The 114,661-nt window shown below is 41.3% G+C and overlaps 6 protein-coding genes across 6 annotated transcripts; 3 read left to right on the top strand and 3 right to left on the bottom strand.

The window, feature by feature from the left end:
- Positions 1–12,099: 12,099 nt before the first annotated feature.
- Positions 12,100–13,364, top strand: pdf (peptide deformylase, mitochondrial; the record flags this gene model as incomplete). Its single annotated transcript, XM_080736867.1, has 2 exons — positions 12,100–12,700; positions 13,207–13,364. The coding sequence occupies 2 exons, from the start codon at positions 12,100–12,102 to the stop codon at positions 13,362–13,364; spliced, it is 759 nt and encodes a 252-aa protein (XP_080592993.1).
- Positions 13,365–15,538: 2,174 nt separating this feature from the next.
- spata2l (spermatogenesis associated 2-like) lies at positions 15,539–19,280 on the bottom strand. The gene is made up of 4 exons (XM_080736686.1): positions 19,175–19,280; positions 17,930–18,288; positions 17,503–17,790; positions 15,539–16,939 (listed from the first exon to the last, which is right to left on the bottom strand). Exons 2-4 carry the CDS (start codon positions 18,281–18,283, stop codon positions 15,932–15,934), a joined length of 1,650 nt encoding a protein of 549 aa, XP_080592812.1. The 5' UTR covers positions 18,284–18,288; positions 19,175–19,280; the 3' UTR covers positions 15,539–15,931.
- Positions 19,281–20,340: 1,060 nt separating this feature from the next.
- On the top strand, positions 20,341–26,082 carry LOC308294142 (peroxisomal trans-2-enoyl-CoA reductase; the record flags this gene model as incomplete). Its single annotated transcript, XM_080736866.1, has 6 exons — positions 20,341–20,485; positions 21,633–21,740; positions 22,931–23,070; positions 24,004–24,100; positions 25,159–25,283; positions 25,906–26,082. The coding sequence occupies exons 1-6, from the start codon at positions 20,401–20,403 to the stop codon at positions 26,080–26,082; spliced, it is 732 nt and encodes a 243-aa protein (XP_080592992.1). The 5' UTR covers positions 20,341–20,400.
- A 7,057-nt stretch (positions 26,083–33,139) lies between these two features.
- vps9d1 (VPS9 domain containing 1) lies at positions 33,140–62,047 on the bottom strand. Its single transcript, XM_080736500.1, has 17 exons — positions 61,821–62,047; positions 61,193–61,265; positions 60,318–60,521; positions 59,405–59,576; positions 58,546–58,657; positions 54,088–54,150; positions 53,854–53,906; positions 52,949–53,036; positions 52,745–52,830; positions 51,687–51,835; positions 49,749–50,003; positions 48,654–48,783; positions 47,571–47,776; positions 45,637–45,721; positions 40,422–40,526; positions 37,820–37,937; positions 33,140–33,587 (listed from the first exon to the last, which is right to left on the bottom strand). Exons 1-16 carry the CDS (start codon positions 61,917–61,919, stop codon positions 37,826–37,828), a joined length of 1,992 nt encoding a protein of 663 aa, XP_080592626.1. The 5' UTR covers positions 61,920–62,047; the 3' UTR covers positions 33,140–33,587; positions 37,820–37,825.
- Positions 62,048–64,811: 2,764 nt separating this feature from the next.
- On the top strand, positions 64,812–71,739 carry znf276 (zinc finger protein 276; the record flags this gene model as incomplete). The annotated part of the gene is made up of 11 exons (XM_080736864.1): positions 64,812–65,043; positions 65,924–66,242; positions 66,972–67,018; positions 67,682–68,125; positions 68,652–68,733; positions 69,155–69,238; positions 69,338–69,457; positions 69,808–69,883; positions 70,499–70,616; positions 71,150–71,249; positions 71,348–71,739. 11 exons carry the CDS (start codon positions 64,812–64,814, stop codon positions 71,610–71,612), a joined length of 1,887 nt encoding a protein of 628 aa, XP_080592990.1. The 3' UTR covers positions 71,613–71,739.
- Positions 71,740–73,798: 2,059 nt separating this feature from the next.
- Positions 73,799–111,496, bottom strand: fanca (FA complementation group A). Its single transcript, XM_080736863.1, has 42 exons — positions 111,367–111,496; positions 108,937–109,049; positions 107,412–107,508; positions 105,259–105,410; positions 104,589–104,684; positions 104,358–104,431; positions 104,115–104,227; positions 102,959–103,042; positions 102,765–102,828; positions 101,920–102,032; positions 101,700–101,776; positions 101,215–101,356; positions 100,930–101,063; positions 93,945–94,055; positions 93,043–93,138; positions 92,620–92,682; positions 92,393–92,481; positions 92,208–92,268; positions 91,869–91,918; positions 91,199–91,269; positions 90,666–90,764; positions 89,960–90,093; positions 89,788–89,858; positions 89,379–89,478; positions 88,561–88,754; positions 87,460–87,550; positions 86,188–86,409; positions 85,069–85,142; positions 84,344–84,472; positions 83,896–83,974; positions 83,056–83,231; positions 82,339–82,444; positions 82,058–82,117; positions 81,446–81,550; positions 80,198–80,313; positions 79,163–79,328; positions 77,662–77,724; positions 76,449–76,551; positions 75,989–76,064; positions 75,669–75,819; positions 75,473–75,571; positions 73,799–73,933 (listed from the first exon to the last, which is right to left on the bottom strand). The coding sequence occupies exons 1-42, from the start codon at positions 111,428–111,430 to the stop codon at positions 73,835–73,837; spliced, it is 4,377 nt and encodes a 1,458-aa protein (XP_080592989.1). The 5' UTR covers positions 111,431–111,496; the 3' UTR covers positions 73,799–73,834.
- Between the last annotated feature and the right edge of the window lie 3,165 nt (positions 111,497–114,661).

Below are 114,661 nucleotides of genomic sequence, written 5' to 3'. Positions count from 1 at the left end.
TATCAGCGGCCAAAATAATATTAATAAATAATACTATGTTTGAATAATACCCAACTTTATTTATCCAACAACTATCCTACGATTCCTACCTAGCCTACTCTGCAATATTGCTAACCCACCGAGTGCTTTATCTACCTATCTGCCTCTTTCAGACTCTGTCTTGTTTGCCTGATAAAGGGTTACACTTACTTTCTCGTAACCCTATTGGTTAAACCCAAAGACTATGCATGGGAACAGTCCAACTGGCCCCTTGCTTACATTCATGATCACTGCTTCTGGCCAGCAGGCCAGGCTAAGCTACCAAACAAAGGACATTGCATCACAAGTTGCTGAGTAACACAGAGACTAGTGTTTGGGTCACAATTAACGTATGCCACTCCAACACATTCATACATGTAGCCCAGGCAGGGGTCTGAAACCTTTTTGAAATGAAGTGCCATGTTTTTATTTTCTAGATCAGTGGTTCTCAACCTTTTCAGGGCACGACCCCCAAAATAATCATATTTTAACTGGGGACCCCCCACCCCTGAGCACTATAGAGTTGAGGCATTACATTTTGTGTAACACGGTTCTATTTTCACAATTTCTACCTTTAATATTTGACCAATGTTTAATGTGTCATTTTAGAGGTGTTAAAAACACACATTAAATTCTAACTTTAGAAATATACAGATACCCTCTATACACTTAAACTTTAAGTTGGTTTGTTTACTGTTGAGAGAGAAAACAATATTGCACATTAAGCTAATCATCTGGGGACCCCCCAAAATAATTTGGAGACCCTCCTGGGGGTCCCGACCCACAGGTTGAGAACCACTGTTCTAGATAGACAGTGTGCCATGTCAACATACATTTAATGACATCCCAACATTCTGACATATTTTGAATGGCAGGACATTGTTATAACGACTCCCTCCCCTGTCAAAGTTCAGAATTTTAATGAATGTAGAATTATGTGCAGGGTGTAATTTGCTGTATAATTAGGTGACTTCATTTAAGTGAAAAAAAGATTTTAAAATAAAAATCCTCTCTCACACTTCTGCCAGTGATCACCCTTCCCTGTGCCAATGTTGGCACCCATGCCTGTTGCCTACCCCTAATGTAGCCTAACACTTAATTAATGATGATGATTAATGATTAACTGATGATTAATGATTAACGACATTAATTCATCATTAATTTACAATGAATTCCAGTCAATTAATGAAGTAAACTATGATTTAACCAAAGTTAATATATCATTACATGTGGGTTTGTAGATCTGCTTTTTTTGGTGGCTTTGGAACTATATGCACTTATTTCCAGTAGTTCAAAAGCAGGGTCAGGCCACTGATTCAATATGATAGGTATAGATTTGTGTGTAGAATCAGATAATGCAGACAGTAGTCTATCTGTTCTACCCCACAAAGGATGCTAAAAATGGCAACGACCAATCTTTTTCTACCCATCAAGTTTTAATGGTCATCTGTATCGCTGCCTTTTAATTAGATGGACACAGTGACCATGGTAACTACAGCAAATGAGCTGATTCCATTCAGTTACTGTGGCCCCCTGTCCACTTACTGAGACCTGATGAAAAATGTATTAACCAATATCCCAAACTGTAAGTCTAGTCCCTATGTTCTACGATACCCGACACGGAAACAACAAGAGGCCAGTGGTGAAAACAGTACAGATTTTGCATTATTAATTCAGAAGGAACATGCCAACAATCTGTAGCTTCTGTAGTATATGTATTGTCTATACGTTCATAGATACGTAGATAATCTATTTGAGATATTTTGCAGCATTTCTTTTTAATTCAAATGTAATCATTGGCACCTCACAATGTAAACATGTCCTAAACCCTCGCAAATATGAAATGCATCTCTCTTTTGCAACAAATAAACAAGTAGAAACATAATTTTAAAGTCAAAAGTTTCCAATAAAGGTGTACAAAACATTTTTACAAGGATATTGCACATTTTTTAATTGCAGAAGAGTTAGTTCCAGCTAATTTACCTCTGTCTCTGGGCAGGGGGAATACACAATGCAAAATTCAACACAATTTGCACAATTATGAATGTCACAGTGTGAAAAAAACAACAACAACTGTAGGTTGTGTGTGCACAAGAAATGTGGAGCTGATCTGTCCTGCTGTTTTTGTGATTGCCTCAAGACAGACAAACAGCTAAACTCAGAGCCACATTGTAAACATTATACACAGTATGTGGGGCATGAACATACTTTAAGCTCCCCCTTACCTTTGGCTTGCTGGAGATAATAAATAATGAAAACAAAATGTAAATAAGAACAATGAAGAAAGACTTTGCTTTAATTGTCACAAGAAATTGTATTGTATTTTGTATTGTATTATTCTTCTGTGTCTCTGCTGCACCCCACCCACCCACACACACCCACACACACGCACACGCACACGCACACGCACACACACACACACACACACACACACACACACACACAATATAAGACTGATATAAAAATACTGTATAAAATACTGTTATTTTCAAGTATATGCGTTTTTGACAATAAAAACATCAATCAATCAATGTATTCTTGTTCTTTCTTTTTGATTCAAGAATAACTATTCAGTATAAGTAACTCTCATAGTCCTGCACTCTTTGTTTCTTTTCTTTAGGTGGCATGTAGTCTGGGTCTGAATCAGGTGAGTCCTCATTGTCACTGTCAAAAGATTCATCACTGGAGTACAGAGAATTTAGATTAAAAGAAGCGTCGGTCAGATCCTGTATTCCATCTCCCACCTCTGATTCCTCATCCTCATTGTTGCCGTCCTCTTCCAGGGTCAGGGATCTCCCTTCTGTCACTCCTCTGCATTCCTGCTGGCTCAGTCTAGTGAGTCTCACAAGTGGCTGAAGCAGCTTCGACTGCAGAAACACAGACTGGCACTGCGGTGACATGCGCACCTGGGTTCTGTCAACATGGATAGCAATTTGGGAGATGCTATGTGAGATGGTAGAAGGGCAGGGTAGAGTCTGTGCTTGATGAGTGTTAAGCCTGGTATTGAGGTCCCACGGCACACAGGGCGAGGAGAGGGCAGAATTACAAGTTTGAGGAACAGCAACTGGTTGCGAATGGATAGCTTGCTCAGATGAGGGCGTGGATGATGAAGGCACCTCATCTGAGAGAGTCCTCAAATGAAGGTTGGGAGCAGAAGCCAGTGTGGAATGCACAGGGATATTTGACTCTGTGAGAAATAGAGAAGTGATCTGTCTGTGGGTTCCAGACTGCTCAGGGATGTGGTTCAATGGGGTTGAAGACTGTGAGCGACAGACAACTCTGCCATTACGTTGGAAACTTCTTGAGAGCCTGGAGAGAGGTCGTCGTGGTGGTGACAAACAGAAAGTTGAGGTAGAAGCATTCTGAGACATTGTTGCATGCTGATGTCTGGATGTAGTGACATGATTTCGTTGGAACCTTCTTGAAAGCCTTGAGAGAGGTCGTCGTGTTGGTGCCGGCCAGCCGGTAGAGGTAGAAGAAACATTCTGAAACGTTAATGCATCCTTGTTGCTTAAGGTGTAGATATTCAGAGATGCTACTGGCTCAGGGAGACATGAGAGTACATGCTGTTGCCTGGACGTGGTGACATGAGGTGGGGATAGTTGAAGGTTGATTTGAGGTTGGAAGGCAGGATTGTCTATATTGCTGGCAGTGGAGTATTTCAGTGGATGCACTGGTGATAACAGAGTGACCATCCCGCTGTCTTTTGTCTGTAGGACTGTTGGTGGTAGTCCAACTAACCCAGAGACGGATTTGTCAGTGGGGGGCATTTCATTGGAATCCTGAGCCTGAACCGTCTCGTTAGGGGTGGAAGTCAGTGAAGCTGGATGACTCTGGGCAAGAGGGCAGGAGAAGGGGAGAGAGGGTGTGAGATCATGTGACGAGGAGGTAGAAGAATCTGGATGACTCTGGACAACAGGGCAGGAGGAGGGATGAGACGGTGTGAGGTCCTGTGATGAGGAGGTGGAAGAGGACAACTTGAAGAGTGTAGTAGGAGATGTAGAGAAATCATGCTGAACCTGTAGCTGTTCCGGCTGTTCATCAGAGCACTCATGTAGAATGCTTTTCACCCATCGATGGCGTTTACACCAGAAGCGAGGGGAGGGGACATTCTCCCGGGCAGAATCATCACTTCTCTCACTATTCTCATTTTCTTTATCGTCATCCCCCTCCACGAGCATCTCCCTCTCTCCGTCCTCCTCTTGAGCCCCAGCTGAACTTCTTTCTTTCCCATCACTAGCTCTCTCATCCATGTCCGAAGCAGCAGAAAAAGATTCACTCGTGGCCTTCTCCATTGCCTGTTCTTCAACCACATTCTCCCCGTCCTTGTCTGTTGTCCTTTGTTGACTCCTACCCTCAACAGAATCTTCATCTTCCTCATCCTCCAACAGAAGTGGGCTGTCTTCTGACAAATGCGGAGCAACATCCGCCATTGTCTTCATCTCCTGTGGCTTAACCTCTACGAGAGCTCTCCTTTCGACGGGCACCAATATCACCTCAGAGGGCCCGGCATGCTGAGCATCTTTTGAAGAGGAAACACACTTATCTGCTACCTGATCTGCTTTCTGAGACACCCTTCCTGGAGAGCTGGATGTAAGAACTAAAAGAATAGAGAGGCAGAGTAGAATATAAAGTCATCAGACTAAAAAAACACATCATTCATTGAATACAATAAACAGATACTGTATGTGCTTGACATCACAATAGCCTAAACCAGAATCAAAACATCTCAGAGTAATTTTTAAACAGCACATTACTAGTTTAGTCCCGTCTTATGTTTCTGAACTCAGGGCCCAACCTGCATAATTACTGAGCCTGAGTCATACTTTTCTGGGTAATTGCAAAGCCCTTTGTTAAACGGTAGGTTCTCAGTAGCCAAGCTTTTAACCAGAACAGAGACAGGATCATCACATAAAGATATCTTTTAAAGCACTTCATGGCCAAGCTCCTAGCTACATTATAGAGCGTATAAACCCTTAACCCACATGGCTTCAAGTAGCCTGAAATCCTCAGGCAGGGTCATCTTGGCTGTCCCGGAATACAGGCAAAAGCCAGGGATGACAACGCCTTTGCTGTCAGTGCCTAGAGGCTCTGGACTGACCAGCCTAGTTAAGTCAGTGTGTCATCTTTTAAATCCCTTCTTAAAACATGTTTTTATTGTAAAGCTTACTCTTGTCAACTTATTTTGTTGTATTGTTTAGCTTCTTTCTTTTATCTCCTTGTCATGTATTTTCCCTTGTTCCTTACCCTTTCATTGTTTTATGTTTGTTGTAGCTTTTAAACAGTACATTTTAATCTATGAAGTACTTTGCTTAACAAGTATGTAAATAAATAAAAAATAAATCAATATTGACTCTTACCACAGTGCAACAGCCTCTTTAATGATGTCGATACGGGGGTGATCATCAAGGTGATCATTCCCAACAACAGACGCTCCTCTTCTGTCCTGGGACGCTCTTCTTTCAACAGCTGGAAGACATTATGTACTTTACTACATGTTGTTTTTACACATACTCTTTCCCAGTTAATGCTTCTATTCATCTTGCCAAAATAAAGTTTGGCAAGGTCACAAATGAACAATGTCATTGCCCTGCTGAAGTTCTTTATAGCACTTGTTGCACGATTCAAGATTAAGAACGTGGTAAAAATGTCAAGGTGCTTGTGATTTATTTTGCTTTACTTCTGCTATCTGCCAGCAATGTACCATGGACTATTTTAAGAAAGGTTGACTGAGCAAAATCATTCAATTGAAGTGGATGGCAGCGTCCACACCATAACGATAAAGCTGTCATAATTGAAGTGAACGTCGACATATCGTTATCTTTATCGCGTCCGGTGGGAATTAGCCATTAGTCAGTTTGGGTTAGTCAGGTCTCGCTGACGAGGTGCTCGCAACAAAAAATAAATAAAATAGTTCCAAGTACAGAGCCAATTCATGATCAGTGTATGATGAAGGACAATTTCACAACAAATTAAAATCTCTGATATTTGATCATTGTGAGCACGCACACACACACACACACACACACACACACACACACACACACACACACACACACACACACACACACACACACACACACACACACACACACACACACACACACACACACACACACACACACACACACACACACACACACACACACACACACACACACACACACACACACACACACACACACACCTCATCGATGTAGGTCTGCCTTGGTAGTACAGTTTCCAGTTCCTGAAGATAGTGTAGCAGCCGATCCTCCAGTTTGTGTGCATAGCTTTCACCATACTGCTCCTCCATCTGCTCCTGAAAACAGTGGGCATTTATCATGTTATTTTCTTGTGTGTTCTTTAATCATTAAATCAACCGAGACAATGTGGTTATTGGCGTTACAGTACTATGCTCTCACACAGTAATGAATAGCAAGATTTTGTGGAAAATGAAATGAATTCATGGTGCATTTTACATTCAAATGCATTTTCTTCCATTGCAGTATTTCAAGAGCATAGTAAAACATCAGTACATCCATATCAAGCATCTATACTGGAGCAATTGGTGGCAAACCTAAACCAGAATGTTTAGCTACATATTCTCACAAACACCTCTCACAAACATAGCCACCACGTCGAACAAACGTGAAAATTTACAACTGTCCACATTTTAAACATGCCACTCTTTGAACCGCATTTATTTCAATTTAACAACATCTCGCCTCACGCAGAGCAGCCAGTCCTGTCATAGTATTCTGAACATTCTGGCCAGTGCTGAAACGTCAAAATGATCATCAGGGTATCAAGTTACAGAGGGAGGGAGGGGGAGGGAGGGGGGAGAGGAGCTGAGCAGAGTAGAGTATCGAATTACAACAGAGGGGGGTGTGTGTGTGTGTGTGTGTGTGTGTGTGTGTGTGCGTGCGTGCGTGCGTGCGTGCGTGTGTGCGCAAGCGTTTTTTTTTCCCCAAAACTTTTTTTTTTCATTTTTTTTTTCAAAAAACTTTAACTTTTTTTTTTTCAAAAAACTTATTTTTTTCAAAAAACTTTTTTTTTTCAAAAAACTTTTTTTTTTCTCAAAAAACTTTTTTTTCTCAAAAAAACTTTTTTTTTTCAAAAAACTTTTTTTTCTCAAAAAACTTTTTTTTCTCAAAAAATTACACACACCACACTGCCGCAACATGGCGGTGAAGGCCGCGCAGCGGCCTGAACTCTAGACTTTTAGTTTATATATAATCATCCAGAGTGCTGTAAAAGAGTCCACAGTATTGCTCTGTCTTTCAGTATCACTGGTTCACAGTTGAACCATCATCAAATAGTTTACTACAAATGTAACCACAGCTGTGACACCACAATGCCAGGGCTATTTACTTACTTACTGGGAAATATCATTTGCCATGAGTTGATTATGGTGTAATTTCCGTTTAATAAAAGCTATATGATATCCTTCTAACAGTACATTTTATTATAAAATAAACTGTTGCTAATATCAACAATTTGGCTGGTTGAATCTGCCCCCTCGCTAAGAGCCCAATTCTACTAGTGGACTAGAGTTCAATAAACACTTGTAAATTGCCTAAATTGTGAATTGTGATTGCTCAAGGAAGAGACCTTCCATCAAATCACAGCTCAGTGCTCGATTAAATGTCTACAGCAGATGCCCAGTGAGGTTTATTAAAGGTTTTATAACAATACATAGCACTTATTACTCTTACACCTCTTTGGAGGCAACAACTGTTTTCATCAACAGACCTTTAGTTACTGTGGAATACAATGAGGGTGGGGTTAATGTCTGGGTCTACAGTGCACTCTGCTGGTCAGAGAAGCAGCTGCTGCCTAACCTCTTTGGCACTCACTAGAACAGGGGTTTTCAAAGTGGGTGACGGGGCAGTCTAGGGGTGCCGCGAAATCATTTGATAATATTTTGTATTTATTTGGACACTTGAAGAAATATTTAGTCTCATTTTAAACTTGAAGTACAAAGTTATTTTCAGTCAGTTCTAACCAAAATGGCTATTATCTCAATGTTTTCCTCGCAACATAATCACTAAAATATCGCCACTGTCGGGCAGAAACCTCTGTCGCAAAAAACTAGTGAAAACAGACGATCTACAAGCACACAACACCTCGCGATGCGTCGCGAGGCGTTGTGTGCTTGTAGATCTGCTGTTTTCACTAGTTTAGTACATTTTATAGATGATAAATACAAAAAGAAAGGTTTTGGACATACAAGGTTTCCACCTGACAACGATGATATTCTATAAATTTAAGGTGCTGGGAGTGAAAATTATAATGTACGGGTGCCTCGGATTAAAAAAATATTTATGGGGTGCCCTGAGACAAAAAAGTTTGGGAACCCCTGCACTAGAAAAACCTTTATTTTGTTAAAAGTCAAAGCTCTATTGTACAGAATATTCTGATAGTAATAATGATTGCTATAGCGTGTTTGTTCAGTAAAAGCGATCTCCCCAACTGGCCAGATCTTTAGTAAACAGAAAATACATGCTCAGATACCAGTTTTAGTCACTCAGGAAAGAGAACCCCATAAAGATGTTTATCAGCTTTAATGTCATAATGTTCCGGTTATCCTATATGAGCTCTCTCTCCTCATTGAATAAAATTGGTATCCCTAATTGAAAATGTATTTTCTGTTTACTAAAGAGCTGGAGAGATGGGTGGAGGGAACCCCCTGTTACGGAACAAACACTCTGTCTATCCAGCAATGATTGCTATTGGAATATGGAGCTATTTAACACTGATTTTAACAAAAATATGTCTCTTACACCTTTAAATACCAGAGCTCCAGGCTCTTGTAATAGAGGCCAACAAAATAAATGTATTTTAGTATCTCCATTATCTAGAGATTTTCAACTGAATAAGTGAGTACAAAGGACAAACTAACCGTGACATAATTTTGTAGCTTGTTCTTGTCCATTGCAAGGGTTTGGGCCAAAGTCTTGAAGTCCTGATGGTTCTTTCTCATCAAGTACATGTCATGGCAGCTCTGAAAAAGAAATACAAGGGTTTATAAATAATAATAATCATATAACAATAATACTACATATTGTAATGAAGCCATTTCAGAACATTAATGTGCATAATAAATAGATTAAGATCGCTGAGAATACTCACACACTGATCGTGGTATTGAGGCAGTTTACTGGGAAAGTACTGGAGGATTTTAACCACGGTATCAACAATGCCTTTATCGTTCTTGAGCATCCACATAACTATCTGTAGTGAGAGAGAGAGATGTAAAAATTCTAAATTTAGTATAAGTATAGAGGGTCAAGGAGTCGCACATTTCAGCTCCATATCGTCACTGTCCGTCAGAAACCTAAAATCTCCAAGTTTTAAATTTGTATGTTTTTTTTTCTCCGTAAATTAAAGCCCCGCTCCATCATACAACACTGTGACTGTCGCACAAAACTAGTGAAAATAACAGATATACAAGCACACAACGCCTTGCGGTGCAAGGTGTTGTGTGCTTGTAGATCATCTATTTTCACTCTTTTAAATCATTTTTAAAATGATAAAAACAACGACGATATACAGTCAGGGTTCCCACACATTTTTACCAATGAATTTCCAAAACTTTTCCAAAACTTTTCGAGAATATTTAACCCAATTTCCAGGACTATATAACAATAATTCAGCACAATAACAAGTCGCTTACTCCTATGCGCAATGCCCAAAGATAGGTAGTGTATGCCAGGCAGTGGTTCTCAACCTTTTCAGGCTGTGACCCCCGAAATAATCATATTTTAACTGGGGACCCGGCACCCTGACGAGCACTAAGAGTTGAGGAATTTTGTAAAACACGTTTCTATTGTGAAAATAGCAGATCTACATGCTCACAAGTCACAACGCCTCGCGTTGCGAGGCGTTGTGAGCATGTAGATCGGCTATTTTCACAATTTCTGCCTCTAATATTTGACAATTTGGCCAATGTTTAATTTGTCATTTCAGAGGTATTAACAAAATCAATAACCAAAGACAATGCATAGCTATTTTTTCCAGGACCTTCCAGGACCCTTGATCAATTCCAAAACTTTTCCAGTACTGGAAAAATATTTTTCTAATTTCAAAATATTTCCAGGGATTTCATGACCGTGGGAACCCTGTACAGTATTTTTCGTAATTCAATAACATGCCAGCCTTCCAGCCTTCTTCATGGTCAGAACACTGTCCTTACCATGGTCTTAAGGCCAAACATGATCTTCATGTGTTTGATGGGGGACACCAGCCCGGGTACAAGTCTGTGTGTGGCCTCCAGAAGTGCCACCACCTTCTCAAATTGGCCAATGTCCCTTCTCCTCACGATGGAATAGGCCTGAGCAGATGCGACACGCAGTCTCCATGACTCTTCAAGTGTCAGGCACTCTAGGTCCACCTCTGGCCAAAGGGAAAGCTCCTCATCTGAAGAGATAGGTGAAATGACAAAACATCATTCACTCACATATACAATATTCGAAACGTGTGATCTATTTTAGCCATTTTAGTCAATAGCTTAGGCTTCTGAGCTTGCTCAGAGCTTGTTTTCATTGAGGAAGATCCTACAGTCCAGACCATTGCTCCTGAGTATTCAATTCATCAAGATTTAAAAACAAACAATATTATACAATAATATGCAAAACATCATAATCTGTATTCTGTATGAGTATAAATAAATAAAAAGCCTCCATATATGTAGGTCTATATTAGACCCTTCTTTGAGTTTGCTTTTAAGAAACTGTATTCAATCTTTCATTAATTACTATATATATATATATATATATATATTTTTTTTTAAAGATTTGTTTTTTGGGCTTTTTGCCTTTATTGGATAGGACAGTAGACTGACAGGAAATGGGGGAGACAGGGAGTGACATGCGGCAAAGGTCGCTCGGATCGGGAATCGAACCGGCGACGCCGACAGGCATTGATGCCGAAATGGCAATGCCTATATGGTATGCGCCTGGTCCACTAAGCCACCCCCTACTTTCTATAGTTTAATGACCTGTGTCTTGGTCTCAGAAATATGCAAACTGTTTGTCAGTCAAGTAAGTTAGTTGACAACTGGATTTCTACCATTCGACAAATTTTATTTTGACATGAATATGGTGAATAAATGCCTCAAGTATGCAAGTTAAAGAAAGCATGCACTTCTGATGTATTTGTTGAAATAAATGCATACATACATTTTAATCAATAATTAATAACTATTATTTCCCAATCTCCACAAATGTTTTGTTAAACTCACCAGCTGCCACTGCTTCCAGTACATCTATCATCTTGTGAGCCCATGCATATTCTATAATCCATAACGGTAGCTTCTGGATGCGGTGCAACAGCTTGAAGTGTTCAAGGTTACAGTCCATCTGTACGATGCAGCCAGCTCTGGGTCCAGCACTGTTGCTATGGTGCCCAGAGCGTCTCGTTTGGGAAGTACTTTAAGCGCCAGATCGGTGGCATGTCCAGACAAGTTCTGTAACTTCTCTGTTTGTTGTGATATTGAACATGTTCATTGTTCACAAACAAAGCGTTGCAAATTACTTTCGGGTCAGAGTCACTGGTGTTTGTCAAAATAAAGGTTCTCGTGGAATACTCGAATAGCAAATAATGCGAATATACTTTTATTGTGAAGTCTACTCGGTTCCACCCGGAACCTATTATACAATTTGAGTTGACAGGAGGATCATATCTTCATGCCATGGACAGATTTGTAACACTGGATTTTCACCTCTATTTCAGCATATTGTCTTAACTAACTCTATGGGCATCACGTTTATTCTGTTTTAAGGTAACGGAGATATGTACTTAAAGACTTCAGTCATTTGTTACCCTTAACGACAGCTTAGTCAACACACATTTTATGTCTAGCCATAGAATGGCTGTGACATTACACACATTACAATACATGAAATGTATACATGTGATATCACAGCCATTCTAGGGCTTATAGTTTTGCTGTTGGCCTTAATCAACCCATTAAGAATATAATGCTGTTCTAAAATTATGCACTCTTTTTTTTTTATTGTACCCCTACAGCTCATTGAGTCACCTTGGCTAGAGATACTCCCCTGCTCAACCATGAATAGGACATTAAGTGCCTCTGTAATGTTGCTGTCCAGAGGGGCCCTCAGACTGTGCAAACCAAAAGCCCCTCTCTGCAACGCCTCCACTCCAATGGGTTTAGCAGCAGTGACCACTAAACCTTTTCCTCATTTATCTTCAGACACCATCACCTTTAAATGCCATTACTCCTCCAATATCAAGGTGCGCTCATATTATGAATACTTGAAACGCAAGATCAAACCCCCTCCTAGTCCACCCTACTGTCATGTTTGCCAGGTAGGAGACCCTGTGCTGCGTTCCAAAGCAGAGGCCGTTGACCCCGCAGCAATAACAGGTCCTGAGGTGCAGCTGGTCATAAAGAACATGGTGCAAGTGATGCGGAAACTAGAGTGTGTGGGACTGAGTGCACCTCAGGTTGGGGTCCCACTTCGCATCTTGACACTGGAGTATCCCAAGAAGATGTTGGAAGAGAGTTCGGCGGCATCAAGGGAGGCCCTTGGTCTCTCCGCCCAACCCCTGCGAATCTTTGTCAACCCGCAGCTGAGAGTGCTAGATGGACGGAAAGTGAGCTTCCAGGAGGCTTGCGAGAGCATCTCGGGGTTCTCTGCTGCAGTTCCACGCTACCTATCTGTGGAAGTCTCAGGTACTTTAGAATCCAATCAATCCATCTATTTAACTATATAAGAAAAAGAAGGTGCGCATCAGCAATAGTTTTCTCAGTGGAGTGCTAGACCTAAAGTCAAATTTACATAAAAAGTAGGAATTGAATTCCAAAAAGGTAGCACATCCCCAATTTTTAAATCAGGAGGACAAAGTACTCACATTTCCACTTATTTATTGGCACACACCAAAAAGGGACGCTTTTTGGTGTGTGCCAATAAATAAGTGGAAATGTACTTTGCCATCTATATAACTGTTATATAGATTGGTAGTGTTGGCAAGGAACACCATCAGTTCATAGCCAACACAAATTAACCCATTAATCTTGTCACAATTACGGTAGTATACATTATATGATATCAATTCCTGGTTAGCTGACTTTGACATAAGGTCGTCGACAAATCAGTACTGGGGACCAAACAACCGGAAAGTAACCAGGGTTTAAGTGATGTACATTACTACATGATTTTCCAAATATTGTCATTGCAGGTTTGAATGAGAAAGGTGAAGCTGTCAAATGGCAGGTGAGCGGCTGGCCTGCTCGTATTCTCCAGCATGAGATGGACCACCTGGATGGGGTCCTCTATATTGACCACATGGACAGCAAAACCTTCATCAACGTCAACTGGGAGTTACACAATCAGTAGCTGAGGGGAGGGTGATCACTGGTACACTGGCAGACGTTTTTTATATGTGGTCAATTAAATGAAGTCATCTTATATACCAGTGGTTCTCAACCTCAATTTTTGGGGGGGGTCCCCAGATGTTAAGCTAAATGTGAACATTGTTTTCTCACTCAACAGTAGACAAACCAACATACAGTTGAAGTGTATAGAGGGTATCTGCACATATTTAAAGTGACAATTTAAAGACTTTAAAGACCTTTTTAGTACCTCTGGTCAAACACTGGTCAAATTGTCAAATATTAGAGGCTGAAATTGTGAAAATAGCCGATCTACATGCTCACAACGCCTCGCGTTGTGAGCATGTAGATCTGCTATTTTCACAATGGAATAGATCGAGTCAAAACCAAATGTAATGCCAACTTCTACAATTCCAAGTGCTTGTGCAAGGTGGGGGGTCCCCAGTTAAAATATGATTATTTTTGGGGTCACGGCCTGAAAAGGTTGAGGACCACTGTTATATACAGCAAATTACATCCTGCACACAATTCTGCTTTCATTAAAACTCTGAACTCTGACTGGGGAGGGCGTCTGGGAGATCGGTGGATTGTTGCTCCGAGTCTAATGATAGTTATAACAATGTCCTGCCAATCAAAATATGTCCGAATGTTTGATGGCGTGTCATTAAAATGTATGTTGACATGGCACACTATGTAGAAAATAAAAACATGGCACTTCATTTCAAAAAGGTTGCCGACCCCTGAGCTAAATGGATCACTGGTCTATGTAGTAATATAAAGAGTGTTTTTTATGGAGTAATGTTCTATTCAAGTCACTAGTCGGTAGGTATAATCATGAATGGTAATACATGTAATGAATGTTGTCCGGGATAAAACAATATTTGCTCCCTGTTCACTACTTTGAAGTGATATCCATTATATAATTAGAGAGAGAGGTCAGTCAGTCAGTCAGTAAGTAGGTCAGTCACAATGCATTTCCACCTTTATCTCTTCAGCAACTGATCCCAATTTTCACATGGCATTGGCCATTAGCATTATACAGACGCTGACGGAGCCCGATTTTCATTTTTCCCAAATTCAAGCTATTTATTAGCGTTTCTTCACCACTTCTGTACAGCACAGCCTGTTCAGCTCAGCCTGTTGTCAGGGTTACGGTCTGTTCCTCCAGGCCATGGGATCCCATAGCCCCACACACACCTCTCTCACAGTTAGGAATGTTGCAGTGAAGAGACACACATTCTCTCTCTCTCTCTCTCTCTCTCTCTCGCATGGGTCATGCATGCACCGGGTCATCTTCCAACGGGTATGGAAATCATAAATACACTCCTCCATGGGCTGCTCCTTACATTATGATGCTCCCACATATTCTCACGCACGCACCAGTTACAGTAACTTTCCCCACAACCCACACATATTTTGGAGCACATATCTTTGTACGGGTAAGGTCTAGTTCAATGAATTGAACAATGTTCTCATAAAAACACATTAGGCTTTTGTTCATAAAAACACAATAGGCTTTTGTTTTTCCTACAAGGACAAGAGCATTTGTAAAACTGTGTGTATAAAACTGGTGTAACACTTTTCAAAAGAAGACATCGTTGGTACAAGACCAGGAAGGATTCAGCAGACCTCAGTGGTAGATGGGGCTATTTTACATGTCAACAGAATACAGATACTGATTGATTTAATTGTCTAGGCATGTGAAGGACATGCCTTGGACATGCTTTGCTTGGACAATAGACATGAAACAACATGATGGGATTGATGAGAAATATCCATATATGGGCATAAAAGGGATTTTGTTTCTGGGAATGCGCATATTTTATTTGATCCATTATTAATATATGTATCCATATACATACAATATATTTTATGCCCATACATGGATATCCCTATCTGAACCAGCCACACAGATATGGGCCATGTCTTGGCCATCTGGCCAGTGATGACATCAGGGATCTTCGTATATGGGCATAAAAGGGATATGGACTTTTACATGTCACCTTAGATATCACCTGTGATGTCACAGTGACAAGGGAACCAACCCATAGACTGTAAAAATGTGTACTGACTGACTGACTGACACAGACAGACGGAGACAAGCTGCGACATTTCTCATGGTAAAAATAAAAGTAACTTTGAACCTATTAAACCTAAGAAATGACAAGTGGAAAACTGTCCCCTTACACCAGTTTATTACAGCCTATTTCCAGGTGACAAACATTTAAAAACAGGTTTCTTTGTGCTTGACATCCAGTTACATTTAAATGATCTTAAACAATATTTCACAAACTGAGTGACCACAATGCCAGACCTCAGGTTTGAAAATTATGATCATGGTAATTATGGCAACTTAAAAGAATATCTGAAGGCCTCAAAATGGGGTACTCAAATAGAAAAATAAGACCGCACTTGATATTAAAATAAATGCTAGGCAACATTTACACTTGTGATTTCCGTTACATTTTGCCCACACAGTAGGATGGACATTTGATTTCTCTGTGTGGATTTAATTAAGGCACCAAATATGATAAATGTGCCCACATTAAGTGCGATTTCTTCAAGTGCGATTCACACTGATGATGACTGGTCAAATGTTTGGCCACAGGTGCATGCGACAGGGTTCCTATACCAACAAAGATTACAATACTCTGTTCCACAATATCTACACAATATGAGAGGCTTTCTGGAGCACGACTTTCCGCATGGGCAGACCCTCAGCGGGCGGATCTCATGATACTTCTGGCAGTATTCTACCCCTCTACATGTACCAGAGTGGAAGACCCAGCAGCTGACGCAGGCAAACTGGGGGTCTGGGTGGGAAAGGTCGCAACAGTCATGGAAGGGGATTGGAACAGGCGTTTGGCTGATTGAAATAGGGGCATCGTGCATAACTGTGCTGTTCTTCGCATGGACCGGTGATGTGCTCATTATTCCTCCCTCTTTAAGACTCTGCGGTGACACTGCCCTGGTCTCTCTCACATCTTCCGCGGATTCGTCGGACAATTCTAACCTGTGGCCCTGATTCCGGCATTTTCGAATCAAAGCACAGGTCACGTCGTGCAAGGTGTTGCAAGTAATGCATTGTTGGAGATGCAAACTAGTAGGTGAATGGACACAACTGCAAAATTGGGTGGCTGCTATTGGTGAGGTGGTCTCCCTCTTGCAAAACCCATATGTAGTGAGACTATGCAACTGTGAGTCGGCATCGTCAAATCTTTGCTTGGTGGACTCCTTGCTGGCGTATCCACTTCGCGTGGCAGTCGCCGAGGCATTCCGGGTGGCGCTTGAGCCCTGCGGGGATGTCTTGGAAAGCTGGCAGTTGAACGTAGAGATGCAGACAGGGTCTCTTTGTGACATATTTGAGGAGGAAGGAGGATTAATTCCATTGCTGTGTGTAGCAACGGCAGGCAGCAATGAACATGAGCGTGGACTCTCGTCATCTTCAACCACCATATCCCTCAGGCCACAGTTCACCTCCTCCGCTGTGTACAGATCTAGTTCTCCATCGATCCCAGAGAGCTCCAGGAGGTCTTCCTTTGGCAGCTCCAGCATCTTCTGAGTATTGTTGAGAGCCTCCTGTGGGGAAGCTCAGCCATTTAATATCAAAAGTAAACTCAAGTATTACCGTTCAGTGTGATACTGTGATTATATTTTGTGTTCACAGTCACACTAGGGGTGGGCGATATGGTGATAAATATCGTTGAGACGATACAATGTCTCCACAATATGCCTTTTCAGAGATATCGTATATATCGTGATACAATTGAGGGAGCCTTGTAAAAAATCCTGTTTAATCGTTAATACAGAGATTCATTGCAGAATTCAATTTAAACCTGCACTTTGGTCTAAATCAGTAGTTCTCAAACTTTAAAATGTCAAGGTCTCCACTTAACTCTGACAGTATACAAATGAAACCAAATGGACCCACACACACACACACACACACACACACACACACACACACACACACACACACACACACACACACACACACACACACACACACACACACACACACACACACACTTTCCCCATTGACAGTTAAACAAAACATTGCAATGAGTTGATTATATGAATCATAGTATAGAAACAATGCTTTAACTGATTAAATAATTAGTCAACTCATAGATTGGACTGACCTGAACACTGTTTCCCTTCTGCCTCTCCTGCACCAGACTTAGCTCCCAGTCCAGTGCACCAGCATACTTTCCCAAAGCTGAAAGCAGGAGGCAACACTCGCAGCGAGCCAGGAAGAAGGCACAAGACAGGCAAAGGAGATTTTCCAGAGAGGTTAAACTGGATGACTGGCGATGAAGCTGCTCGAGGCGGGCAGAAGAGGGCTTGTACCCTAGTAACCCAAACAGTTCCAGAATCTGTGGCACTGGCAGAACTGGCTTGATGTAGTGTGTGAACATACCAGAGTACATCTGAGAGAGAGAGAGACATGAAAAATAGTAAATAGATAGTACGCTATTAATGACTAAGTATAGATGGATTTCATGAGCGACACCCTGGAGAGGGCGCTCAGGAAATCGGTCTATAGATAGATAGACAAATACAACAGACCTTAACCACTTTATACTCCTCCCTCCAGGGACCGAGGTACAGGTTCAGTGCTGCTTGTTCCAGGACCTCAAAGGCCTTTTCTAACCCCCGCAGCCCGCCACCAGCCCTGACTCGTCCCGCCATGGCGAGTGGAGCTGCTTTTGTGGCCTTGAGTGACTCTTCCATCACCCTCAATGGCACCAGGCCGAGGCAGTGTGTGTCTTGAGCATCACCGCCACTCAACAGTGCGTCCATCTGCTTCCACAGGTCCTCATCTTTACACGCCAGGCTTGACCCTCTTCGTGCAATTCGCTGCTCCAAGTTGAGATCGTAGCTGTTCACCAGATCTCTGGCTCTCTGACCAAGGACACTCATTTCAACTGAGAGAGAGAGAGAGAGAGAGAGATTGTACTGTGTACAATTCTGCTTTGGGAATGTTGTAAACTGTTTTCTCATGCCAATAAACCCCATTAAATGGAGAGAGAGAGAGAGAGAGAGAGAGAGAGAGATTGATTGTACTGTGTACAATTCTGCTTTGGGAATGTTGTAAACTGTTTTCTCATGCCAATAAACCCCATTAAATGGAGAGAGAGAGAGAGAGAGAGAGAGATGTTAACTGTGGTTGTCTGATCAGTTCTGGCAACTGATGAACTTTTTGGGGGCATTTAACTCAATATGAATTTTGTTTGATTGATTGAAGACTTTATTAGAAGTTTGCATAGAAAAGGGTACAGTTTCATGACGGTACAGTTCACTGGTACAAGGTCAACTAAAAGGAGATCCTAGAAAAGCACTTGGCTTATTTACACAGAATAATACTGTAGAAATTGGCAGACGTTGGATGCGTGGATTTTGGGCTTATTATTGCCATAACCGGCTAAAGAAAGAAGAAAGAAAAAAACAACAATAATACTGACAGTGAGACTAAAGTGAAACTAAAATTGCTCTGGCCTAATCTAAATCCTAGGAAGCTACTACAGCTGCAGTAAGCTAGCTAACGTTTACCACATTGACCAGCACCATATACGTCATTCAAACTACAGGTAAAAGTGTCTTATTCGTGTAATGATGGTCATCAATGTAACGTAACGTTAGCAGTAGATAAACATGTAATAACGTTGCTGACATTAGCGTTAGCTTGTGTTAACAGACACTCGCTGCTACTGGCTAGCGTTAGCTAGCAGACATACACACACAGTAGAAATGTCTCATTTTGATCCAAATGCAAGGCTTGCTGACGAATAAAGAAATACATAATAAGCTCACCTGGCACTTATTCAAACATGTGGTGATGAATTTCTTAAATCGTTTCGGATAATATCAGTTTCGCGGATCAATCCATCTGCGCCCGATTCGAAACTGCTAGACAAAGTTATGAAAAAAAGTAAACATTGTCACGTGTTGCAAAATTTCCCGAATGTCCGCAGGTGCGTTTGGTTTGTTTATCAGACGTGCCGCCGGTGCGGTGCGCTATTATAGCTTAATAAACACCGTTTCCCAGACACTGGGTCGGGACCCATTTGTGGGTCACCGAAACATTTTCATGGGTCCCTTTACATTTTGTTTTTAATTATTATTATTTCAAAATATTTTCAAAAAAATATCCCCCCCCTCCCCCCCTCCATAAATAAATATTAATAGACTAATAATAATATCTATCTGCTGTTTTCTTTGGGTCCCGCGGGCAAACGTCTAATTTCTCTTGGTTCACGGAAAAGTTTGGGAACCACTCTAATAAACAACTGTTCAGCTGTAAAACAAATGAATCTGCAAAATGTTATACGAGAAGAATTGACACGAAGTATTTTGTTTCCATGAAGCCTTACGTTTCTAAGGTTTCTTGATTCATCCATCAGATGGCGGCGTTGCGCTCTTTCTCAAAGTGAAACACAGGGATCCATATTTGGTCCTTTGAGGCAGACTGACAGGCAGTGATTCGCTGGTTCTCAAACTTTTTCATGTGACGGACCCCCAAATTGACACTTAATAGCCCACGGACCACCATTTGAAAAGATATGCCAGGGACCCCCATAAGAGATTTGTTTTGTGGCTTTTAGCATGTGATTCTCAACCATTTAAATTTCAAGGACCCCCCCCCCCCCCAGTTTGACATGCATTAGGCTACGGACCCCAATTTAATGACATTTCTCTCTCGACTCTTTGAAAACCAATGGGCCAACTGCCAACAAGAGAGTGTTTTGTGGAAAGGGGACAAGTCAAGTGCTCACACACCCACACACACACTCCTAAAGATGATGGAGGCAAAATGATCAATGCAATGGGATGGTGATACGTGTGGGTTGTTCCAGCTACGGGCGGGGTTTGTATGACAGTTTGTAAAAGGGCGGCCGCGTCACTGTGGCCCCAGGAATGAGTTTAAAGCTCCCGGTCGGCGGGGCCGAACAAGATGCTCTCCAAACATTTATAGCAGCAGCAGCAGCATCATTAAGGACGCTCTCGAACAGCTCTGTGGAACTACAGTATATCCCACTATGTCCAACTCGGATAGAGTTGTGTTGGCTCTGGGCGGAGCAGGAACAGTGGGCTCTGGGATAGTGAAAGGATTGCTTGATAAAGGTAAGATATAGGCATATAGGCACCTGCTTGGCACAGATGAGAGCATCTAATGTAGTAGGCTTGGCTATGTTTTCGGGTAAAGAGAGATTATTTTTATGGTCTTTATTTTTGGATATTTTTTATCAGGACACTGGCCAGACACATTATCCGATCTTGTTTTAAATGATATGTTTTCCATATATTAATTAAAAGCTTATTTAAAAATGACAACATTTTTTCACCCAAAAATTAGCTGTGCCATTGTGGAAAGCAGGTGATTATTCTCTGGAAATATTTGGACTGAAATCAGCACTGAATATAAAATGTAATTTGAATAATTATTATTTTCTAGCCTGGCACTGTCTGGTTTGCTCTTTTTCATTTATTTTGATGATATCAGCTGTAGGCCTATTTTTATTTTCAGAAGTTTAGATATTTTAGAGCTACTGTATATTACATTTTAGAATAAAACTTACTTTGGGCTCAAGCTTGCTCAATCTCTTGTCTCAGACTTTCCCAGTCTCCCTCATAACGTCTTAAAGTGTTTTTGTCTCAGTCAAGTTCTTCTAATGTAGGCCTATTTCAGTGTGCTCAAATGTGAACTGTGGCAAAAGTAGCAAATCTTAAATACCACTGCCTCTCAATTTGTTTATGCTTGTGTGAAGTTGGGTTAACGTAATACCCTTTTCCATTTGGCTTGAATGAATGAGAAGTGTTGAACTGTACAGTGTACACAGATGCTGCTGCTATGTGACTGTTCACTCATAACTTGCATATATTTCAACTTAGTATACAAAGTTACCATCTGCTGTTCAATCATGTTTATCCAACCAATGACCTTGATAAACAGATTAAAACAATGTAGGCCTATTAATGAATGTTCATGTGAGTGGGATTACTCCTTTTTGTGTTAATGGCTGTGATTTTCTCTGTCTACACGACAGATTAATACATAATCTGCAGTGGTGTGCATACAGGATGATGAGATGTGTGCCCCTCATAATTGATGATGATGATGATGATGATGATGATGTGTGTGTGTGTGTGTGTGTGTGTTTGTGTGTGTGTGTGTGTGTGTGTGTGTGTGTGTGTGTGTGTGTGTGTGTGTGTGTGTGTGTGTGTGTGTGCGTGCGTGCGTGCGTGCGTGCGTGTGTATGTGTGTGTGTAGGTTTCAAGGTGGCGGTGATCTCCAGAGACAATAGCCGGTTGGAGACACTCCGTTCATTCGTCTCTCCCAGTACAACGGAAAACCTGACCACCATCGTTGGGAATGTTGGTAAGGGACAACAACAGCCATATACCTCTCTGACCATCTGTTTCTGTCCATCTATCATTCTACATTCATCCATCCAACCTGTACTGTATGTGTACAGTTGTATACAGATTATGCTTTGTACCTAACAGTGTTCATTCAATAATGAAGACGTGTGATTAATTTGATGCTGGAGTCATAGATGGAACAGGGAATATCTTTGGCACCGGACTCCTCGACATTGAACGTTGTCACCTCTCGGCTGATGATGACCATGGATGAGCAGAAAGGACACTCCACCGTCCTGCACAACAGAGTTATAAGAATGAAAATTGATTGATTGATTGATTGAAGACTTTATTAGAAGTTTGCATAGGAAAAGGTACAGTTTCATGACGGTACAGTTCACTGGTACAAGGTCTACTAAAAGGAGATCCATGAAAAGACTAAGCTTATTTCCACTGGAAACCATTGAATAATAGCCTAGAAAGGGTGATTGGAGTGCTGTATATGCAAAGCGACAACCAGGGGTTATGTGTCATTATCGTTTTGATGAACGGGTGAAGTGGCATGAGTATGAGCCATGTAACGCGCACATTTTAAATGAGCTTTGAGAGGCAGATAAGGTTTTCATTCTGAAACATTAAAGGTATATTCAGTGATTGTATTTCATTCAAATAAAAATATAATTGGTAAATTTTCCGTTCATTCTCCTCACTAGAATGTGTGCTGACCATATAAGGACTTGTGTTGCGAGCATAGCTAGATTCCGTTTTCAGAGGTGGCCAGCCAGTCCTCGACCAATCAGAGTAGAGTATGGCCGTAGTTATGTTATGATTATGATGTTTAGTTATGATGGTCAAAATAAAAGTTTTGAGAACCACAGTCACTCTGAATTAAGAACGTCTGCTAAATGCCTAGATTGTAAACTACTGAACTCATAAAATGCCACAGTCTTGTAGTAAATCAGTATCATACATATCCTGAAGCTGGAGACGCAGGCCTACCGATATTCAGTGATTGGGTATAATGATCAAATGAGAACATTATAATGGTGTAGAAAATCTATAAAAAACTAAACATTTCCACGCTGTGACAAGATGACCCCCGGCCACTTTCATTATTACTGAATACACCCTTAAAGACTGGAGATTAAAACACTGTGTCATAATCCAGGAAAACAACCCTCTCTCTCTTGCTTTCCATGTGTTTAGGTTCAGAGGAGGAAGTAGAGAAGGTCAAGCAGGCTCTGCTGAACAAAGTTGGGAAGGTGACGGATATCGTGTCGTCTCTGGGCTTCAGCTGGTGGCAAGGAGGGCCGCCACACACCCAGACCCTCAAAGATTTACACTGGGTGAGAGGAGAGCACATGCACGCACGGCACATTCTCTACTTATGCCTCTCTTCCTGCCTCTTCTCTTCAATGACAAATGGGAAAAGGTTTTCATTATTTTGTACTGCATGCAGTGTTGTTTTTGACAGCACGTTTTGATTTAGTTTTAGTCATAGTCTTTTGAATAAAACGTCATTTAATTCTAGTCACTATTTAGTCACCTGAAAGGTTTTAGTTTTAGTCAAATTTGAGTCGACTGAATATCATATGTTTTTAGGCAACTAAATCTACAGTTGATTTAGTCAACTAAAATGTATTTTGGCAGGCCTTGATGGCATCATAATGCTGAAAATAGCAGATCTACAAGCTCACAACGCGTCTGCGTTGTGAGTTTGTAGATCGGCTATTTTCAGCACGCAACACCTGAGAGCAACTAAACATAAAATGACGCTCTTCTCCACTAGTTCCTCCCTAACGTTTTAGTCTATATTTAGTTGACAAAAATTGACAATATATTTAGTCTTAGTTTTAGTCATCACAGCTTATTTTTTATTTCGTTTTTATTTAGTCTTCGTCAGTGAAAAAAAAAAAAGCAGCCGACAAACATTTTTCGTCATAGTTTCAGTCGACGAAATCAACACTGACTGTATGTCATTGCAGTGGTATTCAGCTGTATTACACAGACCTGTTACAGGTCAATTTATATACTTAAATAAATACTCACATTTTATAGCATAGTATTCTATTACACCAGGGTTGGTAAGTCCCTGCGACATACTAGCATAATGTCCAGGGGGTGTACATCAAGCTGCCTCACGCTACAGGAACCGGAGATAAGCTCCTGCCCTATGGGCCTTATGGCTTGGCAAGGCTTACTTTATGCTATGATACAATGGTGTCTCTGTACACCTACAGTATGAGTATGTCTTTTTCAATGTGCTTCCATTTCTCCAGGTCATTGAGACTCTGCTCTACAGTACATTTGTGTCATGGAAAGCCTTCTTCCCCTTGGTGAGGGATGACTCCAACTGTACCTACACTTTCATTACAGGTGTGTGTGTGTGTGTGTGTGTGTGTGTGTGTGTGTGTGTGTGTGTGTGTGTGTGTGTGTGTGTGTCACGCAGGGGCATAGTTCCGCCGATTTAAAATGACTCCAATACGGAACTAAAACTTCCTATGATTGGCCGCTAGTTGCGCTGTTTTCCCCCCCGGACGATCGCAAAAAGAATTGTTCTCCATTGGACCCAATTCATTTTCCTCTTTCGTTTTCTAACCTTAATTAACATTTTCATAAATACTTTATGGTTCCTATCGCTAGTTAAAAATTGCCTTTCAATCACGATTATATGCGTTTTGTGAAAATAAGGTCCCATTTATGTTAAAATGATAAAGTTGCGGGGGGCGTGGCCAACTAAACTGATACCAGCCGGCTGTGTTCTTCTTCGTGTGCTGTATTTCGGGAGGCTCCGACCACATTCTCCCCTGTATCTCTGCGGTTGCAGGTGACCGTTGGCAGCCAATAGCATCCTCTGGTGCCTTTACAATCTATGATGGCAACACCCATGCCAAGGACCCATATTGTGTCATTTGCGCTGCATAGAAACCAATGGCTTTGCTTTGTCCATATCTTTTATACAGTCTATGGTGTCACGTTAGAAGGTATTGGTATAACCTTTTACGACGTGACTCCTATGGGATGGGTTGTCTAGAAGAGGGACTGTCTGTCTGCTTGTGTGTGCGTCCAGGGCTACTCTTGCAAACCACAAGGACTGATCAGTGGCAAATATCATTATCACTGCCAGTATAGGCCAAGGAAGTAATTTCAAATATTTGTTATACTTTTTGAAAGTTATATGTTATACTGGAAGCTATGGTCTCCAACTAAGTGACTGATAGTCACAGTAGGAATCAAATGGAGCCTTCAAGTCTGTAAATCTGAGTTAAATTAACACTGAGGAATTTACAGTGTAGAGCGGGGGATAAAATGAATCAAATGGCCGAGGGTCTGTGGCCTAATTTACACCAAACTGGGGTCCTTGAAATGAAAAGGGTTGAGAATCACTGTGCTGGCATAAAGTATGATGTATCAAATCACTCTCTGTGATACAGGTGGTGCAGGTGAGAAGTTGCTGATGCCAGGGACAGGATTCCTGACTGTTGGCGCAGCCAGCGCTCTGGCTTTCTGCCAGGTACTGCGAGAGGAATATCCAGATGTACCCTGCAAACTCAATCAGGTGAGGCTTTGAGTGGGCTTTAAGCAATTGAGTACATCATCTCCGTATGTATGCCACTCTGTTCTCAAATGCAACAAATAGCAAACACGTCTCAACTTCACACTTCTATATCATCGTCGTCGGGTGGAAACCTTGTATCTCCAAGTTTCAAATTTGTATGTTCTTTCGCAAAGTAAAGCCCTGCTTCATCATACAAGGCCATCGCACAAAAGTAGTGAAAACAGCAGATCTACAAGAACACAACGCCTCGCACCACGAGGCGTTGTGTGCTTGTAGATCGGCTGTTTTCACTAGTTTAAATCATTAAAATGGCAAATGCAAAACGAACGGTTTTGGACATACACGTTTTTCACCCGACAACGACGATATGTTGCCTTGTTTTAAAGAGATTTTAAACCCTATTTTCTTAAACCCCAAGTGTTTCAGTTGAATCAGTGACATCTAAAGCAGTTATACAGTAATATCATACTGTAAGACAATCTATTCTAAAGTATTATATTTCCAACCCCATGCCTCCTCCACCCTCAATTATTTCATATATTCTCCCTTCCCACACTATCTATATCTGACCCACTCTACTTCCATCCCTGACCTCCCTTCCTCCATTGGTTGGTCCTGGCAGGTGAAAATTGACGCAGGTGTGGCCCCGCCAGAGCGCATGTCCCCTGGCTTCCTGAACCACCTGGACCTGGGTGAGGCTGTGGCTGCGCTGGTGGAGAGACGGAACACCTCGCACGCCGTCTTCAATATCAACTGCGCCGCAGACATAAAAACTGTCATTCTGGATGGGAAACCTTAAACTGGGAAACTTCTACGAATACATGAAAAGTCGACCTAAATCAAAGTCGACCCAAACTCGTTTCCCAACGGGTCTGTGGCCTTAAGCTAGATGCAGAATAGACCAAAATCTAATCTTTGCTTCTGGGGGTCCCTGGAACAAAATATTTTGCGATAAGGGATCCATCCGTGGAACAAAATATTTTGAGATAGGGGTCCGCGGCCAAAAACACATTTTGGGGGTCCTTAACCACTGATAGGCACATTCTTAAAAGTCCTAACAGTTTTCCTGAAAAAACTTATGTTGCTATCATTGTTTCTCAAACTTTGTCATGCCAAGGACCCCCACAATGATATGTATTTGGCCACGGACCCCCATCGCAAAATATTTTGTTCCAGGGACCCCCAGAAGCAAAGATTTTTGTCTATTCTGCATCTAGCTTAAGGCCACAGACCCGTTGGGAAACGAGTTTGGGTCGAGTTTGTTTTAGGTCGGCTTTTCCTGTTACCCCTTCTACAACCCTACTTCGTCGCCATGGGGGATAACTGGGGGACACATGTTTTGCTCCCTTTCCCCTGAGACAGTGTGTTTAGTTCATTGCTTGTGTACACAGTACAATCCAGAGTTCAAAAGCTCCAGATTTTGTGTAGCAACAATCATGAACCCTGTCCATTGCTTGCATTTCTACATTTAGCTACTTACAATTCTGCTGTTGTCTTATCTGCTGTCCGTTTTAGAATTATTACTGTTTGCATGTGTGGTTTCTGTGTTACTTCTGCATAAAAAAGATAATTAACCATTCATCTTCTCATCTTTGCTAACTCCTCTTACCATTACAATGTTAGACACGACAATCACAGATATATTAATTGGATCGTTGATTGTTGACAGTGTGTAAGTATTTTGTGACTAGGGTTAGTTGAGGTACATATTGGATAGACAGGACACTGCAGAAGGGAGAGGGAACTTTGAGGGTGAAATGGTGTGAAGCTAAAGATCCTCAGATCAAGAAGGGTGTGCATGTGCTGTGCACGCATGCATATAGCTTACAATATGTGTGTGACTGTAGATGCACATATATCGTCACTGTCGGGCAGAAACCTTGTATCTCCAAGTTTCACATTTGTAAATCTTTTCGCAAAGTAAAGCACTGCTTCATCACACAAGGCCGTCGCACAAAAGTAGTGAGAACAGCTGATCTACAAGCACACATCGGCTGTTTTCACTAGTTTAAATCATTTTTTAAATGATAAATGCAAAACAAACGACGATATATACTATATGCATTGTGTCTTTATGTGCATAATACAGATAGATAGAATGTGAATCTATGTGAGTACAGTATGCATGCATGTGTATTCATACATGTGTCGTGTGCATATGTTGTGTATGCATGTACATATACCGTAATCATAACCATTACAGAAATTGCCCACAAAGAAAAAACTTTTTTTAATTTTTTTATTCTCTATTTGCTATCAATAAGCATAACCATGACACAATGACAGGCTGAATGCACACTAAAGGTAATGGCACCCATTCGCCCTCCCAGCTTGTACATCTACTATTTTTGAACATTTGAGTAAGAAAGTGGGGGAAGGCCTTTGTAGAATCACCTCAGGTCTTCATGGGCTAAACCAGGGTTCCCCAATTAGTTTTCCCCAAGGGCCGAATTATGTCTAGGGTACCAAGCCGAGGGCCACAACATTGCAGGGGGCAACGGTGGCGTTCCCACTACTCCAGCGACAGTTTTCGTCATTGTCGGGTGAAAATCTTGTATGTCCAAAACCGTTCGTTTTGAATTTATCATTTTAAAAATGATTTAAACTAGTGAAAACAGCCGATCTACAAGCACACAACGCCTCGCACCGAGGCATTGTGTGCTTGTAGATCTGCTGTTTTCACTACTTTTGTGCGACGGCCTTGTATGATTTGCAAAAGAACGTACAAATTTGGAGATATGAGATTTCCACCCGACAACGACGATATACTAGTGTTGTTGCTGCTCTTATACCACCATTATTACTGGGGTTGGTGTGGGCCAGACAGTAGCCCCCCGAGGGCCGCAAATGGCCCACGGGCCGCCTATTGGGGAACCCTGGGCTAAACTAATCGTTAAATTAATACTCAGGATTTTACAGTGTACGTACGGTGTGTTTTGTTTGTGTGTGTGTGTGTGTGTGTGTGTGTGTGTGTGTGTGTGTGTGTGTGTGTGTGGGGGGGGGGGTCGGGTCCCCCTAGCGTGACTCTCTGTCCTGTTCACAGGGCCCAACATAGACCCCCTGTAGGGCCCACTCTTTATCTGCCACCCAGTATGTGGGACAGCGTATCCTGTACTGTACATGCATGAGCTGAACAGGAGTATTATAGGACAGGGTGGAATTACAGGGGAAAGGGGGGCATCAGAGGGGACATTGTTGTCTGTTTACTGTCCTGTCCATGTCTACATGCCTCTGTAACAACCATGTCAATTTGCCATGCCAATTAAAAAATGCTTGCACTGAGGTTTCAGGCTATGCTTGGATAACTCTATAGTAGTGCAGGGGTCTTCAACAGGGGGGACCCATAGGGGGTCCTCAGAGTCACTACAGGGGGTCCACTTGAACCCTATTCCTTATTCTGAGAACTTTAGCCAAAAATAGCAGATCTACAAGCTCACGAGGCGTTGTGGTTGTAGCTTGTAGATCGGGTATTTTTGGCAAAGAGCTTTGGTGTAGAGGGGGGAAAAGAGCAGGCTAAGTACAGAGTGAAAGGTCAAGTTTATTAAGTATTGACGGTTCAAGTGGTTCTGAAAACACAAATTGACATGAATCCAAAATACACTGATGATCGATCGTGCTGTCCGACGATGAAACTATGGAATCTATGAACAGGTTGTGGGGGTCCATGCTTCATCTCTCTCTCAACTAAGGGGTCCTTGGCCTGAAAACGTTGAAGAGCCCTGCTCTAGTGTGTGTGTGTGTATGTAGTGGGGGTGTCGGAGGCGGCCGATTAGAGTTTCTGTGTTGACGTTGTTGGCTGACAGCTCATTTAGGCCACAATATAATGAACAGCAGGGGGGATAATACACAGAACCCCTTCCTTTCTTTCACTTCTCTCTGTCCGCCCACTCCCTTTTCCCTTGTTCCCCTCTATTACGTCCTTTGGTTTTGACTGCATATCTCATTCTAATAGGAAAAGAAAACTGCCTTTTGTTTGAGCGCAAATGAGGCTGAGGGGCAATGCAATGGCCCTCTGAACAATCTCCAGCCAGACTCATCAACGTAGAATAAATGGGCTTGTAAAATGTCGAATGAACGCAGTCAGGGGAGAGGAATGGACAGAGAAAGTGAGCTCACATGTAGTGGAGATGCAGAAAAAAGGAGAGCGATAATGTAAGAATTAAACATTGTTTTTTTAATAAATACATACATACATAGGCCTATATATTTCATCCTCTGAAGTAACCAACTGAGAGACTCATCTCAACTAAATAAAATGTGCTAATCTGGTTTTGTGGGGTATACACCAGGAAAAAGGCCAATACACACTTTAAGAATCCAGTGTTTGACCAAAATCCTTTGAGGCTTAGATAAAAACAACCAATATATAAAATGCTATTCTGAGTGATCACATTCATAATGTGGTATACCATTTATATTCTGTCCAGAATGTTATGTCCCCAATACTGTCTGCCATACACTCATATACCAAGGCGGTCCCTGTGACCAAATCTCAAATCAATCAAGAATCTTTAAGAGTGATCCTTGACTTAGCAATCTCCTGCAATCATCAATAATCAAAAGACAGAAAATCTTGGAGAAGACTGGAGTCATATCTCTCCAATTGTGTTACAGTCACTTGTGCACTTGCAGAATATGCCCATGTGCATTAATTACACAACCACCTCTGAGAGTGTAAACACATACTTTATGATTTAACAGGATTTTGCTGTGCAAAAGGCATATCGCAAACTTAATATAATCAGCGGTTCAACGCCTCTGTGAGCTGCATGCACATGGGAAGCACATTTATCAATGATAAAAGCCTAAATCCATGGCAACAAGGAGCCAAGCACAGTTAAGCGGTGGGTGTCAACTGGGATATCTGTTTTTGATTAAGAGAGCAGGGTGGCTTAGGCCTCAAAAATGGAAATGAGTGAACTGGATTAAAATATTGAAACAGATGGGAAAAACAAATACAGGCTCTTGGCAGCTTTGCACTCCACATTTCGTGAGAGTGCAGAGAGACCTCACTAAAGCTGAAGTTTTCATCTTCTAAAAACAAGTCTCACATCGACAGGCCAGAGGCCACCACAAGGCAGGATAGATTTTAGACTGATAGTTAGTGGATCCACTTTTTGTGTGGGAAGGCGTGGATAGGTGTTATGTATAGCATCTAATATACACTATACAGTATAATTCAGCACTTGCAGAAAATAACAGATTTTTTTTAAAGCATAAATTAACCACTTGACCTGGTGTCCCCTTTTTGGGTATGTACAGTATTACAGTCATTCGAGGCAAATATTAAAAAAAAGAATAAAAAACAAACCTTGTAGATCAGCTATTTGTCGTTATGTCGTAAAATTAAGTATTATAAGGCTTAAGTGGTTAAACTTAAGTGAAAGTGTCCAACAGTGTTGTGTCTGTGTGTGGGGCTACATGCATGCTTGTGTCCGTGTGGTCCCATCATGAGATCCTCTCCCGGGACTAGTAAGTCACTACCAGTCATAGCATAATGGTGACAGGGGGGAAGAGAGGGATGGAATCAGACCAACGTCTATTTAATAACAGCTGGCTGAACGTGTGGTGGTTTGGAATCCACCACTATAGGCTTACACACACTCCAGAGGCTTGTGTCATGTTATCGACGGCTAGCTTCGAGGTCAGAGGAACATGCGGTCATGCGATCTCAGGGTCAGGGTGTGCCCCACAGTTCAGAGCAGGACACACACACACACACACACACACACACACACACACACACACACACACACACACACACACACACACACACACACACACACACACACACACACACACACACACAATCATAATTGGTTCAGAATGTGGCATTGATTGTACAGCACATGAGGCCAAAATGGTGACAAATGATATTCTGCAGTTACAAAACAAAAAGGAGGCAGAGAGAGATGGAGGGGGAGAAAGCAAAAAAGGGGTAAATGATAAGAGGCCATCTCGACTTCTGAGTCAGTGAGGCATGTTTTTATTCTTCTGTAGTCTAGACAGAGTGCCGTTTCTCAGTCATGACTCATGACCCAGTTTGGGTTGCAGACCTGTCTTTATGAATATATATATATTGATATATAATTAACAATATATAACTTAAGTAAATACATATTTATATTTTTTTGCCACAATGGGTCAACGCCACAAATGTAAGATCCAGACTAGCGAGGTGCAACGTTGCTCCAATCCGCACCAAACTTGGCACAAACACTGGTCAGGTGTCTGCCGTGAGAATATCATGGGGGCATGTGTGGCACCCAGGGACCATGTCACCCCCCCCCCCCCCTCTCCCCGGGGGCCACAATCCACACAGAGTCTGTCTGGCACAAACACTGTTCAGGGGTCTGCCATGAGAACAATCACTACAGGTGCGTGCACCGTTGTTCTAATTAGCACCAAACTTGCCATGAGAATAGTTACACCAGCGACCACGTCAGGGGTCCCCAGGGGCCACAGACACGCAGTTGCTCCAATTCACACTAAACTTGGCACAAACACTGTTCAGGGGACTGGCATGAGAATAGTCACACCAAAAGAAAAATGACACTAGCGTCACCACACTTCAAATGGCCACAACTTCTTGGCAAATGTTCTGATCAGCACAATATAGGTTATACGACTTGAAGGCTGCATAGCGTTCCGCATTCTTCCCCAAGGATTTTAAAATGCTTTAAAAAGATTTGACATTTTGCACCAAAAACTTTGCAACACACAACATGGAAATTTAAGTTTCTCCCTTTTTATTGTCTTCTCTCCCATATAGACTCAATTACATTTCCATACATTCACATCCAAATACTTTAATTAAAAAAAGAAATACATTCATATGTTTTCAAAAGAAAAGTAAAACAATGACCTTTCAGAGTAGCATTACTGTAGTGGTTTCATCCACGGTAAAATAAACCTTAATTCCTGACCTTCATTAGAATTAAACACATTTTTAACATAACACAACACAGAAAACAAAAATACATTTTTGGTCAAACAACAGAAGTAGAAACTTATAACACTATTTTTTTTACATATGAAAACAAAAATAAATGTTTGGTGTTAATGTCAAACAACACAAATAGAAGCGCATACAACACACTGGACCCATTTGAAATAAAAACTATTTTATGGTAAACTGAAAGAATAAAATGACTGAATAAAACATAACTACACTATGAGCATGTTATGGTTTTAAGTAAGACAGTTAGTGGAAAAAGGAGGAAATTCTATTTGAGGTATTTTTTTTATCAACTTACCATTATACTTTAATCTAAATTGTAACTGACTTGATAGAAAAATGCAAATACATGCAAATATACACACATTCACATTTCATACCCTCTCTCGATTTGCAGGAGGAGCATAATTCATCTGAAAGGAATTCAAATGGTAGACAAACCAAAGAAAGTGCAAGACATACAAGATGTTGTTACCACATTAATTTGTTCAACTTTTGCATTAGTAAGAATCCTCTATATAGACTGCTGCCTCATCAATAAAATGGAAATCAGCAACTCTATGAAAACAAGACCCTTTATGCTAGCCTCGCATAGCTACCTTTATGCACGATATGTCAGAAGTTCTACGCATGTTGAGTTCTCTATCGTCCCTCATCCGACAGAATCTCTGAGACATCTCATAAGGTCTTTCTATAAATGTGATTGAATAAACTCAGTTAAGGTCTTCCATCATTCTATTTAGTCTGCCCCCCCCCCCCACACCCCCCCACACCCCCCCACACACACACACACACACACACACACACACACACACACACACACACACACACACACACACACACACACACACACACACACACACACACACACACACACACACACACACACACACACACACACACACACACACACACCTCTGATGGTATCATTTTAAAACTGCTCTAACATACAATGTAAGGATAAAAAAAAGAGATAACTCATATCCAAATGTTCCAAACAATTAAAATGTTCCTGTCAAAGAATTTCTTAAAATAAGGAAAATCTAGATTAATATTCCCTATGGTACTCACATTGTTTTAAATGAATTTAGGCACACTTGGCAACCTGTCAATAATACTGAACTAAAAACGCAAATCTATCCAGGTAAGGATTCATAGAAAGAGTGGCATGGATTCAAACCCATTCTGTAAGACACCCATCAACTAAAACATGTAGTCACTGATGAGTGTCTGGTTAATATCATGGATGCAGCGGCAGCCACAGCAATGCAAAGGGCAGCAGGTTCAGCTTCGAATATCATGTAGAGCAGCAGGGATGTATGTGATAGTCGACCGTCACTCATCAACTGTAGCATGGGATGAAAAAATGTATCAGTCAACTTGTCAAGTAATTTATTACAGCTGGGTCTGAAAAATGTATATTAACACACTGAGTGCCATTGATTAAACAATGATTTAATCACAGTGCCATTTTTTTTTTCTTTTTTTTTTCCAAGGCTCTGAGTAAAAACTAGAATTGACATATTGTCAATAATTGATCTGTGTTGAATCCAGGTATTATTGTTATTATTTTATTATGACGATTGTTATTGTTTTTATGTTATTATAAATTATTGTTAGGCCTAGTAATGCAACTGATACGGACTATCTACTGTATCTGTCTTTCTCTCTATTGATAGATTTATCTCTCTCTCTCTATTGATAGATTTTTCTCTCTCTCTCTCTCTCTCTCTCTATCTATCTATTGATAGATTTCTCTCTCTCTCTGCGCCTCTGTAGAATAGAAAAATGAAAGTCAACGAGACAGTGACACTCGGTCGGTTTCTAAAGTTTCTACAGATAGCGTGGTTACTAATAGTCTGGTTACCCCCCACACCATCTTTATCGCTCCTCCTCATTGCAGGTAACAGATGATTCGGACGGACAATCTACTGTATCTGTCTTTCTCTCTATTGATAGATTTCTCTCTCTCTCTGCGCCTCTGTAGAACAGGAAAAAAAAGTCAGCGAGACAGTGACACTCGGTCAGTTTCTAAAGTTTCTACAGATAGCGTGGTTACTAATAGTCTGGTTACCCCCCACACCATCTTTATCGCTCCTCCTCATTGCAGGTAACAGATGATTCGGACGGACAATCGGAAATTCCGAATCCTACAGCGCGGAAATCACTGTGCACGTTACAAAACAAAACACATTCTAGCGAGCACTGAGAGCAGACACTGCGAGCCGACGCTGCAGAAGCCTTGCAGTGGTCTAATTGAGTGGTTAATGAGTACTACTGACACAATTGTGACCTATAGGGGGAGCCGTTTCACAGATTTGTGTTGCTTCACATTACGGCACTCTTTCACTGTCCCCCCCCCATGAGCAATTATGTATTCCCTTTGTATTTGGGGTTTCTTCCTGGAGGCTGACACCATGTTGGTCAAAAGTGCCAATCCAAAAACACATGATACATCGGGGCGCAAAATGGCCTACTGGTCCAGGCGCATACCACATAGGCATTGCCAAATAGGCATTGATGCCTGACGGCGTCGCCGGTTCGATTCCCGATCCGGACGACCTTTAGCCGTGTATCAGTCCTCAAGCTGTGCTCCATCATAGATGTGTCATTTTTGACACATCTATGATGTAGGACTCCATATTTGGGAATGGTTTCAGACTGATCTGACCCTCTTTCAAGTCCACAATAAAATGATATAAGTTATATAACAAATAATAGTAGTATACATGAAGGTACAGCTCAGGCTCAGTGGTTTGCTAGTTTAATCCCAGACAAACAGACAGGGGCAACAAACATAATTGCCCCTTGCCTTTGGCCTGGCGAGACAATGATCTGCAGACATATGCCATTTTAGTTTTAATTTATGACACTGAGGTGGTTTGTAAAAAACGCCATGTGGAAGCAATATGACATTTTTCATGACAGATTGCATACACAGGAGATGCCGTAAATCTGTTTGAAATATTGCACCCTTAGCTTAAATGTCTACCTCACATGCAGATGATTATTATGTTTACAATGTCATGGGGTTCTTCTAAGTCTGTTATCCCAGTGTGTGTCTCTGAGAACGTCCGGCCCCCTCTCTCTACTCAACCCAGCGACCCGGCAGCAAAGTGACAGCTCTGATGAGCACAGCGCTCAGTTGAGTCAAAGGTTTGATCGCCGTGGAATCATTGTGTCACTGGGAGTTTTGGGGACGGCCGACTGAGGATGTCGGGTTATAAAACGCACTCGCCATCGCCGTCACGCCGTGCCTGTTCTGTCTCTTTGAGTAGGACTGAATACACTAGTCTCGCTAGTCTTCGTTCCCCCCTAGAGTGCTGGAACACAACTATAAGTTTATTTAAAAAACATTTTTAACGTTTGCTTAAACAAAATGTCGCATTCGCCTTTTTACCACTTGATCATTTTATTTTTCCCCGTTACTTGTTTTATTATTATCTGTATGTATGATTTCTTGTATGTATTGACTTTGACCTCTAAGGACCTTCCAGGGAGGATGCTCATGTGCGTCTTGCGGTGACACGCTTCCTAGTTTCTTCCTCTCTGAGCTGTTTTTTTGTTTCTTTCGCACTGATTTTTGACATTGCACTATTAGGTTGTGTTGGTAGTTTCTGAGTATTTTGCTTTGTTTAACAATGACAGTGAAATAGTTGTTGCACTAACTAGCATTGACTGCTATGGTCTCTTTTTTGTAAGACACTTTATGTATATATATTTATATATTATTCGCCCCCTCTCTTGATGCACCTTCTCTTTTTTTTACTTATAATTTTTATCCCAAGATTTTTGCAACCCATTTTTCACCCAGTGCCAATTGCCTATGTAATCCTGGGCTCTGCTCTCCCTCTGCTGCGCCTGGGGAGACAACAGACTGACCTCATGCTTCCTTCAATGCATGAGTAGTCCAAGTTGTTTCTTTTCACCTGACAGGGGGGGATTTCCCCGGGATGGACGTAGCGCGTGGAAGGAACACGTTATTCCAACCAGTTCCTTTCCCCTCCATCAAACGCCCCGGCTGGCCAGGGGGAGGCATTATTGAGACCAGGATTACTGCATGTTTTTGTGAGGGTATCAACCCTAGGAGACACAGGGAGAACATGCAAACTCCACACAGAAAGGCCCTATCGCCAACCCCACCTAGGGTGTGGATGCACCTTCTCTTTATTGGTACTGTACTGCTCTTGTTTTTTTTCTTACTTCTCTGTAACTTTGTAAATAACTTTATACTGCTGTGCTACAACTGGACAACTGAATTTCCCCCTTGGGATAATAAAGGTATCTATTTATGTTTTTTGTCTTGTGTGTAGGTGCAAGTCTGTTAGTCTTGCCTGTCTGAAAAACCTGAAAAAAAGGGGGAAATTTTTTTAAATAATACACTAGTCTTGTAGCTGAATGTTTTGTACAGAGGATACACACCAAATCTGTAATGAATTTAGCTGGTCTATTGCATTGCATTTCTAGGACTATTTGTTTCTTTCTGCCCCCCCTTCCCTTTGATCTCTTCTCCCTACCAACCAATATACAGCACTAAACGTTCAAGAAAGTTGGCATGGGGTCCATTTCATATAACCTAGATAGCAGATTAAACTGGGTTTTAGCCATGATAATTTAACAATTAACCTAGCTAAATTGATTCATGAAACAGCGACACTTAGTGTCATTAACTATGGAGATTTCGATACGCTCACAAAGCATTTCATTTTTAACTATTGAAAAATATAAATAGGGATGCCAGCATTACTGTTATTAATCTCTCAAGGCATATGGCTCTATTTAAGCAATATTACACAAGAGGGTGTGTGTGTTATCTTGAATATCGGCACGCCTGCGTTGCTGCAGGAACGAGCCAAAGACGACTTCCGTAGGCAGTGCAGAAGTAGATTCTTTAGGCTACTGATCAATCCTGAGGAGTTATAGGAGGAATACTCTTCGTGGTCAAAGCGTCGTTGGCTTTGCACAAGAAATAATAATAATTTAACCTGGCTTCACCTCGCAGGCTTCCACCACCTCAACCTGGCTTGGCCTACTTGGAACAGAATAAGCCAGGATGTACTGACTAGACTTGGTCAAACCTGTCTTTTTCTTAAACCCTGGGATGTATTAATTCAGCTTTTGTGAAAAAGAAAAATAGTGCATGCACGCACATCCACTCCAATGCCCATGTGCAGGACAAACAACAGCTCAACATAAAAAAGGTCTGCACACTGGTCAGATTCTCAGTCTACCTCAGATCAATTTGACGATCAGAACAAATTCCTGATGAAGATCTGGGGACAAAACAAAGCGGAGTATCTAACCAGTGCAGACCTTATTTTCTTTTATGTGTTAAGACTTAATAGTATAAACAGCAAACTGATAAATGTACACGGTCAAGTCATTTCACTGTAAATTTCAACAACTTGTATTAATGTACTGCCACAGATGTTACATACTGTATATCATCTATCAGAATACAATTTATCATGACTTTAACTTAGGTTCTATATTCATTCAGCACTGCTGTGTCCAAAACAAAATACATTTGCCATTTAACAAAAGGACAGTCTTGAATACAGCCTTGCCATTACTTCACCTGTTATCAAGCGAGCTTGGCTGCGCCAGGCTGCACTCCTTCTGCATGCAGTGACTCAACATAGGCCAAGGCACTCTGCATGGAGGTCAGACAGTAGCCCTCCTCTCCAATCAAAAAGCTGGAAAAGATATGGAAGAGTCAGTGGATCCAATCACATTACTGGAAATCGGATAGCAAAAAAGCTGCTTCAATTGGATGCAGATGACTGGACCTCAGACCTTTATGGCACTGCGATAGATGGGCAGACAGGGCATGTGCTTAAACAGCTGACCACAACATCCCAAGCGTTCCACACACATTCTCATCCGTTCCATTTCTACATTCAAATGATGGATTTGGGGTTCATTGTTCTACAGTGTTTTCTGAAGAGGAGCTCAGCTGACTGCGGTCTCCTTTCATTCACCGACTTTGCTACGATGATAAAAATCACTATTTTCACTTCCCTACAAGGCAACAAAGGGAATGATGCAGTAAGCGAGAGCCGTCCTTTAACCCATTTAGGCCTAGAATTATTGACTACTTTAACTAGTGCCGCGAGCTTGTAGATCTGCTATTTTTTTTTTTATCGTGAAAATGTGTGCATATTTTTCAATATTTTCAAAGCAAACTTTTGTAACTCAAATCTCTGCTTCTGGGGGGTCCCTGGAACAACATATTTTGAGATTGGGGTCCGCGGCCAAATACCTGTAATTTTGGGGGTCCTTGACATGAAAAAGTTTGAGAACCACTGATTTAGAGGAAGGATTTAGAAGTCAGGTCAAAGATCGGGTCAAAGATATTCAAAGACTTGCACACATTTTCCAGTTTTTTTCAAAAATAGCAGATCTACAAGCTCGCAGCGCGGCACTCGGTGCCGCGCTGTGAGCTTGTATATCTGCTAGTTAGTTAAAGCATTAAATAATGGTTAAAGTGGTTCAAATCTAACGCGACTCGGGCGCGTTCCAGGTATTTGAGTGTTTAAAAGAGCCCTGTTGTGTGCATACTTGGGGGGAGGAGGGCAGGAGGGAGACAGAGGAGACTTGTGAGCAGGGAGGTTCGCTCAGAGACAGAAGACAAGAGACAGAGAAGCGCTGGAGTACATGTCAACTCTTGTTGACCCTACGCTAAACAAGACCAAGACACGAGAGCATGCAGAGCCTGCAGGAGCCAGTGCTGGACTGCTGGATAGGAAACAAGAAAGAAAGAATGAAGGAGGGAGGGAGAGGGAGATGTAGACTGCTGGAATGGTTACGATCAGGACATTGTACGTCTCTGCATAAATAACTGTTAAAGTAAACGTGTACTCATCCATTAAGCTGTTACAGTAGAGCACAATTAAGTGAAGTTTGTCCGACAAAATGCATTGATGATTTGATTGCACCAATCACAGAAAAGATCAACTCTCCAGGGCACAACCTCCTCGAGGCATTGAGCCCGAGACTCTTACTGCCTCTAAATCAGAGGTTTTCCACTGAGCAGCTAAAAGTGTGTGTGTGTGTGGGGGGGGGGGGGGGGGGACTGGGAATCGAACCGGGGACCTTCTGGCTCGCCAACGACCGCTCCAACTTGGCTGAGCCACTGCCACCCATAAACATCAAGTGGGATTTTTTATTTGTATTTTTATAGGGAGGGAAAACCAACCCCTGAATATCCCGACATTCCTTGGCCACTACCAATCTAACCAGCCTGTTTTTATAACAGGCTGTTTTCACGGTTGCAAGCGGACCTCTCGGCCGGGTGTGGTCTAAGTTGACACGCAACGCAACCTCCAGATAGCCAACTCGGGGTAGATTTGTCGACATGTGAACCCATGTCCCACTTCCCTGTGCATACGTTATTCTCACATGTATCAAACCACAAAACTGTGGTAAAGTACATGCACTGTGGCTGTATGTTTACATTTGGTGACAGTGTACACATGTACACTTAAAGAGAAGCTGGTATAGTTGGGGACCCCCCAGGCCCAAAAGTCCAAGGAATAGGGTTGAACTTGTGATGTCATGCCGTACTTTTTATTTCTGTTTTATCTATTAGTTTGGTCATTAAGGTCTACAGAATGAGAGGCCTGCTGTGCCGGAAACATCGCGAAAAAAAGTTATTGCCATTTTGTCATCACTTTTCACAGTTTTGTTGGGCCGATTTTAGCCCAAGGAATGTTTCTCGTGCAAAACAAATGCTTGCAATGGATTCAGAATCATGAAAAATCCCTAGTTTGACCCCTCACATGCTACTTAAAGCAGATCTTTTCTTTTTTTTTCTTTTCCTGTCAATGGGACAGTGAATATACAAATGGGAATAACTTTTTTTCGCCATGTTTCCGGCAGAGCAGACCTCTCATTCTGTGGACCTTGAGGACCAAACTAATAGATAAAACAGAAATAAAAAGTACGGCATAACATCACAGGTCATCTCACATTTTGGGGTGACTGGGTCCCCGGCTAGTACGACACTTTTAAGTCCCAGTGAAGGATGCTGAACACAAAAGCTTCTTGAGATGAGCTTTCACCTGAGGAAACTGTGGCACCTATACGAGACCGGCTATCATGTTTCTAAAATCTATTTTACAAACTAATAAAGCAAGGAGGAGGAGACTTCCATTCAACATTTCCCCCTTCATACTCACCCCTCGTGAATGAACTCCTCTATGGCAGCGCATTCAGACACCAGCTGAGGACACTCACAGCGCAGCGCCACAAAGGACAGGATGGGCAACAAGTCATCTGCACCACTATGAAAAGATTCAGAGGGAAGAGAAAAGCAACAGAGTAGGTTGGTATTACATAAACTACATGTGAACAGAGAGCTAGAAGAATAGACAGCATGACTTTTACAGGGAATGATGACATGTGTGTCCCAAGGGATTGGCTGGGAAATAAATCAAATGCTGCTCCAAATGGGGATGAATGTTCAAAGATGGAAGTGATAAAGTGTTTCTCCCCCCCTGAGATCTGCGGGAGGATGAACTAGGGCCTAACAGATGATGAAAGCTTGATAGCATTCTCCCTAGCTGCAGACAGCGACCACTTGTTTATCAGCACTCACACGAATCTGCTGCTAGCTTGCGTGAGAAGGTAGGTAGCTGGCCCTAAACTAACCCGGCCACATGCAACTGGATCCTGGCGCGTGCAGGTTTGAGGAGGTGTGGACAAAGGCCCATGACCACAGGGAGTTAACAGCCCACACACAACCCCGAATAATAGTCTGTAAACACAAACGACTGTAAACACAAACTCAAAATCAAAACCGGTGTTTCAACATTCCAAGCTTACAATGAATTTCCACAACTGAACATTGATTTACACACACAATCAACGAGATCAAGCGGACGAGTTGGTTACGAATGAAATGCATCCATGCAGTCTAAGGACAATAGAAACAGGCAGTAACAATGTACCACCAAAGTAGGGAGAGAGGGAACGGAAGAGAAGCAATTAATCGAGTGAAAGAATGAAAGCGAGAGAAGAAAGGATATTAAACCAGACAAAGGCTCAGGAGGAAATCCAGCAACCAATTGGTCAAGAACAAAAGAAAAAGAAAAGGAAATAAAGGAAACGGAAATTGACGTGACAGCATGTCAGACTCAGAAACAAAAGGAGCAAGAATTGAAAAATGTAAACAGTACAGTAGAAGGCCAAAAGATTGAAATACTATTTGCACTTCTGCCAGTAGGTGAAACAGACAGGAAGAAAAAAAAAACGACATACCAGTTGTGAGTGTTGCGTTTGTTTTCGTTTGTTACGTTTTTGAGCAGTGCTCCTGGAAGGAGCCAAGCTCCTGAATCTTGGCACAAAGCGCTCAAAGTTTGTTGTACGCCCAGGGTCACATTGGCCAAGCTTCGTGTGACGCTTAATGACATTAACGAATAAAATAGCACCACTCACTCACTTCACACTAGGTGTGAAGTTATTCTCCACATAAATAGCCTACACATTTTCTTAACACCTCAGCAACGGTGAGCATTGAGCACCGCAGCAGTTGTTCAGTAATATTAATATCCTAACATTCTTTATTAGCCTATTATTTGGTTTTGTGGTGTCGATTTTGACACACACACACACACACACACACACACACACACACACACACACACACACACACACACACACACACACACACACACACACACACACACACACACACACACACACACACACACACACACACACACACACACACACACACACACACACAAGTTGAACAGATAATCCAGATCTACAAGCTGCTGTACAAGCGTTGTCAGCTTGTAGATCTGTTATACTACGGAGTAGGCTCCTCTTCTTGTTGCAGATGCCTTGTATAGGGTTAAAATTATTTCACACACACACACAAGTTGAACAGATAATCCAGATCTACAAGCTGCTGTACAAGCGTTGTCAGCTTGTAGATCTGTTATACTACGGAGTAGGCTCCTCTTCTTGTTGCAGATGCCTTGTATAGGGTTAAAATTATTTTTGATTCTTTGCAAACAATTTACACATGAATGCACATTCGATTTAAGGGTTGGGATTCATCATCTGGTTGTGCACAAATCATGTCTGTGCACACACGTTTATTGAATTCTACGTTGGCATCTTATTAGGAGCACGGCTACACTAAAATATAGTAAACATTTAAGAAGAGCTTTACGAACAAGGCCCAATTAATGAGAGTCAATGGAATCACTACAGCTTCTGATAAATGGATAAAATGACAGACAATGTTTGGACTTACATCATGCCCAGGTAGCTATAAAACCCCAGCCCATAGTTCTACCAATGTTCAACATTGCTTTAACTGCTTCCAGAATGTTTTAAGAATTTAAAGGAGCTATAGTCAACTTTTTCATTGTAGGGCCAACACTTTGTTTACATCCTAGTCTATAGACTAGAATGTAAACAAAGTGTCGGTCTGACAATGGCCAAAATGATTATTTTATCATTATTTTACGCTTGTTGTGGTCATTTTTGAATAGAAATACATATATGAAGCCTAACCCTAACACTTTCAAGAAAAGGTTGACTATGGCTCCTTTAACACATCGAAAACTGCTAACTGTTTTTTTTTTACATAGTCTAAGAAAAGCAGTTACATCTGGTCCTATACCTAACCATGATCAAAAAACAAACATTGCACATAGCCAGATGGAAGGCAAGGAAATACACAGTCCTAAATTACCCCCTTGACTAAGCCTCAATCAAATTAAGAGGAAAAAAGAAAGAAAACACACTTCTGTGTCATTGCAAAAGAACTGCCAGCGGCCACTGGCTACATTAAAGCATTCCTCAAAATAAGATCTGCTGTGACCAAAAGGTTCCAGTGCAGATTTAGACCTTTGAAAGTGACCGAGTTCAACATAAAGTTGCTTTCTGTTCACACCGCAATTTTCGATGGTGGCAATTAATTTCTCTTAAACACATGAACCCTAGCATCCCTATTCGGGAGTAAACAATCAGCGAAAATAGCAGATCTGTGAATAGGGCTGTCACAATTATTACATAAACGTCTAATCGTGATTATTAGACATAATCGTGATTATTATTCATAATCGCCATAATCGTTTCCATGTAAAAAATAGTGGAAATAGCCGATCTACAAGCTCACAACGCGACGCGTTGTGAGCTTGTAGATCTGCTATAGTGACAGCCCTATCTGTGAACTTGTAGACTGGTTATTTTCCCGCAAAAGATTTGGTGTAGAGGGAGAAAAGAAGTGTCCCTCGTATAGAGCCCTGGGAGACTGCGGTCAACTAAGTACACAGAGGGTTTACTGGTAATTGGTTACTAGGGCAATTACTGTACCATAACTTATCTAGAAGAAAGAAAAGACAAGATATATTTTTATCCCAGAGATTATCAGCGCTTCCCGACTCAGCTAAAAAGGTATCCTGTGTACAGTGTGTACGGTTTAGATTAACATGAATTAGCAGAGACATTTCATTCCGAGAAGCGAAAACGAAATAACTGCGATGCTTGAAACAAGTCAGACCGACGTCTTTAGAGTCGTGCTGTCCAATCAACTCCTCTATTGTGCCATCTCTGATCGTCACTTTGATGGAAGGAGACAGATATGGAGCAGCAGACACTGCCCCAGTCAAACAACAGTGTCCAAAAGGGGACACATGGGGACACGAGAGTGCATGTGGGAGATGGGATGTGAAACAAAGAGTATAGTAACGAGAGACATCAAGATAAATGAAATGCAGAGATGTTTTTATAAAGCAGGATTCTTTTCAGGCTGCATGACTTATTTTATTTCCCCTCAGTCCAAATGTTCTGAACTGGAATGTTATTGGTTTTCTGTCAGTGTTTGGGAGCCCCATTAAAATCTCCATTTGAGCTTAAGTTTGCAGACTTTCTATTTGAGCAAGCCGAGTTAAATGCTCCCTTTTCCCAACACACTGAACTCTTTTAGGTGAACAAGACAGTGGTTGATTAAATGTGTTCAATGCATTGAAAAGACAATTTTCCTAGCAACAAATGTCTTGCAACAGTGCAGTCATCATGGTCTATGTACAATTCTAACTCTATTCTAATTCTAGTGCATTCTGTGCGTTAGCTCGTTACACGCTCTATGATGTCTGACTTTATCTGCATCACCCTGTATTCAGCGACAGCCATTCCGTTGTACTCCCTCGCCAAAGCACCTTGGGTCAGATCCATTAAAAGCACCTTGGGTCAGATCCATTAGACTTGACAACCCACTTTCAGACTTGGCCAGGAAGAGGTAACTCTATAGAGGGGCATGTAGACCTAGGACAGCCCCCTGCTGTGCTGGACTTAACAGAGTATTGATGAGATGTGACAACTTCTAAAGGTGCCTCCACACCGAAAATACTACAGGAGACTCTTTCTAACTGTTCAGACTGCAAAGAACTGCAAAAAACGAAGCAATTTTTTTCTCCAGACAACTGCATGCCGACTGTAGTTACTGTACGCAGTTGTGCGCATGCGCACTGTGTTGCCAGGTCTGCTCGTTATAAGCGACTTTGATCCTGTTTTCTTATAATGTTGCTAGTTGTGGGTTACTTTTGTTTGGGCTTGTTTCTGAAGTGTAGTTCCTTATTTGGCCTTGCTTTCAACATTCTTTTAGAAAATAGCTAATGTAATAGAGCTCAATAGGTGAAACTGGTCGTTTTCTTTTGGGCTTGTTTTCATAGACCTGGTCGCTTGTTTCACACACAGAATCTAGCAATCGGACGGGGGAAGCGGAGATTTTACTCTGTGCAGTGTTTTTTTCTGCTCTTACCAATACAACACACATCACTATTACTAGCGTTGGTTTGGAGTTGATTAGAATAGGAAATTGAGAGTTGAGATTGTGAATATGCTATTAGTAAAAATATGCTATGGGAAAATGTCTCTGGCTTATTTTGTCTTGGTTTTGCAGCAGTAGCAAACTAATGGTCCATTCTACAACTCCCTCAATCCTACCGACGGCCAAACCCAATGTGAAGTGAGCGGTGGTCGTGCTTGCATAACGTCTTCAGACTAGGATATATGTCTAGGATGTACAGGCTACAGACACACACACACATTGCTATGGCAAAACGCTGAGGAGTACAGGCTACAGACACACACACACATTGCTATGGCAAAACGCTAAGGAGTACAGGCTACAGGCTACAGACACACACACACATTGCTATGGCAAAACGCTGAGGAGTACAGGCTACAGACACACACACACAGCCACTCTATGGAGCGGTCTACCACCGCTCAAAAATATACATTTTGTATGAGAATTGAGACGACGTGAATTTAGGGTGGGTTAATTTAGCTGTTAGGTTGTGTGCTTCCTATGGAGAGAAAATAAATGTAGTTCATCTTCATCAGTAATGGTGAGGAAATCATGTCACTCACATGGCAGCCGTTTTGGGTGCAGAATCCCCCTCGTGGAGACCTCTGTAGTCCTCAGCACAGGCACAGATCAGACGCAATGTTCTAACTGCAAAACACAAGTTAGCATTTGAATGAGATTCAAGATATACAGTACAGAACAGTAAGGTCCAAGATGCAGATAACTGACATCTGGGATTGTTCCTTTTTTTTTTTAGCAATGGTCCACCAGGCTTGGGTATCGAACCTGTCAGGCATCAGAGTCTATATGTGGTACACACCTTAACCACTCGGGATTATTATTATCATCATCGCATAAGTGCCTCGAAGTTGAGCCACCTAGGGGCCTGTCTCACAAAGAACCACACATGTATGAGTTCTAAGAGCAAGGACCACTGTACTTACAGTATATACAGTACATTATCAGATTTTTAACCCATTTAGAACAGGTACACATTATTGTGTATCATTATTTTATGCTTTAACTATTGAAAAATAGCAGGTATACAAGCTCACAGCGCGGCACCGAGTGCCGTGCTGCGAGCTTGTAGATCTGCTATTTTTGAAAAATCGTGAAAATTAGAATTTTGACCCGATTCTATAAGTGTCTTTTGAATCCTTCTAAGATCTTTTGAAAAACCTATGTTTCTATGTCAGCAACCTGGCTAGCCATTGTCAAAGAAAAGGTCCTTTTCACTTAAATGGAGCTCAGTTAGCCTGTTCTTGAGAGACTACTATGTCAGTGGTTCTCAAACCTTTTCATGTGAAGGAACCCCAAAATGATATTTATTTGGCCACGGATCCCCATCTCAAAATATTTAGTTCCAGGGACCACCCAGAAGCAAAATTTGAGTTACAAATGTTTGCTTTGAAAATACATATAGTCAAATATTTGCACACATTTTCACGACTTTTTCAATAATAGTAGATCTACAAGCTCGCAGCGCGGCACTCGGTGCCACGCTGTGAGCTTGTATATCTGCTATTTTTCACTGGTTAAAGCATTCAATAATTCTAGGCCTTTAACTGAGTGCACCTGCTGCATCCAGTGGTTTCTCAGCATTGTGGTCCCTGTGAAGTGCTCTTAGTTTTGTGATCCTAAATCTACAGGATTCTCTAGGAAAGGTAAGAACATTTCCTGAGTGTACCTGGGAATGGCTGTTCTGACAGTTGATTACTCTGCAAGCTGCTCCAAATCCATAATCCTGAATTTAAATTGCCCTGAAGAGATTAGGCGTAGTGATGTACCCTGGTAATAAGTGATCCACCATTGTGAGACAGACTTGGTTAGACCAAGTTTACCCAAGTTTCAATTTCAGCAAGAAGTACAGTAAATCCTGCTTTAGAGATGCACGCCAACAGGTGGGACTGACACTTGATTTATATACAAATTTGTGAGCTTTAGATTGGCTATTTTTGGTTAGACAATGTAATAGGTTAAGTCATCACTCACTACTAAGTCTCATAATTGTGTCTTTTTCCCCATTACTTTCTTTCTGTAGAAAGACATAAATAGACTAATAGCAACATGAAAGGTACACCCCAATGGCCAAATTCGTCTTAATCTAGAAGGGGTTAGTCAGATAACAGTGGGGGAAAAAAACAGCATTGTTTACAATTTGTCACATCAAACTTGATGGTGGTCTCAAGTGTCTCAACAGCGTGTGTCAAAGTGTCTCAATATCGAATGTAAAAGCATTTCAGTAGTAAGTATAAGACTGTCTCATTAGTGTGTGTAAAAGTGTTTCATGATTTTCGTCCCAAACGGCCCCTCATAGTCTCCAAAACATATACACACACACTAAAAATATTGTTATGATCTGGATCTCTTCAAATATCCATTATGCGGTAGTGAATAAACAGTATCCAGAGTAGATATGACTCAGATGCAGATGCTTGCCCTGAAAGGCATCTTGTGAGGGAAAAAATCATAACAAAAACTTTTGATTGTGACTCACCAATACAATCCAGCTTCCTCTGTGGACTGCAGTCTTTACATAGAAGCTTCAACTCCTGTACTGGAGCCTCATAGGGATAGGAACCTTTTAGTGTGCTAGGATCCCGTGGGAACAGTTTCAGAGGAACACCCACATCTACAGGCGACGCATTACAATACAGCTTCATACTGTGCTCGAACGCCAGCTCCCTTTTCCTGTGCACCTTCCTGCACAACCACAGATAGAAGACAAAACACTGGAGTTTAATGTCTATCCAAAACCAATGCAGGGAAATGGTTATGAGAATATAGATCAGTGGTACAACAAAGCAGAACATTTCATTACATGACATTATGCCAGTAAGATGCATCCACGTTTATATTTGTATAAATCCTTGAAAAGTTAATGATTATAGAAAACTGCAATCCTTATACCACTGTTGTATATTTGATGTTTGTACAAAAGAAGCTGCTACTCTTATTAGTGTACCACTTCATAGCCTTAAATGCTTCATTTGAAAATCAAATAAACAAAGTAAAAAAAAAAGAAAAAAGAAAGAAAGAAATGATTATATTTGTATAATGCCATGAAGGTCCAACTGCTCTTATGCATGAAGGCCAGATTATACTAGTCTAATATGAACAATACTCTATGTACAACAAGGGAAGGGCATGGATCTACTACATTTCTAAATCAATAGTGCCACCCTCTGGTGGTACAAATTAATTTGACATAGCCACACAAAAACTGAACTGGTCTGTTATATCCAAAAACAAATCATGAACTCTCTTCTAGTAACCCACAAGCATCTTTTTGTACCAAAGTCCTGATGTCAAACCCACGCCTCCTGGGCCATGAAGATGAGCTGACGTGAGATTTGAACGCACCATATGCTCAAGTCAGTGATAGAATGATAAATCCTGAAAGTGGCGGTGATCTCGGCTTATGCCAGTTTTTCAGTTTGAGTTTGATAGAGGGCGGCAATTAAATCTAGATTCAACCTTAAAATGAAACATAGCCTGTACACCAGAAAACAAGTCTTGGGTTGCCAGATAACATCACACCTAACCCAGACTTTTAAGCAAAGCTATTTTAAGAGATTACCTGAAGAGAGCCAACAGGGGCTTCCACAGTGGTCTGAAAAAAGCTTCCTCTATGCTGGCTACACACAGGTCCTTTGAGCTGGCTGTGTTCAGACACTCGAAGGACAGTAAACAGAGGGACAGCAGCTGATCTGAAATACAAAGAAAAGGTACACCCAAAACAAAGATCAGCTTCATCGCTAATGTTAAAAACCACAACCCAAGGCAAAAATCTTGGTGTAGTCATGCATTCAGATCTCAATTTTAACTGCCACATGAATACAAATACAAAGTCATCCTATATCACCCTAAGAATAATATCAAAGTCATCTCTCAGCAAGACTTAGAAAAACGTATCGATGCATTCATGCAGTAGATTCAGAATACCGCTGCTCGAGACCTGAATAAAGTGGATATGGACTAGATCACTCCAGTTCTCACATCTTTGCACCGGCTCCCTGTCTGTCAAAGAATTGATTTCAAAATACTACAGTTGATTTATAAAGCATTCAATGGTTTAGGGCCAACATTTTCTCTGGCGCTACATTATGAACCATCCAGACCTCTCAGGTCGTCTGGGGCAGGTCTGCGTTCTGTCCCCAGAATCAGAACTAAACGTGAGGAGCAGCATTCAGTTTTAACTCATTCACTGCACCAGTAAATACAGTGCGTGTTTGTTGTTTGTTGTTTTCACTTGCACTGCATAACACAGCAGCAGAGTTGTGCCGTTTCCATGAAAACAATAGACATGAAGAGGATGCAGTTCTAACTTTTCGATGACGTCATTTCACATGTTCCGGTTCCGGGGTGGTTCCAATTATTTTATATGAGCTGGGGCTGATCGCCAATTCATGAAAAATGCAATAAAAGAAAAAATACGGAAAATACAATTTTGGCAGTCAGGGCAAAAGTCAATGATTTAATGCATCACATATTGTATCTGGACATTTCTGTTTGCCGCTGCCTTTTGGGATTCTTTTTCATCATTCTTCTGCACTGTAATTTTACAATACATTTTCAGTATTTTATTCAAAGTTATATTCAAATGTGCTTTTAACAATGTGTTTATTTTGCTCTGTGTCTTGATGTTTTATGTAACGAAGTTCAACATGCTCACCAATAGCAATATGAATGTCTTTGACAATGGCCTTCAGGTGTTCTTTCAGCGCACTCGATTCCAGCTCCTGGATGTGGCTCTCCTCCATTCCCGGCTGCAACGATGTTTCATGTGTCAGGTCTGCATTGGAGCCAGTGTCTTGAGATGGAGCCCAGTCCAGCTGGGTCAAGAATTGTTCTAGGTCCTCGAACGAGTTATCCCGGTCCAGCGCCACAGGCATGTGTAACTCCTGTCCACCTTCCTCCTCGGGGATATCTGTTCAAGAGAAATCCAGATTTAAGAGTTTTAATTTTGGTTGAAAACACAATTTTTGCTAAGTTTGCAGCTAGCATCCAAACGGCTGTGTTTTTTCACTCTTTGAAAAACTAAAAAGATTGTACTTTCAAAACTCTGCTCACCCAATTTAGTTGTGAAAACTCCGGCATTCTATTATAGTGTGAATAGTGGAAACCGAGACCTTTTGAAAATGATGACGCAGACACCGACGTTCACTTCCTGACAGGATCTTATCGGTCACAACATGGCCTTCCCTGATTGGTCACATCCCTCTATCACATGACTAACTATTCTAGTGGTTAATTCCACTTGGATAACCAATAGAGATGGACCGATTGCAAAATTCTTGGCCGATACCGATCCACCGGTTTTATGAAGGTCTGACCTGCCAAAACCGATTTTTCCGATACCGATTTCTTTAGCTAAGAACTAGGAAATAGGGTTGCTCCAATACCCTTTTGTTTCAGGCCAAGTAGGCCTACAAGACATACTTCAATTTGAGTACCAATAAGCTAGAAGAACACTAATGCCAAATCAATCACAATAGTACAATATCCAAAATCACAGACAATATCCAGTCTAATATGACCGTCTGGACTAGGCAGGAGGAAAGCAGGTGACGCATGCTTTTTTCCCCCCTTCTTTTTGGAGACGACATTGACACAGGATTATGGAATATATCCTTACATTGCAAAGGTAATCAGCACCATCTGTATTCTGTAGGCTGCCTCCAAGTAGACTGGCTGCTACTTGCTAATGTTTACGTCACAGGACCGAGCATCATGCTGTGCAGTGCAAGAGATACAATTGGCTGATACCGATGTCCATCCCTAATAACCAATTACATGCATTGTTGACCCCATCGTCAATGCAAGCAGCTGTTGATAAGTTCAATTCTGTATCCTAAACTACACTAAAGAATAGCCTACATAGAATGTGACAATTCTTCAAAAACCCTATGACCCACTGTGAACTAACCCAAACCCTAAAGTTTTATCTGAATGCTATTTCTTTTAATAACATGCTATTGTTATCCCATTAATCTTGGATTACGGTATGCACTGTGTGTACTTTTAGTTGATTGTATTGATGTCCTCACAGGCCAAGTACTAGGGATGAGGGGACATTAGTGTATGCAATGCATGCAGGTCATTTTTTATAACAAACTTTCGGTCATACCTGTACTGACCCTGAAAATAACTTGTTTATAGACCATCAGACATTGGATTGAACCACATGCACCATGCGCACAGACGCACACTTGCCATGAACCTATGGTGAGCACCATAAGATCACTGAATGGCCATTTGACACGGCAAATGTTAAGCCTTTTTCCTCTAAATCAGTGGACCCAAACTAGGGAATTCAGCAGATGTATAAGCTCACAAAGTGTCGCTTCGTGCCACATTGTGAGCTTGTAGATCGGCTATTTTCACAAATTCTTAAACATTTGTTTTCTAATTTATGGAATTTTAGATTTTCTTTTATTTATTAGTGAAATTACTTAATTCATGAAAATCTTTTGGGGAATGTTTTTTGAAAAGGCTTTGAAATAATAATAATTAAGACCCATAGAATGTGTCCGCGACCCACAAATGTGTCCTAACCCTGTGTTGTGGAACCAGTGCTCTCAATGACCAGGACCATCTCTGTCAGCCATACCTGGGGGGACCAGACCGTGGGAACTACTAGAGGGAGTCAGCGATGGAGCAGGGAAGGAGGTTGGACCTTTACTGACGATAGGATACAGCCTGTTGTACACTCTGTACTGCTGCCTCCTCAGTAGCTTCATCACAGGGTGATCAGATCGGCTGAGGAGACAGACAAAGCAAAGCAAATTCCTATGTGTATTACACAATGGTTAATAAAGTAATCTGAATCTGAATCTGAGACATTTAGAAAACACATACATTGCATATTGCAGTTACAGGGACTGCCCCATGGTTCGAACTCCCGTTGGTCCAAACTCCATCAGCAGGTTTGCTACTCACCAGCGTCGGCAGGTTAGCTACTCACCAGCGTTAGTTTTACTGAAGGTTAGGTTTAGGCATAGTTTTACTGAGGTTAGGGTTAAGGTTAGGTTTAGGCATAGTTTTACTGAGGTTAGGGTTATGGTTAAGGTTAGGTTTAGGTGGTCAGACCAAAGGGAGTTCGAACCAAGGACATGTTACCTGCAGTTACAAAAGCTATGCTAAAAGGATAAAACAAAAATCTCCGGGGCTTTTATATTAATAAGACACCATAAAAAAAATGTTTGTTAGGGTGGAAATCTCTGGCTCCTCCTTCTATAGAGTGTGTCTTAAAGACATTTCAAACTGAAAAATATTAAATTCACACTCAAGAGGTGCAACAGACTTTTTTTCTTTTTTTGTTTCACTTCTTTCTTTTCCCTGTTGACAACCATTTGTCACACACTTTGAAGGCCTGACAACATTTAAGTTCCTACGAATTGATTAATATTATGCCCATATTAAACTGATTTAAACTAGCTTGTTTATATCTGGAATGATCTTCTTGACTAGTGGAGGCCGAAGGTGATGAATGTAAACATTTGTATACAGCATATCACCTGTATAGCTATACACTATTCCTCAATTTTGATAACTGATATCAACTGATGTTATTAGTAATATTCTTCATTTCATTTTCAGCTTTTCATTAAAATAAATGTTGCTTTATTGTGTGTATACAACCTTATCGAAGTCAAACATGTTCAGTACCTGAGCAGGTATGATACCAGTCCTGAAACCAAAGTGGCATCATCAGGATTCTTCGTCATGTTGGATTTCCACAATTTAGGCCAATCCTGCAAGTCAAATAGATGTCCCAAATAAAACACTTCATAGAAAACTACTGAAATCACAAATCAATATATTGCAACTCCAACGTTCTTTGAATTGTACACAAAGATGAGAAACACTCACATGGTCTTGCTCATACTCCAGAACATTGGCATAAAGAATTCTCTGCTCTTGCTCCTCTGGAGTCACTGTCCCTGATGCTGCAAATCTCCTGCAATTAGAACATGAACATACAACCACAATAAAAGGTCAACATCTGCTGCCACCTTTTTAACTGACTTAACAGCTTTGTCAACTGTTCTAGGATCAGGACATCCCGTACCATTTCTTTGCCCTGATAACCGTTAACCCTGCAAGACCCGAATTAATTTCTACTGGCCAAATTTTATTTTTTTAAATAAATCAGATGCTGTCGTAGGAGTCCTAATCACAGGAAAATGTAATGTTAAAAAATTAATAATGTTTTTGTAAGGTTTTATATCCATAAATCATAAATCATGCTCTAATTTGCATTTTGGGGACATTTTTCACAATAATAACATATGTACATGTTCTAGACATTCTAATGATCACGAAAAAATTGCATTTTACTTATGTTTTAGTGAGGAATAGCTTCAGTTAAAAAGTGAGATGTTGTTCGTCCAGACGCTGGAATTTCAACTTCTCTGGGAGGTGTGAATGTCAGCCCCTGTGGGGGGTATTTATATGCAGATAGCGTGGCCAATGGCATTGTAATACTAAACAATAGGATTTAATGGTGATGTTAATGTGAAAAAAGAACAGGAAAACTAACTATAACATTTTTTTTAAAATGATTTAAAGAATGTTGCCAAAAAGCAATGCTGGGCCTTGCAGGGTTAAGGCAGAAAAGCCCAGGAAAAAATAATATAGGCTAATAATAATAAACTGAAGAATATTTTAATTCAAGGGACGTGTTACAGTGTGTGTGTGTGTGTGTGTGTGTGTGTGTGTGTGTGTGTGTGTGTGTGTGTGTGTGTGTGTGTGTGGGTGCGTGCGTGTGTGTCTACCTGTTAGCCTCCTCCTGCAACCTCTGTCTTCTTTCCTCCATTTTTCTTTGAAGCTGATCGCATTAACAAATATTAAGGAATCCACCAGCCTTCATGACAAGGACCATGAAATCACTTACAAAAGAGAGTGCCCTGTGAGAATCTGTGATAAGCTGCCACACTTGGCCACGTGGGAAACTGGAATGTTACAAGCACTACACAGAGACTAGTAGCGCAAACACATAATGAGGATACAGCATCCTGTCTTGCTTTGGCTATGATGAGGTTCTCCATCATCTGCCTCTGAAGAGACAAGGTCTGCAAAGGGGAAAACAAAGAATGTTCCTTTAAGCCTGTACAATATATTTCATATACTATAACTGCATGCAGAAAAACAGTTGCTTGGAGTGTGCTCAGATTATGGACAGTAGTTTGATATCAAGTTTAATGAACTTTAATCCCCAAAAGAGTGATTATGAAAACTAAGGTGCCTCGGAAAGGCAGCATTCCCCTCTTTTTATCTGGCAGACAAGGTGCTCAATGTTGTAGACAAGGTCACATATCTGGGTCACATCATTAGGGATGATGTCTGTGATGATGTTCAGAGAAAGTACTGTAAACTGTATGCTACCTGGACAGTGGACACAAAGGTAAATATAATAAGTTGTGAGGGTATGATGTAGACAAGTGCCAGCTAATTGTTTAATTGGTTTAACCCTAAGAAAAGCAACATTATAGGTAGGCCTACTCTTGTTTCTGGAGACAATGGAGAGGGCTATGTATGTTTTTTAGATGTGCCGCTTTTTTATGGTTTTGTTTTGTTATCTCCTGTATTGTCTTTAATTAATATGGACCTATTAGAGTCTGAAATAAAGATTGATATATTTACCTAAAATAAATAAACTCAACATTTGAAAAGCATTTTAAGATCTTCAATACTCAAGAAGAAAGGCAAACTATATGAAACCAGTGTGCCTTGGATTAAACTGTTGGGTAAATCAAATTTCTATCTGAAAAATAAAATAATAAAACAAGATCTCCTTTTGATCCCACTTACGGTGAGCCATTGCTACAAGAGGAAAGGACATTAGAAATCAAAACATTGTTTCAGCCAAGCTCTGGTCCATAGGCTGCTCAACCTCTCGTCTGTAGTAAAAATACACTTTCGCTACTCACCAAAACAAAGACGGTTCTAAGATGTTGAAAGCCTACTTTCCTTAGTGGCAACACTCGGAGTCACCCAGCTCACGTCTAAAATACACTTTTTGTCCAGAAAATAAAATATTTCACTGGAACTTTTAGCTACTCCACAGCGCCCTCTACCGATCTTGTCAATAGAAAATTCCATTGACCAGATTTTGCCTTCCGGTGAAATATTTTCTTTTCTGGATAAAAAGTCTATTTAGACGTGAGGCGGGGGGCGCAGAGTGTTCCCAGTTCCCACTAAGGAAAGTAGGCTTTCAACGCGCTAAAGCCATCTTTGTTTTGGTGATTAGTGAAACTGTTTAACTGTATTTTTATTTTTTTACTACAGACGAGAAGGGTGCGCAGCCTTTCCTGTGGGAACAGGGATAATCGGTGACATAGCGTGAGAACTCATTCTAACGCTATGGACCAGAGCTAGTTTCAGCCCAATTTTCATTCCAATAATAGGATATTCGTCTTTTGTAATTAACGTTTCTCAATATAACTGCGTACAGTAAAAAAAAAAAAAAAAAAAAAAAAAAAAGTTTTGATGACAAGCTAATTCTAGAACCACAAGTTACAAGCCACAAGCCACGCAGTTACATTGCCTCAACCATCAAACTGTAATATTTGTTTGGTGTGTAATAAGGATGCATACTTCATTAAAAACAAAGTAAACATTGCAGGTTATTGAACAAGAACAACCAATATGAACCGATCGCGTCTTGCCCATTCTCAAAATGCTACCTCCCAATGATGATGCGATGCACGACTCATCTAGGCAGAGGAACCAAACCTATCGTTTACTTTACCTTTACAAGTGCCTTTAATGTTCTCCAGAGAGTTGCAGGCTCCATGTGACGGTTACCACGGCGGAACATTCTCCGTATCTGAATGATAACATGCATGCACTCTCTCATTGATTAAGTTGACTGTCTATCTACATGATATCGAAGAAAGAAAAGTTTGATGAGATCTATCAATAATACTAATCGCATAGCTTACCATTTCGTAACTGTTTTGTTGCCGTTTCACCAAGGATATTACAGTATGTGGCGATTGGCGAGGAGAGAACGTTCTGTTAGAATCACACGTTCTGAATCGATATTTAGCGCTAACTGTGAACGATGCGGCTATCTTCCCGACAACACTTCCAAAGTTCCCATTCCCTGCATCAGCAGACAGCGTAGATTGAATGAATTGACTGGGCGAAGTGGGCGTGTCTATTTAGTGTGGTAACCGTTTGATTTCGGCTGTTTTAGTTAATTGTTTACTACTGCATAGCCTACATATAGGAATTTAAATTGTATTTTATTTTAAAATGTATGTAAAAACAACATTGACTTGATTTATTAGTCTGGTAGACTGACTTTCTTTCTTTACTAATCAGGGGATATTAATAAAACCTGGGAATAAATTCCTTACCAAGGAATCTCTTGTTTGTAAAGGTGTCTAGTAACACATCTAACAAAGTTTGAAATACAAAATTCCTAGGAGAACTTTTGACAGCTGCTGAAAGTTGGGCTTATACAGCAGTGATATTCAACTGGCGGCCCGTGGGCCAAATTCGGCCCCAGTGGAGCTTTCTTGTGGCCCCTGGAGAACATTCCATATTCCAATATAAAAATAAATGTAACAAATTATTATTGGGTGGTTGGTTGTACAGGATGACCATTATGAATGTTTCAATGTATTTATTTCATTATTTTGTGTCATCTTTCATCTCCCCCATAATCATCCACTTCAAACACATCAAGTGCTCTTAACAATCGGGTGCTCAAAAGCCAAAACCTTAATTTCATTCATGTAAGGTGAATGAAACACTTCACCTTGCCAGCCTATTGGACATACATGTCTATTGTTGTGCCTTATCGGACATATAGCACACAACAAACGGTCAAACGATTAACTGTGAACATTTTTCGTTCATTTCTGTTGTCACAGTCTTGTGGCCCCCGACTTCAATAGAATTTACAATTGTGGCCCGCTGCCTAAACTAGTTGAATACCACTGCTATACAGGAAGAAAATACCCCCATACTAGGTAGATATTTAGAAAGGGGTTGCAAATTAGCCTCGGCTAGTAACCCCACATACAATGCTTTTGTTATTGAGCAGCTGATTAGTTTTTGGTTTCAATCTTTCTTGATTGACGTGCTTATCACAGATGCCTGTAGTGATTATGATGTGACCCCTTCCCTATGTATTTGACATGATTTCATTTAGCTAATATGATTGATGATGTCAGCTTGGAATGGCGTTACAAGCCAATCAAATTAATGTATTGCATTTACTGTACTGAAAAGGTCAGGACACCCACGTGGTTATCCGTGATTAGGGAGGGGGCAGAGTTGAGCACGCATATCATATTCTGAATCTACACCACAGAAAACTGAATTATAAAGATTCCGCAACTTCATGGCATATTTACCGCTAATAATTTACAAGTCTTCTACAAACAAGCTGTCAGAGATTAGTATCCAGTGTCTCCTCCTGTACTCTGCACATTTGTACTGGCTCTGTCCTGCTGTCTAAAGAAAACAAGCTCACAACGCGGTGCGGCATGCGGACACGACATGTTGTGAGCTTGTAAATCAGACTGTAGAAAAACCACGTGAACTATTGTATCATCTATCTAACTATTAATTTAAGGAATGTCTTTGCGCCGTCTGTCTACAGTACATCATTCATCTCACAGACTGGCCTGGACACGGAACACCATATATGGGCATAAACGGGTGAAACAATGCCCACATTTCTGACATCACTGATACCGCCGCCTGTACTGCGCATGTGTCCCAGCCAAGGTAACAGCCGCATGCTGAAACAATGCCCAAATTTGGAGATGACTGACATCACTGATACACCTGGGTTCTCCACCATTACTTCTGAGACTCCTACATTCAATCCCTCAGATACCGTACACACCCCCGGGCAATGCCTAGCAATGTTAACTTTCGGGGCATGACATACATACAGTCTTTAAGAGGTTTAGTGACAATATGACTCTGCAGAGTGAATATATTGCACTGCATTTCTGATTTCTTTTTATGACAAATGAAAAGAAAAAGCATGAAATTATCACATAGGCTTTCCATGCCACTGTTCTCTTATTGGACAAAGTTAATGCAGTTCCCATTTAAACTAGCCAGCCCAAGCGTGATTGAATGGCTACTAGTCCACACCCGGGGATGTCAGAAATCAAAGTATACTTGCAGACTTTGGGTTATGCACTGTGTACATGTCATTTTATGCTTAGTGAAACTTAAGAAGAGAGAGGAGGCTTCTCATTTGATCTTGGCTGTCTGTATTAACAAACCAGTCATTTACCTGACGTTGAGTCACAAGTCGTTACCACAATATGAGAAGTCCATGCTTACATTTTTTCAGGCAGCTAAGCTATTTGTCCAAATAACATGACATTCATGCAAACATTGCGCTTGCAACAGTGAGCATCAATTTGTGTGGCTTGGGCTAAGAGGATGCAGAGACCTGCATGGACATGTACATGCGAGACACACACACTAACCAATGATGTCTTTTGGTAGGCTTGACCAGGAGTGAGCCTTGCCAGGCGGGCTTCATAACTGGCTTTCAACTTCTGGTTCAAGCGTGATGCTTCTTCAATGGGCGTCAGTTCCCTAACACACAAACACACACATGCACACAATGAACCAATACATCACTAGCCTCGTTTACATGGACACCTTTCTTCCAAAAGGTTTTGGATCAAGTGTTTACACGGGGTGAGATCAATCTGATCTGGTGTTTACACTTTTAAATCGGGTTAGCTGTGTATAGTGGTGGAAAAGGTATTGAACATTTTTACTTAAGTAAAAGTATCAATACTGCAATATAGAAATACTCGGTTACAAGTAAAAGTACTTGAGTAAAAGTATGAAAGTATTCAAAATGTACTTAAAGTACCAAAAGTAAAGGTACAAAAGCACAAAAGCTTACAACGTGTCACATCGCAACACGTGGTGGCCCGAGAGACTTCACCGTCAGAGCTCCCTCTCCGAAAGAGAGGAGAGGAAGAATGTGACAGAGAGAGAGAGAGAGAGAGAGAGAGAGAGAGAGAGAGAGAGAGAGAGAGAGAGAGAGAGAAAGAGAGAGAGAAAACACTCAGGTAGGACTAGTAAAGAAGATAAGAGAATAATCGATCTTCTATGTTAACCCTGAATTACCCCAAGTGATGTAGCCCTTTGGACACAGTGATAAAATTCTACATTGATATTGATTTCTGATAATATGCAACAGTGTGTGATTGAGTGTCATTATAACATGGAGCAACAGGTCACGGATATCAGTAAACAGAACACCACATAGGGGAATGCAGCAATATTTACACTCCTAGCGAGCTCTCCTTCATACATATTATCCCTTACTTTCTGCTTGTGTCCTGTGACTCCACTGTCTGCAGTCTTTGGAAGACTTCAGGAGGGAGGAAAGGGGACGACGGTTCCCCGCTGCCTTCCGACAACACCCTGCGGTGACCGGGCATTGAAGGGCTGGGTGTTTTGACCTCTGCTGCATCAATAGGAGGATCACATGGAGCAACTATCAGAAATGAAGGAAGAGAACAAGACAAAGGGCAAGGGAAAGAGAGAAGGTGATTGGTGGATAAGGTCACGTGAGCAAACATGAGCCGATTTGATTCACAACACCCGCTTTTTCATCATGTTGGCGCTGATTACTTTCTGTTCACTGATGCTTTTAACAACATGATTAATAACCAATTTAGAACGGGTACACATTATTGTGTATCATTATTTTATGCTTTAACTATTGAAAAATAGCAGATATACAAGCTCACAGCAAGCTTGTAGATCTGCTATTTTTGAAACATTGTGAAAATTAGAATTTTGACCCGATTCTAAGTGTCTTTTGAATCCTAAGGTTTTTTGAAAAACCTATGTTTCTGTGTCAGCAATCTGGCCAGCCATCGTCAAAGAAAAGGTCCTTTTCACATAACTGGAGCTCAGTTAGTCTATTCTTGAGAGACTACTATGTCAGTAGGACCCCCAAACTGATATGTATTTGGCCACGGACCCCCATCTCAAAATATTTAGTTCCAGGGACCCCCCCCCCCCCCCCCAGAAGCAAAAGTTGAGTTACAAACGTTCGCTTTAAAAATACATATATTCAAATATTTGCAAACATTTTCACAACTTTTTCAAAAATAGCAGATCTACAAGCTCGCAGTGAGCTTGTATATCTGCTATTTTTCAATAGTTAAAGCATTCAATAATCCCAGGCCTAAATTGGTTTTAAAAGGCTGTAGGAAATGTGTTCATTCACCATTGTTTTGTGTGCCGGTGGTTGAATGGACAGTGGAAGGACAACTGCGTGCTCCGGACTGGAAAGGTGAGGAGGACGGGGAGGTGGAGGAAGAGAGGTCAGGCGGTTCTTCTGTCCTGCCTATGAATGACTTGGCTCGCTCAAGACACTGCTCAGCCAGCCGCAGCATCTTCTCCACCTCCACCCCGACCACCTCTCCTTCCTCTGAGGCCAGAAATTTGGATCAAATACAAAAGAGAGACATAATCATGAAAGGTGTTTTTCTATTTATTTATTTGACTTCTGCATTATTATTCCCAATAGATAGGTGTATTACTATGTATATCACTGCTTTGTCGTGACATTTGGACATGGATACCAGTGGTGTTAACATGCAATTTGTATTGGGATACATTAATGTGGGTAAGGGATTACACGTTAATGCATTCTCAAGATTTGAGCAGAAATAAAACGAACAGCCAAGTGGAGTGTAATACGTGAATGTTTGCTTTTTTTTCTGTGTTTCCCATATTCCCTTACCTACATTTGCATCATGTAAATTATATAAAGGTGCAGAGGGAGAAGAGCCAATGAACAGACTGAGAATATTTGTAAACAAAAGAAAGTGTCCTGAACAAAAAAATACATCATTTTATTAGTCAATAACAATATCATAAGTGTTCTGTTTTTCCAGAAATATGGCTTGTGAATCATACTGTGCCAATGTGACTGCATCATCTGCCAAGAAATATTCTTTTTTGTTTTGGTGATGTCATGATGATTCTGTCTATAATGGAAGTCACATTCCCACATTAATTGTGTGCCAGTTTCTTTTAATACCTTATGTAGGCTGTGACAATGTTTGCGTTTCCCTGGTCATATTACACAGAACTTACTTTTTGGGGCAGCATCCTCCAAAAGTACATGTGATATATAGTTGATACTCCTTAAGTATTCACAGTAGGCTTCCTAGAGAGAATCAGAGAAATAGCAAATACTGAGTTACACACTGCCATTATCTCTCTCTCTCTCTCACACACACACTCACACACACACACACACACACACACACACACACACACACACACACACACACACACACACACACACACACACACACAGACAGACAGACAGACAGACAGACAGACAGACAGACAGACAGACAGACAGAGAGTCACTAATTAAAATGAATTACTGTGTAACTACTATCCACGGCAGACAGTGTGTAGGCTACTATTATTATTGTTTATTAATTTTGTAAATAGATAATACAAACTTTTATTTAATACCTATTTACAAATAAATAAGGATAGTAGTCTACACCGACCTGTCTGCCATGCAGTAGTTACACAGTAATTCATTAATTTGACTGACTATACACACAGTCAGCATCCCTCCCTGCCCTCCCAGTCCCTTCTGCCTCTGTTTACATCAACGACTGCTCATTTACTAAGCGTTATAACACGGCTTCGTGGACATCCGTGAAGCTGAATCCAAGGCCTAGTAACCATAGCAACGTCCTACCTTATGTCTGTTCCCTGCGTCCAGCTGGATTGCTATTTTTGCCATTTTCATGGCATTTTGAAGGGGCTTCACGCCGATCTCTGGGACTGATGCAGCCATAACTTGCCCGGATGTGACATGTCATGAAACGCAATGCATGTGTCAGCAGCTCGAATGACCAATCGAATCAACACGAAAAGCTTGGTTTTCATTCTGAATCAACCAGCGTAATCCGGTCTAAAGCCCACCTACTTATCCGGTAATTTGCACAATAAACTTTACATGCAAGCTTCGTTTCCGTATCCGCTCTAGGCCCAGACCGGATGCGAACTGGATTAGCAATATGTGAAATACATTGCTCCCTATTCACGATATTCCTGGCCCCGCCCCCGGCTTCCTGTTCATATCCTGAAAGAAAATAAAAAACATCATTTGGTTTCCTGTGTCCTTGCATTAAAGTGTCAGTAGAGGCGCTCTGGGCTCTTGGCTCTGAATGAACCGGTGTTGCCATGTCTGCTTATAATAAGCAATTGGTGTCGTTGTTTATTGGGCTTACTTTCTAATATTTTTTAAACCAGTGGTTCCCAAATCTTTTCATATCAAGGACCCCATATTAACAGATTTGTCCACAGTCGCAGACCCCCATCTGAAAATATGTGGTGCCAGGGACCGCCACACAGATTTGTGTTGTTAAAATGTTTCAAAAATATTCAAATTATTTTCGTTTTTTCTTTCCTCTATATTTTTTAAATAGCAAATATACAAGCTCACAATGTGTCACAATGTGACACATTGTGAGCTTGCTGATCTGCTATTTTCAAATGTAAATGTAAAGTAGTAAAACTGAACCTAGTTAATTCTATTGGGCTTATTATTCATAGACCTGGCCGCTTGTCTCTGGCAATATCTGGCAACAGACAATTCCCTGTCGCGTGTATGTGTCTCCCGTAGGAAGTGAGGCCGATCGCCCCCCGCTACCCCCGCCTCCCCGTTCTTTGCTCCCAGACCACGCCCCCGACCGTCGCGATTGGCCGGCTGTACTCTGCTGTACTTCCTGGCCATGTCCTGTTACTGTTGTTATAACACCTCATTAATCATCTCTATGTATATACTAGGCTACCAATACGTTCAATTACAAGTCTTCTCTCCCAAGCTTGTCAAATAAAAAATGTAAATGCTTTATCTCTGTGGTAGGCTATGGTGTGCAATTATTATTATTTTCCCCCCCACAGTCGGTCCTTCATAATAATGATAATAATAACAAAATAACTCAAAATAGCCTGATTCCACGCTGGCTACTCCCCCCCCCCCCCCCTCTCTTCCCAAACATAATAATAATAACAATAACAATAATAAAATGAACTCAAAATAGTCTGATTCCACGCTGGCTACTTTAGACTAAAGCATCAGTCTCCAGACGTTTTTCCCCCTCTCCCTCTCTTCCCAAACCTGCAGTCACACTGCTTTTCTGTGGGCAGTAATGCCACGCTATTCATGTGGTACAGTAATCGAACTTTACATCATTAGATGGTATTTAGCGACGGTCCAACAACAATATTGTCATCGGTCGGTCGGCAGCGTTGTAAATCACGCGCATTTTCATTTTTCCAAAAGTCCAAACGTCTCCGCGTATTCAAACGTCTCCACGTATGAGATGTGAAAATACTTTTCGCTGTACTGTACTGTACTTGTACTGTACACTGACAATAAATTGAATCTCATCTCTCTCAAACATCCTTCTACGCGTGACAGCACTAGTGCGACGCGACAACAACAGTAACAGGACATGGCCAAGGAAGATCAAAGAAGGAACGGACACCAACGTCATTTTCGTCATTTCAGGCTCCATGGGACGCCGCCATGACACTTTGGCCACCCAAAATTAACATTAGCGTCTATGAGCACTTCGTCACTTCCGCCACCCAAAAGTGGCCACCCGGCGTGCCAACTTCCGGGTGTTGTCTGTTCCTTGTAGATATTCCTTGGACATGGCCAAGGAATATCTACAAGGAACAGACAACACCCGGAAGTTGGCACGCCGGGTGGCCACTTTTGGGTGGCGGAAGTGACGAAGTGCTCATAGACGCTAATGTTAATTTTGGGTGGCCAAAGTGTCATGGCGGCGTCCCATGGAGCCTGAAATGACGAAAATGACGTTGGTGTCCGTTCCTTCTTTGATCTTCCTTGGACATGGCCAGGAAGTACAGCAGAGTACAGCCGGCCAATCGCGACGGTCGGGGGCGTGGTCTGGGAGCAAAGAACGGGGAGGCGGGGGTAGCGGGGGGCGATCGGCCTCACTTCCTACGGGAGACACATACACGCTTCCCTGTCACTTCCTTGGGATCTCTTGTTCTTCGACTTGGGAGGAAGTGAAAAGATGTTTAAAAATGCTCCAGCGCCCTCTGTAAAAGGAAAATGGCAGCCTCCATAGAATGGCCAGGAATATCGTGAGGGGGAAAAGCTCACACTGCGATCTGCTATTTTCAAAATATTTATATACATTTGAAAACTTGGAACGGGACATTCTGCATACTATCTGTTGTTTTCATGTTTATGCATAATGCATGTTTTACGTTAATGTGCCGTATTAAAGCGGAATGAGTTCGGAACGAGTTTTTTTAGTCATTTCCCCGACTTTTGACAGGTGGCGACAGCCGGGCGGTAGGTGGCGTTGCATAATGTTGCTGCGTTTGCTTTGCAGACAACCTGAACTTCCGGGTTTCAATGTTTACAACTCTTGGATCAATCAATTCAAAACAGTTCATGGATGATTCCTGTTTCAAACAACATTTTGTGTCCAAATAAATACACCAGTGTTTGCGGCTGCACAGAATCGTGGTGGCAACGCGGGTTCCATACAACTGCACCATAACGTTAATTGATCACTACTTTTAAGACTAAAAGACAAGTTACGTTCATTGATCTCTGCTTTAGCCAAGCTGCTAACGTTAGCTAATGAGACGCCTTTTGTACAGCAGTCCTCCGTAGTTACTCTGCAGAAAGTTTGGAGTTATGAAGAAAAGGGGAAGACGAGTGCGACTGCAAGATAATCCGCGACAGAAAACCAAATCACAGACAGTCGCCGTTGATGAGGCGAAGAGACCATCTGGAAACCGAGGGAGACCTCGAAAGACTGTCAGCCCGGCGACAGGCATCCTCCATCAGCAGGGTAGTGGAGCAGCAGACCAGGAGGCTGCTGCAGACCAACCACAGACCCAGTCAGAGAACAGAACAAAGCCCTCTGGTATGTACAATACATGCATAAAGGTTTCCTGTGTGTAGATAAGCCGAAAAGCTTACTAGGATCTCCTTTTAGTTGACATTGTACCAGTTTCCCATGCAAACTTCCAATAAAGTCTTCAATCAATCAAAAGTATGTTTAAAGTGCTCCTCAGTGGTGGAAAAAGTACTCACATTCTTTACTTAAAAAAGGAGTAGTTCACCACTTTTCAACCTGTCTTCATATAATAGGTCCTCACTAATTTTCATAATAAAATTGCACAATTTCTTTCTATTCAGTCTGGGTCTCATAGGAGAGCTGTCAAATCCTTCTACCGGTGACATCATCGGTTGACAAAAAAAAAATATATATATATATATATATATATATATATATATATTTGAAAAAAAATATTTAGATTTTTATTATCACGAGAACAATGGCTTCCACTTTAACATTGCAACTTTTTCAGGAATAGAAAGCCTGCAGTTTCTATTAGCTTGCATTTCCCATTGATGATGTCACCGGTAGAAGGATTTGACCCACCCACAGCTCTCCTATGAGACCCAAACTGAGTAGAATTTTTTTTTGATATTTGATCATGAACATTAGTGAGGACCTATTATATGAAGAAGATAGGTTGAAAAGTGGTGGAGTGCCCCTTTAAGTAAAAGTATCAATACTGCGATGTAGAAATATACTCTGTTACAAGTAGCCCCATCATCAGCTTACAACAGTTCTACAGCGGACGGGTGAGGTTCTATATGGGGCTCTGTTACCAGTAGAAGTCCTATATTCAAAAATGAACTTGAGTAAAAGAATCTAGTGTTGCAATTTGCGGCTAGCCACCCACCACAATCCAACCCAAATTTAGGAAGCACTGCTTTATTTTCTGTCTGTACAGGTAGACTGCCCACTGCCCTGTGTAGGCTCTGCCATGGGAAGTTCTCACCACGGAGCCTGCGTCATGCCTTCAGGAAGTTGCCTCGGGATTCAGCCGAGATTGCTGAAGACGAGTCGGACACGATGGCTCAGCCACCCCTTTTTTTCCATACAGATTTCCAGCGCTTGGTTGGGGTACCACTGGACCGTGACCCACGGTTATCTGAGTTTGTCTGCAAGAAGTGCCATACCAACTTCTACAAGTGCCACAGCATCTTGATCAGGTTCCTACAGAGAGTCAACCTCCCGCCAGCTGGTGATGACAACACCAGAGGAGGCTGGTGAGTCTAGGAGATGGTTGCAGTAGTCAATATTGTCATGCAGGTGCAGGGATGTGCTGGGCCCCTGATTCAGCCCGGGAAAAAGAGTTGGAGAGGCCCTCATTGCGCGCTATAGAGAGATCTCTCTCTATAGCGCTGCTGCTACTCAAAGATTTGCCATTTCAGATCATGACAAGTGACAAGCCTGTGGGCCAATTACATGAATTAGGCCTATATTTCGTTGTTGTCGGGTGGAAACTGTGTATGTCCAAAACCGTTTGTTTTGTATTTATCATTTAAAAAATTATTTAAACTAGTGAAAACAGCCGATCTACAAGCACACAACGCCTCGCGGTGCGAGGCGTTGTGTGCTTGTAGATCTGCTGCTTTCACTACTTTTGTGCAAACAGTTTAATTTGGACTTTTGTGCAAACAGTTAAATTCTTTCCTAATGGCCCGGCCTGGACCGGCCGAGAATGTACCGGCCGTTCGGGAGTTGTCCCGCTTTTCCCAATGACCAGTAGTCCCTGTGCAGGTGTTAGTACATGTTTGTGTGGGATACTGTAGTGTGAAATCAAGGTGACATCTGGTGACATTAGAAATTGAGAGGAAATCGAAGGAAGGTCACATGATTTGACAATTGGATCTCTCATTATTATTTATTAGTGACATGATGGTGATTCCTAGTAACAGCTTCCAGATCCATAATCTACTACCAGTGCCTTTAACAAATATTTGTTTACTTTTCAGGAAGAATATAAAGTTTCCGCAGTTAATGGTGAACCATGACTCAACAAGTAAGCTAATGCATTTCCTCTATTATTCACCTTTGGTGTGTTTCTGTGTTTCACAGGAAACACAGAAAATGGACAATTAAACGTCTAAATTTTATTTTTTGTTGAAAAATTCAGAGCTTTTATGTCCCTCAGTGTCTGTTTCTGCCAGTGTGGCTGCACTTTGGTGGAATGTTTACACATGATGAGAGTAATCATTTTATATCACTCCCTCAAAAGTTCAGTTTATCATCCATCACATGTGGGAATCACTTGCCAAAAACACCATATATTGAATACAAGCTCACAAGGCATTGTCAGCTTGCCTTGAACTAAGATCTGCTCTTTTTGTGGGTATGCCTTTTATGAGACGACCAGTGCAAATGACTCACAGGCACGCACATCCAATATCCAAACAAGTGGGATTCAGCATGAATTCACCTGTGTATAACTGCACTGAAAATCGAGGCTGTGTACATCCTTTCTTGAATGCAACATTGATTGTTCTTGACTTAGGAGCAGCAGGGCTACACTAAAATACATTAGAAATTTAAGAAGAGCTTTGTGAATGAGGCCCAATGTCCTCAATAAGCAATTGTTGTCTCCTTATTTCATGTTATTATTATTCTCAAATTCTGTACCAACTACCTACCAACCTGAGCCATTTCATTATGTTCCATCTCCTAGCACAATCATCCTTCAACTCAGACCCCAAGTGCCTCCACAGCCTGGTATCCTGGGCTCACCACCATGGAGAGGCCTGTCATTCCTGTCCCAACCTGAAAGAGGTGCTAGAGGGCCATTGCTGGGGCTCTATAAGTGCTGTCTGGGGGTGCATGGACGGTCACAGCTACGTGATGGACACTCAAAGTGCCACCCAAAGTCAGCCGGGCAGTAACCATGGACACACAGGTAGTTTCAGTCTGCTAGGGAGAGAGAATGCAGACGCATTCAAGCCATTGTACGCAGAGGAAGGGGTAGATGAAGACGGGGAACGCCGCCCACGACAACACTTCAGAGCAAACCTTAGGAGCCCAGGAGACAACACAAGTAGTACAGTGTCACTGCAGCCCAGCCCAGCTGCAGTGACACCTCAGACTCTGACCGATGGAACTGCCACGAGCACAGATGGTGAGATGCAAGTCCAAGAGGTTTTGTTGTTGTTTCTCTTTCAAACAGATAACGTGTGTGCAACTTTTATCCATATTGTCTTATCACAAAAGTACATTTTCATATTGACAGTTTTGACAAGTAAATGCTGCTGAAGTTGTGTGTGTGTGTGTGTGTGTGTGTGTGTGTGTGTGTGTGTGTGTGTGTGTGTGTGTGTGTGTGTGTGTGTGTGTGTGTGTGTGTGTGTGTGTGTGTGTGTGTGTGTGTGTGTGTGTGTGTGTTCATGTAGGTGTTTATTTATTTATGGCAATACAGCTGTTGGCACATAATAGTAATACCTAAATGAAACGAGCCCACCTTCAGTGTTGTTTACGGGAATGGCCGATGTGTAAAGGGTGTATCATAAACTTGTACTATTAAATGTGCAGCAATGTGTCTCTTTGACTGCAGCGCAGTGTGAAACACATGGCGTATAGACAAGAGGATTTAAGTGTCATTGTCATGATGCATGCATAGCTTTGAGTCTGTTTCTTTTCCTGATCTTTAGATTTTTTGTGGAGTGAGCAGGCACCGTCCCCTGCTCCTGCACAGCTGGAGGACAGGACTGTTGATAGTGACCTCTCTGACAGGTCAGTCACATACTGTACTGTAAAGTAAATGTTTCTCACCGGGAGAGTGTTTTCCGCTGGTGTTTCAGTCCGAGTGTATCAAAGGGTACGTTCGGAAATGCGCACCGGGTGTGTGCTCAGTGTAATGAGTGCCTAAACCCAACCCTAATCCTAACCCTAACCTCAGTAAAACTATGCCTAAACCCTACCCTAACCTCAGTAAAACTATGCCTAAAACTAACCCTAACCAGACCCAGTGCGCATTTCCGAACGCACCCTTTGATACACTCGGACTGAAACACCAGCAGAAAACACTCTCCCGTTTCTCACCACCACCACTCTCTTCTCAACTCATCTTCTCTCTTCAGTTGTGTAATCTAATTTCTATGCAAGTATCAAGGTGAGGTTATTGTTGTGTATCCACCTGTCTCTGTGACCACAGGGACATGTCGATAGTGGAAGAGTTTGAAGACGGCAGAAAGAGGGGAACCTCAGATGATGAACTCTTTCAGCCTTACCCCAAAAGGTGAGGTTATTGTGCCTCAGCTATATTTAAAGAATAAACATACTAAGGATTCACATTATGATGTTAAGATTTATTTTTTACTTGGCGTTCCTCCTCAAGGCCTCGCAGGACGACAACATCCAACAAGAGAAGACAAAGTCCAAAGGGCCCTCAGGAGCCTAAAATCAAAAAGAAACCAGGACCCAAGCCTGGTTGGAAGAACAAGTTCAAACCTAAAGGGTACCAAGACAAATTTGTTTCCCTCTGTGTCTTTTTGCACTGAATAATGCATTATTTGTGCTTGTTATTGCTGTACATCTCTCTCAACCCAACTGGTCAAGGCAGATGGCCAGTGGCCACCCACCAAGATCAAGCTTCTGCTCGAGCTTTATTCCCGTTAAAGGGGAGTTTTTTCCCTCACGCCAAGTGCTTACTCAATTGTTGGGGAATTGTAAGAGTATTGTTATGACATACTCTAAAAGTTAAGTGAAGTGTCACGACTCACGAGACAACTTGTGATTTGGTGCTAGCTATATAAATACAATTTACTTGACTTTACACTGACAAAGTAATCATTTTTGTATTCTCAGAGAGGAGCTGCCCAATATCTATAAGTGTCCGTATCAGGGTTGTACTGCTGTCTACCGAGCTCCTGATGGTTTAAAGGTCAGAATGAAATGCACTGACACCAATTTACTGTTAACAAAGGCTTTACAGACTAAGAATAATGGATGGATACGCACTCAATATGTATTATCTCAATATTTAATTATAGGACTCTAAATGTATTCTATCTTAGTGAATCTCTTATTACTACACATTACCATAATGTAATGGGTCCAACTCAACAGCAGGTCATTATTTTACAGATCAGAATATTAGACTATTTTGTAAACGTTTATATTCTTGAAACCTTCTTATTTCTTGAAACTTTCATATATTCTAGATACATTATGCCGTCAGTGAATTATTCCAAACCTTTTTTTGTTAAGTTTTAATTTTTATGGCATACAGCCCATGAATATCAAAAGTCCATGTTTCAAAATATTACAATATTACACAAGACCACTCGGAACAAGGGTTTATATTAAAGAAATGTCAACCTTCCGAAGTCAGAGTTGCTCGAAGTCCAGTAGGAAGTTTTCGAAGTGCTAGGGCATCTACAATGCTTTTTTACACAATCTTCATATTTTGTTATTGATCTGTATACAGTTATGTATAACCAAATATGCAACATCTTTAGCTGTACAAATGCGGTTTTCTTTACTTTTGTTTTTTCAGAAACATATAAAAGAGCACCATGAAGAGGTGAGGGAGAGACCATGTCCACATCCAGGCTGCAACAAAGTTTTTATGATCGACCGTTACTTGCAGCGACATGTGAAGCTTATCCACACAGGTATGGTGGTTATTAATAATAGTAGTTAGTAAATGTAGTCAGTAATAATATTATATTGTGTATAGGGGGACAATACCATGGCTTTCTGTTCACTGCATGGTTTATTTTGGATTATACAGATCCTTCTCAAAAAATTCTAATATTGTGTAAAAGTACATTTTCTTGAAACTTTCATATATTTCATGAAACTTTCACATTTTCTAGATACATTGGACATTCAGTGAATTATTGCAAACCTTTTTTTGGTAAAATTTCGAATTTTTATGGCATACTTCTCATGAATATCACAAGTCCATATTTCAAAATATTACAATATTACACAAGACCACTCAAAACAAGGATTTATAACAGAGAAATGTCAACCTTCTGAAGTCAGAGTAGCTTGAAGTCCAGTGGGAAGTTTCCACAGTCAGTTATGATTTGGGGTTCTATGGCATCTGCAATGCTTTTTCACACAATATTCTAATTTTTCAAGAAGGATCTGTATGTCTGTTTGAGTTGTGTGCTTATGCCTTTCACTTATGTGTTTCCAGACCAGAGGAACTACATTTGTGACCAGTGTGGTCAGACCTTCAAGCAGAGGAAGCACCTTTCAGTCCACCAGATGCGACACTCAGGGGCCAAGCCACTACAGTAAGCACAGATAACACCCACAGCTAGTGACCCACTTCAAGTGATGATAGTGATAATAATAATAATGTCAATAATCATTATTTTAATCATTCTTATAGGTGTGAGGTGTGCGGGTTTCAGTGTCGTCAACGTGCATCCCTGAAATACCACATGACCAAGCACAAATCGGAGGCCGACCTGGAGTTTGCCTGCCTGCTTTGTAAAAAGCGCTTTGAGAAGGCCCATAATCTCAACGTTCACATGTCCATGGTTCATCCACTCACACAGGGAGACACCCAGAGAGGGGGCAGCCAGACACAGCACCAGCAATATGCTGATATTCAAACAATTACAGTAACTGGAGAAGTGATACAAGACCGATGACAGTCAGGACTACACTCTATTTTTTAATGTTAAAGTCAGGACCCAAATGAATTGCTTGCTTGTACCTGGAGCATCTTCACACTAGCATGTTTTATTTGTCAATTTTCCAAGGCAAGAATACATGTATTACCTCCAATATAGGACTGGAACAGTGCCTCTGTTGCTGGGTCTGATGTATGATGGGAAGTACAGTGCTATGAAAAAGTAAATACATCCCATGAAAACCTCTCTTCCAAGAAGCTATTTGGAGCCGTCAGTAAACCAATAATGGTGCAAACCCTCAATACAGTTACATATTTTACTTGTAACTGTACTCACCTTCTGATGTCTGGTGCATGTAAGCAGGTCACAATTCAATTTAAGTTAGTAAATCTAATACTCAATTTCAGTACAATTGACCATACAAAATAAAATCATACTTTGCAATGATTTATTGAACAAAAATAAATACATCAGTTTACTCAGGCAGAAAACATAAGTATGGAAGGTTCAATAGCTGGTGTTGCACTATTTTTCAGATATTTAGTAACTTCTTGCAGACTTGTCAAGATGGCACATACTCTACTGGGACAGCACAGACTGTAAAGTCTAAAGACGTTCCTTGTATCAGTCTTTTACATTAATGGGGGAATTTATGCTCTCTTCAGTACATAACTCCTTCAACATTGCGATGTTTGAGGTCTTATCTGTAATGCCTAGTGCCTACGTGAAGTCCCCTTTGGATTAAGATCTTGGCTATGTCTTAGCACTCCAGCCCGGCAAAGATTTATAGACAATCCTTCGGACAGTGGAATGGCTTTGAAACCTCCCAGTCAAATGGATATACAGTAAACAAACGTTCTTCTCAGGGCCTTAAGAGAACCCGTTTGACTACCAGAAGTCAACAGCAACTAAACCAGGTTTTCTGATTAGAAGGTAGGGACACCCATGCCATCTTTAACATCTTTTGGGTGCGCCCTACTTATTAGAACTCTATGGGTGCACCTGCTTACTTACCTTTTCTCAATAAAGGAAATATTTTATTTTTGTTATGGCAAAGTATGATTTCCACTCCACACAGAAAAAGGTGTGCACTGACTAGTTCACATCAGTATGTTTTTGCATTGTATTAAATGACCAGCAAAGCCTCCATGGGCTTATCAGAAGTTGTAGTTAATGTTTGGACTCTGAATTTAGATCTTCTCTTATCGTACAACAGACCCTGGTAAAGACATATGCCCATTCCGTGGTTTTACATCAATGCCAAGAAAAAAGAAAGCCCATATCTTTTCCTGCGCTTTATCATATTTTTTGCTAGATCTTAGTCCATATGCCAATTCCCCCCATATGTACAGTATAGTTAATGTATGTGACAACTCCTGCTGTTGATACAACCACATCTGATACACAGCTGTCGCAAGCCGCCTTCACCCGACAGTGAGTTTCACTCCCTGTCACTGACAACAGTGACGGAGTAAGAGCAGCAATGGAGAACGCCCACCCATGAACACAGTGAATGCTTTAACTATTGAAAAATAGCAGATATACAAGCTCACAGCGCGGCACCGAGTGCCGCGCTGCGAGCTTGTAGATCGGCTATTTTTGAAGTTTTTGAAGTCTTTGAATATTTCAAATCCTTCTGTATGGCCAGTTGTGTTTGTTGGAGCGCCTGGCCAAGCCTGAGGCACCAAGCCCCCAGTCTCCACAGTGGTGGGCAGGAACTTTAACCTTGTGCTATCTGGTCACCCCAATACTTTTGTTTTACGAAAAGGATTATCGCTAAAATTGGATTCAGCTATGGACAGTAATTCCAGCAAGCATTAATGAGTAATTGTGTGCTCCTTATATTACCTATTGTAAATTATGTCATCCTTGTGCACAAGGGTTATGCAGAATTATTCAAAGTGATATTTTGTTGAATGTTAGATATGTTTTTATTAAGTTATTACAATGCAAAGTAGCTTTAATTGTAAACATTGAAAAGGGCTTGAGATATACACATCCATTGTATACTTATGTCTGTTGAGAATTATGCTCAAGTTAATTGTAAATAAATGGTGTGGAAAATGTTTTTTACACAGTTGTTTGAGCCTTTGAAATAAATAATGCAGGGTTGGGAAAGTAATGGACAGGCATCGGTTGTGGTCATACAACAGAAGAACAGAGTGATTTGGACGACTAGGTCCCAAGCCGCCCACCCAAACAACCACGTTGGCTAGTTTGTTCCCCTGGTGTTTGCCTGTTCAGAGGAAGTCCATATCCTCGCTGAGGCTGTCAGAGCTAAAGTGTGACTGCAGAGCTGCTGCCAGTTCAGGGTCCAGCTCCACACACTGGGACTCCAGCTACAGGAAAGAGCATAGAAGGAAGGAAAGATGAAATAAGACTTATTTTGTGTCCAGCATAGGGGTGGGTGATAATTATCGTTGAGTCTCCATGATATGCCTTTTCAGAGATATCATATATATCGTGATACAATTGAGGGAGCCTTGTAAAAAATCGTGTTTAATCGTTAATACAGAGATTCATTGCAGAATTCAATTTAAACCTGCATTTTGTCTAAATCAGTAGTTGTCAAACTTTAAAATGTCACAGTCTCCTTTAACTCTGACAGTATACAAATGAAACGGGTCCATTTGGTTTCATTTGTATACTGTCAAGAGTTACATAATTGTAAAGTTCAATGTAAGCCTCCCAAAAGGAACCAAGAGAGTCTAGTTTTTGTCAAGTAACTTGAAAAATAACCATAAAAATCAATATGAAAAAAGAATCGTGATAAAATCGTGTATCGTGATACAGCTTGGGAAAATATTGTGACATTCCATTTTTCCATATCGCCCACCCCTAGTCCAGCGATTACTATTAACAAAGATTTTTAATATATAAAGATAGGGAAACCTCATAGGATCCACTAGAGTGGGCGCAGGCTCTGACTACCAGTGCTAGAGTCCCACGAGAGTGTGTTGCTGGGACAAATAAAGGGCGATAAGTTAAATGATTTTCTCCTTTTTTGTGTAGCTGAAAAAAGCCACTTTAGTATGACAATTTTGTTAATATTATGTGGCTTGTGACGATCGGGTCCAATATTTAGTTCAGTGACCATGGAGCAAAATAATAGTTCAGAAGCTGTGTTCAAGTTAGCTCTCTCATTGCAAATGAATAGACTCCAACCTACTTCCGCCTCCTAAAAAGGTATCCACCTACAGTACATCACGCAGAAACGGCAAGTACGGGTCTGTTCCCACCTCTTGCTATTAACTAGTGCAGTCACCGTTGTCAAGAGTACTTGGTCAGTCTATGGCGTCACTACCCGTTGTCAGAGTCCTTGGAGGCTAGTCTATAATGGCCTCCAAGTGTGTGTGTGTGTGTGTGTGCATTAACTCTCAAATACCTGGAACGCACCCGAGTTGCGTTAATTTTAACCACTTTAACCATTCATTTATGCTTTAACTTTAGAAAAATAGCAGATATACAAGCTCACAGCGCGGCACCGAGTGCCGCGCTGCGAGCTTGTAGATCTGCTATTTTTGAAAATGAGTGCAAGTCTTTGAATATCTTTGACCCGACTTCTAAATCCTTCCTCTAAATCATGCTGTTCTCAAACCATTTCATGTCAAGGACCCCCAAAATTACAGGTATTTGGCCACTGACCCCCATCTCAAAATATGTTGTTCCAGGGACCACCCAGAAGTAAATATTTGAGTAACAAATGTTCGCTTTTAAGTACATATATTCATGATTTTTCAAAAATAGCAGTTCTACAAGCTCGCAGCGCGGCACTCGGTGCCGCGCTGTGAGCTTGTATATCTGCTATTTTTCAATAGTTAAAGCAGTCAATAATCCTAGGCCTAAATGTTTGTGACGTGTCAGTGCATGTTGGTTACCTGACGGAGTTGGCTAGAGGAGAGAGCGGTAGAGGAGGTCTGTGAGATCGTCCTCAAAAGTAACTGCTGTGCTCTCCTTAAGACCTGGGTGAGATCCATCTGGCAATAATACGATAGTTTTAGAGACATTCTTCAATTTTTTTGCAGCTGTGCATATGTTGCTGCTTTTATTTGACATCAACCTGAGCACAGTCACCTGGCTAGCAGTTGTCTCTGTGGTTGCACTGGATGGGTTTCCATCCAGGAAGAGTTGGAGCAGACTGGTGTAACAGAACACAGCAGTATAGAGGAAGCCTGGACACCGTACAGCCCTCTCTAGCAGCTCAACACTCTGCTCCATCAACAGACTAGTGGGAAAACGGTTACGTTAGCTTATACATAAACACATACAGACCAGCACAATTGATAACCAGCTGTAAGCCAAAACTGCGGCAGCCCTAACAAAATCTGTTCACACATATTGGGAACCGTGGCCGCTATACAGATTATTGACTAGAAAACCTTGGGTAGACTCACCTGTAAAAGGCCAAAGGCATCAGCCTTGTATACTCATCTGGTGTCACCATGGTAACGGACTGGTAGAGTGCTTGTTCTAGTTAGAGAACAGTATTCAGTGCAACAGTTTTTGTCAATGTGATCAAAACACCCACACAACCAGCCTACACTGATTCCTCCCAACTGCGGCTCCAAGTCTGTATTTAAACTGATAAAGAGTATAACCAGGTTATTAAAGCACTAACAATTTAAGCTGCCTGCCTTGGTGTATCAGTTTCATTTGACTTCCCTGACCTACTGGCAACGTACACATTACACAAGCCATTTTGACACTGATCAATGAATGTAGTAGTTCAGTCACACAAACACACAGATGGGCAAAATCATAATCTCTGACCCTGCCTTTGGCCTGGTGAAGATCATGAATACATTTGAGCGAGGAGATCAAACAAATAACGTGACATTATAAACAATACTGTACCAGTTGTTGGACACTTAAAGATGAGTAGCCAGTCAGGAGAGTCTACCAGTAGAGTCAGTATATCTGTACACAGCTCCCTGGCCCCCAGACAACTCTTCACCTCCTACAGAAACCATTAGACAGTTCTTATAGCCACTGAATGTGTGAGGTGTCACCAGGGACGTGCTGGGCCCTTGATTCAGCCCGGGAAAAAGAGTTGGAGAGGCCCTATTTTTTTTTTTTTTCGTCGTTGTCGGGTGGAAACTTTGTATGTCCAAAACCGTTTGTTTAGTATTTATCATTTTAGTAATGATTTAAACTAGTGAAAACAGCCGATCTACAAGCACACAATGCCTTGCGGTGCGAGGCGTTGTGTGCATTGTAGATCTGCTGTTTTCACTACTTTTGTGCAACGGCCTTGTATGATGAAGCGCCCTGCTTCATCATACAAGGCCGTTGCACAAAAGTAGTTTGTTTGCGAAAAAATGTATACATTTGAAACTTGGAGGTTTCTGCCCGACAGTGACGATTTACTTGGAACGAAGGCCGACATTTTATTTTTATTTCTTTCCTAATGGCCGGCCTGGGCCGGCCGGGAATGAACCGGCCGTTCGGGAGTTGTCCCGCTTTTCCCAATGGCCAGCACGTCCCTTGGTGTCACTCTACCTTAGATGTTTGATTATCTTTTAGTCTTTGCATTACTGATACTTGGCTATAATTACTTGCGCCAGCACACAATGCCAATGAGGGACCAGCAGTCGTGGTGATGCCAGTGGTGATGTCACTGGCATCGCCAGTGGTGAGTTCACCTCATGGCATGCTCTGCTGGCGCACAAGTAGGCCATATACATGGCCTACTTGTGCACAAGCAGCAAGTTGGCACCTTGACAGATTGCAGTTCTAGTTGATTATTATCGTATAAAATTAATCTGCACATAGTTACTGCATAAAGGCCCATTCCCACTGGGCCAGATAACAGATAAAAAAATCTCTTTCTCCAGATATTTTTCCATTCAAAGTGGATGGTAGATACAGATAAAAAAGATATTTTTTGTATCTGTATCTACCATCCACTTTGAATGGAAAAATATCTGGAGAAAGAGATTCTTTTATCCGTTATCTGGCCCAGTGGGAATGGGCCTTAATCCTGAAATATGCTCCTATTTGTTATTTTAAAAGCCACCGTTTCTGAGAGTGGGTGTGTGTGGGTGCTATGCAAAGGGTGGAGCATTACCTGAGGATAAAGTAAGGTTGACAGAAGGTCAGTTACACACATGAAGAGCAGAGAAACCAGTATCTGGGAGGAAAAATGAGAAGCAGATTAACATGCCACAGTAAGTGAAGGTGGAAAACAGACATTGTCAATTTGTCAGCACTTAGCCTGAACAACTCGAAAGCAGCCATGGTGTGCTGCAATGCCCTCAGAGTTAATTTACAAATGCCCCAGCTTTCCATTCACTATATTTAATATTCAATAGTAAAGTATGTCAATATGTAAAGTAATAGTCGTTCTGCATGCTAATACAAATGTAATAATCCAATTATTTATTAGCATGCAGAATGACTCATATCATCTGCAGATTTACTCACCAGGCAGGCTACAAACATTTAGTAGATCAGAGTACATTTTTAGAGTTTGTCATGTTGAAAAAAATCCTGAATATATCTGTAGCAGTCTGTGACCATTGTACACTTGCATCATTTATTTCAGAACCTTGAAAGCAGCCATTTTGATATGTGAACTAAAATGTACAGTAGGCGTTTCTGTGTGCCAGCATGTTCATGTTTTACTGTACAACAGTACAGTAAAACAACTAAATGGTGACCTTCAGTCTGCTTTATGTGCTGCTATTCATTTGCTTGCTTTATATCAGGGTTTCTCAAAGTGGATGCCGTGGCAGTTGGCACCCTAGCCGTGACGCAACTCCTGGGATGCCGCAGAATACTTTGATAAAATTTGGAATTTATCTATATCACTTTGGTTTAACCACTTAAACCCTCTATAATTAGTAAAACGGGCCACCAACCAAACCTCATTACGTTGTGACACTAATGTTCCCCCCAGAATAGGGATGCTGGGGGCCTGGGGTTCAAGTGGTTAAATGACAATGATAAAGTTATTGTTTTCAATCTGCCGTAATGGATACGAATGCATTTTCCTTGTGACATACAGTCCCTTAGGGGGAAAGATTTACAATGTCATTCAGGGGTGCCGTGGATGAAAAGGTTATTTACAGGCGTGCCCTGAGTCAAAAAGGTTTGAGAACCACTGTTTTATATGATCAAGAGTATGTGTATTATATACTAGACCAGGTCAACCTGGTTGTGCCAGACCCCCTGTCTGTCATCATCATTTATGACATCATGCCTTTTGTAGGCATGTCATCATCATGTCATCATCATATATACCCTTTATATAGAAAACCCGGACAGACCGACATTTGCTTATGTAGGCCTACCCATTTCATGGGTCTGGCAATTATACTGTAATTGTCCCTGCTAAATATATGAATACTAGTCCTTACCCATAAGCTACTATGAATTTCATTGCACGTGTGGTTGCCCATTTATAGTCTGGATAGTCAAAATGTCAAGTGAAGCTTGACCAATCCTCAAGCTTGCATACGCTCACTTCACACTGGGCAGACAGACATTTGGTCGATTATTAATAGCTATTATAGATGAAATGTAATTTAAATATCTGCTGTAAAAGAAGCAATTCATGGTTTTTCCACCTGTTTGTATTGCCTCTCCTTCACTTGTCCCAGCATCTCCAGGGTTGCCCTGAAGTCATGGTTCTTCTTCTGTCCCCCACCAACGCCTCTCCAGGCACAGTGCAGGCTGCTCGCCAGTAGCAGGGCTGGACCTGAAGGCATCTGCGATGGCATGACCTTCACTGAACTGCAGAGGAAGAGTTGAAAAGAAAACAAATGTTCTTAGCAGAAACAGAGTTCTGAAATTAGGTGGTTGTTGTTATACAAATTCTTTAGTACAAAGAGATTACCTCTTTAGCCCTGGAAGACCCAAATTAATTTCTACAGGACAAACATTTAAAAAAAAAAAATCAGATGGTGTTGTAGGAGTCCTAATCACAGGAAAATGTAATGTTAAAAAATTATGAATGTTTTTGTAAGGTTTTATAGCCATAAATCATAAATCATGCTCTAATTTGCATTTTGGGGATATTTTTCACAATATTAACATATGCACGTGTTCTAGACATTCTAATGATCACGAAAAGGCATTTTACTTATGTTTTAATGAGGAATAGCTTCAGTTAAAAAGTGAGATGTTGTTCGTCCAGACGCTGGAATTTCAACTTCTCTGGGAGGTGTGAATGTCAGTCTCTGTGGGGGGTATTTATATGCAAATATCGTGGCCAATGGCATTGTAAAACTAAACAATGGGATTTAATGGTGATGTTAATGTGAAAAAATAACAGGAAAACTAATTATAACATTTTTTAAAAAATGATTTTAAATGTTTTGCCAAAAAGCAACGCTGGGCCTTGCCGGGTTAGTGAACTAAACATTCAAATGTACCCAATACATACAGTAATTTGATAGCTAATGAGGGGTTGCTGCTTGCTTAGAGCAGGGGGGAAATCCTAAATAGTGGTTGATGATAATTATCTATTATTTAAGTGTGGAAATCAGTTAAACTGCAGCCAAGTCATATTAAAATAAGGCCTACAACAAACAGGCACTCTACACTATTTAATTCCAAGAGTCTTGTGCCTTGGTTTTTAGGAGATGTATGCCGGTTCATACCTGCAGGCCCACTGGTGACAGTCAGCTAGGAGCCGCAGCTGCTCTGGTAGAGGTTCTCCGTCACACAAATGATGCCACAGTGATGTTAGAACCGGAGATAAACTGCTCCACCAGTGCTAGACACGCGCGCACACACACACACACACACACACACACACACACACACACACACACACACACACACACACACACACACACACACACACACACACACACACACACACACACACACACACACACACACGGTCAAGATGTGATGAGCAAGTTGTGGTTAAAGGAAGGATGAGAGCAGAGGACTGGAGCAGAGTGTCTGTCAGCTATGGTGTGGGAGTATAAATGGCCATTTCTGTAAGTAACCTATGTTTAGTCAGACAACAAAATATCCATTCTGCTTCAGGGTCTTGAGATATCCACAGTAGAGGTTAATTATAGAGCAGTGAAGTTTGACGTAATTTACCCATCCTACCTGGTTCACGTTTCCCCCCCCCCCCCCCCATTCTGAATTCCCAGACGTTTTTCATATCGCATTTTTCCAGACATCAACAAATGATCTAAGCAGTTTGGATATGAAGAATCAACTGATGGTGAGAATTTAGTTACATTTTCGCTAGAAACAGGCTTTATCAAATATGAGTGACGGATATCATAAACCATACAGAGCCACCTCCCAGACAATATCGCGCAGACTGTTTGTTTATTTTTGGACCACAATGCTTATTTGAGACGATTTTAAGATGACCCAATGTTATTCTCCATAGAGAAATTACTTCCATGAACCGGGGGATGAGCGAGTCACGCCATGACTTCACTGCTCTATAGAGCAGGGCTTTTCAAAGTGGGTGACGGGGCACCCTGGGGTGCTGCGACGGCAGTCCAGAGGTGCCACGAGATAACTTGATAATATTTGGAATTTATTTGGACACTTGAAAACAATATTTTGTATACAAGACTGTCGCTCAAAACTAGTGAAAACAGCCGATCTACAAGCACACAACGTCTCGCGATGCGAGGCGTTGTGTGTTTGTAGATCTGCTGTTTTCACTAGTTTAGTAAATTTTATAGATGATAAATACAAAACGAACGGTTTTGGGCATACAAGGTTTCCATCCGACAACGACGATATGCTATAAATATAAGGTGCTGGGAGTGAAAATTATAATGTAAGGGTGCCTCGGATTAAAAAAATATTTATGGGGTGCCCTGAGATAAAAAAGTTTGGGAACCCCTGCTATAGAGAACAGACCATACCACTGTAGAAACTAGGAGTAGAGGGCAGTGGAGACTGATCTGAGACCAGGCCTTGCTGACTTCTCCAGATGAATGGTCACAGCTCATACTGGCACTCAGCACACCCTGGAGGGATGAGGATATTCTTAATGTCTTAGGGCTGTCACAATTATTACATAATCGTCTAATCGCGATTATTTGACATAATCGTGATTATTTTTCATAATCGTCATAATCGTTTCCATGTTGAAAATTTTTCATATATTTAAAAAAAAAAGTCAAAAATAGTGGAAATAGCAGATCTACAAGCTCGCATTGTGAGCTTGTAGATCGGCTATTTCCACTATCAATGTTCTTTTTAAAAGAGTATAAAGTTGTCAAATATGTCAGTAATTTCATTGTATATTTAGGTTATGTGTCATATCTGCCATGTGCAACTTCAAAGCCTAAAAGCCAAACAGAAATGTAATTGTCAATGACAAAAACACAATTAAATCGTTAACCGCAATTATTTGAGTGAAAATTAATCGTCATGTAAAATGTCATAATCGTGACAGCCCTAATGTCTTGTGACATTTTCTTTGAACAAGAAAATGGGCATGAAGACAGATTTTGATGAAATTGCCAACTCACTCTCAAGAAGTGTGCCGTTATGTGGTAGGGTAGCAATCCAGCTGGAGAACACACCTTCCTCTGATGCATGAAACGAACAGAGGAGGTAGAGACAGACTGATTAAATTAACGCATAAAGCAGAAAACAATGGCTGTCATCTCATCCTTTTAGCCGAAATGTCTGACTATACCTCATGCGGTTTACATTTCTATATGTCTAATCAATCAATCAAAATGTATGAAGACCAAAACACAGTGTCAAGTTGATTCCTGTTGTTTTGACTTTAACCAAATGAACTCACCTGATGCTGGTTGACATGTTCAATCAGGGTCTGACAGTCCAGTATTCTTATCCCTCCCTGGCTCCTCACAGACACAAACAGCACGGCTGGGAGGGCCAGCAATACTCTGTGTCACACAATGACAAAGCATGCACCGCGCGCGCGCACGCACGCACGCGCGCGCACACACACACACACACACACACACACACACACACACACACACACACACACACACACACACACACACACACACACACACACACACACACACACACACACACACACACACACACACACACACACACACACACACACACACACACACACACACACGATGCATGAGTTTGTATAGTTTGAGCAGTGTTTCTCAAATGGGGGTATTCCACTAGAAAATGGGGAATATGCATTTTACTGTTATGGTTAATGATAAAACATTGACAGAGTTTGTGTGAACTTGCTCATCTGTACATTTCTAAACCAATAACTTGACAAGTAGTAACAGTTATTGAATAGAAAGCAATGTTTATGTGCCATTATGCTGTTTTATCTATAACGTATTGGCATTGGAACTGGACTTTTGATATCAATTTTGCTGTTGTCAGGGGAAGGGGGTACTTGGCTTCGGAAATCAGTATAAGGGGGTATTCTAGCCAAAAAGATTGAGAACCACTGCATTAGTGTGTGTGTGTGTGTGTGTGTGTGTGTGTGTGTGTGTGTGTGTGTGTGTGTGTGTACCTGTTCCATGTCTGCAGTGTGTGCTGTAGGTTGAGCTCTCTGCTGATGCTCTGTGAGTCAGAGGATAAAGAAGTGGAGCACCTCTGGCTCAACAACTCAAACAAGAAGTGACAAGGATCATCTCTGCCTCCACGGCTGCTATAGTGGCCAGTCAGTCCCATCTCATAGACCAGCTCCTGTTCTCACACAGGGACAAATACACACACACGCTGTCGCACACCAGTGTACTTTGAACTTGCAACGTGTTGTGGTTGGGTGTAATTTGGGGTTTTGCCACATCAGCTCTAGTGTTAGAGACAGTACTGGTTCTCAACATTGGTTCCGGAGACCACCATTTTAAATGAACACTGATAATCTTACTGTGTAGATTGGGCCCAGTGTTATCACGTTATTCGGGCCTTGGACCAGACGCTGAGAAACAGACATGTGTTAACTCATTTACTGCCATTTTGAATATGCCGTCTTTCAGGTTTCCCTGCCAGAAGCTCCATAGACGTCCATGTAATTTATAGTGCACGGATCATTCACGCCCATGCACAGATCCTGCACCACGTGTGTGCAGGCTGTTCACAGCTTTCAAACTAAAAAAATACGATTGGAAATCCGTTCAGGCATTCATGAGATGGCAGCCATTATGTTTTACATGTTATGTAAACAAAGATGGCTGCCCTGTTTGAAAGATGGGGTTGTATGGGGGTGAAACATGCAAAATCGCGATTGAAATCATGTTTACTAGAAGAATGGGGTCCAAAAATACATTTTCAAAAAATTGAGCGGTGACATCATGAAACATCAAATGTCCTGATGCATACACACACCCACAGAATAACAGACACACACCTGTAATCTGGATAGGATATCTGGAAGACAAGTGCCTGTTTCTGATGGTCTGTGATCTGGATCCACCTGCCTTCGGCCACTGTAGACATACAAGGTAATGCAACATATCGTCACTGTCGGGCAGAAACCTCGTATCTCCTAGTTTAAAAATGTGTAAGTGTTTCGCAAAGTAAAGCCCTAGTTCATCATACAAGGCCGTCGCACAAAAGTACTGAAAACATCAGATCTACAAGCACACAGCACCTCGCACTGTACTTGTAGATCGTCTGTTTTCACTAGTCTAAATCATTTTTAAAATGATAAATACAAAACGAACGGTTTTGGACATACAAGGTTTCCACCCGACAACGACGATATACATATAGAATTCTGATGGTCTACAGTTTTCAATTCTTCATTCAAACGCTTCAGAGAGCTTCACTAGCAGTCCAGCAAAAGTTATACAAACCAGAGTTGCTGGTCCATGATAGCATTAAGGATATGAGAGCAGAGGGTCCGAAGGTCCCCTCCACAGCCACCCCGCTCCACAGAACCAGACAGATAGAGCTCCAAACAGGCCCACTGCTGGTACTCCTGCCTAGTACACCAACAGACACACACACTTTCTTAGAGGTGGGCGATATGGTGATAATTATCGTGGAGACGATACAATGTCTCCACGATATGCCTTTTCAGAGATATCGTATATATCGTGTTACAATTGAAGGAGCCTTGTAAAAAATCCTGTTTAATCGTTAATACAGAGATTAATTGCGGAATTCAATTTAAACCTGCCAAAAAAATGTCAAGGTCTCCACTTAACTTTGACAGTATACAAATGGAACCAAATGGACCTGTAAGGGTCCATTTGGTTTCATTTGTATACTGTCAGAGTTACATACTTGTAAAGTTCAATTTAGACCTCCCAAAAGGAACCCAGAGAGTCTAGTTTTTGTCAAGTAACTTGAAAAATAACCATCAAAACCAATGTGAAAAAGAATCGTGATAAAATCGTGTATCGTGATACAGCTTGGGAAAATATCGTGATATTGTATTTTTCCATATCGCCCACCCCTACACTTTCTTATAGGTGCCACTGCCACTAGACATGAAATAACAAAATCAGTTTGTCTTCTGACAATGTGCATGTATGTGTTGTGTTTACCGGGGGGTGTATGAATTTGTTTGCCTTACCTCTCTGGGTCAGACAGGGCATCTTCATTTCTCTGTACTCTGAGCTCAGTCGACAGCCATTCTGCAAAAGACAACTTGGACAAAGATACCATCCAAGATTTAAAAAGGTCAAACCAGTGTCAATGTAGCCTCGCGTAGCCAGGCTTACTCATCTGCGAAGAGAAAAGCCTGGTGACAATAGGAGGCAGAAGGCGTTCTGGGAGGTGGGGCTGAATTTTCCCGGAAGCTGTATTTTTTTCACAGTGCGGTGTTCCTGCAAACGTATTTCCTGCACGAAAAAATCTGGTCTTATGTCTCCTGCTCCGTCGGTTGCGCTCGCAATAAACAATATAAAAACAAAAACATTGATTCTATTAAGAGCGAATTAAGAGCTATAATCTATTTTAGCTTTTTCGCTGGGGAATGTAAACAGACCTGCACCGCATGACGTAACGTCCGTTATACGCAGCACTTCCGCTACAAATCTTGGAACACACCGGAAGGCATATTGTCTACAGGGTGGTGTCAATGCGGTCATGATCTATTCATACAGTATCTTTAGCCATATATTCTACATAAATACAGACCATTTCATGTTAATGCATTTGTTTACATTTTCTCCAAAATCATAAAACAGGGGTCTTCAACAGGGGGTCCGGGACCCCTAGGGGGTCCTCAGAGTTACTACAGGGGGTCCTCCAAATCGTTGAGTGATAGAAACTTTTTTCCTCCTTTTTTATATTAACGACTTGGACCCTAGCGTCCACATTCGGAGAACTTTAGCCAAAAATAGCAGATCTACAAGCTCACAACGCCTCGCAGAAGAGCTTTGGTGTAGAGGGGGAAAAGAGCAGACTAAGTACAGAGTGAAAGGTGAAAGTGTATTAAGTATTGACGGTTCAAGTGGTTAAATATCTGAAAACACAAAATGACATGAATCCAAAATACACTGATGATCGATCGTGCTGTCAAACAATGAAACTATATGGAATCTATGAAAAGGTTGTGGGGGTCCCTGCTTCATCTCTCTCTCAGCTTAAGGGGTCCTTTACCTGAAAACGTTGAAGACCCCTGTCATAAAAGATTTACCAAACTTATCAGAATAATTGAGTCAATGTCGGCTAAGCTTATAAATCTCACCTGGTACTGTGGTAGTTGTACTAGTTGCTGGAAACCAGTGTGGATCCACATTTGCCAGGCTGTATTCCTCCAGGTTGTACTGGGGTGTGTGGCAGTTCTCCACAAACCAGGCTGGTCCACTTCCTGGTGTACACCTTCAGGTGAAGCAGAGGCCTCGGCACTCTCAACGGAGATGGGTTTCCTTCGAGCCTCAGGTATCAGTCTCGGGATGAGGTAGAAAAGCTGAACATACATTTAGTTTAACACGTTCAGAACGGGTACACAATTTGTGTATCATTATTTTATGCTTTAACTATTGAAAAATAGCAGATATACAAGCTCACAGCGCGGCACCGAGTGCCGCGCTGCGAGCTTGTAGATCTGCTATTTTTGAAAAATCGTGAAAATTTGAATTTTGACCCGATTCTATGAGTGTTTTTTGAATCCTTCTAAGGTTTTTAAAAAAAACCTATGTTTCTATGTCAGCAATCTGGCCAGCCATCGTCAAAGAAAATGTCCTTTTCACTTGACTGGAGCTCAGTTAGTCTATTCTTGAGAGACTACTATGTCAGTGGTTTTCAAAACTTTTCATGTGAAGGACCCCCAAAATGATATGTATTTGGCCATGGACCCCCATCTCAAAATATTTAGTTCCAGGGACCACCCAGAAGCAAAATTTGAGTTACAAACGTTTGCTTTGAAAATGCATATATTCAAAGATTTGCACACATTTTCACGACTTTTTTCAAAAATAGCAGATCTACAAGCTCGCAGCGCGGCACTCGGTGCCGCACTGTGAGCTTGTATATCTGCTATTTTTCACTGGTTAAAGCATTCAATAATTCTAGGCCTAAATGGGTTAATGTAGTGTAAGTGTTAATCCAAGTGTATGTATTCTTTCTGAGTATTAAAGCCAGACCCCTCACCATTAATGGGCCATCGATGCCCCGACACATAGCAAAACTTTGATCAATAAAGCGCGCCTTATAGTTATTAATAGATGTATCCAATAAAATGTATAGCGTAACTTGTAACTTGAATGTGGATTACAGCGGGTCTCAACCTGTGGGTCTCAAATCCTACAATTCCAAGTGCTTGTCAGGGTGGGGGGTTCCCGAGTTCAAATAATCATATTCCTTCGGGGGTCACATCCAGAAAAGGTTGAGAACCAGTGGATTATAACTTCAAAGTAACTTGTGTTCATGAAGGCTATTCCATCAATTTCGCCTAATTTAATGACATGATATGCTATGGGAATAATATGCTACAAAGGAAAATAACGTAAAATAATACCTTCTTATAGAGGCTGTTAGGTATGTAGTCTTGTAGCTGAGATGTTGTATCAGCTCTGCAGAGACCATAGCACACTGCTGCCACACAGAGCCTAATAAGACACATTAAATGTGTCTTATTAGTTATTATTAACTTTGCTTGAAGACAATTAAAACAGAAAATGAAGTGCTGCCTGGGTTCAATCACAGTGGCCCTGGAGTCTACCTCACCACAAGCAGAAATTTTGGCTTCTTTGCACCTTTGCTCTAAGGTTTTGGTGTGTAACATAAATCAGTACACCTTTCTTTGATAGGCCAGAAGCAAATGCCACATCCCCTTTTGGTTAATCAGCATGACATTTTTAACAGTCGTTCCTGGTTTGCCCCATATGAAACCTTTCCCAAGTTTAATTCAAATCTGTTTGTACATTTTGGAAATATCCTGCTAACAAGCAGACAAACGAACAAGGGTGTCACATGTCCCCACCTACAGTACCTCTACCCACCCTTTCCCTTCTCTTCCTAGTTCTACAGTAGGTATATACTGTAAAAGTCTAAAAACGCCTACAGTACAAACCTGCTAGGGTTCAAGCGGTTAATGTAAAAATGAAAACAACTTCCTATGACACAAAGATTTGACGGACTCCCTGTATTAACTCTGAGGACTCCCTAGGGGTCCCGGACCCCCTGTTGAAAACCTGTTCTAAATAGTCACCATGGAGAGCTAGGGCTGTCACGATATGACATTTTACATGACGATTAATTGTCACTCAAATAATTGCGATTAACAAGTTGCACATGGCCGATATGACACATAACCTAAATATACAAATAAATTACTGACATATTTGACAAACTTTCGACTTCAAAAATAACATTGATAGTGGAAATAGCCGATCTACAAGCTCACAACGCGTCGCGATGCGACGCGTTGTGAGCTTGTAGATCTGCTATTTCCACAATTTCTGAAAATGTTTGTAAATGTATGAACATTTTTCAACATTCACGATTAGGACGATTATGACAAAATATTTGCGATTATGTCAAATAATTGCGATTAGACGATTATGTAATAACTGTGACAGCCCCATGGACAGCAGATTAAAACACACCCCTCTCTCACCTGACACAGAAGAGCATGTTGGTGTGTGTGCTGCAGGTTAAGGCACAGCTCAGGGCCTCTGTGACAGTGACAGGTACTGGCTTTGGTAGCAGGGACGGGACCGTCTGCACCAGAGGACTCTGGGATTTGGAGGCGTGGAGGTGGACTACAAACGCTGCCAAGCCGAGCACGTGAGCAGCACTCAGCGACGACCCCTTTGGAAATAGAAAGACCAACAGTGGGTGGACGGAGGATGCTTTAACCAGTGAAAAATAGCAGATATACAAGCTCACAGCGCGGCACCGAGTGCCGCGCTGCGAGCTTGTAGATCTGCTATTTTTGAAAAAGTCGTGAAAATGTGTGCAAATCTTTGAATATAATATGTATTTTCAAAGCGAACGTTTGTAACTCAAATTTTGCTTCTGGGTGGTCCCTGGAACTAGATATTTTGAAATGGGGGTCCGTGGCCAAATAAATATCATTTTGGGGGTCCTTCACATGAAAAGGTTTGAGCACCACTGACATAGTAGTCTCTCAAGAACAGACTAACTGAGCTCCAGTTAAGTGAAAAGGACCTTTTCTTTGACGATGGCTAAGCCAGATTGCTGACATAGAAACATAGTTTTTTTTTCAAAAATCTTAGAAGGATTCAAAAGACACTTATAGAATCGGATCAAAATTCTAATTTTCACGATTTTTCAAAAATAGCAGATCTACAAGCTCGCAGCGCGGCACTCGGTGCCGCGCTGTGAGCTTGTATATCTGCTATTTTTTTATATTTAAAGCATAAAATATTGCGTCATAATGTAATCAGTAAGGGAAATAAGTATATATTGCACCTGGTGATGGAACAGATCCCAGAGTCTGTGTATTAGGGATGAAACCAGCTGTGTGTGACCCAGCAGGACAGACACAAACTGACTTGCCCACAAGCTTTGTCTAGGATTACAGGAAAAAGGTGAGTCACAAATTAGACAATTTATGTACTACACATTGTTAAAGTATAATTAAACTTTGGTTACTATTGGTGAGATACTGTATCTACAATAGTTGCTCTGCAGATAAAAAATGTATGGTCCAAAGTGCGATACAATGTGCACTTAAATAAATAGGGAGCATATTTTTTATTATGGATTTTTAATATACAGAGCGAGCGACTATTGAAAATATCTCACCAATACATCAAGGCAAGGTTACACTGTTACACAACCCAAACCTCTACCAACGTAGATTTTTTATTTGTCTTACTTATTAGGTGGGCTTGTTTGGGAAGCATCCACTATACATTGACAAAAGTTTCTCAGGATCATATTGACGACCTAAAGGCAAGAGAGAGAGAGATGACTTCAGGAAGAAAACCACTGAGATAACAGGAATTAATTGAATGGAGTAATTGACGGTTCAGTCAAATATTTCGTACTTTCACGCGTGGGTCAGGGGACAGCGGTGCTTCCAGGTTAAGCTTGATGACTGTCTGGACAATAAGCTCCTCAGGATGGTCTGGGAAAATAACACCCAGCGTATGCGAGATCCTGGACACCTGAGCAGACACTTCTGGAATGATTTAGAGAGATTGGGTTCAGGGTTCATGACGGCTGGTCTTAATTAAAACAGCTTTGTAAATGAGGCCCAATGTTCTGTGAACGTGTATGTAGGGCTGTCACGATTATGACATTTTACATGACGATTAATTGTCACTCAAATAATTGCGATTAACTATTTAATTGTGTATTTGTTGTTGATAATTACATTTCTGTTTGGCCTTTAGGCTTTGAAGTTGCACATGGTAGATATGACACATAACCTAAATATACAAAGAAATTACTGACATATTTGACAACTTTCTACTTAAAAAAGAACATTGATAGTGGAAATAGCCGAACTACAAGCTTGTAGAACTGCTATTTCCACTGTTTCTGAAAATGTTTGTAAATGTATGAACATTTTTCAAACATTCACGATTATGACGACTATGACAAAATATTTGCGATTATGTCAAATATTTGCGATTATGTCAAATAATTGCGATCAGACGATTATGTAATAATTGTGACAGCCCTACGTGTATGTGAGTATATGCATGTGTGGAGGTGCAGGAGTGCCATGTCTGCCCTCCATCAATGTACCTCCATCACCGCCATCCATGACCATCCGTCTGAACTCCTGCAGCTGAACTTTCAGAACCTCCTGAGGGTCATCATTGCTCTCCACATGCATTCCCAGTCCTGGGAATACGTCACATTGAGCATAATCACACAGCAGTTATTTTACCCTTACTCAGGGGACAGGGAATCCCCATATTGTTGGGATGAAATCACAGCTCAAAATAAATACAGTTTAAATTACTTGGAGGGTATGGTGGGTGGAGTTGGGGGCAATGTTAAATAGCATTAGGTTTACAGTTATTACTAGTTGTCTTGACTATGTCATTCATGATACTGCAAAGTACATTAGATCAATGTAAATGGTATTGTCATTATCATTATATATATGATATAACAATCCAAGTATCAAACATAAGAAAAACATGACCTACGTTAAGCACATGCATTTTGTGATCATTATTATATATTTCTTTTCAATGCACTTTTCCAATTATGTGCATAATTAATATAACATGGTAAATGCAATATAAATGGGAGATGTAAAGAACACCCACTGTTGTGCTGTCTCTCTTTTTGGCAGGACTCAACATAAGATGTATACTGGGCAGCAGGAATCTTGTCCGCTCTACAAAACAAGAAGAATTAATCAACAATGTGAAGACATCCATCAAATGATTCATCATGTACATATGAATTGAAAGTGCAGGGCACTAACCAGTAACCACAGACTCAGGTTCCTATCCACACTGAGCTGACTCTAAATAATACATACTAGCCCTTACCCGTTCAAAGATATGAGCTCTGAAATGATGTGCAGTGTGTGGGTTATGGGATGTGCACTATATGAGGGATGGAAAGTAACTTTAACTGGTGCTTGCATGATAATATCTAGGAGCATCAATGTAAGAAATACACGTTTCGTTTAATGGCTATAGAGATACTGTGTACCGATCTGCATGAATTTTTGGACAACATCTGTAACAGGGACAGACAACCAGGGCCATGATGAAGGCTTATGAAGCAGATCAAGATGATCTATTTTTAAACTGGTTTTACTCATGTAGATATGACAATGTAGTGGTACAGGAAACTCAGGACAACAAGGGTTAACGATATGCAACAGTTAATCCATTTAAGTGCCTTGGACCACCTAACTTTCTATTGAGGTACCGTAAAGTGCCATGGAGAGCTGGCACAGTTCCCAAGTTGTGTGATTTCACTCACTTTTTCAGAGCTTCTATGAAACTCATTTGTGCATCAGCCTTCACAGGAAGCTGTAATGGACAGACAGAGTGCATCATAGCGGTCCTCATCAAAGCAATATGAGGTACAGTTAAATGAAACAGTTACAGTAGTTAATAAATTGCCCGCTGATAAACAAACGGATCAGTGGTTAATATCAAGTTATCTAAATCTTCATGTAATACTTTTTTCCCCATGAATGCATTATTTGATGCAAAGTACTTTGTGTTAAACACAGCAACAACAAACAAACAAAACAGAAAACAAACAAAAATGGAACGGTGAGTCAGCATTACAGTGTGTATTCTGATTGTCTCTTACCACTCTTGGCGTAAGCAGAGCAGGAAGGAACCGTGTTAGAAAATATGGCCTCCGAAAAATACTGTGCAAAGAGTGAGTTAAAAAGTTATCCAAAAGTTAATTACAGTTATAGTTACAGTAACAGACAGCAACAGATTTTATATGACTCAGTATGGCTGATGAGCTATTTAATTAAGTTTGAATACCTGGCCTCCATGACTGTGGCAGAGATTCTTCCTGTGTTTTCAAACAGAGATACTGCCTTCTCTACATCGTGGAGAGCCTGACACTCAGGCTGGAGATGCACGCACAGAAACACACACACAAAGATATTTATCCCGTACAAGTACATGCCTGGTCCACACGCACTGTCGTTCACTCCAACAGAAAGAAAATGTTATTACATAGGGCAACCACTAAGTGTCACTGTTACCTGCACTGATGGTCCTGCAGCCCCAGAAACATCCTCATACAAACCCATGTTCTCCACTGACACCTACACATACACACGTACACATGCGCACACACGCACACGCACACACACACACACACACACACACACACACACACACACACACACACACACACACACACACACACACACACACACACACACACACACACACACACACACACACAATGACAAAGGGACAACTTCAGAAAGAGTCACTTTGAGTAACCAGAGATTGGGATAGTGCTTATATTATTTCTAATTCTAGCAAATTCTTGTTCAAGTGTCCATGATTTTGTAAATTACATAGGGAATGGTGCAATGTGAGTTCTTATGTGTTATAGAGATAAGTGAGCTTCTTTTAAGCGTGGAATTTGCCTTTTAAATTCTATCTGTAAACAATACCTTGAGATCTGCGAGCCTGGTCTTAGCCAGAGAGATGTATTCCAGCAAGAGGCCTCTGTGTTTGACTGCTACATAGGGAGGGTGGAGGATGTGAACCTAAGCATTTAGAAGGATAAGAAATTCAATTTAGTATCACCAAAAATGGGCAGAGGACCAACATTCAGGGCTGCTTATGGGTGGGTTGGGTTCCTTGGCGAGGAGCCCAGGAAAGAGGAAACAAGAAGCCCACACAAAATTGTCAATTATAGGGCAATTATTTTTAAGGGCCCATAAAATGGGTTCAGTGCAAAACCCTGGGCCAATTTAAGTGCTTGATTGACCAACTTTGTTGCATGCAGTGTTACGCACCACAAATAGCCAATCTACAAACTCAACGCATGGCCTGTTGAGCTTGAATCTCTCTGCAGCATCCAATAAAATGAAGAGTTGAGCCAGGAGTTGATCACTGGTTAGCTGTCAGTCATTTTATTTTAAATAAAATGTATAAACCGACCATGCCCATATATGGAGATAGATATGCCCCTATATGGAGACACATATGGAGCATGTCCCTTTTATGCCCATACATACAGTATATGGAGCTGGCTGATTTCAAAATGTTATTTGCAAAACAGGTGCTTGGCGTCTGATGATCTCTAAGCGAAACATGCAAATAAAATGTTATGAAGTTAAGACGTACGTATATTTATAATACACATTCACACAAGCTCAGAAGATCAGATATTTTCACCAAAAGGATTTGGTGTAGAGGGAAATATGTGATGAGTGTCAACTACTCCGGTCAACTAAGTATATAGTAAGTAGGGTTTTAGTGGTTAGATAGACAATCTGTCGGGAGAAATGAAACACCTCCCATCTAGTGTAATGCAGACATCCATATGAATAAACCTGTAGATCATCACCTTGAGGTACTGAGGGGGGTCAAAGGGCACCAGGTCAGAAAGGAACTTCAGCAGGAACACCAGAGATTTCTTGCTGTTGCCATGGTAACCACTGGCCCCACCAAAAGACACCTGAAATCCAGGGAAAAGGTTCAGGACAGGCTGATCATTACAATACACGTGTAAAGGGTTCCCAGTTCCACAGATCTTTACCAATTAATTTCCAAAACCTTTCCAAAACGTTTCCAGAATATTTTACCCGATTTCCAGGACTATATAACAATAATTCATCTCAATAACGAGTCGCTTACTCCTATGACCAAAGACAGGTAGTGTATGCCAGTGGTTCTCAACCTTTTCAGGCTGTGACCCCCGAAATAATCATATTGAACTGGGGAGCCCGGCACCCTGACGAGCATTAAGAGTTGTGGAATTTTGTATAAGTTCTATTGTGAAAATAGCCGATCTACATGCTCACAACACCTCGCGTTGCGAGGCGTTGTGAGCATGTAGATCTGCTATTTTCACAATTTCTGCCTCTAATATTTGACAATTTGGCCTATGTTTAATTTGTCATTTCAGGGGTATTAACAAAATCAATAACCAAAGACAATGCATAGCTATTTTTCCAGGACCTTCCAGGACCCTTGATCAATAGACCGTTTGTCAGCCTTCTGATTGGTCCCTGAGACTCCCTGACTGGCCAACCAGAAAAAATCATTCACTTTTTGCTATCGGGGGTGGAGTTGTGCAGTGAGAGAATTTTGCTTCAGGCTTTCAACAACGGTCCGCACTGCGCGGCACGGCGAGCGTGCAGTACGGAGCCGCGAGATGATAGCGATTTCGATCATTATAATGAATAAGCTTCAACAAACTAGTTCACATGGACCTTATCAATGTAACTAAGAGTTTTGATTGGGTACATATATTTTAAATGGGCAGAATTACGAAAGCCAGCCTATTATGTGAGGAGAACTATAGGCTGGCTGTCATTTTCCTACCCAAAATGCACTGTGCTTTCTCTTTCTATTTATCTCCTCTGTCTGATCCAGAGGATTAAACTAATAAAACATAAATTTTCGGGGGAAAACTACTGTTTTGCTATGTAACTACTGTACTTTTTTCTTCCCTTTTTATTAATATCACGTAGATGTGTTTTTTTTGGTACTTTATATAGCTGTAATGAGGCTATGAAAAATCTTTTTCCCCCCATTCATTTCCACTATAAAAACAGTCTGGCCAGGTATTTCTGTCCCACTGGGATTAAACTAATCAAAACATATATTTTCGGGGGAAACCCCCTGTTTTGCAATGTAACTACTGTACCTTTGTCTTCCCTTTTTATTAATATCACCTAGATGTTTTTCCTTTGGTACTTTAAATTGCAATAATGAGGCAATGAAAATACCCTCTCCCCCCATTCACTGCCACTATAAAAACAATCTGCCCAGGGTCATTTGTACCACCATAGTAACAGGGCAGAATGGGGCGGGATTTGACATACAGTCTATTCCAAAACTTTTCCAGTACTGGAAAAATATTTTTCTAATATTTCCAGGAATTTCATGACCGTGGGAAACCTGCGTGTAAGATTACAATTTAAATAATTAAATAAAGGAAATAACATTGTACATTATGTACAAAATAAAAGAGGTTTACAAGAAGAAAAAGAACTAACAAAAAAAACAACCCCTAGAAGTGATCACCGGCGAACATCAATGTTATGACACTGAGCCAGGGAACATTCAGTCAAATCCAGGCCAGATGTACAAGTTCTGGGCTGTCTAAATTCCTGAACCCAGTGACTCTCTCAGCAGAGGTTGGGTTATACAACCAAGACTTAAAGCTGTACTACTATGTAACAGAAACTAGACAAAAACAATAATGATCTCAAAAGATTGCAGACCTCCATCAAGACTGGAAAAAGCTCCCGGTTTGCTCATTCGGGTTTTGACTGATGGTGGTGCTAGAGGAAAGCTCAGCAGAGGATTACCAAAATAAGTGTGTTTCTTAATCTTGGGGAAATAAATCATAGTAAGGGGATTTTATAAGATATAAGTAAATCGTAACCAAGACATTTCTTCACCAATGTGTTTCTAAAGGTGTGTAATAATATCTATACTATAATTTTGCGAATGTCTGACTGAGTGAGTGAGTGAGTGAGTGTCTGTCTGTCCCAGCGTTTCTCCTCGGTGGCTGGAGCAATTGATCTGAAATCGCATCACTATCAGCGTATGAACACACCTGACATAACTGTGAAGGCCGTTTGTCACTTTCACAAATCGTATGCTGTATATTCGCATTTTTATGGTGTATCTATATCTATTTTGCCTACAGTACCTTTTGTGACCACACATGTTAAGGGAGGGGCGCTGTTGTTCAGGCCATGCACAATCACACACAAACCCACACACACACACAGAACAGGTGGAGTGTGTGTGTGTGTGCAGTGTGTTCTGGCCCTGTTACAGATGTTGTCCAAAAATCATGCAGATCGGTACACAGTATCTCTGTAGCCGTTAAATGGAACGGGTATTTCTTACATTGATGCTCCTACATATTAGCATGCAAGCACCAGTTAAAGTTACTTTCCATCCCTCATATACTGTGTGCACAGTGCACATCCCATAACCCACACACTGCACATCATTTCGGAGCTCATATCTTTGAACGGGTAAGGGCTAGTGTACTAAAAGGTTGCAATTCAACTCCCGGGGGAAACCTCATAAAAAAACTGATTTGTGTTTGTGCCCCATTAATGCCACCCTTTATTAAAAATCTACAAAACTGGTGCCATCCATTTTGTTTAATTTTACCTTTTTATGGGGGCCAAAATCATATTTTGTACTTAAATTACATATATAAATCTATGCTTCTATCGAAAGCCACACTACCTCTCTTACAAAGGAAAAAAATGTATATTTATTGCGACCGTCAGGGAGCAGTTTACTATGAAAACCTCCACCGGCCGTCCGTCCGTCCGTCCGTCCGTCCGTCCGTCACACGTCACACGTCACACCTTTGCCCTGCTCATATCTCCGCATCAGTATGACATCACACCACATGTGTACATAAACCTTTGTGTACGTTGCTGTGGCAACAGTCTGTTGTTGCTGGTTTGTTAGTGTACGTTAGCAACCACCTTAGCAACCATGGTTTTACCCTAGCAACCAACTGTTTACCCTAGCAACCAACTGTTTACCATAGCAACCATGTTTTTTTACCCTAGCAACCAACTGTTTACCATAGCAACCAGATACGCAGAGCAGGGATCTCCATATATGGGCATAAACAGGTGACATCACACTGATGTCAGATACTCAGAGCAGGGATTTCTCCATAATATATGGGCATAAAAGGGATTCTGTTAGGGATCTCCATATATGGGCATAAAAGGGATTCTGTTAGGGATCTCCATATATGGGCATACAAGGGATTCTGTTAGGGATCTCCATATATGGGCATAAAAGGGATTCTGTTAGGGATCTCCATATATGGGCATAAAAGGGATTCTGTTAGGGATCTCCATATATGGGCATAAAAGGGATTCTGTTAGGGATCTCCATATATGGGCATAAAAGGGATTCTGTTAGGGATCTCCATATATGGGCATAAAAGGGATTCTGTTAGCTGTTAGTGATCTCCATATATGGGCATAAAAGGGATGCTGTTAGGGATCTCCATATATGGGCATAAAAGGGATTCTGTTAGGGATCTCCATATATGGGCATGAAAGGGATTCTGTTAGGGATCTCCATATATGGGCATAAAAGGGATGGTATCCCAGATGATGCCCTGTTAGGAGATCCACACTAACAGAATCCATATATGGTCCTACCGACAGCTGCTATAAGCCAACCCTGGCGATAAGGTCTGAGTCGAAGAAATGCTTCTTTCCTGGCAAGAATTGCCCCTTTATACTGTAGGGCTCGTTTGTGTATTGTATGACATCACGCCACATCATCGGCTGAGGACTGTGTGATGTCATCATATCTATAAGTTGCTCATGCCCAAATATGGGCTGGTGAGGTCAGACTTAGTGTGATGCGTAGGTTATCTCCATATATGGAGATTCAACTTCAATGAGTAACCATGGCAAACTGTCAACTGCCCGTATGTCTTGATAATTGGTAAAACAAACTTTTGGCCTATTTGTGGAGATAAGCGACCAACGGTCGCTTATCTCCCGATTAGGGAGTCTTACTGGTATATATATATATATATATATATATATATCCTATCATTAGATTTGGGCTTCAATAGAACATGTGTAAGATGTCTTGATCATCATCATGTTTATGCTGTCATAGAGACACACGGGCGCCTACAAATATGGCCGCCCTATTGTGATAGCGACCCCACTTCGGGTAAGGATGAACGGTGAACTGCAGCTGCCAATGCAATCCCAATGAGAGGCATCGTGAAATATCATAATTTCAGTGGTTGACTACTGAGGCATTAGCGATTTTTTTTGTGTTCTAATAAAGTGTCACATGAGTTTCATTTTGCCTTTTTAAAGTGGCATATCTGTCATCTTGACACACTACCTACAATATACTTTAATATACTTCATCTGTGAGTCAAAAGTGCTAGCATTGGAAATCTTAAGTTTAGGTGGTCGCATGGTACATACGTCATGGACGCATCCCTTGAGGTTTTCTATACCCAGATACGCTCGTCTCTCATGTATAATTAGGCTGTTTATTTTTGGAAAATGATCGCATCTCGCTTCTTCCAAACGGAGTCTTGCAGGTTATTTTTGGATTAATACTAATCTGGAGAATCCACTCTGTAGTTGAAAAGGTCCGGGATCTTCAAAGTCGGCGCTCATAAACGCACAGCAGTAAAGACAGTGATGTCACTGAAAAGCGACAGGTTCTGTGTCTGCCGTTTCCACTCTTCTCTGTTAACATTATGGGTAACTCATTCAAGTGGCAAATTAAACGTGACACACATCATGTATTTAGCAAACAAGAAGATATGTTGTCAGGTTCAGGCCATACATCTGGAAACATATTTTTATTTAAATCAACATAGTCTGCAGTTCGTGTAGGATTATTTTAATATTAGGCTAACCACAGCTGAATTGCAATGACTTTCTATGGACTGGTTTGCAGTGCACCATTCTCCCTTACCCGAAGTGGGGCCGCTGTTTCAATTGTGGGCGTGAATTTGTAGGAGCCCGTGTGTCTCTATTGGGCCTGTGTGTTCTCTAGAGCGCAATGGCCTTTGAAAACCACCAGGTGGTGGTCTCCTACTATCTGATGGACAAATAGAAGAAGGAAGAGACACGTCCATTTTTTTTGGTCCGGGCCTTGTTGTTTACATTTTGGCCAGGCCTTTTTGCTAACATGCTATAACACTTCAGAGCCCTGGCGATCGCTATCAAGGGCTCTGATCGCCGAATGGATGGCATGGTTAGAACCGCGTTATTTTTTCGAGTTTTTTTGAGTACTTATAGTTCGTCTGGGAAGCACGGAAAGTGTATAAACGAACGTTTTAAGATTAACATTAAAACGGCCGGAACCAATGTTCGGTTATACCGGTTTTCCCGTCGGACTGTGTTCACCGGTGCTACAGTCAAATCGGTCGTGGCGCTCCGGTCACGGAGGCTAACGGCTAACTTCTAGAGCGATTTTTTTGAAATTACAATTATGGTATGAAAGATAAAACTTTTGATTAATTAAAAAGACGTAAAGTGCGTTTATGGCACTGGAGATCAAAGACGTATAGTACGTTTATGGCATAATATGAGTTAATTTACTACCGGTATATAGGAATAAAATACAAAAAATAAATATGCTTTAAGTAACATGTGAGGGGTCAAACTAGGGGGTTTTCCTGATGCTGAATCCATTGCAAGCATTTGTTTGGCATGAAAAACATTCCTTGGGCTAAAAACGGACCCACAAAACGATGTTTTAGTGATGAATCATCACTTTTCACTGTTTTGTAGGGGCCATTTGTAGCCCAAGGAATGTTCGTGCAAAACAAATGCTTGCAATGGATTCAGCATCATGAAAAACCCCTAGTTTGACCCCTCACATCCATCCATTATATAATTAGAGAAAGAGGTCAGTCAGTCAGTCAGTAGGTCAGTCACAATGCATTTCCACCTTTATCTCTTCAGCAACTGATCCCAATTTTCACATGGCATTGGCCATTAGCATTATACAGACGCTGACGGAGCCCGATTTTCATTTTTCCCAAATTCAAGCTATTCATTAGCGTTTCTTCACCACTTCTGTACAGCACAGCCTGTTCAGCTCAGCCTGTTGTCAGGGTTACGGTCTGTTCCTCCAGGCCATGGGATCCCATAGCCCCACACACACCTCTCACAGTTAGGAATGTTGCAGTGAAGAGACACACATTCTCTCTCTCTCGCATGGGTCATGCATGCACCGGGTCATCTTCCAACGGGTATGGAAATCATAAATACACTCCTCCATGGGCTGCTCCTTACATTATGATGCTCCCACATATTCTCACGCACGCACCAGTTACAGTAACTTTCCCCACAACCCACACATATTTTGGAGCACATATCTTTGTACGGGTAAGGTCTAGTGCTACTTAAAGCATATTTATTTTTTGTATTTTTTTCGTGCATAGTAAATTAATGGAACACAAACACAAATCAGTTTTTTTGTGAGGTTTCCCCCGGGAGTTGAAATTCAACCTTTTAGTATATATTATTACACACCTTTAGAAACACATTGGTGAAGAAATTTCTTGGTAACGATTTACTTCGCAGATTTTCTTATGTTCCCCTTACTATCAATGCACAGTTGCAGTTGCGATTGGGTCACCAAAATCAGTAGTTTCTTCCTCTTGGGAGTATGAATGTGCACAGAAATTGTCACGGCAATCTGGCCAATACTTTTTGAGATATCAATAGACAGACAAAACCTAGTTCCACCTATTTCAGGAGGAAGAGTCCACAATACACAAGAAAATAATTCAAGGTATACATCTTGCCAGTTTCCGCCTAACTAAATAAACAAACCTTGAACCAGTCGCTATAGGAGGGGAAGAACGCAGGGCCCTCTAGTGCCCCCTGACGTGCCAGAAGGAATGCAGTGATCATGTACTCCAAGTCATAACTTTCAAATGCTGAACTCAGCAATCTGGATAACATCTCTGAGGGGGACAAAAACAGACAATGGCTTGGTCTACAATTTTATTTATTTTAAAAAGTATTTAACAAATATACAATTGATGCTAAAATGTGTTTTGGGAGGTACACAACGTGCATGTGTGTGTGTGTGTGTGTGTGTGTGTGTGTGTCTACCTCTGAGGCTTGGCTGGGCATAGGGATTATACACCAGCAGAGTAGAAAGGAAGGAGAGGACATGTTGCCAGTTGATCTCATGGGTCTCCATCACCTGCTGCAGGTGACAGAGCAGCTTCTCTACACTGAAGATTACTGCCAGCTGCAAAACACAGTGCACACGCGCGCACACACGCTCGCAGACACACACACACACACACACACACACACACACACACACACACACACACACACACACACACACACACACACACACACACACACACACACACACACACACACACACACACACACACACACACACACACACACACACACACACACACACACACACACACATTAAAGAACATAACTGATTTCCTGCAATAGATTTTATAATGCCTCTTAAAAAAGTACCAGTTAAAAAACATCACAGATGAGATTATGTATGAAGTGTTTTACATCATTAACATCAGTTGAAGAACACTTGAATTCCATTTATTTACCTTGCGAAAAATGGAGATCAGCAACTTATTGCTTTTGGCAAAGCTCCACCCATTCTGCATGGCTATGGCTTCTGACACTGAAGAAATATGTTTGCATTTTATCTTTTACTGTTTCACTTTGTCCTTCAGCAAACTGAGTCACCATGATAATGAAAGGCCGGTAGCATTGTGAAAGAAAATGGTAGACAAGAGTATCACCATCAAATGTGATTAACTTTACCTGTGAGGCGAGGTTTATAGGTGAGAGTGTGTGTGAGGGAGTGTGTGAAGAAACGATGTAGAGCTTCTGGTGCTACAGACACACCACACAACGAAGCATCAAACAACTGAATCCTGTGCAAACAGGGAGTGCGTGGGAGTGAAATAGAGAACAGAGGGATGTGGAGACAGAGCCACAGGCAGATAGATGGAGAACAATAAAGCAGTTAAAATATGTGTTTATCTATGATTCACACTGCTACTGTCTTGATCAGACCTCTCTAAATAACGCACACCCATTTCCACCAGACAAGTTTTCTGCCATGTTGTGTTTTCTTTGCAAAACAGTTTTTGCTAATACTCCAATCAGTTTTGTCCAAACCTCACTGGTACACATTTTCTCTGTAGTCATGTGATCAAGATTTTTCAAATTCTATCATGATTGACTTCCAAAGTTTGCTGGAGGCCCGTTTTCGCCATGCTACATTCCCCGCTGGTATATGCATAGTGTTTTCTCACACACACACACACACACACACACACACACACACACACACACACACACACACACACACACACACACACACACACACACACACACACACACACACACACACACACACACACACACACACACACACACACACACGGGGGGGGGAATATATATATATTTTTTTTTACTACTCCTACAGATTCTGTTATTCTGATATTGCAACAATATCGATATCAATATACAGGTATTTGGTCAAAAATATTGTGATATTTGATTTTGTCCATATCGCAGAGCAGTAAAAAAAAAAGAGTTTCATAACCAACAAAAACAACACTGATAACAAACTAAAAACCTCTGCTAAATGCTTCTCTCACCATAGCTCAGCTGCAGTTCCAGCAGACTGTGTGGACTGTTTGTTATCCAAGGTGTCTAAAACCCCTGAAGGAGATGGGAAATAATCATCATAAGGTTAAAAGCTGGATTTACAAATGCAAACTAAATTACTTTAGTGTTCACTAGCGCTCAGCTTCGAGGATATGGAGATTGAGAATGAGAATGGCGCACTCACAGGAGAGCATGTCGTCCAGTAAAGAACAACAAAACAGGGAGAGCCTCCGGTTGGTTGCACCTGTGTCCTGGATCTCCTCAAAGGCTGTTCCCACCAAGATGCCTAACACAGCTGAAACACACACACACACACATACACACACACACACACACACACATACACACACACACATACACAGATTCATGACTCCTCAGCCATAAGGGACACGGTATCAAAAAAAGCAAGTGCCTTCCTCAAAGGCAACTTTATTAACTCATACTCTGCGATCCCCGTCGAAACCGTTGATTTCCCGCTGTACCTCTCTGCGATGCCCGTCGTTCCCGGAAATTTAATTAGCTTTAATCATTATGAAACAATTAAAAGTATGATCGCTGTATATGGCCGCTTCGGAGTCTTAGGCCCGCCCCCTAACTGTATCCTGCCGTATTTCCGGTCTGGACCGAATCTAGCTTTCCGTATCCTGTCTGAGCCTGGGCCATAGTCCCGCCTCCATTGGTTTACATTGTAACAGAAGAGGAAGCTACTCGGTGATGGAAAGCTTGTTTTTCAATCCGATTTTTGCGTTTGGAAACTTTGATCCAGTCTCTACACGCCTGGATTATGATCCCCGCACATATTGTGCGTTTTGTGCGCGAACGTGTCCACGTGTTACCATAGCGCACAGCTGGCTTTTTTCAATGTTTTTTCATGTAAACACTGGCGGATAAGCAGGGATACAGCGTGGCAACGGATATGTCTATTTCAATGGGGTTTTTTTTATTCGAAAGCTGTCACCGAGTCTACACGTCTACTAGATGGGTCGCGCACAGATTGTGCACGATGCGTGCGCGTGCCCACGTTAAAAGGTAAGGACAATTTGGCAGCTGCTTACTACAGCTATGTTTAAAATGGCAGCAAAATTGTTAATAGTAGGTAGCCTTCGCACAGTCAGGACTACAACGGTTTATTATTAAAATGTAATAACTTAATTCGTATTAGCCTTTCATACACAGATAACTTCCCAAAGAAATATGCCCTACTATAGATACAAACATGAGGCCAATAGATAATAAGTAGAAAAGTGCTCTACTCTGAGCTCTTCTATTAATAATTATTATTAGTTTGACGACCAATTCAAATGTACTATGACATCTGAGAAAACACTGTGGTGTCTTACTTGACAGAATTGTATTCTGTTGAGCCTGTCTCCCCTCCTGCTGGTCTTCTGGCGCTGTCCAACCACAAAGAGCTTTCAACTCAGACAACAACCATGACTTCACCCCTTCATCACTGAAGAGAGGACAATGAACAAGATGAAGTACAAAGGAAACGATAACAGTATTATTATGTAAGTGTAAATAAAAAGTTGATATACTGTATAACACAAACTTAAAATGTAAGAAATGTTTCTCTCCTTTACCTCTCTAGTATGTACTTGAAAGTAAGTATGTTGTAAGAGTGAAGATGGTGTACCACCTCCAGCTTGGGCTGCGTCTGTATGAAACAGCAAGTACAATACAATTAGATCATTCATCCATCCATCGATAGTTTTGCTTCCATGTCTGTGTCTGGATGCATAGTATGGATGGATATACACATGGCATGCATTTATTCACACATACATAAAGTACTCATGCACATATGTCCACACCTGATTCTTCCAGTACTCCTGCCAAAACAACTTGGGGCAGAAGGCTCCAAGAGATAACAACTCTCTTGTGGTCTGCAGCAGAACATTCAGATGATTCTGGACGAGAGAGAAACATACAGAAAGGGAACGCTCAATGAATGAAAGAGCAGTAGTGAAAATGATTTAGATTTAACAAAACTACTAACTAGGGCATTCACGAATAGTGATTTTTAGTATTCGAATTATTCGACCTCAAAGTATTCGAATAGTCGAATATTCGACAGGACTGGCAAAATTAAGTAAGCAAGAGGCGGACATTGTGAAAATAGCCGATCTACATGCTCACAGAGCATGTAGATCTGCTATTTTCACAATATTTATCTGCAGAACCGAGTCACATTAAATGTAATACCTACAAATCCAAGTGCTTGTCAGGGTGGGGGTCCCCAGTTCAAATATGTTTATTTTGGGGGTCACAGCCTAAAAAGGTTTGAGAACCCCTGGTAAAGAGCATTAACAAATTCATCCACCAGGGGCATTGACAACTCATGACTTCCTATCTAGCCAAACTTTATAAACTATATATTTCTTAAAGAGAAAACAATAAAAATAAGTGAATATTCGACTTCGGTGAACAACGTCGAATAGTGACTTTGATATTCGAATATTTGGTGAATGCCCTACTACTAACCCGCTTGGAGGAGGTGAGCAGAGCTCCGCTGTTCACCCGTTCCTCCTCCCCATCGTCTCCAGTCACCTCCACCAGTCTCTCCACCACCAGTTTGACTGACAGAGCCACCACTGGGACACCTTGCTGCCCGGCCTGACGTCTCAGCTCAGACACTGGGAAGTACAGAGACACACTACTACTATATGATATGCACAGACATTAAAGTACAACTTTTGTTTTTTTTACAACAAGGGTTCATATTTTAGATAGATGAGTGTTAAAATGTTTTCATTTACTGCTTTCTATTGTTTTATCGATTTTAGTATTTTGATTTCAGTGGGTGGGGGCATGCGTACAAGTGGCTAAAGTAAGTCATTTACCATGAGAGGGAATGGGTTCTTGGCTGATTTACCACTGTTTCAGGGTTGTGGCACGAGACGAAGCCGAGTGCCAAACCACCCTGAAAAAGTGGTAAATCAGCCAACAGCCCACGACCCTCGAATGGTAAATTGCTTTTCTACCACTTCTACCATATAAATGAAAGAAAACACAGTTGTAACTTGCAGGATCTTGGAAATGTTCCAACTGCAACACAACAGTGGGCAGGGTCCATGAGCCAACTCAAGGTTGTTGACTGATTTACCACTGTTTTAAGCCAATCAGAAATTCAGAATCCAGTATCTGAACATGTGACCACAAAAAGTGGTAGAATATGTCTTTTTAAACACAATAAGCCGGCAATTTCTTTGTTACTATTTACACCAGCCCCCATAAGTCACACACCCAACCTGGGGGCATGCATGCAAATCTAAATCGTTAAAATCACTAAAACAATAGAAAGAACTAAATGAAAACATTAACATTAACACTCATCTTTTCTTTTCTCCAACGACTATCTAAAATATGAACCATAAAGAGAAGGACAGATAAATCACACACACACACACACACACACACACACACACACACACACACACACACACACACACACACACACACACACACACACACACACACACACACACACACACACACACACACACACACAGCAATTGGACGCTGCGTTCAGGATTTGAAGCAATCAAAATGGGCCGTACTGCAAACTTTGGAAGCCAATCAGGATGGAATATGAAAAATCAGACAGATCCGTCTTGATCACATGACTATAGAGATAATGTGTACTGACTGGTGTGGTTTGGACAAACTCTGTAGGAGTAATATGACGAAAATGTGTTTAGCAAAAATCTATATATCCTACATATAAATGGAGAGTCTAACACTCTCAGTCAGTCAGCTCAATGCATTTCCACGTTTATCTATTCACTCGCTTCAGCAACTGATCCCAACTTTCCCATGGCATTATATATATACGATTTTCATTTTCCCCAAATTCAAGCTGTTTATTAGCGTTTTCTTCACACTTCTGTTCAACTCTATGGCTGAGTCTGTTGTCAGGGTTACGGTCCTGTCCTCCGGGCCATGGGATCTGTAGCCACACACCTCATCTCACCTCACCTTACCTCAGCTCACCTCTCAACTCACCTCTCACTCACCTAACCTCACCTCAGCTCACACATACATACTTAGGATGCGTGGGTCACACATGCACTGAGTGCATTTGATGTGTTGTAACCATCTCATCTTCCAACGGGTATGGAATAACTATGTGGAAGCAAGCGCATACATAATCCCCATACTGCTATTCACCTAATTTTGCTGTTAAATTATTTTTATTCATCATAAATATACACTCCTCCATGGACTGCTCCCACATATTCTCATTTTTCCATAACCCACACTCTGCACATATTTTGGAGCATATATCTTCGAACGGGTAAAGTAGCTATAAACGGATGGACAGGGGTGAAAACATAGTCTCAAGCCAAGCCTTCGGCCTGGCGGAGACAACAGTCAGGATGGTTTCACCAATGTTGCACCAACACCATTATTTGTGGTCAGGGTAGTACTTCACAATATAATTTGCAGACTGCACAGTTCCAGTTTAAGTGCATGCAATCAAAATGGTCACACCTTAAAGCCTTTCAGTTCATATACATACACAGTACACGCACGCACGCACGCACGCACACGCGCACACGCACACACACACACACACACACACACACACAAAAACAACTCGGTTGCATCAGTGTTATTGCATTACTAGGACTCACCCAGGAGTGATCCCGCAGTTGGTAGTGTGAGGCCCCCAGGGGCTGTTACTTCCACTCTTGCTTTCTCCTTACATACAACATTGGATGGAGTGGAACTCTATACAGAGTGGGAATGGAAACATTAAGAAGGAAAAGATGTGTAGGACATGCATATTCGATGTGGCAAGCATTCCGAATGCACAATGTCATAGACTGACTTCAATGAAAAGTACAATGAAATTAACAAAGTACTTTGATAACAGGAACAACAGTTATTACATAACCATGGGGCATGCATTCCAAACAGGCATTGTCCTAGTACAAATAATTGTGATTAATGATTTTATTGGTGTTTTTGGCATTGAACATTGGAACATAATATATATAAACCAGTAAGACGCCTAAGGGCGAAAAGCACAAGGCGGGATTCGCACAGGACAGAATTCATTTGCAAGTGTGATTCGAGTTGCGGTTGGCTGCGGGCATTCCCAGATATGGGCTTAATATTGATGGCATAAAAGGGATTCTATTAGTGTGGTTGCTCTGCCTGCATCATCTTGGAATCAGATGTAGAGCAGGGATGTCCATTTATGGGCATAAACGGAACAAGGACAAATTCATTTGCAAGTGTGACTCGTGTCGCGGCAACCACACTGGTTAAACTGACACAATATGTCCATATATGGGCATTCCCAGATATGGGCTTAATATTGATTGGCATAAAAGGGATTATATTAGTGTGGTTGCCCTAACAGAGCATTATCTGGGAATGTAGAGGTCAGCTCCATATATGGAGATCTAGGTGATGATCCTGTCGTCTCCATTTATGGATATCCAGGGTTTCCCTTTTCTGATAATTTTGTCCACCTGTTTTTATGTGACATAGATCCACATAGAACCCACGCTGTTGTTAATCGCTTTCTTTTAATTACGGCGTGGCTCTGCAGGAGGCTAGCATCTAAGAAGGTTCTTGTGTGCGTTTCCTCTGAGCTAATATTGCATACCGCTGGACCAAACAACACCAAACTTGTAGTGTATGCTGTCAGGAGGCAAAAGAAGTAACTCAAAGCATTTTTCACGACTATAATATATATATCGTCGTTGTCGGGTGGAAACCTTGTATGTCCAAAACCGTTCGTTTTGTATTTATCATTTTAAAAATGATTTAACTAGTGAAAACAGACGATCTACAAGCACATAACGCCTCGCACCGCGAGGCGTTGTGTGCTTGTAGATCTGCTGTTTTCACTACTTTTGTGCGACGGCCTTGTATGATGAAGCAGGGCTTTACTTTGCGAAAGTATGTACAAATTTGAAACTTGGAGATACGAGGTTTCCACCCGACAACGACGATATTTTAATATTTAATATATTTTCAAATATTTTACTTAATTTTATAGTGGAAGTAAATGGGGTCAGATTGTCTGAAACAAATAGTTCATACTAGATAATATATGCAACAATATAATAATTCATCATGCAGCCTTACAGGGGGTTAAATTTATAATAAGACTTAATCAAACAACAGTCTCACTGGTCCACACACCCCGACTTCGAGGAGCAGGCTGGCAAGGTTCTGGTTCTGGGTCAATAGCTGGATTGCCGCTTCTTGTAGCCGATGCGAATCTTCTTGTTTAGGTCTCTTGATGACACGATCAGCTGGGTGTATATACATGGAGGAGCAACACAATCATTATGATGACGCATGCATTTGTTTCCTAGTTCTTGGTGTATCAGTTACAGTGTACAACGCAACGTATATGATACTTTACCGTAACTTTATCTGAACAGAGTAAAAATGATTTTGTAAATATTTGATGGAAATACTATTTATAGGGATGGGGTTTGAAACAATATACCGTCATAGGACTGAAATGGAGGACTGGCGTGACTCAGTCACAGACAGTGTCTAGGACCACAAGACCACAAGTCATCGGTCTTGTATCAAGGCTAAGTGTGTCTTTTCTTATGTTTAAAAATAGCTTGAAGTCACTTTACTTTAGAACAGTGGTTTTTAACCATTGGTCCGGGGACCACCACCAGTGGTCCTTGACTGGGCCAGTTGATGGAGTGTGGTAAACAAATGGACCCTTGTAGATCTTTAACTCTTGAGAGAGTAAAATTAAACATTTGGTTTCATTTTACGCTCTCAAGAGTTCAATTATTGTAAAACATCTGTATTACTCCATTTACAATAAGTCTACACAACTAGAAAATATTGTTCCTTCGAAACAATTGTGGGCTCGCTTCAAGCCAGAAAACAATGGCTATAAAAGTACACAATGTCAAGATCGCAGGCAGTGCTCTCTTTGACGTTACTGACGTCAAAGATTGGTCCATTTTGTTCCAAAAATGTGTTGTGCAAAAGTTGACCTGCTGGTGGCGCTATAACAGGCCAATGTGAGAAGGGTGGTATCTGTTCCTTGACCTATTGGGAATGTGCTTGCAAGATGATTTAGAGGCAGAAGAATAATTTGCATAAAACTGCAATATTCATTGAATTATTAAAAAAGCATGTTTACATTTTAAAGAAATCCGATCTGACAGATCTTTAGATATCGGTCCAAAGTTCACGTAAAAAAAGTTTTGTGCACGTGGAGCGAAAATTCCAGAATAAAAGCGGGTTTACGCGTTTTACAAACTGCTCAAAATGGCGGAAAATCGAAGGGCGGCGCTTACTTAACAATGACACAGATGTCTTCCGCTCGAGTCAAAGCACGCGTGTAAGCAAGTTGCATGACTTCAAACGAAACGAGTCATGACTTATGCCCGTTTGAAGTTTGAAATTTCAAACGCTTCGTATAGCGCCCCCCTTTGGCCGATTGGAATAAAATTGGTTTCAGTGATACTTTGACTAACCCTCTACATCTTTGCCAAATGCCATGAACGTGTAACTTTGCATGTATGATTTAGAGGCCGAAGAATAATTTGCATAAAACCGCAATATACATTGAATTATTAAAAAATTATATTTCACTTTAAAAGAAATCCGCCGAGATAAATCTGACCGTATTGGTCCAAAGTTCATGTAAAAAAAAGTTTCGTGCGCGTAACGAAAAAAAACCAGGAGGAGATAGATTTTTACTGTTTTTCATATAATTCCGAATTGTGGGAGACCTAAAGGTCAGAGGTCAAAAGTTAGAGGGTAAAAGTTGTTCGGCATGAGGAGACGCATAAGTGTATACAGGTTTCATGGCTGTATGTATAACACAGCATGAGCTATACCTGTTCAAAGATCGCACTTTCGAAGGCTTCCTACAGCGCCACCATTTGGCCGATTGCTATAGAAAATAATAGCACACTTCGCCACTGTAAACTGAACACATTGATGTTTTTATTTTCATTTTCTCACTAAGTATGTAGGAGTAGAACGGAACCGAAGTTCCCGTCTACAGTATGCATGATAGATAAATAATGACAAGAACTAAAGTGTGCTCGCCTATAGGCGAGCCCACAATTAGAGAATGTAGACGAATTGTTATTTTGGTCAATTCTTGCCTGTCATCTCTCTTATAGTATTGTATAGTATTACATCAATCACATCACAGCATGGAATCGTGGATGAAATCTTTTAGGTTTTGGGTCTGAGAGGCTACATCTCATTGATTGATTGATTGATTGATTGAAGACTTTATAGGTTTGCATAGGAAAACTAGACTACTGGTTTTATCTGTCTGTCATTCAATGTTATATGAGTTTTTAAAAACAAGGATCTCAATGTAAATAAGCCATGTGCCTTCCTGAACTTATCATTTTAGTTCAAGTGAACTGTACTGTCATGACTGTACCTTATCCTATGCAAACTTCTATCTATCTATCAATCAATCAAAAACAAGGTCAACTAAAAAGATTAACACCACAAGAATCAAACGGTGGTCCGTGGCTCAAATGCCGAATTAATGGACCTTGATAATTTGAAAAGGGTTGAAAACCATTGCTTTAGATTTAGAAGTTTCGAGTGCAACACACAACTCACCAAGGAGGCTGGACAGCGTCCTTTTTTGACAGACGGACTCACACTGAGACACACTCAGTGACATTCTTGCTTTGCGTATATAAAAAAACAACAACGATATATTCTAGTTACTGTGTTGACAGCTAACACAGCATTTGGTTACAAAAGCAAATAAGCATTTACTCGATTATTATCAGACGAATTGAGTGACGAACTGGAGATAAACTGTTGTTGTCATTTTCTTCCATACTCCCATGTTTCCTCGCGCTCTTCTCTCCCATTGGTCCGTGTGAGCCAATGGAGACAATGCAGAAACAACATCACGTCCGGGCAAGCAAAAATTAACCCCGAGTTCGAGACGGGTATGGCTGCAGGCCTGGAGACACCTCCCTCAGCAGATCTTTCTTGTCAGACCTTTCGTCTCAGAACGGAAGTGTGTGTCGGCGCGCTTCCGGCGCTTACGAGTGACGTCACACAGCAGACTTACAAGCTCACAAGGCTCACAACGCATCACAAGCGCAACGTTTTGTGGGCTTGTAGATCGGCTGTTTTCGCCAACCAACACTGCCACCGGTACCCAGTCGTTTTTAGAGACAGCTACATGGATAAATTATTATTGCAGAAAATTCCTCTTCAAACCATTATTGAACACTGGAAAATAACACATTTCTTAATAATTAGTTAATTTATTTTAATAAATATCAGCGGCGAGGCGAGGCGAGGGATCCCCGGGGACCCCCTCTGAGGAGCGGCGGTCCGCAAGAGAGCGAGAGACACTCCGGTGGAGGGTCGCCGGCGACGGTCAGCGGCCCCGTGGTCAGCGGCGAGAGACCCTCGCAGGGCGGCCGACTCACGGCCACCGTGCGGGGGACCGTCGCCGGCGAGGCGGCGACCCTCCACTGGGCGGGGGTCTCACGGACCGTCGCTGCGGTCGCCCCGTGGTCGGCGGGCGAGCCGGGCGAGGGACCCCCGCAGGCCGGCCGACTCACGGCCACCGTGCCGGGGTGTCTCTCGCGGACCGCCGGTCCTCAGGGGGGGTCCCCGGGTGTCCCTCGCCACTAATATTGATTATTAAAAGTTATTTTTCATTATTAAGAACTTTTTCTTTTTTTGTAATGTTATTTTCCAGTTTGAATAAAGGTTTGAAGAGGAACTTTTGGCAATAAGAATTAATGCAATAGCCTACTGTTATTTATTATTAAAAGTTACTTTTCATTGTAAAGAAACGTTTTATTTTCCGTGTTCCAAAAAGGCAGACAAGCCACAGTACAGTGGAACGCAGCTTCCTTTAAGATTTTTTACCCTGTAGACTTGCCGTTGTTATGGTTGTACCTGAGACGAGAGGTCTGACAAGAAAGATTTCTGCTGAGAGAGGTGACTCCACCCCTGCAGCCATACACTCTTGCCGAGTTCTGTCTCTCACTACCTTTCAGTGGTGGAAAAAGTACTCACATTTTCTACTTAAAGTAGTAGTTCGCCCCCAAAATGACTTTTTTTTCCTATTGATTACTCATGCCATAGAGACTTGAATTCAATAATTATCTAATTCCTAACGATAAAAATGTGATTATAGTAAATTTACCCCCAATGATTCCGGATGGGGACCCGAATGCAAGGCCCTGGATGGGGACCCGAATGCATGGCCCTGGATGGGGACCCGAATGCATGGCCCTGGATGGGGACCCGAATGCATGGCCCTGGATGGGAAAACCATCAGGGTAAGTTTACTATAATCAATTTTTTGTCTTAGGAATGTGACAAAAACCAAAAAAGTCTCCATGGAGTGAGTAATCAATAGAAAAAAAGTCATTTTGGGGGTGAACTACTCCTTTATGTAAAAGTATAAATACAGCAGTATAGAAAACTCTTCTTTACAAGTAAAAGTCTGGAATTCAAAATGTACTTTCAAAATGTACTTAAAGTACCAAATGTAAAATTAATCATTATGCAGAATGTACCATTTCACGTTTTCTTTTTTTTATGTTTATTTCTTTTTCTTTTTCACACATAACACAATACATACACTCACACCCATTCAATTCAATTCAATTCAATTCAAAGGGCTTTATTGGCATGAGAAAACATACGTTTACATTGCCAAAGCAGAAGTGTACACAATACAATACAATCAGAACAAAATATGTACAGGTGAAAACAGTTTTCATGCATCACGGTAACGTGCAGGCAGAGCAGGGATAGGCCTATATACAATGGTTTTTATTACTTTTTAAGGTGGTTGGGTTCCATTTGATATCCTTCTCTTATCACAGCAGCTCACGAATCTTGCTGCTGTGTTTGCACATTGTTTTACTTTCACTCACCCCCACATACACAGCCTACCCCCTGCACATGCCCATTAAAAGTCACCTTGTTTACAAAAAACAAAAAAAAGATTACCATTACCATTGTGAATATGCACATTATTTTCAAGTATTTGTCTCCACAGCACCCATATATACCTCCCAAAGCTGTTCGAAGTAGCTCTGTCACGTTTTCAAATAGGCCTATATATTTAAATGCTATGCAACGTACGCATTGTGAGCTAGTAGATCTGCTATTTTCAAATACGAAATGTATATAGGGCTGATGTGGGCTGAATTGGTTAATGTATGGTTTGTAATAATAATCAAAATCTAGAAAGTAGTAACTAAAGTTTTCAAATAATTGTAGTGGAGTGTAGTAAAAGTATATATTTTTTTTCTCTGAGATGTAGTGAAGCTGAAAACTGGAAATACTCAAGTAAAGTACACATACCTCAAGTATCCACTGGTCATGGATGATGTATGTGTATCATACCCCCTTTTACCCCCTACTATCTTTTTAATACTGTGTTCAAACATTCACATCAGAAATCCTGTTTCACTTTCAACATAGAAGACGACTGGAAGGAAGAATCTAGATTCTAAAACATGCAGTCAAAAGAAAGGAGTAGGCCTATTGCTAATTGGTCTGAAAAGAACTGTAAAGCATAAAATCAATTTAGCCAGACAGGACAAGAGACAAACAGATCAATGAATAACAGAGCTGGCAGGGGTCACATTTCAACCCCACTCCTCCTCTCTGCAGTGCTCTCACTCATCTCCACCAGGGACCAGGCTGAAGGTGAGATGGTTTTCACCCCGTCTGTCTGTCTGTCTGTCTGTCTGTCTGTCTGTCTGTCTGTCTGTCTGTCTGTCAGTACACCATTTGCTGCATTTTTTATTTTTTTTTGTCTGGCTGCACTTACTACTTTGTTTTTTAATTTGGACAGATATTGTAAATTCCTGCCCTGATTTGTGTTCCCAGTCTGGCCCTGTACTGTACAAACATATTTCAT

Source organism: Nannobrachium achirus (assembly GCF_963921795.1).
Source record: "Nannobrachium achirus genome assembly, chromosome: 11".
NCBI classification, from domain to species: domain Eukaryota; kingdom Metazoa; phylum Chordata; class Actinopteri; order Myctophiformes; family Myctophidae; genus Nannobrachium; species Nannobrachium achirus.
Note: the sequence above shows the minus strand (reverse complement) of the source record. Positions and strands in the feature narration are given on the sequence as shown.

Bases quoted from the DNA above. Each gene is read 5' to 3' on its own strand.
- spata2l (XM_080736686.1), bottom strand. From the start codon at position 18,283: ATGAGTGTCCTTGGTCAGAGAGCCAGAGATCTGGTGAACAGCTACGAT. The intron at 17,791-17,929 runs GTCTGTTGTATT...TCTCTCTCTCAG, and splicing joins AGGAGTATAAAGTGGTTAAG to ATGTACTCTGGTATGTTCAC. The intron at 16,940-17,502 runs GTCAGTCCAATC...GCTTCCCCACAG, and splicing joins AGAAGGGAAACAGTGTTCAG to GAGGCTCTCAACAATACTCA.
- vps9d1 (XM_080736500.1), bottom strand. From the start codon at position 61,919: ATGGCTGCATCAGTCCCAGAGATCGGCGTGAAGCCCCTTCAAAATGCC. The intron at 60,522-61,192 runs GTAAGTTCTGTG...TTCTGGCCTCAG, and splicing joins GGAGGATGCTGCCCCAAAAA to AGGAAGGAGAGGTGGTCGGG. The intron at 40,527-45,636 runs GTGAGTGACATG...ATCTTTTCATAG, and splicing joins GCACCCAAAACGGCTGCCAT to TGGTGCAGATGACTTGTTGC.
- fanca (XM_080736863.1), bottom strand. From the start codon at position 111,430: ATGTCACTGAGTGTGTCTCAGTGTGAGTCCGTCTGTCAAAAAAGGACG. The intron at 88,755-89,378 runs GTGCAATATATA...CTATTTCCAAAG, and splicing joins GGGATCTGTTCCATCACCAG to GGGTCGTCGCTGAGTGCTGC. The intron at 83,975-84,343 runs GTTTGTATAACT...GTATGTCTACAG, and splicing joins ATCATGGACCAGCAACTCTG to TGGCCGAAGGCAGGTGGATC.